Source organism: Carcharhinus amblyrhynchos, chromosome 11 (genome assembly GCF_965287045.1).
Source record: "Carcharhinus amblyrhynchos chromosome 11, sCarAmb.v2.hapA, whole genome shotgun sequence".
NCBI classification, from domain to species: domain Eukaryota; kingdom Metazoa; phylum Chordata; class Chondrichthyes; order Carcharhiniformes; family Carcharhinidae; genus Carcharhinus; species Carcharhinus amblyrhynchos.
This window is the reverse complement of record NC_137334.1, coordinates 57,131,999-57,275,584: the sequence shown is the minus strand read 5'-3', so window position 1 is coordinate 57,275,584 and position 143,586 is coordinate 57,131,999. Positions and strand designations below refer to the sequence as shown.

General features: G+C 41.9%; 1 protein-coding gene across 1 annotated transcript; it reads left to right on the top strand.

Annotated features, from left to right (window-relative positions):
- Positions 1 to 25,422: 25,422 nt before the first annotated feature.
- ifih1 (interferon induced with helicase C domain 1) lies at positions 25,423 to 140,914 on the top strand. The gene is made up of 15 exons (XM_080199166.1): positions 25,423 to 26,001; positions 44,363 to 44,540; positions 58,196 to 58,426; positions 105,655 to 105,884; positions 108,478 to 108,688; positions 115,705 to 115,910; positions 116,319 to 116,435; positions 116,959 to 117,082; positions 120,324 to 120,545; positions 122,580 to 122,836; positions 130,150 to 130,299; positions 131,949 to 132,110; positions 133,948 to 134,138; positions 139,111 to 139,204; positions 139,302 to 140,914. Exons 1-15 carry the CDS (start codon positions 25,543 to 25,545, stop codon positions 139,476 to 139,478), a joined length of 3,009 nt encoding a protein of 1,002 aa, XP_080055292.1. The 5' UTR covers positions 25,423 to 25,542; the 3' UTR covers positions 139,479 to 140,914.
- The last annotated feature ends 2,672 nt before the right edge of the window (positions 140,915 to 143,586 follow it).

The window sequence follows — 143,586 nt, the reverse complement described above, 5'->3', positions numbered from 1 at the left end:
GAAGGAAATCCACGCAGACACAGGGGGAGCATACAGACTTTGTAGTCAGTGACCCAAGCCAGAAATTGAATCCGCATCCCTGGTGCTGTGACGCAGCAGTGTTATCATGCCGTGCTACCATAGTACTACCACTTTGCTACATGCCGCCTTTAACTGCATAAGGCATTTTCAGACAAAAGAAAACTGAAGTAAGAGTATGAAGAAAGAGCAATCATATTCCTTAGCATCATCAATTATTTATTGATAATCAAAGAGGAGTTTCAGGGATGTTTGTAAAATCCATTTATTTCTTCATGTCACAGAAGAATTTTTAAGTTGGGGATAATTAACCTAAAGGTCTGTTCAGGGACATCTCAAAAACATGTCACACCATTATGCAGATAAGCTGTGGGAAGAGAGAGATTCTTTAGTTTATCTGGGTGTTTGCTCCAAAGGCTGTTTAGTTGCAGTTTGAACTCTGGAGGTCTGTAGCTCACTGAAAGAAGATAGCCAAAGCTGATGGGTATTAATCAGGTTGACAATTAAGCTGAGAAAATTCTAACTTCATCACTCTACATGGAATGTGAGTGAGAACTTTATCTCAATTTTGAGTTCATGAGGAAAAAGTAGCTAGAAGATTTATTTTCAACTGCAGTCAGTGGAAGAAATGTATCAAAGTCCTCACAGAGCCTTGTGGTAAAGAAAGCAATTAGCAGAATTAGCTGCAAAGCATTGAATAGGCAACATTCACAAGGAATTTAGGCATCCACAGCGAAAGCCTGAGGTTGCATACCAACCAACTCAAGAATAGCTTCTTTCCTGTTGCTATCAAACTTTTGAATGGACCTATCTCGCACTAAGTTGATCTTTTTCTACATCCTAGCTACAGTGTAACACTACATTCTGCACTTTCTTCTTTCCTTCTCTATGAACGGTACGCTTTGTCTGCATAGCGCACAAGAAACAATACTTTTCATTGTATACCAATACATGTGACAATAATAAATCAGATCAAGTCAAAGCAGTATTAAACAATAAATCTCACATTGGAGACTGAGGAAAATTTAAATAAATTCCAGAGGACTGTGACATACTTTTGGGTGGACTTGACAGAAGAAATAACTCCAAGATATCATAAATTATTAAGAGGCTTCTTGGGGGGAATAGGAAGTAAAACTGAGTGAATAATATACATAGTTATAAACCATATTGTTAAATTAATAGTTCCTGTTTTGCTTAAATTAACAATATATACAATAAAGTTTATTTTTATTTAAAAATGTGAAATCTTTCTGTTAGAACATAGAACATAGAACATTACAGCACAGAACAGGCCCTTCGGCCCACGATGTTGCACCGACCAGTTAAAAAACAATGACCCTCTAACCTAAACCAATCCCTTTCCATCCATAAACCTATCCACAGATCTCTTAAACGCCCCCAAACTAGGCGCATTTACAACTGCAGCAGGCAGGTTGTAGTTCTGTTGGTTAAAATTAGGTCCTTGGATATATCTTTGCATGTTATAACTCTCCATAACATGACAGTAACAACTACACTTCTTCAAAAAAAGTCACTGTTCCAATCATTAACATTTTTTCTAAACTAAAGATTAGCAATCAGCTTTTAGGAATAAACTGAGCACCTTGAGAGTCTGTTCTAGTTCATTACCTTTTTTCAAAATATTATTCACAGTATCATGTATGATTGGATATTGTGCCTCCATTTTGTAGATTTGACATTCATTGCTTTCAGTGATGAGTTGGCACCCTGCACATGTGATGTGTGTTGCTCCTAGTGTTGTAGCAGACATCGCTAATATAGCTAATGTAGTGTCACTTGCTGGTGATATTGTTGATGTTGCATGGTTTGTTTGATGTTGCTCAGCAATGATGAGCTAAATTGTGAGGATGGTGTCATTCTTTGGGGATCCAGGATGGCTATTCTCAGACCAGGAAGAGAATTGCGGAGTTATTGTGAAATATGTAACCAGTGCCCTTTATACCCATGGACATTGCCAGCTCAGCCATGGGTGAGACGTCACGTGAATTATGTGAGCCCATTTAGGTTCCTTTTATTAGTGGATGCCCAATCAAATGGTTTGAGGTGTTCTAAATAACAGCCACAATTTCAATCACCACAGTGGAGAAACTGTGCCAATGTTTCTCCACCCACAGCACCAGAAGTTCTTGTCTCAGACAACAGAACAGCATTCACAAATAGCATTTAATGGAATCAAGCATATTGAACTTTAATCAAACTGCACCATATTATCCTTCATCAGATGAGTTGGCTGAGTGTGCAGTTCAAGCCTTCAAGGCTGGAATGTACATTGCTAGACACTAAAATAGCACAGTTCCTGTTTGCCTATAGAAATACCCCGAATATGGGTGTAGCTCCTGCTCATGGGTCAACACTTGAGAACCAGATTAGCCCTGTTAGTTACAAATTTGGCAGGGATGGGGGAGATAGGGCAGAGTTGTCAGAGAAGAAACCATGAATCAGTGAAAGTTGAGAGAGTATTACAAATAGACTTTAATAGCAACAATATCCACTGGATCAGCATGGAGTACCACCCTCAGCTATCTGCTCTTTTGTTGATCAATTCGCTTCACAGATTTTGCCATCCAACATCCAACAATGTCTCTTTGGCTCTGTTCACTACCTCCATAAATGACTCCTGATTTGTCAATTTCAAAATCATCACATGTTCTCCATCTTACTTCTGTTGGACAGAGGATGTTCAGGCTATATTTTTCTATTTCTCTTGACATTTTTCAACTTCCCCTTCCCATCCTTGTCCTCATATACCTAGTTCCCATTCCAACCAATTTTCCTTAAGGACCTTAGTTTTTAATGACCTTTGCAGTCTTACTCCCTTTCTTTTGGCCATAGCCTTCTTAATCTGCCCACAACTTCCCTCAATCTAGGATGCACACCATCTGACATAACTGCATTGATAACTGCTGTCATCACCTCCTTTGCTGTGATATTGGCAAAATCCTCTCCTAATGAAGATAGAAACAAAGTACTCATTTAGTATGAGAGCCATGACCTCTGTTTCCTTAAGATAGCCTTCATGATCCCTAATCAGCCCCATTCACTCTTTGACAATTATTTGTACTAATTAAATGATACTTCTCCTTCTGCTTTTGCTGCATTTCCTGTTTACTAGGTGATGCCAATGGGTTTTCCCTTAGGGTGGCACAGTGACCCAGTGGTTAGCACTGCTGTTTTACAGCTGCAGGGACCTGGATTCAATTCCTGCTTGGGTAACTGTCTCTGCGGAGTTTGCATGTAATCCCTGTGTCTACATGGGTTTCCTCTGGGTGCTCTGGTTTTCTCCCACAGTCGGAAAGATATACTGGCTAGGTGGATTGGCCATGCTAAATTTTCCCTCAGTGTACCCAAACAGGCGTCGGAATGTGGCGACTAAGGTGATTTTCAGTTACTTGTGACACTAATAAATAAACTTAAAAAAAATGCAGCAGCTGACCACAAGTTTGAATACCCAACCAGGGTTTCCTCCTGAAAAATCCAGGCAGCGGAAGCACTTTTAACATGTTGACCGCTTAATAACGTTACTGGGTTTTTTTTTCCAAAGGAAGAAGAGTAAGGATGCACTCAAGATTGCCCTAAAGCACGGAAATATTAATACTACTGACTGAGAGGAGAAGGCTGTGGACTGCTCAGCGTTCTCCACCTGGTCTGTTAAGACGCAGGCCACCTCAAGGCTCAGCAACTTGACAGCGAGGCAGGACGGCGGCGGTAGAGGAAGGAGAGGGAAGCCAAGCTGGGGCTGTGAGTTCCATTCCCCTGCTCAACTGCATGCAATCCCACCCCTCTCGCCCAGCTCCCCACTGCAGAGTAATTTGTGACTCCAGAATTAGACTCCTCGGTTATCCGAAGATTCGCCAAGCCTGACAGACGAAACCCTTGATTATGAAGGGCTGCCGATGACAGTTGTTACTGGTGGAAGAATGGCTCTCGGAGTCAATTCTGTCAGAAATAGACCTTAGCATTCAGTCAACAGCCAGGAAAACGGACAGCCTGCTTGGAATCAACGCAGCAAAAGGGACAGACATTGGGCGTCTGCCAAGAAACTGATACAAGACGGTCTCCCTGTTGTTGATAAATAGCTGCGTTTTCTTGTGTTTTTCCTAGCTCTCTACAGAATTACGAACCAGACATTTTTCACCAGCTTCCTTTTCCTGTTTCTTTTAAATCTTTGTATCTTTTCACACCTCGTCATTCCACAGCTCTAGAACCAGATGCCCTTTTTTCTCTTCACCGAATCTGTCTTGTCTGTACCTAATCCATTTCTCCATTGTAGACTTCTTTACAGTTTTACCGAACATTCTTTGATTCCATTTTTTCTCCATGAATCAATATAATCGAATGCAGATTAATTTGCCTTTCGTTTCATTTATGGTTGTGGGATTCTGCCTTGTGTAAAATGCTTGTCCTGTTTCACTACAGGACAACAGGCAATACACTTCAAAATAGTTAATTGTGTGTGTGTACTTTAGGGAGCTTTAAGAGCTTTAATAAGGCACAATATGAATGAGTTTTTCTTTTGAATTCACTTGGAGATCTAATACACTGCAGTCACTGCCTGGAACAAAGGATAAACCACTTGGATATGATTGTGCCTAAGCATAGTGTTTTTATTAATGCACTTTTAAGGACTATTGGCTAGAAGATACAAGAGGATCTTTTCCAATAGGGATTTAATTTCAGCATCTGCAGATTCTGCTAATCCCAACTTTAGCTTAAATAGAATTTTGTATGGCAACATTTGAAGAGGGCTTTTCAAATCTCACTTCAATGACAACAAGGTCTTGATGCAAGTTTAGCTTGTAAGACGGAAACAAAATACTTAATTTATATAATGCCTTATAATAGCTGTTATATTTCAAAGTGCTTCAAACTTAATTGCTTTAAGATGGAGTAACTCATTTCACAGGCAAAGATGGCAACTATTAATATTGATAATATTAATAGGGATAGAGTACAATCCTCAATATCATTTTTCTAGGTGTTAAGCATGGGTCATTGTAGGCCGATAGTTGTCTTCATTTAATTCTACTTTAATATTGCCAGTATTCTGGCTAATATAGGCTTAACTTCCATAACATGGTGAAGAATGCTAAACTATGAAATAGAACTAAGGTAAAAGCGAAAAATTGTGGATGCTGGAATCTGAAATAAAAACAGAAAATGCTGGAAAATCTCAGCAGATTGGACAGCATTGATGGAGAGAGAATAGAGCTGATGTTTTGAGCCGGGATGATACTTTGTCTAAGTTCAAGGGTCATTCTGACTCAAAACATTAGCTATATTCTCTCTCTCCACAGATGCTGTCAGACCTGCTGAGATTTTCCAATATCATAAAGTAAACAGTTTGAATGGATATCTTCAAGTAAGACACAAAATTAAGGCCCTACCCTCCTCATCTCAATGTGTCAAGTAGATCTTGTGATATTATTACCCAATGAATATCCCCAGTGTCCTTCCTCAACCAACACCACCTGATTCTTCATCTTATTGCTATTACCCTATCTTGAGACTGAATAAGAAAAATAGTTTAATGTATCTTACACTAGATTGTTCATTTAACATGTGAATGGAATGCGGAAACAGCAGAAACACAAAACAGCAAAGTGGTCAAAAGCATAATGGGTGCTTTGTTCACAATCTCACTGAAGATGCTGCAAACAGAAGCTAAAGAACAATTACCAGGCCACGCAGACGAAAGAATAAATCACCAGGTTTAATATATGCTTGGCATACAGGCTATAATTAGAGAACGTAGAGTACGAGCACTTCTTGTTGCTGCTACAGTTCAAAAAAAAAATCACACCATGTTCAATTTTAATTTTTATGCTGATCTAGTGCAAACTCCTTGACATTGTGTGAGTCTGACAGGATTATTATGAAGCAAAAATAAAGAAACCAAATCAAAAAGAAGTTTCAGAAGTTATTGTAAATAAATACCAATATGTGAGTAGATTTTGTTTTATTAATTGATGGGGATTGTGGACATCATTGACAAGGTCAGCATTTACTGTCCATCTCTATTGCTCTTGAGAAATTATTGGTGTGCCACCTTCCTGAACCACTGCAGACCATGTGGCATAGGTGCATCCACGGTACTGCCAGGCACAAAGTTCCAGGATTATTTTCCTAGCGGCAATGCAAGTACAGTGATGTACTTCCAGGTCAAGATGGTACACGACTTGGAGGGGAACTTGAATTCAGTGATGTTCTTACCTGCTGCCCTTGTTCACCTTGGCTCAAAAGGACACATAATTGGAAGGTGCTGTCGAAGAGAGCAGTAAATTGAAATTTTCTCACTGTCACTCTTAGTTTGGGCTTGGTACACACTGCAGTCATTGTAGCCCACGATGAGAGAGAGAATGTTTAAGACGGTGAATGTGGTGCTAGTCAAGAGGGCTGCTTTGTCCTGAACGGTGTTGATGGTGAATTCTATTGGAACTGAACCCATCTAGGCAACCGCTAAGCGTTCCATCTACCTCTTGACTTGGTATGGTAACCTAAATGTGAAATGTAAAAGTAAGCTGGACAGAATTGTCAACACTGAAAGCAAAATCACTGGTGGACAGCAAACACAGCTCAATAACCTATTTAACAACACAGTTAAGAGGGGAACTCAGGCCTTATTGGTGAACCCTCTCATTCTTTATATCCTCAATTTGAAAAGTCCCCTTCAGGCCAGAACTTTAGAATGCCTATTCCCAGAAAACAATGGCGCCATGTCCTCCCTCTGCATCATGTACCAGCCACAGGTACAGGCTGGTGGATACATGCATATCAGAGAAGATGTTATTGCACTGTGGTGAAGGCATGTCACCCTCACCTGAGGAGCTGGTGCAGATAGAGAATCCCCAGGGTGCCAGTGATCAAAAGATTTTTGGAGACCAGGACAATGCTGAGCTGAGACAGATGATGAGCCTCTGGAGTCATCCAACAGGCAGCAGATGCTGGATATCCAGTGTGATGCATGTAAAGCTCTGGCAGAGAACTCTGAGGGTCTGCGTGCATGGTCTCCGTGTTAGAGGATGTCATGTAGAGCGTGAGAGCTCAAACATACAGCTTCCTCCACAGAGAGTGTGAGACTCTCATGGAGAGGCAGCTCCAGAAATTCAGTCAGGGCTTTCTGAGGTTCTATTTAGACCTGCAAGCCGCAAACTGGTCAATGCCAATGTGAAAGATGAATGAGTCATCCAATAGCTTTGCTAGCTGTCCATCCAACTATAGTAGGCAGGGAGATTCAAACCAATCTAATCTTGGTGGAAGATCTGCAGTTCACACATTTGGTCTCCTCTCAGGTTGCTCTTGATGATGGCAGTAGTTTTTCCACCCCTCTGCCAGTGACTGTGATCTGAGGAGACCATGACAGCTGAGCCATGGCACTGGATTCTCGTACACAGATGCTGGTGACCAGAGGATGGCTGCCAAGATCATCAAGGCTGATGGGGCATCAGGGCCATCAGCCTGTCTCCAATCCAGCTGCCAGCGAGAGGGAAGTAAGACATACGCAGAAGTTTAAGTCACAATGATCTCATAAGGAGTCTCAAGGATGATTAATTTCTCCTTGGCATATGTGTAACAGTGCATGTATATCTTTGCCTACAATATTAAAATATTAGATAATGTCCAAGCTCTCTGGTGTGCTCCATGCAATTGTTAGGGAAGAGGCCTGGAGTCATGCGCCACACATACAAAGATCTGCAAAGTTTGGGAATTGGGTGTAGGTTGACAGCACCAATCATTTTTGGTAGGATTCCCTTAGCCATTACCTTGACTCCTTGCTTTGGATTCCTAACTGAAAGTCACCTGAATTAAGGCCTTCCTGGTCTTCCTCTCTCCCAGAAGTGTCTCACATTGGGATCTTGTCCCTTACCCTGTGGCGCTTCTGGTTCCTCCTCAATCTCAGCACTCTGCAGTCTCTGCAACAGCATTGCTGCCTTCATAAGAACATAAGAAGTAGGAGCAGGAGTAGGCCATCTAGCCCTTCGAGCCTGCCCCGCCATTCAATAAGATCATGGCTGATCTGAAGTGGCTCACTTCCACTTTCCCGCTTTCTCCCCATAACCCTTAATTCCCTTGCCTACCAAAAACCTATCTACCCGTGACTTAAATATATTTAGCGAGGTAGCCTCCACCACTTCAACGGGCAGAGAATTCCAGAGATTCACCACCCTTTGAGTGAAGAAGTTCCTCCTCAACTCCGTTCTAAACTGCCCCCCCCCCTTATCTTGAGGCTGTGCCCTCTAGTCCTACTGTCCTTTCTGAGCGGGAAGAATCTCTCTACCTCTACCCTATCCATCCCCTTCATTATCTTATATGTCTCTATAAGATCCCCCCTCATCCTTCTAAACTCCAACGAGTACAGACCCAGTCTATTTAGTCTCTCTTCATAGTCCAATCCCCTCATCTCCGGTATCAGCATAGTGAACCTCCTCTGCAGTCCCTCCAAGGCCAAAATATCCTTGCGCAAATGCGGCGACCAAAACTGCACACAGTACTCCAGCTACTTTAGTACTTCATCCTCCATGAGGCCCCTGCTTGAGAGTGCCACATTGTGTAGTGTGCAGTAGACAACAATAAGGGAGATGTGTTCAGGAGCATATTGTATGTGATCCCCCTGAGAAGCCCAGACAGCAAAATCTCAACTTGATGATGCCAATGATCCTCTCAATCATTGCCCTTATGGTTACAGTCCTTGTGTGTCTCAGCAACATCATCAGCCACCATTTTCCATGGATAACCTAAACTGCAATATATAATACTTACTTCACATACAATCTAGTGAATGGAAGCCCTTTCTATTGCCAAAGACACCCATCCCATCTGATGCCACCTTTATAGGCACATGTGGCAGCATGGTTGCACAGTGGTTAGCACTGCTGCCTCATAGCTTCAGGAACCCGGGTTCAATTCCCAGCTTGGGTGAATGTATGGAGTCTGCACATTTTCCCCGTGTGGGTTTCCTCTGGGTGCTCCGGTTTCCTCCACATCCAAAGATGCGTGGATTAGGTGAATTGGCCACGCTCAATTGTCGCTTAATGTCAGGGGGATTAGCAGGGTAAATACGTGGAGTTACGGGAATAGGGCCTGGGTGGGATTGTTGTCAGTGCAGACTCAATGGGCCGAATTGCCTCCTTCTACACCATAGGAATTCATGATTCTATGTGTGCAGTCAATGGCTACCTGAATTCAGTGAAATCCTGCAATTGCAGCAATGCCTCTGGTTTGTTCTGCTTGGCTAACTTCATCAGTCCTGAAGTGAATGATGGTGGGCACCCTTGGAATAGTCCCTCTCTGACCAATTTGAGGCAGTGTGGGCAGTGAATTGCAAGGTACCACAGATATCTCCCACTGACCCCTGGAAAAACCAGAGGCATAAAAGTTTATGGCAACTGTCACCTTCAGAGTCACTGACATGGGCTGGCCACCTGCACAGCTGGAAGCAATTTCGGGACCAATCATCTCTTATATTGAGGAGCTGCAGAGACTTCTTTGGCACTGGACCTCTGATATGTTCAGGTAAAATGTACGGTCCACCTGCTAGGTAATGGTGCCTTCTGCTGAGCCTTATGCCTTATAATTTCTGCTGGTCCTCCACCCTTTCTGCCTGCGCCTCTCGGTCCATAGGACTGAGTCTTAAATGGTGCCTGTGGGCAACTGGTCTCCTTTTCCTCTGGCCTGTTGCTCTTCTTCTGAGGCAGTCCCTCCAGTAGAGTACAGAACCCCCATGTTTATTCAGTTGGTTGCACAGGTTTCTGCACTGAATTAGCCTTTCTGCAGAAAACCTTGCAAATGCTTAAAAACTCAGAGCTTTCTCGCAAACACCAAAAAAGTGACAGAACATCTCTAAACCAACTACAAACAACTCATAGCAAGACTCTAACTCCTCAACTTACCAACATCTTAAGGCTGTTTGTCCTGCTCTGGGTGTAGAATGAAAACTGCCTACCTGTTTGGCCAGTGCGCTGAGCGAAAAACACGCAGACCATTCAAAATCATAGTGCAGGGTGGCACACTGCTGCCTCACAGCACCAGGGACTTGGGTTTGATTCCTGGCTTGGGGCACTGTCTGTGCAGGGTTTGCACGTTCTTCCTACGTGTCCACATGGGTATACTCCAGGTGCTCTGGTTTCCTCCCGTAGTCCGTGCTGGTTAGACGCATTCACCACGCAAAATTCTCCCTCAGTGTACCCGAACAGGCGCCGGAGTGTGGCAACTACAGAATTTTCACAGTAACTTCATTGCAATGGTATTGTAAGCCTACTTGTGACCCTAATAAATAAGCTTAAACTTAAACTTACAACTTAAATCACTGTCAATTGGTTTTAAGTGGGATTAATTGAACTGTTAACAGTTGGCAGCACGATTCCAACTTCTATGCACACCCAATGATCAAAATATCACAATGTCAGGATTCCCACTCGGTATCATCGTGACTGTTCATGTCCAATGCATGCCTGCTTGGTCAGTACAAAATTCTGACTAATAAGTTGAGAAGGAGACTGGCAAAAAGAGAATATGCGAATAGAATAGCAGCTGATATAAAATAGCAATCCAAATATCTCCCACTGGCATGAAAATAGTAAACGGGGTGACAAGACGTCTGGTGAGTGCAGGTAAGGATAAAATGAGTGATGTATGCTTTGTGGCTCAGGGCAAGGCTAGCATACATAATGAGTACTTTGTATCAATGTTTACTAAAGAAGAGGATGCTGACATGATGTTGGGAGAAGTGGATATGGTAGAAGTAATGGGTGGGTGAAAGTTAACAGGTAGGATGTACAGGAAGGCTGACAATGCTTAGTGTGGATAAATCTGGTCCTGATAGCTTGCATCTCAGATTGCAAAAGGAAGTGCAAGAATTTTCCACAATCTGCTAATCTTCCTCGATACAACAGAGGTCCAAGAAGATTAGATAGTGGCAACCATGACACTATCCAAGGAAGTGTATAGGGAAATTCATATTAATTACAGGCCGCTTGGTTTAACATCAGCAATTGGTGAGGTTTTATAAGCAATACCCTCAAAAATCAATAGGTACTTGGAGGCTTGAGTTGCTTAAAAAGGACCAGGACAGATTTGCAAAATGCAGATTTTGCTTCACTAATCTAATTGATTTTTTTTTGAAGTAAGCGAGAAGGTTAATTAAGAGAATTTGGTTTTAAATCATTTTTGGGATTCTTGACCAGCATTTATTGATAACCACTTTTGAAAAGGTGATGGAGAGCTTCTTTCTTGAATCTCTAGTTTATGTACAAATGTTTTCTTTTTGTGGTGGATCAGAGGCCAGTTAAGAATCAGCCACATTGCTGTGAATCTGGAGTCACATGTATGCCAAACCAGATAAAGATGTAAGACCTTCATCCTTGAAGGGCAATAGCAAACTAGATGGCTGTTGTCCATAAGAGCTTTAAGAAAGAGTTTGACAAAGTACCATGCAAAAGCTGGTTAATAATATCGGAGCTCATGGAATAGAAGGCTTAGTGTTGGCTTAAGTAAAAAAAAAAATTGATTTGAGGACAAAAAGCACTGGGCAAAATCTTATCGAAAAATGGCAGTGTTGGTTCTGGTGAGAAAAACATGCTGTTTCTCTGGTTTTTCTCTCCAGATCATGTCATAGTCTTGTAAAAAAAACAGCTGGGTGGAAAATGGAAATGTCCATTGACCTTGAGGTGGTATTTTTCAGTCTCGTTTGAGCAAGACTGTAAAATCCCACCCTTTGAGAGAGTAATTAGCAAAGCAAGGGGCATGTTGGCTAACATAGATACAGGTATTAAATACAAAGACAGGAAAATTATGTTGAATCTTTATAGAGCTCTGGTCAGGCCACAACTAGAGTATTGCCTCCAGTTATGATGAATAGACTTTAGGATGAATGTGAGGGTTTTGAGTGAATACAGAGGAGATTTGCCAGAATGCTTCCAGGAATAAAGGATTTTAGTTATGCTAGGTTGGAAAAGCCTGGAGTATTATCCTTGGTAAAAAAAGGAGATTGAAGGGAGATTTGATAGATGTATACAGCACAATAGGTTTAGATAAGGGTAGGCAAAGAAAGTTTGTTCCAAAAAAGTTGATGGCTCAAGGACCACGGTCACAGATTCTAGGTTTGAGCAAGATGCGCTGGGGGATATGAAGAACTTCTTATGCAATAACATCCTGAAACTTTATGTCTACAAGGGTGGTGGAACCAAAGACAATCAATGATTTTGAAGGGAAATAGGAAGTGGGTTGACTGTAAGCTGGTTGAAAACTTCCAAACAAGAGTGTTAATGTGCTGAGATTATGGGAATTGCCTACTCCATTGACAGTTCTGACAGTGATGAGGAGAACCAGAGAAGGAGGGAGTGGTGGGCTAAAGGCCAAAGATAGCAGCTCATGCTGACCAGCCACAGGTATAGCCTCGTGATGGCAACAGGGCAGAAAGCCAAGAGTGCCCTACTTGCAAAGACATGTCAGGAAACAAGCTACCCTAGCAAGGTACGATCTACTTGCGGGTGCTTGAGAACCAATGTCTCAAAAGTTCTGTGGAGAGGCTTTGGCGAGGGGAGGCCCTGGCTTTGGAAGACTTTATAGACAACAAAGCTTCCTCAGATGAAGATAATGATGAGGATTTAAGATTTGGAAACCCAGGAGACCCAGGAGTTTGTCATTTTAAAGTGAATCGCATGAACTGCTTCATGTCAGACATCTGGTTTTCCAAAGATCCTCCTTTCTGGCTCACTACAACATCAACCATCTGCCGACAGCTCAGAACATCTTGACCATCAGTGCATAGTGCTTTGGCAATGATTCCTCCCATCAACATGCACAATATGGTCAACCACAAACAGCCCGTGACTTGCAAGCTCCCACACACACCTGGCCGTGTCCCTCCATTAATGCTTTGAGACATTCATAAGCAGGACATGACAATTAGAAAAAGTCCAATAAAATAGGTTTAACATTTGTGTTAATTTTACACCAGTGATTTCCAAATGCTGTTACAATGACTTTTCAATTGTTTTCTTTTGCTGCCAGCTGCCATGGAGACAGATTGCTGACCAAGCTGCCCTGTTGCTTAGGCTAACCTTGATAACCATCCTCTGGAAGCCTGAGGCTGTGAGAGCTCCGACATACTGAGGGGCTCCTGATCAATCGAAAGAGCCTCTCATTTCACAGCAATACTGAGGCCTTAATATCACTGGCAGAGAGAGCAGGTGCCATTGCCAGACATTTATTAACAGGGGTTTGAGTTTAAGAGCTGTGGGGTTATGCTGCAACTATACAGGACCTTGGTGAGACCACATTTGGAATATTGTGTGCAGTTCTGGTCACCTCACTATAAGAAGGATGTGGAAGCATTGGAGAGAGTGCAGAGGAGATTTACCAGAATGCTGTCTGGTTTGGAGGATAGGTCTTATGAAGAAAGGTTGAGGGAGCTGGGGCTTTTCTCTTTAGAGCAGAGGAGGATGAGAGGCGATTTAATAGAGGTTTATAAGATGATGAGGGGGATAGATAAAGTGGATGTGCAGAGACTATTTCCTCGGATGGATGTAGCTGTTACTAGGGGGCATAACTATCAGGTTCATGGTGGGAGATATAGGAGGGATGTCCGAGGTAGATTTTTTATCTAGAGAGTGGTTGGGGCGTGGAATGCATTGCCTGCTATGATGGTGGAGTTGGACACTTTAGGAACTTTCAAGCAGTTATTGGATAGGCACATGGAGCACACCAGAATGATAGGAAGCGGGATAGCTTGATCTTGTGTTTGGACATAGCTCGGTGCAACATCGAGGGCTGAAGGGCCTGTACTGTGCTGTACTGTTCTATGTTCTATGCTGAGTATTTCTAGCATTTTCCATTTTAAAGTCCTTTCTAATGTGTGATGCCAAAAACTGAACACAGTATGGGATGTATGGTCTGACCAGAGCTTTGTACAGATGAGGCATGACTTTTTTGTTTTCTAGTTTCATGGATATAGACAGAATTCTATTTTTGGTTATATTCTGTACTGATTCATGACATTTTAATGATCAATGTATATGGACTGTTAGATCTCTTTGCTCAGCCATTTTTCCTGCCTTTTCATCATTCAGAAATAATTTTGTTCTGTTGTATTTAGTTCCAACTGGATTTTATTCTATCTATACAGCTAACAATGTTGCCAGCCTTGTGTCATAGGCAAATTTGGATATGTAGCTCTCTGTACCAGCATCTAAATCATTTTAAAAATGGTAAATAGCTGAGTTTCCTGTGGGGCATCACTAGTCACATCCTACCAGTTAGAGTACTTGTCTATTAACATTGCTCCTAACACTCAGCTAATTCCCTAATCAGGTCAATAATTTGTCAGGAACAGTTTTTATATGAAGGACTTTATTGAATGCCTACTGGAAGTCCATATAAATAACATATATAGACATTTCCTTGTCCACTTCTTTATTCACCTCCTCAAATATTCAATCAGTTTTGCCAGGCATGACCTGCCCATTAGAAATCCAAGTCAACTTTCAGTTGGACATCTTCATTGACTGATCTACAATTCCAAGTCTTTCTTCTTGCACTTTTCTGAAATAGTAGATTGATATCAGGCAATTTGTGCACTTTGATTTGATTTGATTTATTATTGTCACATGTATTAATATACAGTGAAAAGTATTGTTTCTTGCACACTATACAGACAAAACACATCATTCACACAGAAGGAAATGAGAGAGTACAGAATAGGCCCAATTTTACCAAAAATTTGTGCCTGTTTTCGAGCACGAAATTGCGGTAAAGTCAGGTGTTGAGCCTTAAACGCATTCTGCACTCGAATCCACACAGATCACAGCTTTTAGCATGCATTTAAATCAATTTAATGAACCGCGCGCCCAGCTCTACCGCCAAATCCCACTTTACCATCTTCTGGTCCGTTCCGGATCTGCGCTGTAAGCGACCTGCAAAATAAAAATCCAAAGCCAATTTCTACTCTGCAGGGGAACCTCCGAAGCCCATCCTCCTCGACCATCCTTCACAGACTCCCCCCCGCTAACCACCCCTGATCAGACTCCCCTGGGAAGCAGGCCCCCCCCCCGCCCCCACCGGCCCCCGGGCAGGCTTCCCCCCTCCCCCCTCTGCGATTGGACCCCCCTGGGAGGCAGGCCCCTCTCGGCAGAGCACACCCCAACCTACCTCAATCACTGCTGTCCCTCCACCATCTTCCGACTTGCAATCCTTCAAGAGCCTGCAGCACCTTCCTGGCCTTCCACTGGCATCTGCCGGAGGAAGGGAGCAGGCTCAGATGGGTCTCTGGTTGGGGGGGAGGATGAGGGGGGAGGATGAACTTGGGAGGATCTTGTAAACTGAAAATAATGTAGCATCTTTGTGCTGCCTAATTATCTATGGGAAAGGTAATTAAACTACAGTGTCCTAGTGAGGAATTAGTGACCTGTATGTTCCTGTAGCCATGAGCCAGGTGCTCAAATGTTCAGAGTCATGTGGTGAACTTGGAAGAATTGTCCCCGTGGTGAAACTTCGTTGGAAATAAGGTTCAAGGAGATTACTGAATCTGGAAAATCAACCATAGTGAAAAGAAGTTTGTATTGGCAACTCTTCTCTCATATTCCATGGCAGATGTGCCCCTATTTATGAATGTGATTTGCATGGGCAACGTTGGGTGCAGCTAATCTGCCTCTGGAGCAGCCTTGGATCCTTTCTTTCATCTTGTTTTCATCTGAACATTGCGCAGAATTAGAGGAATTCCCTTTGGAAGATAACGTCAAAATTATAATCACAGGAACTAAAAACCTGACAGTCAAAAACTTGGGAAAATATTTCAAAATGTATACCCCCCCATCCATATTTTGAAATATTTTCCCAAATCTTTGACTGTCAGGTTTTTAGTTCCTGTGATTATAATTTTGACATTATCTTCCAAAGGGAATTCCTCTAATTCTGCTCAATGTTCAGATGAAAACAAGATGAAAGAAAGGATCGAAAGCTGCTCCAGAGGCAGATTAGCTGCACCCAACATTGCCCATGCAAATCACATTCATCCGTCGGGGCACATCTGCCATGGAATGTGAGAGAAGAGGTGCCAATACAAGCTTCTTTTCACTATGGTTGATTTCCCAGATTTAGTAATCTCCTTGAATCTTATTTCCAACCAAATTCCACCACAGGGACATTTCTTCCAAGTTCACCACACGACTCTGAGCGTTTGAGCACCTGGCTCATGGCTACAGGGACATCAATAATCCAGTTACAGATCACAAATGTATTATACAGTTCACTAATTGCTCACTAGGACACTGTAGCTTAATTACCTTTCCCATAGATAATTAGGCAGCCCAAGAAGATGCTATGTTATTTTCAGTTTGCAAGATTCTCCCAAGTCCATCATCCCCCAATCCCTCCCCACACTAAGCCCCGCCCACAGCATGAATTGGACCAGAGCTGGCAAGAAGTGTATGGGCATGCAGCAAAGAGGATTCCGGGCCTGGATCCATACTACGCCTGGATCCAGCCCTTAGGCTCCGACTGGTAAAATCGGGCCCAATGTATCTGCACCTTCACCCTTTACTTTTGTTAAACAAAACTATTTTCTCCACAGTCCTCAGCTCTGAAACTCTGCTTTCTTTGCTTTGTCCCAGCAGTCCCAATATATTCTCAAGGCACATTTCATCACTAACACATGTGCCATATCCCTTTGACCCCTTTTTGATCAAACACAGGCAATCCAACTTTTCTTCCTGTTCCCCCAAACTAGATGAAATTATAAATTGCTTTCCCAAAGCACTCTTAAATTTACTGTTATCACCTGATCTTTGAAAAACGACCCTTATCCCAATGTCTCTAGCTAACTTCTGCCTCAATGCAACTTTCCTTCTGCTCCCCAAGGTGATCAAATAGAACTATAGAATCACTACACTGCAGAAAGAGGCCATCTGGCCCATCGGGTCTGCACCAAGTCCCCAAAAGAACGTCTAACCCACAGGCCCTCCCCGCTAGCCAAGCCCCGCAGTCCCATGAATTTACCATGGCTAATCCATTTAACCCACACATTTTTTCTTGAAAACTACAATGTTTTGGCCTCAAACAAAAACAGAAAATGCTGGAAAATCTCAGCAGGTCTGACAGCATCTGTGGAGAGAGAATAAAGCCAATGTTTCAAGTCAAGATGACCCTTTGTCAGGGCTGTTTTGACCTCAACTGCTTTTAGTGGCAGTGAACTCCACAGGCTTGCCAATCTCTGTCCTAAAAGGTTTATCCCATATCTTTAGACTATGACCCCTGGTTCGGGACTCCCCTACCATCAGGAATATCCTTTGTCCTTCTTCCCTGTTTAGTCCTGTTAGAATTTTATAGTATTTTATGATAGCCCCCCTCATTCTTTTAAACTTCAGCAAATATAATCCTGACTGATTCAACCTTTTCTCATACATCAGTCTCACCATCCCAGGAATCAGTCTGGTAAACCTTCACTGCACTCTATCCATAGCAAAAACACTCTTCTTCAGTTAAGGAAACCAAAACTGCACGCAACATGCTAGGTGTCACATCACCAATGTCCCGTATAATTGCAGCAAGACATCCCTCCCCCTTTACTCAAATCCTCTTGCTATGGAGGCCAACATACCCTCTTTACTGCCTGCTGCATCCGCATGCTTACTTCATTGACTGGTGCATGAGGGCACCCAGGTCTCATTGCACATTCCCCTCTCTCAATTTGTAGCCATTCAGACAATAATCTACCTTTTTGTTTTTGCTACCAAAGTGGATAACATTTATTCAATCACACTGCATCTGCCATATATTTGCCCACACACAATTGTCCAAATCACACTGAAGCATCTCTGCATCCTCCTCACAGCTCACCCTCCCACCTGAATTATGTCATCTGCAAATTTGGAGATACTACATTTAGTTTCCTCATCTATATGCATATATCTTATGAATAGCTGAGGTCCTGGCACTGATCCCTATAGTATCCCACTAGTCATTGCCTGCCATTTGGAAAAAGAACCATTAATTCCTACTCTTTGTTTCCTGTCTGCCAATCAGTTTCTATCCATCTCAATGCATTACCCCCATTTCCACGTGCTTTCATTTTAAAACTAATCTCTTATGTTTATTACATATTCTCAAAGGCAATTTCCATTTTCTAATGAGAAAGGCATCTTGTAATAATATGCTAATTACCTAAATTAATTAATTTGATATTTATAATTCTTTTGTCAAAAGATGTTTGAAAGTCCCAATAAACCACAACCACTGGCTCCAACTCATCCACTCTACTAGTTGGATCCTTGAAGAATTCCAATAGATTTGTCAAGTCACGAGTAACATTTTTTACTGCTGCCACTGAACATGGATGAAGGTAATGTGTTTATTCCTGTTCGTTAATGTATTTGTCTGTAAATAGTATCACAAAAACTAATGGACAAATATTGATGAAACTTGATGCACTGAGTGGGCTTGGCCCAAGGAAGAGCGGATTAGCTTTTAGCAAAGGTGCAGATCCAGATCCTGGAACTGTTTTAAAGAATCTGTAACTTTGAAAGATTGGGCATATTGAATATTGTGGGTTGTTTTTATTTAAAATATAACTGATTGTTTTAAAAAGTGGCAGACTGTCTCAGCTGCTGTGATGCAAATTGTTTTTAGAGCTTGGTTTTCAGAGCAGGTTTCTATATATATGGATTGGCCTGAAACCGTCTCAATGAGATGAAAGCTCTTCATAAAAATATAATTTTTTTTCAGCCTTGTACTAACGGAGCATTAATCAAACCGATTAATTTGTGGGGACCATCTGTGATCCTTGCTGGTGAGGACATCTACCATTGCATCCCGGACTCACTAATGATATTAAATTAAGTTAATAAAAATTTAATCAGCCTTGCCTCTTCCTATGTGTCTTTTATTCACTTGGAAAAAGAGGCTGTTTGTATCTTTACTTCATTATAAAATGAAAGGTGCTTGGCTTTTGAAATGTAACCAGTCTGATTGACTGAGGCTGTCATGAGGCTGCCTCTGGAGGCAGATATCTTAAGATTAGTTCGATAAAAACCTGTCACTGAGTACACACTGAAGAAGACTGCTCACACATGAAACTATGCTTTCTTCCCTTCCTTCAGATACTATGCTCCTTACTAGACTTTACTATGCTTATTATACTCTTATCCTTACTATACTCCTTATAAACTTATGACTATGTGGCCAAATTCCAACCCCACTTTCAAGTTTGCTCATGACACCACCATAGTGGGTTGGATCTCAAACAATGATGAGACAGAGCACAAGAAAGAGATAGAGAATCAGGAGAAATCGTGCAATGACAATCCATTGACTCCATCTACACTTCGCACTGCCTCGGCAAAGCAGCCAGCATAATCAAGGACCCCATTCACTTGGACATACTCTCCTCCACCTCCTTCCATTGGGAAAAGGATACAAAAATCTGAGAACATATACCAACTGACTCAAGAACAGCTTTTTCCCTATTACTATCAGACTTTTGAATGGACTTGCCTTATGTTAAGTTGATCTTTCTCTACACCCTAGCTCTGACTGTAACATTAAATTTTGCATTCTTTCTTTCTCCCCTATGCACTCTATGAATGATATGTCTGTATAGTATGCAAGAAACAATACTTTTAACTGTATACTAATACATGTAACAATAACAAGTCAAATCAAGTCACTATTATCGACTACGCCTTTGAATGTCAGCAGCATCAGAAGTCAAGAGGAATGGCTGAAAATGGCTTTAAAATGTTTGATATTAAGTAATTTCATGAGTAAATTATTCAGTTTGACCAATTTCCCCCTTGCACAAATAATAAGACTATGTCTTCAGGCACCTAAGGTCAAGAATTCACTCTCTGAGATCCTCTTCCTTGTTACCTCTCTCTCTCCCTTTGAGACTCTCTTTAAAACTCACAGCATGGTCAGGCTTTTAATCACCCCTTTCAAGATCTATTGTTTTGGCTTGGTTATAACTATTACAAGTATAAACAGCTATTTGCAGGGTGCTTTAACTGGTCCTTCCACACTCAGCTCCAGGGTCAAACTGTTGGAACAAGTGCCCCTGACATGTCCCAATGAATTTCGAACCCCATCCCTCATTAAACTAGTGGATCACATGACTTCCCCTCAGAGAATGCCCCGTAAAATGCTGGGCTACTACAGGGACTTTGAAATGTTAAAGGCACTATGTAAATGCAAACCGGTGTTTGGTACATTACCTGCAAAATATCATTTGAAAAGCTTTGAAAACATATTACCGAACTATCCTGTCAAAGTGGCTATGCTGCATTGTGCAGGTGCCCAAAATAGTGTGCAACCAAAGGAAGCTTTCCTTCAGTGTGGTGAGATAGCCACTTAGACAAGATTACAAATTCAACTTGAACGAAGAAAGCTCTTGTTCACGTTACTCTTCTAGATACCAATTATTGGAGCATTTAGTGATTTTTGAAACAAGTGCAATGCTCAATTCTTCCCAGCAAACTGTGTCCCTGACAGTCTCAGTGTGAATAAATGTTTCATACCTTCTGATTTAAGTTTTGCCGACCCAAATCTGAATCTGTATCATCTTGTCCTCCCCCTGGCCTGCCATTTCTGAAGGTTTGGTTTTCTTTATCTATTAAATATGTTACTTACATCTGTAATGTCTTTTCAATAGCTAAACCCTGCATATTTTTCAAACTGATGCAAAAGATCAGCATAGTTGCTTTTACTGTTTAGTAGGATCACCTCTGGGGCCTGAACAACTCCCTAATGTGGCAACTGGAACTAAACTCAGTGTTGGAGATGTGTCCTGAAAAAACTTTATTAACATGATCTTTGAATATCTGAACTCAACTGATTTGGTGATGTCATGCAGCAACTTATTTTTGCTTTTTTTCTTGCCATTTCCCACTATTTAATAGATTGAGTTACAAATCAATTAAAATTCTTAAATCCCCTGCAACTCCCACTTGACAAGTTCTAGCCACACCCCTAGTGTCTTGCAGTGTACGTGGCATCATGAATTTGTCCATATTGTCCAGCAATTATTTTTGGTGAATCTTGAGAGACCTATGCCAATAATTGCTCGGAACTTGCTTGGAACTATAGCATTTAAGAAAAAAAAGTAGCAAATACAAACAGGACAAACAAAGAACAATACAGCACAGGAAACAGGCCCTTTGGCCCTCCAAGCCTGCACCGCTCATGCTTCCAACTAGACTATTCGTTTGTATCCCTCCATTCCCAGTCTGTTCATGTGGCTATCCAGGTAAGTCTTAAATGATCCCAGCGTGTCCGCCTCTACCACCTTGCTTGGCAGTACATTCCATGCCCCCACCACCCTCTGTGTAAAATACATCCCTCTGACATCTGTGTTAAACCTTACCCCCCTCACCTTGAACCTGTGACCCCTTGTGTTCGTCACCTCTGACCTGGGAAAAAGTTTCCCACTGTTCACCCTATCTATGCCCTTCGTAATTTTATACACCTCCATTAGGTCGCCCCTCATCCTCCGTCTTTCCAGGGAGAACAACCCAAGTCTACCCAACCTCTCCTCACAGCTAAGATCCTCCATACCAGGAAACATCCTGGTAAACCTTCTCTGATTTCTCTCCAAAGCCTCCACGTCCTTCTGATTGTGAAGCGACCAGAACTGGACGCAGTATTCCAAATGTGGCCTAACCAACGTTCTGTGTAGCTGCAACATCATACGCCAACTTTTATACTCTATGCCCCATCCTAAAAAGGCAAGCATGCCATTTGCCTTCTTCACCACCTTCTCCACCTGCATTGCCACCTTCAAGGATCTGTGGACTTGCACACCCAGATCCCTCTGTGCATCTATACTCCTGATGGTTCTGCCATTTATTGTATAGCTCCCTCCTACATTAGTTCTACCAAAATGCATCACTTCGCATTTATCTGGATTAAATTCCATATGCCATTTCTCCGCCCAATTTTCCAGCCTATCTATATCCTGCTGTATTCTCTGATAATGTTCCTCGCTATCTGCAAGTCCAGCCATCTTTGTGTCATCCACAAACTTACTGATCACACCAGTTACACCTTCTTCCAAATCATTTATATATATATATCACAAATTCCTGTACTTCATTGGACTACAACATAAAACTCAGCTGCTGCGTCTCTGATCTGCTGCCCTGGTGTTTATATCTTAATGTAAATTTGATCAGTGTACCCATCCCCCTCTGCTGCTGTTCTCTGTTGAACCTGTGACTGGTCTACTAGTTCTACTGGTTTTTCAGCTACAACTATAGACTGCTTCCTGTCCAGAGGAAGATCCATTTTTCAACTGTTTTTGGATCTTATGATAAGCTTCAAGTTCACTATCATCTTTCTGATATGAAATGAACAATTAACATAAATACTGTCAGTTTTCATAAATAACAGCATATGGAAATGCATAATACCAATGGCAGATAATAAAATGACCGAAACACATTAACATATGGGTATTTATTTTCACTGGTGGAATTGGATGACTCTGTAAATTCAAGATGTGGCAGTCAGCTCCTTAGGAGCTCCTCAACTGTGCACCCTAGCCTTGGTCATCTGCTGCCACCTTGATCCTTTCCCCATGTCCTCTCTTTCGCTGTTTAAATTCCTCTATCTCAAGCAGCAAATGCATTTTAGCCCTATTTATAAGTTAACTGCTTGCTTAAACCACCACTGTCCATCCCTTGGCCATACCTGTTCTCTTCCTTCCTCAGCAAACTCTCGATCTTTTCCCAAGTTTGGCTTCCAAATTCCTGTACTTCATTGGACTACAACATAAAACTCAGCTGCTGTGCCTCTGATCTGCTGCCCTGGTGTTTATATCTTAATGTAAATTTGATCAGTGTACCCATCCCCCTCTGCTGCTGTTCTCTGTTGAACCTGTGACTGGTCTACTAGTTCTACTGGTTTTTCAGCTACAACTATAGACTGCTTCCTGTCCAGAGGAAAGTCAATTTTTCTGCTGTTTTTGGATCTTTTGATAAGCTTCAACTTCACTATCATCTTTCTGATATGAAATGAATTCTGCACAACTCCCTTGTTGCCATGAAAATGCCTCCAGCTGCACTATGGTCTTCATGTGCCCACTGCACCTTATTTGAGAACATGTGCAATAGTTCATGGCAGCTCCACTGTCTACATTGTCTCACCAAGGGATCTTTGAGTTTAACTATGAACTCCCTCCAATTCTCTCCAATCTTCTCTTCATTTTTTTATTCTTTCATGGTTGTGGGCACTGCTGGTAATGTTGGCATGTGTTGCCCATTCCTGGTTACCCTTTGAGGGAGGTGAAGGGTCAGCCATATTGCTCTGAGCCTACAGACAAATATAGGCCAGACCAGGTAAGGATGATAGATTTTCTTCCCAAAAGTGGAACTTTTGTACAACAATCAGTGGCTCCATGGCCATAACTACTGAGACTAGCTTTCATCCTAGATTTAAATTAATTAATTGAATTAAAATTAAATTCCATCTGATACCACGGTAGAATTTATTACCAGGATGTATTCTAATAATTGGTCCATAACCAAGTCTATATAACCTCAGTTTTTTCTACATCCATTCAAATGGGCATTTTGGCTGCTACTCTGGACATGAACCCATCATTTCCATTTCCAATATTTTCTCATGCTTTTTAGTTCTTTTCTCCTTAACGTTCACTGAGCCTACTCTTCTTGTTTTGTGCCTCCCTCTGAGGTGCTCTGTCCTCCCAATTTCTTATACGAATCTTTCAGCCCTCCTTAACCTTCCTATTCTACCAGTCCAGACTTGACTCCTTATTAGTTAAGTTTGACAGATTCTCTCTGTGTTTCTCTGGACTTTCTCCAATGGACCAATGGCAAGTACTAAAGCACTTGCCATTGCCTCTTTGGAAGCAGCAACACAAACTGTTCCATTCTTTACAGTGCTAGGAGCTAATCTTGCCAATCTCCTCCCCATCCAATCCACCATCACTGCTCTGTTGTTTGTGAAATATTCTATAATGACACTTGGACCAGTTTATTACATTTATCTCAAATGCCTTTACTTTATGAGACAGACAAAGGACTGTGGTTCAAACTTAGCTTTATTAAAAACACTAATGAATTAAAGAAACAATTTTTACACAATAGATTAAGTTAACTTTAAAGAAATAATTCTTATGCAGTGGATTAAGTTAGTTTTCCCCAAACTAGGCTAATTGTCTGAGGAACGGATATTACCTTGTCTGGGGAAATCGATTGGGCTGTTGGATTTAATTTACTGAATTCATGGCAAGAGATGAGCTCAGGGCCCTCTTAGCATGAAGGTGGATTTCACATGCCTTCTTGCATCATCCCAAGTCACAGTAGATCTTGTGGAGTCATTGTTGGAGTTTGGCTTGAATATGGCTTTTTTTTTAGTTCCCCCACCCCTTACGTCTTTGAATATTCACTGGTTTTTGGCCAATGGGGTGAGAGTTTTGGGAGGGGAGGTCACAGCACTCATAAGGATAGGCCAGCCCATCCCAGTTGTACGTAAGTTGTCTATTGCAGGGAGACTGGCTGAACACACAATCATAATGTCTGAGTGCCTCCTGATGGGTTCCTGGCTCTGATGTAAAGTTTGAGCCTCTCCAAACAATATGTAAGAGGTCTGGTTTCTGGTTACGATGACTTCCCTACTGTTAAGGTGAAACAGCCCCATTTTGACATACAAGACACTTCTGGTATAGAGTTTCTCATAGCAGAAGGAGGCCATTCAGTGCATTGAGTCTACACTGACAACAATCCCACCAAGGCCCTAAGCCTATAACCCTACTTATTCACCCTACTAACCCCCAACACTAAAGGGCAATTTGGCATAGCCAATCCATCCTTGGACTGTGGGAGGAAACTGGAGCACCCAGAAGAAATCCATGCAGACATGGGGAGAATGTGCAAACTCCACACAGACAGTGACCCAAGCCGGGAATCAAACCCAGGTTCCTGGCACTGTGAGGCAGCAGTGTTAACCACTGTGCCATTAAATTACTAAGGCTCAGGAATATAAAAAAACAAATATATAAAAGTTTAATTCATTCTATATTATTCTTTATGTTACATTTTAAACTTGTACACTGGGGCGAGGAAATGGCAAAAGTGTCAGAAATGCATATGGATTTTGAAACCTAGGGAATGTAACGTTTTTATTTCAAGGTGAATTAGAAAATGAATGTGCCATTTGTAAGAGGGAATCTGATGGTGTATACATACCTCTGATCTGGTAAACAGAAACAGAAATCGGGACTTTACAGCTGCAGTGTTTATTAAGCTCTGTGCATTGCTGCTGGAAGTCCCCGGTGTCCACGTCACCCAGGTTTCACTGTCTTACCTCCTGGAATCGAAACTGAAACTGATCGTTTTAAAGCAGAGAGCAGAGAGGAAGCTGAGCTCACAACTGCGTCCGCCTGCGAGTGTCACTCAGCCAGCTGAACGAAGCAGAGGATTTAAATCACTGGCCCCCCCCACCCCTACCCTTCTTCTCCCCTCTCAGGCTGGCCAGCTCTGCCCACCCGCAGTCAACATGGGCAGTTGCAGCGATTACGAGCTGGATAAGCGGCGCCTGTCGCATATCGAAAATTTTCGGAACCGCCTGGTCGCGATCATCCAAGTGGAGCCTGTGTTGGACTTTATCAGGTTCATAGAAGAGGCCGATAGGGAGGAGATCCTGGCCAGGAAAGTGCAGAAGGGCAATCGGGCTGCCGCCAACCTCCTGCTCAACAAAATCATAAGCAAGCCCCGGGCAGTAGGCTGGTTTGGGGAGTTTCTTACTGCCCTGAGGGAAGGGGGCTGCCCTCACGCTGCTGCTTATGTCAATTTCGACAGTGATAACGGGATCCCCCCAGCACTGGAAGCTCAGAACGATGAAGAGATCGCACTCATTAATATCCTGTACCCCACTTTGATTGACAAGCTGAAACCAAATGAAGTTGCCCTGCGTTGTTATCCCGAGGGTCTTTTGACCATAGATGATGTGGAGAATGTGAGTAATTTTTTTTGTCGGTCTCAGGCCCCTTTCTTAACAAATTTATTTTATTTGTCGATTTTTTTTTATAAAGGTCGGATTCTGTCAGTGAGATGTCACTCAAATGTCAAATTCCATCAATGATTGTTGCTGAGCTGGAGCAGGGTTACACATGCTTTATTTATTTACTAGTGTCATAGGCAGGCTCACATTAACACTGCAATGAAATCACTGTGAAAATCCCTGAGTCACCACACCGACGTCTGTTCGGGTACACTGAGGGAGAACTTAGCATGGCCAATGCATCTAACCAGCACGCCTTTCCGACTGTGGGAGGAAAGCAGAGCCCCAGGAGGAAACCCACATGGACACAGGGAGAGCATGGCGGCACCGCGGCACAATGGTTAGCACTGCCGCCTCAGCGCTCCAGGGACCTGGGTTCAATTCCCGGCTTGGGTTACTGTACGTGTGGAGTTCGCACATTCTCCCCATGTTTGCATGGGTTTCCTCCGGGTGCTCCAGTTTCCTCCCACTGTCCAAAGATGTGTGGGTTAGGCTGATTGGCCATGCTAAATTGCCCTTTATTGTCCGTGATGTGTAGGTTAGAGGGGTTAGTGGGGTAAGTGTGAGGGGTTGTGGAGTTAGGGTTCAAGTGAGATTGTTGTCATGCAGACTCAATGGGCTGAATGGTCTCCTTCTGCACCGTAGGGTTTCTATGATTTCTACGTTTCTGTGAACATGCAGATTCTACACAGACAGTGACCCAAGGCGGGAATTGAACCGTGGTCCCGGGAGCTGTGAGACAACAGTGCTAACCGTTGTCCACAGTGCCGCCCACTGAGAGTTTCTTAGCTCGGAGTATGGTGCATGCACATGGCTAGCAAGGGCTGCATTTATGAGTTATTTGTTTACACTTCATTCCACAGTGCCATTGAAAATGTCCTCACCACTTTAGTCTATGTTGCACAGGTACTGCAAGGAGGTGGAGAGTTCCAGCATTGTGATCCTTTGATAACAAAGGAATGGGATAGGGTGTGACTTGGTGTAGAACATAGAGATTATGGTGTTTCCATGAATCAGCTGCCTAGATGTTCTACTTTCATGGGTTTGAGAGATTCTGGTGATGAAAGAAGTGGATATTTCAGGCGGAGGATGAGTTGTTGATTAAGTGGACTACGTTGTCTACAAAAAGCCAAGATGAGTGTTGTTGCAGCTGAACCCATCCAGACAAGTGCAAAGTATTCATTACACACACAATTTGTGATTTGTAGGTGGCAGAAAAGCATTGGGGAGTCAGGAAGTAGCTTGCTCACTGCAAATTACCAAGCCTTGAATGTGCTCTCATGACCATCACATTTATATGCCTGGCCCAGTTGAGTTTCTGGTCAGCGACAACTCCAGGAAGCTGAATGCGGTGTACTGAATGATAAGAAAGCTGGGTCCATTTGTTCTTGGGGAGCACATAGATGTGGGCCATAATGTTGAAATTTGCTGATGACATGTAAAGGGTAGAGGCAGATGTAGACAGATGAGCAAAATGAGCAAAAAGCTGATGATGCAATGTAATCTCAATAATGTATGGCAGTGCATTATCATGCAAAACAATAGCAATTTAATCTAATGAGAGGACTTGGAGGGTTGTAAATGAAGTGAGAGGTCTAAGCATTTATATGCATAATTTCCTTGAAGGGTGAGTGGTGATTGATAAAACCATTTAAAAACAGTCCAGCAACATTTTGAGTTCATAAATAGGATACAAAGTAAAGAAATATTCTAAACTATAAAAAAGTTAAAAGATTTAATAGAGATTTTGGGAGAAAAATTGGGAAAAAGAGTTTTCTGTGGTTGGAGAGTCAATGATGAGGGATCATCAAATGAATGAGAAGTGAGATTAGGAGAAATTCTTTATAACAGAAAGGATTGTTGGAGCATGAAATAGTTTGCTAAAAGGCAATGGTTGAAGCAATGGTCATCGCATCTTTAAGGAAAATATTGGATAAAAACTTGAAGCTTAAGGGGAAAAGTGAAATATTGGGTACAACTTATGATTATGCCACCCAAACAGGGGAGGCAGTGACATACTATATTGTCTCTGGACTAGTAATCCAAAGCCAGTGCATGTAAAAAGTAAGATTAGCAGGAATTAACAATCACGGAATTGTAACAACTCAGAATCTGCCTTTTCTTTTACACCCTTTCTTTAAACTCTGATTAGAACACCAACAATGACATGGGTTTTGCTTATAATCATTTCATGGTTAACCAAAGGTAGTGGAGATACATTAAAATTTCTCTTAGGAGCAGCTTGAACAACTTGCATTACTATTTTGTACCAGGGTTTTCTGGTGGACTGTAAACCAAAACTCTGGTGGCCTACCTCTTGTCACACATGGATATATATAATATATGTGCTCTGTGATCCAAATGACTTTTGCACAGGTTTCTCAATTTTAATGCAGAAGAACATGGAGGCTTTCTTAGGCTTCTATTAATGAGAACATTTCAGTTGGTCCTTTAAATTTTTGATGGAGATCATGTCTGCCTAATTTGCAAACAGCTTCAAAATGATCTTCCTCAATCACTTCCTCCATAACAGAATTTCACTTCCTGAATTTTGATCAACACCAGATGAATAAATGAATACATTTGCACCAAGGGAGTTTTCTCTTTGCACAAGTCATTCTCTGTTTTTTCTCATTCAGGGGATGTGGCATCACTGGCTAGCCCAGCATTTATTGCCCATCCATAATTGCCCTTGAGAAGGCGATTGTGAACTGCCTTCTGTGTGGTGTAGATACACCCACAGGGTTGTTAGGAAGGGATTTCCAGGATCGTGATCCAACGATAATGAAGGAACAGTGATATATTTCCAAGTCAAGATGATGGGTGGTTTGGAAGGGAACTTCCGTGTGGGAGTGTTCCCATGTATCTGCTGCCCTTGTCCTTCTGCACATGTTCATGTTCTTCTTATTGATGCTTGGAAAATTAAATCTTCATTTTCATAATTTTACCCAAATATTTGTGTATTCTCTTATTTTCCAATTCTTTTCCAAGTTAACTAATCTTTATGTTCATCTCAGCTGCATTAGTTGTCTTTGCTTCATAGAATCTTTACAGAGCAGAAGGAGGCACTTGGCCCATTGAATATGCACTGACAACAATCCCACCCAGGCCCAATCCCCATAACCCCACATAGTTACCCTGCTAGTCCCCCTGATACTAAAAGGCAATTTAGCATGCCCTATCAACTTAGCCCAGACATCTTTGGACTGTGGGAGGAAACCGAAGCACCCAGAGGAAACCCACGCAGACATGGAGAGAATGTGCAAATTCCACTCAGACAATGATCCAAGGCCAGAATTGAACCCGGGTTCCTAGCGCTGTGAGGCAGCAGTGCTAACAGCTATTCCACCATGCCACCACCATTTCAGAGTCATCTTCTGCACGCTTCTACAAGCTTAACAACTTCACATGCACATTCCTTGATTTCAGAATGTTTTTCTATGGTTACCGATTGCTTCTTAGATTTTTTCAATTCACTTGCCACATCCCTAATTTGTTAAAATGTTTCTTATCCACTTTTCAAGTTTGGACTTCCTTTCCATTTCACACATCTCTTTCTTGTTTGCCATATGGCATCAAAGTTTGAGAATTTTATTACTTTAGAGGTCTATAAAATAATGAGCAGTGTAGATCAGCTGGATAGCCAACATCTTTTTCTAAAGATGTGGGAATCTAAAACTAGAGGGCATAGGTTTAGAGTGGGAGGAGAGAGATACAAAAGGGTCCAAAGAGGCCATTTCTTCACACAGAGCATGGTGAGTGTCTGGAACAAGCTGCCAGAGGCAGTAGTAGAGGCGGGTACAGTTTTGTTTTTTATAAAGCGTTTAGACAGTTACATGGGTAAAATGGCATAAAGGGATATGGGCCAAACACGGGACTAGCTTGGTGAATAAAAAGAAGGGCACATGGACAAATTGGGCCGGGGGATCTGTTTCCATGCTATAAACCTCTATGCCTTTATGACTCTATGACTATAATGACTCTCCAACAGTTCATCAGATTCAGTTTTTAATTCTGCATTAAAGCACTGTTCTGATCCATCAGCAATCCCTGTGACTGTTCAAGGCACTTTTCATGATACTTAATAGAGATTTCTGATACTTAAGTTCATCAAGTTTAATTGAAGATCCATCTGTTGAATTTGCTCCTACAAACTTATCAATTAGGCATTGCAAGTTCTTATTGAAGTGTTCTACTTTCTTTGACTGACACTCAAGTATTCTCACCAGTTCTTTTTTTCACTAGCAAACACCTCTTTCATGTGTGAAAGCTTTACACGAATCAGCTTTTCTGTCATTTAATTGCTGGTGGCAGTAAGCTTCTCATGTTTGGCCACAGTAGTTTTTAGGAGTTTGGCAAGATCAGCATGATCAGGTGCTTGCTACAACAGTCATTGCTATTTTGCTGTCTACGCTGATCAAATCATTACCCAATATAAAATCAACCCCTTCAAGAGGTAATCTAGGAACAATTGCCTCAATAATAATTCTGCTTACTAAGTCACTTCGTATATTGACCTTACATGAGGAAACAGACTCACATGTGCCACGAATATCTCCTATTAATGCTTTGTCCTTCATCAAACCATCTGGAACACAAATTATATCAAGAGCTACCATCAATGGCTGATCTGTCCGACTGTCTCTCAGAATATTAATATGTTTCCTGTTTTGTGGGAGGGAGAAGAGAACACCTCTCTCTTCAAAACAAAACCTTTCAAACCTTCACTAAGGTTTGAAGGAACGATTCCTTTGACAGTCCTGAGCTATATCCCCCTTTCTTGTGGGTCATGAGGTTCTCTTTTATCATAGCTATGGTTCCAATGCCCATTCCCTTTTTTGGTACAGTCTTTTCTAAAGACTTCTTAAGCATTCCTATTACGGCCCTTACTTTACCATTCAGCTTCTAACAAAGAGATTTGAGATGCTTTGTCTATAAGACCATAAGACATAAGAAATAGAGCAGAATTAGGCCGCTTGGCCCATTGAATCTGCTCTGCCTTTCAATCATGGCTGATACTTTTCTCATCTCCATTCTCCTGTCTTTTCCTCATAACCCCTGACCCCCTTATTAATCAAGAACCTATTGCAGTCTTGTTGCAATAAAAGCAGACTAGTTTCTTTACATCATGTTTACTCTCTACAATACATTTTCATGATTTAAACAGCTACTGCCTGTTCCATAGGCTCTTTTCTATTCCTGCAGTTTCCCTGTCGGTTTACAAATAGAGATTTGCTTTGCCCTAGCATGTCAATGTGACATATCATCTGGCAGAAGCACTGCTCCCTGTATCTTCGAAACCTGATGGTCTTCCAGGTGTGAACTAATAGCTATTGGCACACTGTTTCAAAATTCTTCCAGTAGCATTAGCTTTGTCACATCCTCAAACTTTTGTTCTAACTTTAGCGATTGAAACTACCGATCCCATAATATTTCTCCCGAGTAAATTCTATAAACATTTAATTCGACTTTTACTTTGAAGTCTGAAATTTCAACTGATATGCTTCGAGGACAAGTTCATAAATATTAAGTACTGTAGGTTACTCATAATCCAAAACATTGTTCTTCCTGATGGCGAGAATACACAGCCATAGCTTTCTCCCACCAAACCCTAAAACACTTTACAAAATGACAATCCATGGCCGCTATTGGTTCGTAAGATCCTGCCCGAGGCCAATGGAGAATTCCGTCCTGCGAACCTTGCCTGTTCCAGAATTGGGGTGGGCGTGACGGTAAAATTCCAGCTCATGTGTCCTTTGGCCAATTCAGCTCTGTAGCCATCTTTTCAAGTGAGATATTGGGGGAATTCTCACCACGGGAATCATAGTGGGCTGTGGGGGGAGGGGCTGACCTTGCAAATGTCTGTTGACCTCGGGCCACATTTTCCAGTTTTGGGGTGAGTGCAGCTGGAAAGTCCTGCCCAACGTACCTCTCATCCCCATCTTTAGTGAATTTAGACATTAGGTGAAGACTCTTTGTTATATCAAAGCTCAGAATGGGATTCAGGTCCTTGGCTGAACCAATAGACACTCTTTCACTCCATAACCTAAGCTGTTCTGTAGCGAGCTCATGATGTCTAATTTCTTTGTCTCTTTGAAATTCAAACTCAAGCTTTCACATTTTCACCTCTTTTGCTTTTTTTCTTTTTCCTCTCTTGCTAACTTCTCTATCCAGAGTTGAAGTTCAAACATTTACATCATTCTTTTTCCTCTTTTTTCCAAGTTCTTTTTCTTTTCATTTCTCTCTGTTTCTGTCTCAAGTTGCTTCATCGGTAATTGAATTTGAGCTAACTCAATTGAATTACCATCTGGATTAACTTTTGCCTACTTCCAGTTTCAGATGCTGTTCTGTTACCTCAATTATTTTTACTTTGTTTGCCCCTGCTTTTAATTCTAACGCTCACTTTTCCACTAATGTGATTAACCTAGCTTTGGTTGACTATTGCAAATCACTTGGATAAATCTTCCTTCTTTAGAAAAATATATAACAATTGATAAAAGCCATCTGCCTTTCAATTAATATCATGAAATTCTCTGTGGAAATCTTATTAACCTCAACCTCAGCAAGTACCAGCAGTTGCATTTATCTGTGAATTCAAAATCTTGGACAAGACCCTAACCTATGTTATGATCTTAGATCAGACCCCTACATTTTTGGTAAGGTCTGGTTAGGGATAAGTAATATTTTCTTCAAAGTTGACACAGTTTGAGAATCAAGGCACTTGCTTAGTGAACAAAGCCACAAGATTTCACAAGTTTTGAACAAATGAAAATAAATTTTACAAAGTCAGAAAGATGAAACAATTTACAATATCTATCTCCATACCCTAACATTCAGGATTAATATGGGGTACATTTGAATTAACAAGTAAACTATAATCAAACACACCACACTGTACACTAATTTACAGCTGCAGCCAAGACAGAGTCCATGGATTTCTCAACAACTCACCCAGACGTACATAAGATTATGAGGCAACCAATCTCACTGAAACTCTGACCCTTTAACAAGGGAAATGTTTTCAGCTTTGAAGATCTAATGGGATTCTGTCCAAAAGTCACTCCAACATGGATGGCATGAACAATGGCCCATGTTACAGAGTTTCAGTCTCATCTCCTGAGATTCTGTTCCCCTAGATCCCTGAATCTGCACTCAGGCAGCAACTCACAAGCACAACTTCAACTCTCTGGCTGTGCCGAACAAAACAAAAGGGTGACTTTTCCTCAAAGGCCCGCAGCACGCTGCCACCAATCTTTGACTGCTTCCTTGGATCTTCAGAGCTTCCCCTGAGCCATCTCCAATTGTGGAGATCCCGGCGTTGGACTGGGGTAAACACAGTAAGAAGTCTCACAACACCAGGTTAAAGTCCAACAGGTTTATTTGATAGTAAACGCCACAAGCTTTCAGAATGCTGTTGAGGTGAGTGGAGAGTTCTGATCAGAAACAGGGCATATAAAGACACACACAGTTTACAGAATACTGATTAGAATGTGAGTCTTTACAGCTAATCCACTATTGAAGTCTTAAAGGTGCAGTCAATGTGAGTGGAGATAGCATTCGGTATGGGTTAAAGAGATGTGTATGGTCAGGACTGTAAGTGAGATGTTGCAAGTTTAGGCAAGTCATGGGGATTACGGATAGTGTGACATGAACCCAAGATCTCGGTTGAGGCCATCCTCATGTGTGTGGAATTTGGCTATCAGTCTCTGTTCAGTGACTCTGCGCTGTCGTATGTTGTGAAGGCCGCCTTGGAGAATGTTAACTCGAAGATCAAAGGCCGAATGCCTGTGACCGCTGAAGTGTTCGCCAACAGGAAGGGAACAGTCTTGCTTGGTGATTGTCAAGCGGTGTTCGTTCATCTGTTGTCGTAGTGTCTGCATGGTCTCCCCAACGTACCATGCTTCAGGACATCCTTTCCTGCAGCGTATTAGGTAGACAACGTTGGCCGAGTTGCAAGAGTATGTGCCGTGTATCTGGTGTGTCTTCACGACATATGGCAGTGCAGAGTCGCTGAGCAGAGACTGGTAGCCAAGTTCCACGCACATGAGGATGGCCTCAACCGGGATCTTGGGTCTATGTTGCACTATCAGTAACCCCATGACTTGCCTGAACTTGCAACATCTCACTTACTGTCCTGTCTGGAGACAATACACATCTCTTTAACCTATGCTTAATGCTATCTCCACTCACATTGCCCACACCTTTAAGACTTGAATAGTAGATTAGCTGTAAAGACTCGCATTCTAATCAGTATTCTGTAAACTGAGTGTGTCTTTATCTGCCCTGTTTCTGATCAGAACTCTCCACTCACCTGACAAAGGAACAGCGCTCCGAAAGCTTGTGGCGTTTACTACCAAATAAACCTATTGGACTTTAACCTGATGTTGTGAGACTTTTTACTGTGTTTACCCCAGTCCAATGCCAGCATCTCCACATGATGACTACCATCGACACCGCAAACTGTCGGCTCCAAGTGGAGAGGATCTCCAAGAAGATTGTGCATATCGACACAGACATCAAGTTTTTACGAAGATACAAGACAGCAGACAAGATACCAAAAGGACTACAAATCATGAACCTACTCAGGTCAACCTATAACACAGACTACACTGAGAGTCTTTGCCGTCGCACCTCCCTCAAACTCCTCAACCACCTCATATACCAGCTCTACAGCAAACGCCGCATCCTGGAAACCAAGATAGAATTCATATTTTCAACTTGCGCTCAGGTGCGAAACTCTGCTGAGCAGATGAGACAAAGAAACTACACCTTCTACATGCACACCAAGAACAGGAAACTTGAGAAACTCTGCATCACCACCAGCAACAACCAAGCCTCCCCCGGCACCACAGTAGAAAACAGTACCACTGCAGGGAAGTCTATTGTCAACTTGTCAGACTACACACTTCAACCAGATGAAGTCGAAGTTCTCAGCCAAGGGCTCAGTTTCTGCCCCACCACCAAAATGGACCCCATCAGTCTCGCAGCAGACACAAAGGAATTTATCAGGCGAATGAGGCTGCGGGAGTTTTTCCACAAACCCCAAGAGGCCAACAGCGAACACAATGAAACAGCCAATGAACCGGAACAGCCAACAGAGAGATCCGCAGTGCAGCAACCAAAGAGAAGAGAGTCCAATTGGACTCCTCTAGACGGTCACTGCCCTCGACTTGACATGTATGCCCAAGCCATCAGGTGGTGCGTCAACACCAGATTCATCAACTGCGCTCACAAGACAGCCCTGAACATCATCCAAGCACAACGCAATACCATCCACACTCTCAATACCAACAGCAACATTGTCATCAAACCAGCAAAGGAGGGGCCATCATCATACTGAACAGAACAGATTACTGTAAAGAGGTGTACCAACAACTGAACAATGTGGAACACTACAGACAGTTACCCGCAGATCTGACCAAAGAACACATCCGACAACACAACACTCTGATCAAGACCTTTGATCCGGACCTTCAGAGCACCCTCCATGCTCTCATCCCATGTACTCCCCGCATTGGAGATCTCTACTGCCTCCCAAAGATACACAAGGCAAACATACCCGGCCGTCCCATCGTATCGGGCAATGGGATCCTGTGCGAGAACCTCTCTGGCTACATTGAGGGAAACCCATTGTACAAAGAACCCCCAGCTTTTGTCGCGACATTACGGACTTCCTACAGAAACTCAGTACACATGGAGCAGTTGAACCAGGGACATTCCTCGTCACAATGGATGCCTCAGTGCTCTACACCAGCATCCCCCATGATGATGGCATTGCTGCAACTGCCTCAGTACTCAATGCCGACAGCTGCCAGTTTCCAGATGCAATTTTACAACTCATCCGCTTCATCCTGGACCACAATGGCATCACCTTCAACAACCAGTTTTTCATCCAGACACATGGAACAGCCATGGGGACCAAATTCGCACCTCAATATGCCAACATCTTCACGCACAGTCTCGAACAAGACTTCTTCACCGCACAGGACCTTCAACTGATGCTATACATTAGATACATTGATGACATTTTCTTCCTTTGGACTCATGGCAAACAATCACTGAAACAACTATATGTTGACATCAACAAGTTCCATCCCACCATCAGACTCACCATGGACTATTCCCCAGAATCAGTTGCATTCTTGGACACACGCATCCCCATCAAGGACGGTCACCTCAGCACTTCATTGTACCGCAAACCCACAGATAACCTCACGATGCTCCACTTCTCCAGCTTCCACCCTAAATATGTTAAAGAAGCCATTCCTACAGACAAGCCCTCTGTATATACAGGATCTGCTCAGGTGAGGAGGATCGCAACAGACACCTCTAGACGCTGAAAGATGCCTTCGTAAGAACAGGATATGGTGCTTGACTCATCAACCAACAGTTCCGACGTGCCACAGTGAAAAACCGCACCAATCTTCTCAGAAGACAAACACGGGACACGGTGGACAGAGTACCCATCGTTATCCAGTACTTCCCCGGAGCGGAGAAGCTATCACATCTTCTCCGGAGCCTTCAACGTGTCATCGATGAAGATGAACATCTCACCAGGGCCATCCCCACACCCCCACTTCTTGCCTTCAAACAACTGCACAACCTCAAACAGATCATTGTCCGCAGCAAACTACCGAGTCTTCAGGAAAACAGTGACCACAATACCACACAACCCTGCCGCAGCAACCTTTGCAAGACATGCTGGATCATCGTCATGGATGCCATCATCTCACAATGAGAACACCATCCACCAGATGCATGGCACGTACTCTTGCAACTCGGCCAACATTGTCTACCTAATACGCTGCAGGAAAGGATGTCCCGAAGCATGGTACATTGGGGAGACCATGCAGACACTACAACAACGGATGAATGAACATCGCTCGACAATCACCCAGCAAGATTGTTCCCTTCCTGTTGGCGAACACTTCAGCGGTCACGGGCATTCGGCCTCTGATCTTCGGGTAAATGTTCTCCAAGGCAGCCTTCATGACATACAACAGTGCAGAGTCGCTGAGCAGAGACTGATAGCCAAGTTCCACACACATGAGGACGGCCTTAACCAGGATCTTGGGCTCATGTCACACTATCTGTAACCCCATGACTTGCCTGAACTTGCAAAATCTCACTTACTGTCCTGTCTGGAGACAATGCAGATCTCTTTAACCTCTGCTTAATGCTATCTCCACTCACATTGTCTGCACCTTTAAGATTTGAATAGTGGATTAGCTGTAAAGACTCGCATTCTAATCAGTATCCTGTAAACTGTGTGTGCCTTTATATGCCCAGTTTCTGATCAGAACTCTCCATTCACCTCGACAGCGTTCCGAAAGCTTGTGGCGTTTACAATCAAATAAACCTGTTGGACTTTAACCTGGTGTTGTGAGATTTCATACCATCTCCAATTACCAGGGCTTCATCTGAGCTCTATCCAATTACCTTTTCTTATCTTTAATTAAACTGGGACCTGTCTCTGCACCCCTCCCCAACTGATACTTCTTTTGTGACTTCTCTCTGTCCCTTCTACCTGAACCCTTTACCTGACTGTCTCCCTGTACTCTATGTGTGTCCATCTCCCTGTCCCTTCTCACTCTTCCCTTTACCTGATCCTCTCCCTATACTCTGCCTGCAACATTTGATTTCAATGGTGCTCAGCTTCCGAACTGTGTTTTTGTGCCTTTTTTTTCCCTACACAGTCTGAAGGAACTCAAAAATGCCAAATGGCGCATGGGCATTCCATCCAAGTCTGCATGTGTGAAAGGGTTTGAAGTTTCCAAACTGCGCTCTTAAAGTCAGAGTATGTTGACTTTATCAACACTCCCAAAACAAAACCACTCCCTGGCCTGTATTTCTCCTCAAGCATTGTAGCCATCTTGCCCTCGATTCTCCAGCTAATCATCCTTAACTTTCTAGCTTTTAACCCCTTAAGTCAACATGACCTCAAACTTTTAAGTGTAATAGTCTTCAAGCTGTTTGAGTAGCATTTCTCCCATTTTCTACAGTTAAACTTTATTCTTGCAAGAACTAAAAATTACCTCCAAAATATTCCTGTGAACCATGAACTAGATACTTATCAAATGGGCTTTCCTGGAGGGCTGGAATTAACATCCCTGCTTTTCATAAAATATACAAATAATGTAGATGTGGCACAATTTCAAAATCAGGGAATGATGCAAAACATGGAAGAGTTGTGAGCTGTGGGTAGGATAGTGATAGTGATCAAGAGGACATGGTGACATTAGTGTACCGAGTGTAAAGGTTTTGTTTTAAATCATATTCTTTGTAGCTCTCCGCTCTCATAGTGGCACCAGGTTGTCTAGGAAGAGCCCTTTTATATTGCTCCTTAAGTGGTTTAAGTGGGGGTTGTATATTTTTATTTTGGTTATTAATTTCATGATCCTGCGTTGTCAGGAGGAAAAGTGGTTGGCAGGTCAGATGACAGGAGCTCTTTCGTTTTCAGTTCTCTGATGCAGGCTTTAGTTTTAGAAGGGACATCAAGCTGGAAAGAAGTGTCTCTCTCTCTTTCTTAATGGTTTTGGGAGGTTCTGCTGGTTTAACTGAAAGCCTTCCAGGACTAGAAAATCTTCTGTTGGTGGCCACTCCCTAGCTCCAGCCCCATGGGGCTCCCTTCCACACTCTCAGTCTTCCCCCCTGCAGGGACAGGGGAATCCCTGCTTCTTGGTTACTGTGCCCTACCACACAGATTCCCCCCCACCTGCTGACTACCCTTTTATGGTATTCTTCACCCCCTGACTCCCCGTAGGATTCGCCCTGACCTGACACCCAACCCCACCCCCCCTCCACAATAGACCCATCTGATGTCCGACATCTCCCACCACATGTCTTGCCCCCAGCATCCAAGCACCACCCCTGCCGACACTCCCAACATCCAACCAGGCCTTCACACTGCTGATCCACCTCCAAGTCCAACATTCCCCTGCCCACCTCACCCTGACCTTAGATTCTCCCATCCTGTAAATCATAACCACTTACTTTAGATACATACCTTCTCCCTGGCCTATCAATTTCAATGGACATTTGTTGGGTAATAGAGGTAGTTTTAAGTCATTTATATTTGTTTTTGTGGGTATTAGAAATAAGGTAAATCTCTAAGTAAGCTTAATTTTGAGTTTCTGTATTTGTGTGTTAAGAATGGGTTAAGTTTATTCACTTTAAAAGATGCCTGCATTGTAATGAGGGTTTTATCAAGTAAAAGCAAACAAGATTTAAAAAAAAACTTGGATGTTGCTTAGCAACCAGAGGCCACTCTGAATTAGAAAGACCATTTGAGTCAGTTGTAATCTATTGCCAGGAATAGGTGGACACAGAACAGGGAGCTGCAGAGAACAGATTCTCCAAACGAACAAAAGAAAATTTCACAAACTGGGGAATGGGACAGAAAAGAGTGCCGGGAAGACTGTGAAGTCAGAGAAACAAAGAACAGGAATCTGGAATAAAAGGTTCTGTTCAGTGACGTCAAGAGCAAAGAGAAATGCTCTAATGTAGAAATAAGGCTGCAAGATGCTGTCATTGTGAGAAACCAGCCCTCTGAGGTGATCAAAAGGCTGGTTACATCTTAATGCAGCCTAAGAAGCAGAGGTGTTTTGTTGGCTTGGCTGGGTACCTGAGAGATTGCATGGAAGATTGAATGCAATTGGTGATCCAGGGCAGAGGAATATCAAAAGGAGGTTGAAATCCTGGAGGTGCATCCTTAGGAAAGGGGAAACCTTTGTGTGGGAGAAGATTCCAAGACATATTCTTCGAGAGCAGAGATTGGAAACCCTCCTGTGAAAGTAAAAGTTCCAGTGACCTCAACGTGTGACAAGTGCCTGTGGAGCTGATGAGATATCCACAGAAGTTGTATTGGGTGACATCTATCAGTTTCAGAATGTGGGGTGTCTGACCACATTTTGCTTATTGGTTTACCTGGATTATGTACTCACTAAGAACATTCGAGTATAAAATAGGTTCTGTAATTTGTGTTATGCTTACAATTCTGTATATATCTGTAAAGGCACTGCTAGGGAGAAGGTGTGATGTATTATAGTTAGTCTTTTCTAATATTATGGTTAATCATTTCTTGTTTAATAAATGTTTTATTCTTTTGTTAAATATTCCTTGGCACTTCTATGATTCTGGTTCATTCAAGTATCTAACCAAAAAAATGGTTAGGATCTATCAGGCCAGATTCCACCCTGGAATCTGACATGTCGGGTAGTAACACCAGTTGGGATTGTGACACATTTAAACTTAGCTCATTAATGGCAGCTAGTCATCAAATGGGGGGCATGTCCTCCTTCAATCAGATTCTGCCAGACTGCAACATGGGCTTCTGAGATAACTGTGCTGCTTAGATCTCGCCCAGCCTGTGGCAGAAGGTTGGGCGGGGAAAGGCAAGGAAGAAATTTCACATAAGTAATTGGGCAAGGAGTGATAGTCCAACACTCCAAGGAAGTTATAGTCCTATAAGTCTCCTACTGATGTCTGTTGTCTGAAAGTAGCTGTTTTTCTCTGCTTCTTTTCTCCCGCTTCTGTCTTTCTTGCCTTTGCCTTCTGCTGCTCTTTCTCTACTTTTGCTTCTTTCGCTGCCTTTTTTCCTCTTTTTGGAGGGAGTTGTACAATAGGGAAGGAAGCCACCGTTTTACTTCTTGGGTGGGATTTAGGGGGAAGTGTGGCTCTCAGCAGCTCAAGCTCCACCCAAACATGCACTTCCCCTCACATCCTTACTTCCATTGTGTCCTCTACCATTTTGTACTAGTTGATGAGGGCAATGCTTAAGGCAGCGCTGTAGAATGGATAAATAAGCATTGATGGGCCTCTTTTTCCACATGTATCAGAATTCGGTGGGAGCCCCAGAGCATGAATAACACATATATAGCCACTGTCAGTGCTTACCATGAATAAAACATGTGGCCACTCTACACATATCATGAATAACTCATACATTCCCACAGTGCAACCTTTAAAATGAAGTACATATGTGACCACAGCGCACCCCTTATCATGAATAAATCATTAACTACAATGCAGCTCTTTACCATGAATAACATACACTGGACTACAAAATCCATTCACCACTTGACCTTTATGTTACACTTGAGATTGACAGCCAGTTTATATATTCCATTTTAGCAATCTTTACCCACAGGCTGTGTGGGTGGGGCCTGAATAATTTATCTTGGTCACCAAGGAAATGATCACTTTGACTTCACCTTGCCCATTCCAGAGCTGGATGAAACATACAATTGGAATTCAGGAGGAACTTCTGTGTCCAGAGGGTGATGAAAATGTGCAATTCACACTGCATTGGATTAGTAGAGTTGAATTTAAGGGGAAGCTGGAGATAAAGGATATGCTGATAGGGTGAGATGAATTTAAGTGAGGGGAGGTTTGTGTAGACGTAAACATTGGCATAGACTTGAGCATCTTAATGTAAATTTGGCGCTCTAACTTCCCTGTAAAATGTTTACCCAGGGCGTTGACTTACGTCAGCTTCTTCTGTGATGAACAGCCAGAGTCAATGTAAGTCTAATTCACATCTCTGGCTGGTTTCCCACAAGTACAGGGTGACCTGGTACTTCTTTTTGTGACTTCTCCCTGTTCGTGCGCACACACAAAGCAATCCAATACCACCAAATTAACCAGGTGTTTAGGCCACCAACACCCTGTTCTCTCCATGCTGACTCTATAGTTGAGAAATCCCACCAACACCTCTACTTCCCCAGGAGGTTAAGAAAATTTGGCCTGTCCATTGCGGCTCTCACCAATGTTTACAGATGCATCATAGAAAGCATGATGGTGTATCATAGCTTGGTACAGCTCCTGTTCTGACCAGGACCACAAGAAATTACAAAGTGTTGTGAATGTGGCATAGTCCATCATGCAAACACTTCATCCATCCATTGATTCTGTCTACACTTCCCGCTGCCTCATAAAAACAGCCAGCATAATCAAGGATGCCACACACCTCAGACATGCTCCTTTACACCTTTTTCCATTGGGAAAAAGATACAAAAGTCTGAGAACATGTCCCAACTGACTCAAGAACAGCCTCTTCCTTGCTGCTATCAGACTTTTGAATGGACCTACCCTACATTAAGCTGATCATTCTCTTCACCCTATTTGTTATTGCAACATTATATTCTGCATCCTCTTCTTTCCCTATCACCTATGTACTCTATGAATGATATGCTTTGTGTAGCATGCAAGAAGCAATACTTTTCACTGTATTCCAATACATGTGACAATAATAAATCAAATCAAGGGGCTTTTGTCAACAGCAAAAGATTTTGTTCTGTAAATGTAGAGTTGGTACACAACCACAAGAAAGTGTCCATACAAGTATGCACCAGATTCCCTCAGAGCCATTATGGTGCTTTCATATTGCAGTGGGAAGAAAGACCTTTCTCTGGTGTCGTTCATGGCCTATCTCAAAGTGCTTTGTAGCCGATGAGTTGTGTTTGAAGTTCAGCTGCTGTTGTAATGAAGGGAATATGGCAGCCGGTTTGCATGCTGCCAGCCCTTCCAAACATTAATGATCTACGTTTAGTCATGTTAATTAAGAAATAAATATAAGTCAGGACACCAGCAGTGAGAACTCCCCTGCTCCGCTTTGCAATAATGCCATGGGATCGGTTACATCCACCTAAGCAAGCAGATGAAGCCTCAAATTAACATCTCATCTGAAAGATATCTTCTATGTTTCTAAACTTGGGGTCAAAGGTTATGGGGAAGAAGCAGGATTAGGCTATTGAGTTGGATGATCAGCCATGATCTTAGTGAATGGCGGAGCAGGCTCGAAGGGCCAAATAGCCTCCTCCTGCTGCTTCTATGTTTCTGTGTTTTTAAGGTGCATAGATCACACAACAGAGTTAACATAAGTACGTGATCAGTGCATGGCCACCTTTTGTATTTTGCCACTTGCTGCTGTATTTTTTTAAAAAATTTTTTTTAAAAATGTACTCATGAACGTAAATCTGATGATGATGCTTTTGAAATGTGTTCTCTGGATTTTCTTCAAATGGTTTTGAAAAATAGCTGACCAGAATCTGCTGGAGACAAAAGAAATTTTCATATCAACAGAATGGAAAGGTCCATCTCTGAAACTAAGTATTGCACACATACCCAGAACGCTCTGTTCAAAGTCAGTTTGTCACAAGTCATGGTACGGTTATCACCAAGGAAGACTGAGGCTTTCCGATTAAAACATTATACAGGCATTAAAAGGACTCAGAAGACAGTTAAACAGTTTGCTAAATTTTGATAATTTGATTGTGAAACATATAGTTTTAGCACATAAGTTTCTGTTATGGAGTAAAAATTGTCGATTAAAATGGTCAGTATTTTAGTAATTTATGGGGAAATGATAACACATTGCCACCAAGTGGTCATATTCTGCAATTACAAGGATGACTCATTTATTTAAGCAGTTTTCATTAAGAATGAGATCATAGAAATAAATTTGTAAAGGAAAAGCTTGAAAATAAAGTGACAACAGGAACTAGGATAAACATGAAGCATACACACACAAAGAGCCCAGAATTTCCTACTCCTGAGCAATAATTACATCTGAGTCTGTGTTATAAACTTCTGTAGTTCCATGGTAACATAATGAGATGTCACAATTTTCCTTTTTGAATATTGCTGAAAAGAGAAATGCATGTTAGGGTCATGTCCAGGTTCCTGGCGCTGTGAGTGTCACCGTGCCATCCATGAAGTATAGGGACTATTATTATGTAGTCAGCTTGACTCAATTTAAAGTTGTCACAAGTAGGCCTACATTAACACTGAAATGAAGTTACTGTGAAAATCCCCTTGTTGCCACACTCCGGTGCCTGTTTGGTACACTGAGGAAGAATTTAGAATAGTCAGTGCTCCTAACTGGCATGTCTTTTGGATTGTCGGAGGAAACCCACGTAGACGTATGGAGAAGGTGCAGACTCTGCACAAATAGTGACCCAGGCCAGGAATCGAACCAGGATCCCTGGCACTGTAAGGCAGTAGTGCCAACCACTGTGCCACTGTATCACCCAATTTGTAGCTCATTCATTCCTCTGAGTCAGAAACAGGAATTTGATCATCAGATATAGATTGGTTCCTCAGTGCAGTGCTGAGGGAATGGTACATTCCAAAGGCATCATCCTTTGGGCAGAATTTTTTTTGCCTCTCCTGCTTTAAGTTAATGCTGAAGATCCAACAGTCCTATTCATTCTCTCAGTGACATTCTCAATTTCAAATTTTATGACTAGAAGAATGTATAAACCAATGCGTAATTGTGACAATGTTTTTTAAAGCTAATCTATACCTGTCCTTTCAGATCTTAAGTGAAACCAGACAAAATGGAAATAAAGCAGGAGCCCGGCAATTATTGAGCCGAGTAATGATGAAACCTCCTGGCTGGTTCTCCAAGTTTTTAAATACACTAAAACAGGCTGGACATGAAGATCTTGCAAACATATTAACTGGCATTGATGATGACCTATGTAAAACAGGAGGTAAGTTTTGAACTGCTTGTGTTCATACAAATATTACTGTGTTTAATGATGCACCCATATTCAGCAGTCTTAAGGGCAATACAAATAATAGCTAACTACTTCCTCACAATGTTAAGTCAGTACTGTTAGTTGTTTTGCAAGGTCATAGATTTGCATATACACTTCAAGTACAGCTTTGTGAACCTCAACTTTGTAATAAACTGATTAATTTATCCATTTAATTGGAAAAGTAGTAAGTTAAATGCATTTCAATTTAACCAAAGATCTGATGGATTAAAGCAAAAAATAGATCTACAGACTTGCAGTAAATGTCTGCTAGTCATTAAATAAAACTCCTTGAGCAGATTCATAATAGCTACATTGACAAACAAGATAATCAGCCCAACATGGCTCATTTATACTTGTGAGCAGTGGCAAATGCTCATCCACAGGGATTTGTCCTCTGCAAACAAAAGGAATATGTTCAAGCCTTGCATCTTGTTTGAATTACCCATTAGCTTGGGTAGCCTACAGGTCCCTGTTGCTTTCTCCATGGCAACACCTTGACCAATCAGAGTTGACTTGCTGACCAGTTTTGTCCCGTAGTACAAATTGTTGCGATCATTTGAAATTTAGTATTCTTGTGTTTATCCTGATGAGTGCAAGGTTTAGGTTCGATGAATTGACCATGATAACTTGCCCCTTGATGTCCTAGATGTGCAGATTAGGTGGATTAGCCGTGATTAATGTGTGGGTGATGGGGTTAGAGCAGGGAATTGGGCCGGGGTAGTGTGCTCTTTCAGTGGCTTGGTGCGGTCCAGATGAGCCAAATGGTCTCTTCTGCAGTGTAGGGATTCTATGATTCTAACATGCATTTCTCTTTTCAGCAACATTCAAAAGGCAAAATTCTGACATCTTGTTATATTACCATGGAACTTTAAAAGTTTATAACTCAGAAGGAAGCTATTAGACTCATTGCATCTATTTTGCTGAAGCACCCTGACGTATCTCCGTTGTCCTGCTCTCCCTCAGTTTAGTGTGGCTGAAGGTGCGGGGAGAGATACAGGTAGGGAACTTAGGTAGGTTTCCAATGTTGGGAAAAACTCGCCAAATTAAGTTGGTATCGGCTTGGAGGGAATCGAGTTTTCCGATGGCAGACAGTTGGATCCTATTTGTAATGAAATAGCATGTCATGCATGCTATTAAAGGACAGATGAAATGTTACCTATGTGGTTAAGTTGGAGGTGAAGGGGAAATGTGTTCCTTCACTTTCACATCTGGTTAAAGCCGGCACAGTGTTGGCGAGGTAGTCATCAAAGTGGATTTGGAGTGTGTTGAAGCTGCTTTTCTTATTGGGAAAGCTCATTGGGATGGGGAGTGGAGGTTCAGATGCTTTTTGTAGTGCGGTTCGTGGCTGCTCAAGAGAGGGTGTTGGCTGAACTAAGGCGGGGTGTGGGTGCAAGCAGGGAGACAGCTGGATGCCAGAGGGGAAGTCAGGGTTAATCAAGGGCAAGGTCAAGGATAACAGAGGGCAGAACAAGGCTGACCAAGGGAGAGTCGAAGGTCACTGAGGGCGGGTCAATGGTGATGTCAGGGTGCATCCATGGAGCACCCTGACATGATTTGCCCAGGGTGGATTGCTGGCATGCCTTCTCACTCTCAATAATCAATAGCACCTCCCTGACTCCCAAAAGAGAAGAGGCACCTGGACTATGCCTTGTTCCCTCTTGCCTAGTCATGACTGTATGGGCACATTGTCAGACAGATTGCAGGTTCAAGCATACATTCAGTAGCCACTGAGTATTTTGCTGGCCCTGGTTCTTTAGGACAGTCACCTTCTTTTCCATGGAGGAAGTGATGTGCTCACATGCTGGAGCTATGATAGCACTCATGGCTTGGATGGGCTCCTCCACTGTCCGCTGTCTGTAAACTCTGGTATCTCCGCCATGTGTTCTTCTGCCTGTCACTGCAACCCCGGCATACTTCATGTAGCCGTACCAGAGGCCTGTCATCAACCTGGAGCTCAGCAGTGGACCTGGACTCTAACTGTCAGCCCCCTTGACTGTCACATTCTGGGACGCGCCTGTGATGTGTCTCACCGGAGTGTGACCCTGAGCCTAATTGTGGGAATGTTCCCACCAAAGTGACTGTGTCGGCAATGGCTAAGCGTGTCGGGGAAGGATATGATGGTGCGTCCTCTGAGTCATCTGTGTTCCTTGCCCTCAGAGGTAGACTCAAGGGGGAGGCAGTAGAGTAGTGGTATTGTCCTGGACTAATAAGCCAGAGACCAAGGGTAAATGTTCTGGGGACTGGGGTTCAAATCCCACCATGGCAGATGGTGAAATTTGAACTCAATAGAAATCTGGAATGAAAAGTCTAACGATAACTACGAGGCTATTGTCGATGGTTGTGAAAACCCATCTGGTTCAATAATGCCCTTTAGGGAAGTAAATCTGTTGTTCTGACCTACATGTGACTCCAGATCTACAGCAATGTGGGTGACTTGAAAATGTCCTGAGGGATGGACAATAAATATTCGCCCACATCCCATGACCAATTTTTTTTTAAAAAGCAGAAGCTCCGCATACTTCTGGGTCCACCATTGGATGCATGCTGTCAATTAAATTCCACCTATAGTTCTGTATCTTCCTCTGTCACAACATCTTAGCCAATTTACCTTGAAAATATACAATTGTGTCAGCCTCAACTGTTCCACCTGCTGCAACATGCTTCTCAAAATAAAAGAAAATTCTTCTAACCATTCCACTTGCTTCGTGACAATAATTATAAATTACCTCTTTTAATGACTTCTGAACAGGAAAATTGTTTTCTTATTTGTTAGCTGTGTCCATGGCGATTCTGTCTTAATGCAACATTCTCATACTCGCATGCTGTGATACTGCCACACGAATGGTATTTCCAGGCATATTAAGTCCTTAAGACCTGCCCAATCTTAAGCCATGCTTTTGTTATAGCAACTCTGTCGTATCCTTCCCTGGTTATTAATGTATTTAATTACTTCTGTGTGATTTTGAATACTTTGTGCATTCCTGAATTTTCTCATTCATCATTTTAACTCCTTACCCTTTTCCTTAAATCTTTCATGACCTAATACAGTCTGTTTCTTTTCTTCTGTTAGTTTTGTGTAACCATTTATTTGTGTTGCTTTTTGCATTTATTGGTGCCTAGTTGTCTAGGTCCTTGGCGCTGGAATTCCCTCCCTAGTCTCTCTGCTCCTCTCCGTCACTTTCCTCCTTTAAGACACTCCTTAAGACCTATGTTTTTGACCAAACTTTTGACCTGGTGGGCAGGATCTTCCCAGTCATGAGGAAGTCCCGACACCAAGATCAAATTTGAGCTGTGCGGTGACAAGGGCAGATGGTAAAATATTGCCCTGTCTGCAGCCAGTTAACATTCAGTAGTCAGAGGGAGCTGGCTAATAATAAATGGCCAGTAATGGGAATTCTGGTGTAAAATTTTGCTCCATCCTTAAAGTTATAAAGCCAGTGCTTAGAATGGACTGGGAAAACCCAATTCCATTTCATGCTTGCTCCAAAAAATAAATTCAAAATCCATTTGAATCCAATTTATGGTCTCCATAAAAGGGACAAACAAGATCACAGCTGACAAGATGAGGCATTGCACCCTGTCCTGAGCCTGATCTTAACCAAAAGGTCTTATTGCCAGCTGGTCAGTCAGAGGTGTTTGTTGCATTAACAAGACTGCTTGCATTCTCCTGGTGGCATAGTACTGGAGTATTATAACCAGGTGAGGAGGGGTGTAATGAGTCCTCTTGTCTTTTATCATTCCTTGCTTGGTTGCAGCAGAGATTATGGCCAGAATTTCATTACTGTTCACGCCAGTGGGATTTTCTCATCCTGCTACAGTAGATGGAGATTTGGCTGGCTGCCAAACTCTCCGACCTCACTGCAGCGAGAATGCAGTGTGAACAGCTGGTAAGATCGCACCCTATGAATTTTAAAAAGAGGCATTGCCAGTTTGATATATGCTTGGCTGTATGCAGTTTGTAAAAATTAAGACAGACAGGTATTCTTGGATTAAATATGTAAGGGATTAACTTTTTTATGCTAAAGCCCATTCAGGTAAAATTATTAATATGTTAAATATGTACAAATATGTCCTACTTTTCACTAACATGTGCAAGTGCACACTCAAGCTCCAAGCATATGGCAAATATACAAATTTACAAAGTATCAGATGTTAAACTCAGTTAAATTGAAATACAGATTCAAAAAAGAGTTACTCAAAATTCACTGATTGTATCCAGAGAGTGGTTCTTCAGCTGAGACAGTGACTTTTCAGTGTCATGGCTGGCACCTGTCCCTTTTTTCACTCCTGGAAACACTGGAATCCAAAAACGTTTAGTAGAGAGCTTCTAGCTGTTGTATAAATGTAGACACACATTTAACTCAACAAAGCAGGGTCCAAAGCTTAGATGGAATCTTGTAGGGAGAGAAAGAAGACGGCTGCTCCCTCCTGCAACTAGAATATCTCTGCCAAATCCCAAATTCACGCATCCAGGCCGAAGGTTGTATCACGTGACCTCTCTTTGTGCTGGGTGCATATTGTAAAAGGGGGTTGATGATCTCATGCCTGACACATGGCTGCTCTTAACCATTGCGTTAGTTGAGATGATCACGTTTTCATGTTCCAGTAATTCATTCCTGAATGCTAATTTTTTCCATTTGGATGAGGTAGGAAGAAAGCTTTTCACACCTCCATGGAGGTTATTATCTGTTGGGGCTCCACAGACTTTAACATCTCCATGGACCAGACTGTGGCCACAGAGATGCAAATTGGCAGCCATTTTAAGTCAGCATCTAATGTTCAGTGAAATGTCCCTCTTTAAAAAAGGATGTGAAACCAGCTGATGAGATATCAAATTAAGTCCATTTAGCACATCTTTATGACAAAAGGGATGCAGATTGAGTGGCACAGCTAGACAGTGAGTTAAGGGTGACAGTGTACTGTATTTGCAGGAAAGCATGCTTACAATGCCAGGGAGTGGAGAAGAACTGAGACTGGGGCGCTATTCAGAGATCTAGTGACTCTAGTGAAGTAGGTTGGGTTGCAGCAGGGCAGCCTGTCACTGAGAGTGAGATGGCTATGGAGCTCATACAGAGTGAGCAATGCCATGGAGATGGTCATGAAAGCATCTACAAATGCTGACTGTGGTGCCTCTGTGGGTGTTGAGAAGCAAAGGAACATCCGGACTAAGGACAGGCAGCAGGAATTGATAGCAATGCCTGCAAGTCCCAGAACACATGAGGGAACAGTGATGGTTCCAGGACCACATGAGCCCTCAGAGGTGGATCTGCCATGCGAGGAGACGTTGTCACACCAACCCAGTGCACCCTCCATCATTGCAGATAATCCCACATCAGTGAGCATTGTTGTGCAGTTAGAATTGGTAGTATCAGCTGGTGAGCGATGTTCACACACACAGGTAATGAATGGAGGCAATGCCAACTGCAGATACTTGCCCTCAAAGGAGAGAGGAAAGTTTGCTTCGGATAGCCAACTTCAGGAGTCATCAGTAAATGGCAGATGCTGGACCAGCAGCACAAGAATGTGTGGACACCTGACGAAGTACCTAAAGGCTGTTGACACCCGTGTAAATATGATGGAGGAGTCCATACATCCATTGAATGGTGACATTTCTCTGGCCTATGAGCAAATGGCCTCCTCCATTGTGAAAGTAGCAACTCCAATGGGGAGCCAGCGGCAGCATACCACCACGTGGGTGCAGGAGGTGTGTACTGACTCCCACAATATGGTCTCATCCATGAGCTGTATTGAACAGTGTTTGGGTAATCTTGTCCTGAGATGTCTGGACTCATTACTGGGTGTTCCACCACTCCAGGGAAGCAGGAGAGGACAGATGGCCATAAAAGGGTGGAGGAATGACTGCCTGAGACTTTTGGGTGCTCACCTCAAGGCATTCCTGGTGTTGATGGTGAATCTTTGTCCCCTTTGACAGTGATATGAACAGAGCTTGAAGCCCTAATGACAGAGGTGATTCCCGTACAGATGCAGGGATCCCAAATTTGCTGGCTCCCTCTAGGATTTGGTCACCCAAGGCCCAGCCATCCATCTCATGTACCTGAGCAGTAACAGCAGCTGCCTGCTTCCGCAACAATCACAGGCACTGGGAGAGCACAATGTAGGAGCTTGTGGAAGCATTCACCTAAATCCACCAAGCTGCACCTGGGGTTTCATTTGGTGCTAGTATCTTGTGGAATGCCAAAGCTTTAAATGTATATGCAAATCTAAAGTCCTTGTCATGCAATTTATAGGAGTTCATCTGCTCACTTCAGCACCCAAGGAACAAAGAACAAAGAACAATACAGCACAGGAAACAGGCCCTTCGGCCCTCCAAGCCTGCGCCGCTCATTGGTCCAACTAGACCATTCGTTTGTATCCCTCCATTCCCATGTGGCTATCCAGATAAGTCTTAAATGATCCCAGCATGTCTGCCTTCACCACCCTGCTTGGCAGTGCATTCCAGGCCCCCACCACCCTCTGTTTTGAAATACGACCCTCTGATATCTGAGTTAAACCTCGCCCGCCCCCCCCCCCCCCCCCCCCCGCCCCCACCTTGAACCTGTGGCCCCTCGTGATCGTCACCTCCGACCTGGGAGAAAGCTTCCCACTGTTCACCCTGTGAGGCATTGCCAGATAGTGAGCCCTGGAGTTGAAGAGGGTGAAAAGATGTGAACGAGAGGCAATGTTGAATATACCTTTTAGAATGATATAATGACAGGGCCAGGGAAGAGATAGAGGTGCTTAAGGAAAGGCCATCAATGTTACCTGAAGGAAAAGATTAAATTGTTTTCAGGGCCATTTTACAGCGTATCAGGGGAAACATTTGCTTTTAAGTGTGTTTCCCTCGGACATATCTCAATATCCATTGACTTTGGACCCAAGGATTCATTTCCTTTCGCCACCTGGTCCAGAATCTCACCAACCCTCCCTTGGAGAGGAGGAGGTTTCTTCAAGACTATTCGGTCTGGAGTGGCAGATTGTGTAGAGTGCAGCATAATCCCACAATACACTAGACCCTGATGGGGTATACCGCAGGGCTCTACCATACCTATCTGGGCTTCTGAACCCCATTTTCAGAAGGCCAATGATCTGTGTGATTGTCACCCTTGTAGTCCCATGGCAGTGGTTGCTGGTGCCCTCAACACTGTCATGGGGTTCTGCACAATGTAAGAACCATTTCTTTAGCCCTTCTTTAGTACATGTCCTTTGTCATCCAGGATCCAACCAAAAAAACATTCAGCTGTTAATGCCACCTGAATTTTTTTTGGTTGGATCCTGGATGTCCAGGTGTCTCAGCTGTTAATGCCACCTACCTGGCACTGTCTCAGGATGTATGAATGGTCCCAGGAACTATGCACACTGTTGCAGCATCCTCTTGTGATGGTCATGGGCTAATTGAACATACTGTGAGTGGAATCCTTTCTTATTTACTAAGGCACCTGGCTGCTTTGTGGGAGCCTTGACAGCCTCTTGTGTGCAGTCAATTCCCTTGCACCTGAGAGAATCCAGCGATGGTGTGAATCCTTTCACCCTCTTGCCTTGACTGACCTGATTGGTACAATAACTAATGTATTCCCCTGAACACTGGTAATTAGCACACCATCTCCTTGATGCACAGAGGGACCACTGACTGGGAAATCCCAGCGACGTTTGCAAACCATCCCTGGAGCAAGTCTGCGTATATAAATTGAGTGCCGTGGTCATCTTCACAGGCAATGGATGCCACCAAATTAGATTGGCCTTAACTCCTTTTCCAGCATGCAGCCAACTTTTCTCCCACCAGCATGGACAGACATGGCCTTCAAAAACATTGGTGTTCCAACATTTCCACTGAACTGAGCCATTATCTGTAAATCCTTTCAACTGGATAGTATCTTATGTGAGCATAAACCTGCATTCATGGCCCTATGTGCTCCCCTTGTCAGCATCACATTGCACCCTCATGAGGTTGGTTCTCTCCTGGCTCTTGCAGCTGAGTTCCATGTGACTGAACTGGTCTCTCTCTCTCTCTCATTCCTGTTCATAGGAGGAGTTAAATTCAGAATACAGTGTACACACTCAGAATTAGAGCCTTTGTAGCATAACGTCTCTCAACCCCTCCCTGGTGCTGCCTGCCCTTGCTACGCTGGAGATGGGAGACACTGTTCCTGTATGAGTGTGCACTATGCAAAAGACATGCAGATTAGGTATATTGACCTGAACAGGTGCCGAAGCATGCTGACTAGGGGAATTTTACAGTGACTTCATTGTATTAATGTAAGCCTTACTTGTGACTAGTAAATAAACTTTAACTTTAACTTTTATCGCTGACTTTTCCATCCTGTGTTTAACTAGAGCTTAACCTTGGTGGTTGACAATGCAGCTGTACTCAATACCATCATTTCTAATCACCCGACAACATGCTCTCATTTCCATTTAGCAACTGAGTCCTGACACTCCTTGGAACTCATGGAAAATTTAAAAGCTGTTTCATAATCACTGATCAGTCCCATTCCCTAGCCTCCCTTGGGAAATTTGACTGGTGACAGGAAGATGGCAGGGCTCCACTTTGACACATTCCCCTGATATTTTACCAGCTCCCCCTCCAAAGCCATCAGCGCAGACCAGTAAAATTCTGTCCAGGATCTCCTTACGTGACTCAGTATTTATTTTCTAATGGTCCCGTTATTATTATTTATTCCAATAGTTTTATCAATCGTTTGCTCCTCTCATTTGAAGAATGATGTTAATCCCACCCAACCATAGAAACCAATTGGTGGTACAGTTAACGTTGCTCAAGCTCTTTGTTGAGTGCTGATTCATTCCAATTCCCCTGAGCTGGGAGTGACACACCCATCAGATCAGCAAAGCTCATTATAACAAATGCACATTGAGTCCTCATGATGTTCGTCAGGCCTGACTGTAATTTTTACAAGGTGGCTCCAGTAGGAAGCACAAGTGATTTTCAGGCTATCCCAAACCTATAACGTTGCACATTAGTGCCAGAAGAGGCCCAAAGAAGATATGTTTTTCATTATTTTTACTTCTGCTTGTCGGGCCCAAAGGAATTGACCTGCTCCTCTAAACCTCACAAGGAAAACTTAAGCCTGTCTCATTGTAATCCCCTCCTCCACCTGTCCTTTACATATCCCCCCCCGCTCTCCTAAAACAAACCATCCTGGGACACACCAGAACAGGCTAGCAACCTCTCGTTGGAGGATAGCTTCTAAGCCATGTGATTTTTCAGTTCCTCCCTCCAAGAAGAGGTGGGAAGCCAGTTGGTCAGGTTCAAATGGAGTAACTGAAAGAATGGGAGAGTTTTTAGTTCACAGCATTGTGTACCTGCCTGAACTGGTCCAGAGTTAAAATCAGAGCATAAAGGTTTCTCAATCCTGCTGTAATATTTTAACTGCTCCCCACTGTGCCCCGTTTACACTCTCCCTCAGCAATAACACTGGGGCCATTTCAGGCTAAAGTGAAGTCTGCTCTTTTGGGATTGTCTTCCCTTGCTCTAGAATTTACCCCCGTTACCCTTAAGAATATAAGCCTTGCCATCCTGAATCAACCGACTGAATCTTCCCCTTATTACACTGTCCAGTGTATTTCACTTCATAGCTCAGGGCTATAGAGCTGCAAATGAAGAAGCCACTAACAGGGAGCACATCGTTCACTGCCATATTTAGTACAATACCCATTGTGAAGCAGGCCACTGGAAGTGATTGCTGAATAAAGACATGCTTAGTTATGATTAACTGCTGGTTATGTTAGTTTAGCTTGGACCATTTGATGGCAAATGGTCTGTTTTTCCCATGATTGGTGCTAATGAATTCCAGTGGATTGATAAATGTCACTAACTTTTGGCCTTGGAGGGAGTGCAGAGGAGGTTTACTAGGCTGATACCGGAGTTGAGGGGGTTGAGCTATGAGGAGAGGCTGAATAAACTAGGCTTGTACTCATTAGAGTTTAGAAGAATAAGGGGAGATCTCATTGAGACGTATAAGATGATGAATGGGATGGATAGGATAGAGGTGGAGAGACTCTTCCCGCTCAAAAAAGACAGTAGGACTAGGGGGCACAGCCTCAAGATAAAGGGGGGGTGGTTTAGAACGGAGTTGAGGAGGAACTTCTTCACTCAAAGGGTGGTGAATCTCTGGAATTCTCTGCCCGTTGAAGTGGTGGAGGCTGCCTTGCTAAATATTTTTAAGATGCGGGTTGATGGGTTTTTGATAAGAGAGGGGATTAAGGGTTATGGGGAGAGGGCGGGAAAGTGGAACCGAGCCACGACAGATCAGCCATGATCTTATTGAAGGCGGGGCAGGCTCGAAGGGCTAGATGGCCTACTCCTGCTCCTATTTCTTATGTTCTTATGTTCTAACTTCAAAGAGGCTCCACTCCAGGCTACTGCTGGTCCCACATAGAAGGAGAACCAGCTCAAAATGTATTAAATGCGGTTGTAGTATTAAGTAACCCTTCATTTCATTGTGGTTTTTGAAAAAAACAAATAAAATGTTTCTGATCTGATGTGCTCGATTACCTTTTAAAAATATGAATTTAATTATTATCCAGAATTAATGAATGACCTCCATTCATTTACTTTGAGTTATTTTGCAAATGAGAATTTTGGAACTGTGTACACACCTACTTGGTGCATAACAGTAAAAAGAATAAATGATTTAATGTTTTGAAGAGTAGTGAGTGAGGATTATAATTAAACAGCCATTGTAAGATACAATGCTTATGCAGCGCACTGTAAATGCAATTTTTTGTATTTATGGCCTACTGATTTTATTATGAAATTAAAATACTTTGGATATTTCCATTAGTGAACCTGGTTGTTTCTGCACAATGTGTGTATTTCCAAACTGAGGTTATGAGGTACAATGCTGAAGTTAATGGGTGCTGTTATTTTACTCAGTATCTTTGACCATTCTCAATGGGAATAGAGCACTGTAAAATAAGAAAATAACGGAACAACATCCCCTTTATTCAAAGCTAAAAAACTTTCGCTTTCCAAATGCCAGAGGTCCATCCTATTTAAAAAAAAGATAGATTTTTTAACCTGCAGTACACTGACATAATCATAGTGCATGTTTTGTCTGCCAGAAAATCATGTTTCAGAGGTGAAAGTAAGATGTCGACAAGTTCTACTGAATGTTGGTGTATTTCAACTGTAAAAGCATAAAGCTACAGTAAATTACGGGGCACTTTCTTCCCTTCATATATGAGTTTATCTTTTTATCTTAGAAGTTGTAAGGTCATGCGATTTAAGACACTGGACACAATAATATTTAGCTATGATCTTTTCTAAAATGTGGGTGGTAAACATTTCGATTCTGCAACTACAGCTACCTTTGAGTTAACCTTTTTTATACATGTTATTGTGCATGTATTCCACTACATTGAAAATCAATTGAAATGCCTACTTTCTGATTCTTATCAGTCTTCAATTCTCGAGAACAATGAAGTGTGGTGTTACACTTATATATTGCTTCAGTGAGTGCCACAGGCCTTTTTGCCCTCCTGACTAAAACTATTTCTAGTCTTGGCTAGGTGATAAGTTTGTTCATTGAGAAGAGGAAAATTGTGATGTGTTAGCTTGTTACCTTGTTTTTGGATATTTGGTACAAAGAACAAAGAACAAAAAAAATTTGCAGCACAGAAACAGGCCCTTCGGCCCTCCAAGCCTGCAATGACCATGCTGCCCGACTTAACCAAAACCTACCTTACCCTTCCAGGGACCATATCCCTCTATTCCCATCTTATTCGTGTATTGTCAAGACGCCTCTTAAAAGTCATTACTGTATCCACTTCCACTACCTCCCCCGGCAACGAGTTCCAGGAACCCACCAACCTCTGTGTAAAAAACCTGCCTCGTACATCTCCATTAAACCTTGCCCCTTGTACTTTAAAACTGTGCCCCCAGGTAATTCACTCTTCCACCCTGGAAAAAAGCTTCTGACTATCCATCCTGTCCATTCCTCTCATAATCTTGTAGACTTCTATCAGGTTGCCCCTCAACCTCCATTGTTCCAGTGAAAACAAATCAAATTTCTCCAACCTCTCCTCATAGCTAATGCCCTCCATGCCAGGCAGCATCCTGGTAAATCTTTTCTGTACCGTCTCCAAAGCCTCCACATCCTTCTGGTAGTATGGTGACCAGAATTGAACACTATATTCCAAGTGCAGCCTAACTAAGGTTTTATACAGCTGCAACATTACTTGCCAATTTTTAAACTCAGTGCCCCGGCTGATGAAGGCAAGCATGCTGTATGACTTCTTGACTACCTTCTCCACCTGCATTGCCACTTTCCAGATCCCTTTGCCTATCAATACTCTTAAGGGTTCTGCCAATTACTGTATATTTCCTATGTTTATTAGACCTTCCAAAATGCATTACCTCACATTTATCTGGATTAAATTCCATCTGCCATTTCTCTGCTCAAGTCTCCAACTGATCTATATCCTGCTGTATCCTCTGATGGTCCTCATCGCTATCCGCAAATCCACCAACCTTTGTGTCATCCGCAAACTTACTAATCAAACCAGTTACATTTTTCTCCAAATCATTTATATACATTACAAACAGCAAAGGTCCCAGCACTGATCCCTGAGGAACGCTACTAGTCACAGCTCTCCATTCAGAAATGCACCCTTCCACTGCTACCCTCTGTCTTCTATGACCGAGCTAGTTTTGTATCCACCTTGCCAGCTCACCTCTGATTCTACGCGCCTTCACCTTCTGCACCAATCAACCATGAGGGACCATGAGAACAAATCAACTAACAGTTCAGGAGATATTTATTGACTGATAAATAATGAACAGCAGTGTCTTTTTTTAGAAGCTAATATTGGAGAACTTCAGGAAGAGCTCTGGCCACTTTCCCACTCCCAATCAACATCCGTAGTAAATAAATCAGTAAATCAAGTCCAGCTTATAGTTACCACACAAAGAGGGCAATCAATTCTGGGAAATGTTTTCTCCAAGTCCAGCAAAGATAATTAAATTGTGAAGGTTTTTTATGAAGATTCTTGCATTTTTTTGTTAGATGTTAAAATAGCCTCTCAGACTCTGAGCTGTAGACCTGGCCTCTCCAGCTCTTCGATGTTACAATGTTTTCTTGGCTGTGAGATGTTAAACTAACCGCCTGCTTCTGCAGATGCTGACTATTATACCCTTGTTTCTCTATTGTTTTCTCCTTTGTGTATCTGGGCTGTCTGCAACTCTCACATTTTGTGACTCTCGAAATTAATATCTTTATACTCCCCCTGATTTCCTAGTTGTCTGTGTAAGCTGTTTTCTGATGGTAGCTATTTATATCTGATTCTGTCCACTAATCTCATTGTTGGGTTAGGTCGCATCTCACAATCCCCCTTGAGTGCTGGCTACTGCTGTCTGTTGTCTGACTACTGTTTTTACCTGTTGATGGGCAGATCCATGACACTTTGAATTTGAACCCACAATCGTCTGACCACAGTGTTCAGATCTAAGCCAAATAAGCATCTGGATGATGTAGTGCATATTGCAGAATTAGTTAAAAAAAGAAAATAAAACTGGAGGTTTGAACAACTGAGAACATCATGTCACTTATGCATACATTGTTGACTTAGTACATTTATTCTCTTTTATGTAGATGCAGCAGAAGAAAGTCAAGATGTAGCAGGTGAACAATTGGTGACTGAGGAGCAGAACAACGTGGATGACACTAAACTGGACAAGTCAGCTGTGGAAAACAATGAGCAGGCATCCCAGGATCTGTATGGCAGCCCTGTTACTGAAGAGGAAAATGATCAAAACAGCAGGCAGATTGATGATAGCAGCATCCAGTTGGACACATCATCATTGGACCTGTCTGTGAATTCAGGTAAAAGATTGTATCAGCAAACATTTGTAATATGTGGCTTCATTATAGCAAGAATGTAAGTGAAGGAAGAAATATGGAAGATGTTTTTCTCAATATGGAAATCTATTTATTTGCTCTTCCATTGAAATCATCACCTTAGATCTTCTTGGGTAACTAATTGATTAAGACTAAGAGATGAGGGAAGCTACTTGGCCCTAATAAATGTTACTACAAGTCAACTACTAGTGGAGAGACTCAATGGTTCATTCTTTGGTCTTTATGTAGCTTCTTTTTGGTGTCTGACTTCAGCAAGACTAAAGTGAGTATATTTGAGAGTAGAAGTCCCACTATTCTCGCTATGCCACTTTAGAAAAATATATTTTCATTATCAAATTGTCCAGACTTGGTCATGACCACACTTGTCAAGTCCAATTGAGAAATTTTCATCAATGAAAATGCTGGAAACACTAATTAAGTCAGAGAACCAGAGCAGTACTTTTAACCACCTACCACCTGCGCACCCCCCCCCCCCCCCCCCAACCCCAGCAACCCACCTCAAGAATTGGGGATTGGAGTTGGGTGAGATGTTACATTTCAAACCTGACTATAACCCACCTCCAACCTGTCTGCTTCATTTTTAAATATTTTAATGAGACTGCAATCTATAATTTAACCTGCTTTGCAAGCTTAATCATGGCCAGTAGAGAATCCTGAAGGCTGAAGGAAGGTTAGGACTGACTTGGGGAGAAGGTCAAGTGTCACTGTGGGACTGGAGGAGCAGAAATGTTTCCTCCCCACCCCGCAATCTCCCTCCTCCATCAAAAACCTTCTTCCATGCAAGGACCCCTGGGATCAGAAATCAGATCAAACCCTTTGCTCCCAAATCACAGCTACAGGCTACTTATTTGCTCCAAGTACTACTTCCCACTGGAAGCCATGTTGTCAACAGTGTGGAACCCACCGAGGTGAAAACTCCACAGTATGTGGGAAAGTTTGGATTAAACCAGACTTTTGGGTTAAGAAGAGTTTCAAAGTATCACCATCACATACCATCAGAACTCAGCAACTGTTCCTCAACCTGGCAATGCTCAAATCATTATGATATCCCTGGCACAGTGTAAAATTAATACCTAAGTCAAAGAAAATTATCTAAAAAAAGTCAATTGTTGACAAAAATTATTTTATAGGCTTATAAATAATATGATGACAATCTTTCTGTTAAAAGTTCAACAACCTGAAACGCCATCTCAGGCCCCAACATTACTAAGATTGACATGCATAGATTGGGTCAAGGGGAGGGATGGTACCTTTCCTCTCTTTAGCATTCATTTTATGTTTCATTACCTTAGAGGTCATTTTGCCTGTTAAACAGTTTATTTTCATTCCAGTTCTTATGTGGAACATTTGCTAAAAGCTGTGACGAGGTACTAAGATTTAATATGATATTGGCAGGGAGTACAACTCCACATCTGTAGAAACACCAATGTAATTATGCCTGGTACACTACCTTATATATGCTGTTATTAGGGTAATAAGTAGCCTTCACTATCATCACTCTACCTCATTTCAGTTGGAGGACAACTCAGCAAGGACTCACCTGATGGCATAGTCAGTTTATTCGGTCACTAGATTGTTGAGTCAGTTGCAGGCACCCTGCAGAATAGGAAGATTTCAGCTTTTAAACCAAGCATTAAGAATCTTCAGTCAGGGAGGAGAAAACCAGGCAGAGTTCTTGCTTTTGAGAGCTGTCCTGCAGTTCTTGCTGAAAAGCACAGATGTGTGGATATCAGAGAGGCTACATTCAGGATGGGCTCTGATACCATTACCATTGAGATCACACGGGAACAACACTGTATTGAATGAGGAGCCATAATGCATGTGATGTCCTTGGAACCACACCACACCCAAGGGAGAAACAAAACAAGAAGGGAGTAGCTTATTAATTATTGTGCATGTTTCCCAACCACTCCCAACTTTATATTTATCTGTAGGGCCAATATTATAACAGCTTGAAATTAAAAACATTCATCACATAAAAGAGTTATTGTTCCTACCATTTCTGCATTAACAAGAGTGTTGACTGCCAACACAGAATTTCCCATTACACCATCCAGGCTTTTATAAAATTCTCATATTTGTAAATCCCATTGCAAATAACATTATTTGGAATTTTAATCAGTGCATTATCACTACATAAATCAGCAGTCTGGAATTATTTATGACATGCTACTTGCAGAAGCAAATAATCATAAAGTAGCTATACTCTATAACCACTGATTTCATTTTCAATTTGAAATTAATGGCTCTAATCATTTCTGCAGATAATATTTGAAAAGGCATTGTTCCCTCACAGGTCATTTCATACTTCAGTGCATGCCTGCTGCATTTGGATGATCCTCATGCATAGGCAGTAATGTACTCTTAATTGATGATTGCAAATATCCTTGCAAAATGTTAGATTATTGAAAATTACAACTGCTTTATCAAGTAGCCCTTAAATTTAGTTAGAGAATAAGTCTGAAATATTTCCTCAAGTAAATTGCTTTTGACTGTGAATGCTAGCTGTAAAATAGGAAGTATTAGCACTCAGTTGCAATTTTTTTTATATGAATGTAGATGAAAGCATTATTAGATGTGAGAAGTTGCTGGAGCATAATTAAAAAGCTGCTTCACAATAGAACCACCCCCCCCCCCACCCCCCCAGCTGCTGACACCCACGCGACTTCTGCTGTTTCTGTCATCTTGCCCTTTAATTGGCTGAACCTTTTTAAATGTTGCAACACGAATGTACTTGCCTCCCTCCCAGTGACAGTCGAGCAAGGGAGGGCAGATGCCTGGCTCCCAACCCAGCTTCATGCCTCCTTAGGTTTTTGAGAGAAAAGTGCAGTGGCTTAGCGGTAGTTTCACATTGGCAGGTATTAGGACCACTTCCAAAAGGACTGAAATGCAGGCCTTCGTCTCAGTGCCAGGAAGGAAGAAGTGAGCTCAGGGTAGTTGGTACTTGTAGTTCTTGAGAGAAAGGACATATACTCATGCTTACGCAAACACACGCTGATCACTTCTGATCTTCCGCTAAAGGAAAAGGTGGTATGGCACTGCTTCCTCTGCCTATTAGTTAATGAGTAATTTACTCTTCTTTGGATACATTTACTATCATTTGTGCCAGCCAATTAGTAAATTGTACATTAAGTAAACAACTGATAAATATAAAGTTTATTCCAAAACAGCTCCATTGGCAGAAGGAATTCTCAGTTCAGTTCCCTATTCCAGATTGAAAATGTCAAAGATCACAGTGTCACAGCTGATCCATGCAGCATTTGATGCCGTGAAAATGTGTTATACACTACTGCACAAAACATGCACTGTGGAAGATAGCCAAGAGGTTAGCAGCTTTTACTAATGATGTTAGGGCCTCACTAGTAAAATATTAATCTTAATTAAAAGTCAGGGTTGTATTAAGTGCTGTACAATATTTTTTTATTTTCATTGCAATGCCAATGTTGGTGAAATGCAATATCCATATTTCAAGTGGTATAATTAATTGGAGTGAAAATTGATACAATTGGGACACAATATTGCTCAGTTGTTGGTTCCAAAATCCATGTCACCCAATAACTTGGAGCTATTTAGATCCTTTTAAAGTATACATACATTAATTAGTAAAACGGTCTGGATGATTCAGAGCTTTATTTGATTGTTACACCTCAAATTATTCCAACTGTGGTATCCTGTTGTCAGATGTATTCACTCACAATGGAGATGGCTGAGGGAGATTTGTATCATTAAGCATTGATAGCAAAGTTCAACAAAAGGAAAATTGGAAAAGGGTGGCTGTTTCACCTCCCCTGATTTTGTGTCCTGCCAAATTTGAATTACACCCCACAAAGTGGACTCTTCATGACCAGAAGCAGAAGTTGGCATATCTGGTAGATCTTTTCTCCTTCTGTCTGAAGCTAGGTAAGAACTGATAATGGTGGATGCCCCATTTTGAATTGAAATGCTGCTGTTAAAAATCCCTGCAATCCTGATGTCCCCATCTGTAACCTGCAGCAGAAGACAAATGATTAATTAAAATGCGTAGAGCAAAACTAAACTAAACTAATATGATGATGGAGTTTATTTTGGCTGCGTGGAAGGATCAGGCAGCAATTATAGGGCGGAATTCAGTTCCAGTGATTGGGTTGGAGAAACTAGGGAGTTGTGTGTTGCTTCTATCCAGGAGACCAGATGGCTTTTAGCATCCGGATGCCAATGCCCTTGATTGGGCACAGAGTTTGTGTGAACGAGGGGTCCCACAGCTACAAGGCTACAGGGTTTGGTGGGCATCCTTTAGGAGCATTGGGAGAGACCTGAACCATCCGTAAGTTCCAGCGGGTCTTCCTGTCACCCCCACTAAATTGAAGGAAGTTTTCCCATTCCTGGAAAATGGAAGATATTCCCACCCAATTTTCTTAGTAGGTCCGCTATCATGCCAATTGCCGTGGGCTGCACTGAAATTCTGGCCGTGATCTTCCAGTAGTGACACATATCAATCAGAGCTTTACTGGCAAGAGTGAAATCCTGCTGCCAGGACTGAAAGTGAGGCCTGAAGCTGGATGAGTGGTCATTGAGACTCTGGGTGCAAATTTTACTGCCGGCAACCAATTAAGAGCGTGCTGCCATGACCTCTATCCGTTTAAGGATGATCAGAGACCTGGCAGCCTCGGCAGCTGATAGTTATGCCCACTACTGAGGCTGCAGGGAGAAGCAAGAATCTTTATGTTGAGATGCCCTCAAAGGGCATATAAGATTTTTTTATTGCACTAATGCCAGGCATGTAGGTCCCAGTGATGGAGGGGTGGTGGGGTGAACTCCCTAGCACTGGCATCAGAGCTGGAGGTCCATCTGTAGGCCACAGAGTGCCCAAAAGGATAGGCCATTCCCTTCATCCCTACCTGTCCCTGGTCAGTGGGCATTTGCACCATTCTGGGAATATCCCATGGTGGCAAGAAGACAAAAGTGTCCTCCCACTTCCCAGTCCCCCTCCAGAGGGCTGGTACAATCCATCCAATTGGTGTGTTTGTAGCCAAACTCTGATGTCAGCAAGATAGCAAACAGAAAACTGAAACTTTCTTCCAAAGACAACACTATTTTCATTCCTATTTTCATTTGGTACATTCCAAACAGTTAGATGCAAGAAGAAACAAAAAGACCTCCATTAGGATTGTAGTTGCCATCCATGTGGTATAGGTTCACTCGCCATTCTGATAGTAAGGGAGGTCCAGGTTTTTCACCCAGCAATAGTGAAGGATTGGAAATATAATTCCAGATAACAAATATACTGCCTGTTTCATTATATTAAATTAACTCCCTTCTATGGATATAGTTAGAATACAGTTGCTGATTATCCAAGAATTTGGGGTTTTATCTACCTAGATAAAAGGCTCACCAGGAATTTTCTACATAATAGATGTACGTTTTCATTTCATTTAAGAATTCTATAAGATTCTAAACTTTTTGCCATGACTCTATAATATTATCCCTCTGAACAGGTTGGTGATGAAGTTCATATTGAGAACTCTTAATTCAGCCAATGGTGTTTGTATTGAGAATGGGAAACATTCTCAAAACTGCAGTTATGTTAATTATAATTCTACTGAGCTAAATATATCTTGCGGGAAATCGGAACCACGCAATGTTAGAGGCAACATTTTGGGTGGGGTTTGTGCACAGTACGTGGTAGCAATGCCTCCTTTTCTATTCTTTCCCCCATTATTTATACTTCACCCAGTCTCACTCCCAAACATTATAAATTGCCCAAATTCTTCAGCCACTTCCTCTCAAAGCTACCAAATTTATCTTCTCCAAACTACTATTTCCCTATGTTTTTGACGTATTACACCACCACCTTAAGGAGAAAAAACAACTGCCATTTATGTCTCTCCTGGCCCTAGCTCATCTTTCCACTAAGTTACCCTGGTGGGGAATCTTAAACATTGCCTACAGCATCACCTTTTTACTCCCCATTTACAATGACCGCTATGAGGCCCTTTGGAGTAGACATTCCCCAATTAAGGCAATGATTGCCTGCCCCAATCTCACCTGTACATTTATATTGAGAAGTGTCAGTTTTACTGACACTCCAGATTCTGACTTTGTACCTGAACCACTCTTAGGAGTGGCGATGTTTGTAAGTAAAGGGAAGTTGGTGAAGGGACACTGGTCTCTGAGAGTTATTTCACCATTTTTCTTGCTGTAACTCACTCACTCCCATCATTGTTCTCACCTCTTTTCCTTTGAACTGTCCCATTTATCAACCTTCTTTATTGCACCTCAATAATTCAGCTTATCCTTAACCAGTAGCCTTAAACTCAAATTCTTATTTGATTCTCCAAAGAGTTTGTGCTCCCTTATTTTCAACCGGTTTTCCTTCTATACCCTCTCCACCTTCTGTTTGATATCTTACCCCTCAGCCATTTACTTCCACAAGTATTTTTTCCTAAATCTAATTAGAAGATGGAATGACACATTTTCCCTCTCTTTCTGTTTGTTCTTTTCCCTTTCTATCTCATTGTTGTTAGAAAATAGAATTTCTGTCCTACATGCATACACAATTAAAATGTTATGTCAATAAAACGGAGGTTTAGATGATAAATTGCCTTCAAATTTCAACTAATGCCTTTTCTAAAATTTGAAACAGTAATCAATGAAGAAAAACTGTACCTCTCTTTCAACTCCCTCTCAGCCTCTCTTCCCCGCTCACATATTTAAAACAAAACATTACTCAGCGAGAATTTTATTTCAAAGCTTTGAGAGTTATCCTCTTAATTTTTAAGGGTGTTTGACAAGCTGCTGAGTAGCCTGAAGCTGAAGAAATAAATGCCAGCAATATCATGATGGAATAATGCTGATGCATTATGAGCAAAGGTCCAAGGTCAGGCTTTTGGCAGAGGCTGATGCCAACAAGTAAATCTTTAAAGAAGTTATGAAAGGACAAATGCACAATCATTATATAATTATAATATATACACTATTGTTATATTGTGAAATCACTAATTTTTGTTTCAACACTTATTTTGGACAGTGTAAGTTTCAGTTACTGAGGTAGACAATCTTAAATGAGAAGATATTTCAGAAAATATTTTGAGTGATGTGTGAGAAGTTAGTGTGTAGTGAATAGATGGATGTCTCACTGTAAATTAGAATAGCAGCTAGTACGTATTATGGCGTGAAGCTATCTGATTTGTTGACTATCTCCTTTCAGCCATATTATTCAGGCTGCATCTTCCTGTTTAAATTTCTCCACACCTGAAATGGCACAGAAAATGACCCGAACCCCATTTCCAAATGATATTCTCTGTGACTGTGAGTTTACACATTTTTCTTGCTTAACTTCTCTACAGTCTTGGACACAGTTGAGCACAATATCCAACTTCAATGCGTCACACTAGTTTGTCTGGCTTGGAGGGATGCCACTCGAATGGGTTCAACTCTTGCCTATCTGACTGTAGCCAGAGGATCTGCAGCAGTGGCTTCTCGTTCAGCCTCACATGGTTACCTCTGGCATCTAAAGACCTATTTTTGGCCCCTCCAATTCCTTATCTATATGCTGATCTTTGGCAGTATTATATATACAGCAATGAAGTTAGCTTTCGCATATACATTGATAGCACTCTGCAACTCGACATTTGATAACACTATGGGGGAAATTTTCCCATTCCGCCTACCACGGGAATCATAGCAGCCAGGGGCAGACCACGCAAAGATCCATTGACCTCGGGTGGGATTTTCCTGCTTTGGGGCAAGACGGCAGGAAAACCCCACCCAACCTTACTACTATCTCTCTTGAATCCTCCACTGTGTATGTCCTGTCAGACTGCCTGAGGCCAACGGACCTTCCCATTGTCCGCCCTTGCCCGCTCTGATTCCCTTGGCAGCCATGGCGGTAAAATTCCAACCATAGTGTTAGAGTTCCTGACTTAACATTCTTGTGTATAAATCCTTTCATGAACTTGCCCCTTCCTATCTGTAACTTCGGACAGATCTACAAACTCCCTTAAACTTTCCTTTTCTCTATCTGACCTCTGTGCATCCTTCCTCCCCTCACTCCATTATTAGTGACTATACCTTCAACTGTCTGGATTCCTCGCTCTGGAATTCCCTCCCTAAACCCCTCTATCCCTCCCAATCTTTGTCTCCTTTAAGCCCTCTTTAAAACTGATCTCTGTGGGAGAGGTCATAACATCTTTTTTGGAACAACATGTGTTTTTCATTGCACTTCTATGCAGTGAGTTAGAAAATTGTTCTATAGAATCATAGAATCCCTACAGTACAGAAGGAGGCCATTTGTCCCATTGGGTCTGCACCAACTGCAATCTACCCAGGCCCTATTCCCATAACTCCACATATTTACCCTGCTAATCCTCTCGACACTAAGGTGGCAATCCATCGTGGCCAATCAACCTAACCTGCACATCTTTGGAGTGTGGGAGGAAACTGGATCACCCGGAGGAAACCCACGCAGATACAAGGAGAATATGCAATCTCTGGAAAGACATTGGCCCGAGGCCGGAATGGAACGCAGGTCCCCGGCGCTGTGAGGCAGCACCGTTAACTACTGCGCCACTGTGCCGCCCCTTCTATGTTAAAAGTCCTAAAAATTAGTAATTGTAGTAATTGTGAGAATGATGGTTCAAATCCTTTTCCCCAGATAAGCTCAGGAATTAGCTTTTGAATGGAGGTGAGACATTTCCTGCACTTTAGGGAAGGTCCTATTACTTAAACGAGAAATACTTTAAATTGCAGTGCTTTTCCAAAGTCTGTCGTTTGGAACAGAATGTAATGAAATTGCTCTCTTATCCCAACTGGGCCCAAATTTTCATTTTAATGTCAGGTGCACAGAGTCGGGAGAATTCCTAGCCCTGCAAACCTGACTCCTGAAAAAGTGTCCCAAAGGTTTGGATCGTTGTGGCTGGGTGCAGGGTGGAAGTGGGATTTTAAGTAAGAAATACTTGCCACCCGAAAGAGCTTCAAGCCAGCCACAGGGGCTGCTGACTGGTGGAACCAAACCGAGTGACTGGCCCATCTCTGTGCTCTGGCACTTTGTCCTAGCTATGAATAAAAAAAACTAAAGTAACAGCCCACTAGCACTCACCTCTCATCGTGCCACACACTCCCCATGCCCCATTAATGTCAGTCCATGCCACCGCATGCTTCCCATTCACCCTGCATGGCCTCTCCAGGTCAAGCAATGCCACTGTACACACACCTCTGTGGCCTTTCATTCCCTCCATGCCAACCAGTGGTTCACCAATTACCTTTTATACCTTAAGCCAACCTATGCTCTCCACAGTCCCTCCATGGCCCTTTATAACCCTGATGCTAACCAAGGCTAATGATGCCCCCACCCACCACCCTTTACCCCTACATGTTAACTTACCCAGTATCCACCATGGACAGACTTCAGAATTTATGCTGAGATGAAATAAATTTCTTCAGCTTATTGATGGATTTGCTATTAAAAATGCTCTAATTGATAAAGAAACCTTTCACTGCATTTAACTTCCTTTAATCCCTTATAATATTTATAGTTTCACTTCAAAGTCTTTATAAGCTCTTGGATCTGTCAATCAAACTGTGAAATGACTAGCATCCTATTGCTATAATGATAGGTTGTGAAACTTGGCAGGCAATCCTGTGATGGTGGCCCTGAGACTTATGTCAATCGATAGAATGAAATAGCAAGCACCGATATTTTTCAACACTGCAGAAGGTTTTTTTAAAATCAAATATTTAATGGGCAGGAGATTTAAACAGTTTGACAGCTTATTGTCTTTGACAGCTGCCTTTGATAGCTGCCTTGATGACAGTTCCACTGAGTTTAGCAGTAACAATGACCATATGCACTTTTTATGCATATTCATGGCTACTTTTAAAAATCCCAAAGTGCACTTGACCTCTCCCAAAGGGCACCCTACCTCTCCCAGAGATGTCCTAGGACTTAAAAGAGTTCCTACCTCTCCAAAGTTTAGACCTTTTCCTACCAGGTCTAATATGCACAACTTGCATTTCCCACTCCCTCCTTCCAAACATCATTTCAGACTGAAAGCAACAATACTTTAACATGAGCAGCTGCCTCCATTAACTACAGATGTTCTTAGTTTTACCTGTCACCGTTTCCTCACTCCCCTTCCCTCACGTGAAAATGGTGAGGTCCGGGTATGGGACAGGACTTTCAGATTCAGGCTTCTGGGGACATTTTCGCAAAGACGGGGAGACTTTCCATCCAAGCAGAAATTTGGGTTTTGACCACACACATTTCCCCAACCCAGAAATCAATCTTTTCCTACTCATGTATACCACTCCCTTCCTGAGTACTAGTTCCATTTGGCTCCCCCATCTTTATGTTCTCTGTCCCAGTGCAGTTTGCCTCTGGTCATATTCTCCTTTGTTCACACAAGTCTGGAAAATATGACCCTTGGGCAATATCTCTAAACTCACTCTCCAACTAAGATCTGCATTCTGAAATGCAGCTATGATCTACTTGAATGAAGTATTGCCCTCTTTCTCTGGCCATGCTGAATCATAAATAATCCATTAATTCCTTTCCCTAAACTTTCCATCTCCCTTCTACCATCTCCCATCCCAATTACTCTTCTCTTCTATCACTACCTATCCCAATTACTCTTCCTTTCCCATTTCTCTCTCTTCATTTCCTTTCTGTCTCTCCTGCCTTCCACATTATCTGCTGCACCCAGTGTCCTGTAGCCATCACTTCAAGCACCACCCCAGTATAATATACACTGAACCCCCACTATCTTCTATCGGAAAGACATACGTGACAAAGAAGGAGACACAATAACATGAAGGGCACTATGAAAGGCATTAATGATGAAGAACTATTCATAAATTTTCTCTTACACATCTCCATTTTTATCTCATTTTGCTCTTTTGTCTTTACCTTTCTTTTTCTTGTCCTATTTGCTGTTCAACAGTCCTCCCCACAATGCTGCATTTCTGCTACTTTTCACTTCTTTGAATGAGAAATGGGTTTGAAATGGATATACCATTTGCTTGAGGTCCCACAACCATAGCACAAAACTGATAGGTGCAAGAAAAATGTAGCCTGCATTCCTCAACAACCCTCTCCTTGATTCCCTCTCCCGTAACCTTGCAATTCCATACTCCATTATATATTCAATTCCATACTCATTGAACAAGGCACTCAATGAGGCTAATTTAGATTTTGGGGGTATAGTGTAAAATGGGCACTATGATTCAGCTGTCTATTATATATTCCTACAGAATTTCATTTGGAAATGAAAGTAGGAAAATATAAATCATGGGTGATTGAATCAATATCCTCCATTTTACACTTTTAGCCAAGTCAAAATTGCCCACAACTCCTATAATCCTCCATTTTATGTCAGGCTCTTTTGCTCTCTTCTCCCCTTTTTCTCTGTTCCCTTCAAACACTAACCTCAGTTCAGGTTTGTAATCTGAATCCCCATCTTCTATTGCCCTCATCACTGCATGACTCATTAACCCTTGTTATCTTTTCTTCCATTTCACCCCCATTGTGGTCATTATTATCTCAGCCCCCAATTCTCCCTATCCCACCATGATCTTTGCTTTCTGCTTATCCATCAGTGTAAGAAGTCTCATAACATCAGGACTTAACCAACAGGGTCATCAGGTGAGTGGGAGTCGTGTTCACAAACAGAGCATATAAAGACACATACTCAATTTATGGTAATGGTTGTAATGCGAGTCTTTACAGGTATTCAAGTCTTAAAGATGCAGACAATGTGAGTGGAGTGAGGGTTAAGCACAGGTTAAAGAGATGTGTATTGTCTCTAGCAAGGACCCACGACTTGCCTGGACTTGCAAAATCTCACTAACTGTCCTGGCCACTAATTGTCCAATCTATCCATTGGGGAAAGGCCACTCTTTTAACGTAGGCAGACCGAGAGCCCAGGAACTGCAGAATACCCTCGACCTGCGTAACTGTGTGCCAATCTGAGCAATAACAGCACACAGTAATTTATTGAGGCATGTATATAGCTTTAGTATGGAAATGTAACAACTGTAATTCGTATAAAAGTGTAAAAATGTTTTGATTCTGCATTGTTTGCAATTCAAAGCCATGTAGATTTGCAATAGTTTATTTGAGATTTTTATGAGTAAAGTATATTTTTGGAAAAAAAAATCTATCCATTCTCCACCACAATCACTGCACAAAGCTGATCGGCGCAAGTATTGGACTGGGTGCACTGCTGCTGATAGGCCTGAGTGGAACAAGGCAAATGAATGATCAGAGGAGCATTTGTACAAAGGGTGGGTCAGCATAGGGGAAACAGAAAGTGTAGCTGAATGTTTTAGCTGGGGAGACATTAAAGGTCTAGCAATCCAGGGGAAAAGGCAACAAGTGGGAGAGAGAAAAACTGCAGCATAACAATTACTTAAGATAGTTAAAATACATTTTTAAAAAGATTATGTATCAGTGGCTTGAAATAACAACTACATTAAATAAAATGAACATTAAAAATGAGAGAACGGAGACTCGCTGAAGTAAAAACACGTTAAAAAGATGACCTGCAGTGTCACTTAAAGGAACAGAGCCAGGTCACTAGTAACATTGGGGTGACTGAAAATACCTAAAGCTAATATCCATGCTGCACAATAAAAATACGCTTGACTAAATTTTGACACAGGAAGTAAGTGTGCCAAATGGGATGTGGGCAGTGCCTGAAGATCTTCAATGTTATATCAGTTCCCTTGTCTGTGGAGAATGGCTACTTAGAACTGTATCCTAAACATTAACATGAGTAGCACCTTCGCAACAAGCGGGTGAGGGAAGAAAATCTGAGGGAAAATTGGAGGAAGGGAAGAATAGAGAATTGTATAATACATATAGAATGCACATTACATACACAATACACATACATATAAAATACCACAGCACTGAAGGAAGCTGTTGGCTTCAATGTAATTTTCTCTCTGTCAAATATTTGTCCAATTCATATACAGTGGATCCATACATAAAATTCCTAGGAGGGTAAAGAACAAAAGCAAGAACTTTAGAACAAATAACAATGATCAAACTGTAGTTAATATGCATCTTTTTATAAGTAGTACTAAACACAATGAACTTACTTCAGTTTCCCACAAAGTATATGTTGAGTACTAAAAATATGATAGATGCGCTGTCCCCTCTTAAAAATATCTCTTGGCATTTAACATAAACTTATAATTATTTAAAGAACATGGACATTTCCTCACCTGGAGAAGTATGAAAGAAATATTGAATTGATGCTTGCTGTTGCTGCATTCCACCAAGAGGTGGCATTTTTATTACATGTTTTGGATGTCATTACATTTATAAATCAGCAGAGGGCAGTTACTGACTGCAAACATTTGCAGTTTGGACTGGCTTTGTGAAATGGGTGAAAAAAAGTTGAACGGGGGAAGCAAAAACAGGGCACTATACAAACTGTTGCTCAGGTGCAGTGACATGGATATCTTTATAGAATCATAGAATGATGCAACACAGGAGGCAATGCAGCCTATAATGGCAATGCTTGCTCTTTGAAGGAGCTATACAATTAACACTGCTTCCCTGATTTTGCCCTAGCCCTAAAAATTTCTCCTTTCCAAATCTATATTATCTCTGAAAGTTACAATTGAATCTCCTTTCATCACTGTTTCAGGCAGTGCAGCTTGCTGAGTGAATGTTTCCTCATCTTGCCTCTGGTTCTTTTGCCAATGACCTTAACTCTCTTGTCCTCTGGTTACTAACCCTTCTGCCATTTGAGACAGTGGCCAGAACTTTACACTCCCCCGTTGGCGGGGTTTTAGGCGGAAGGGATTGAAGGGAATGGGATTCCATCTGGATCACTGCCCATCCCGGCCACCTGCTGGTTTTACGCTGTGACAGACAAGACCTTGGACAGGAAGCCCATCCTTGCCGCAAATGAGACCCTTAACTGGCCATTTTTTGGCCAAGTAAGAGCCGTTTCCTGCTCAGCCTAAATGTTTAGTCTGACAGGAGGATTGAATTCAAATGGGGAAAGGCTGAAACTAAACAGAGTTAGATCTGGAGCAGGAAGAGTGGAAGAAAGGGGGATTGGAGGAGAGTATCTCCAGCTGAAGCTGCTTTATGAAGTCAAGCGCCACTGGACCTCCCTCCCCCGAGATCCTTTGCATCCTATCTCAAGGTCTTCCTTACTCTCCTCCGTCGGGGACCCTTTGAACTTACCTGAGCCTCTGGCATGTCCAGACTTAGTCCTTGGTATCCCCCTGCATTTCATCTTCTGTCCACTGCAGCACTGTCACTTCAGGGACTGGCGAGCTGCCAGACAATCAGATTGGCTGGCAATTCGCTAAGGCAGAATTTCCTCCCAAGTGAGAGGTGGGAGTACCACCCACAGCCACTTAACATTCGTTCAAATGTGAAGTAGTGCAGGGACACTCAAATTTCACAGACTCTTCAGAGTCCAGAAAATTCAGGCCAGTATCACTTCATTTACTCTACTGAAACACTTCATGACTTTGGACACCTCTCTTAAATCACCCCTTCGCCTCCTCTACTCCAGGGAGAACAATCCTAGTTTCTTTCATTTTTGCAAGTAACTGAAGTCCTACATCTTGACCAATCTTCTCCGTTCCCTCTCCAAAGCCTTGACATCCTTCCCGAAATATGGTGCCCAGAATTGAACACATTGGCTTGAATTCTCACTGCTAAGGTAGGTAGTTCAAGTTGGGAGGCTTCACCCGCCGAGGTAGAAAGCCATGCAAATTTTCCAATCTTTGTTCCAGGAGTAGAGTGCAGAGAGATGTGGATGTGGGATAGAAATAGGCTCACCAATCCTGCAAGCAGACTGGATGTGGAGTTGAGCTGTACATGCAGAATGGGTCTCAGGTGCTGTATAAAAAGCCTCCCCTGGAAGCAGTTCCAGCTGTGAGGCAGGAAGCTAATAATGTGTTGTTGGATTATGGGAGGAAATATATCTCGCAAGGCAGGTGAGGGCTAACTTTTGTTGTCCAGCTGCATGTGAATGGACATAGGTTATGTGTGACAAAGAACAAAACTAGAAGCCTTACTTATCCACATGCTTTTATCATGCCAGAATGTCACAGAGGGGGTGCTGGAGGGACCAGGAATATCTCATTCTTCTGCAAGAGGTGCAGTGAAAGAGGGCCATACAGATTTGCCCTCTTTCACTGCCTCAAATCGCTGGAGTTAGTCCAAACATTCTCTGGTCAAAGTTTAAATTCTCAGCACAAGGAAAAGACCCTTTTATGAAGGCCCCCAGAAACTTGTGTGACTTGAGAGTAAAGTTGTGAGTCAGGAAATATGGTTTGAGTCACATGTAGCGATGAAAAGCACATCTGTTTGAACTCAGTGGTACTTGTAAATATTGCAGCATATTTGGAAATCATGTGTAAGCAAAGCAATTCCCCTACCGGTGACAATGGTTTCTTCTATGCTATGATTCAGATCAGAGACTTCAAAGTGTTCTATGGAGCCTGCCTGGACCATAGGTTTTGCATCTTGAATTTGGCTAAGAAAAGCATGGTAGGTTTCACTTCAGATATGATTCAAATGACCCACTAGGGAGCTTTTATCATACAAAGTTTAATTAAGAACATAGTTAACATGTATATTAAGAAAATTAACAAGAACGTTTATCAATTACAAGCAAGAAATGAAAAAAACCACTACAATGCAAACCCTTAAAAGATATACCTAATGTGTCCCAATCAAACTAATCCTGTAGACAAAAGACCCTTTTCACAGGTTTAACACAGCAAAGACAATGCTTACAGTTTAAAGTCAGATGAGCTTCCCAAAACACTAAGGACTCCAGGCAAGCACCCAACAACTGATTCCTCTTTTCAGAAAGTCAAGACCTTTCTTTCATCTAATCAGCAGAATTTCCAAAACCAGGGAGACAGAGACTTCTTTTCAGCTTGCTATTGCTTCTAAATCTCAACTTTAACCAGCAGCTCCAAACTGAAAATGAAAAAAACTCTTATCACCTTTCTTGCCAACCAGTTTTCTCCTAACAATGCAGTCATAAACATCCCAGTAAAAATAAACAAACCCCTGTTTAAGCAGCAATAAATGGACATTTCCAGTCAAGCCGGTGCCATAATGACATCAGCTAAGGCTGTGAGCTGAGAAAACGCTGAGAACTGTAGAGATCATGATTTTAAAAAAATCTTTCTTAAAGATACATTAACGTCACACTTGGAAATGATGAGCAGAGGTGGTTTCTGAACATGACTGTATGAAAAGCTGGTCCATGACTCCCATTGAGCTCTAATCCACAGTGCTTGTTTCCTTTACAAAGTTTCTTTGTGAACTTCCTTTGTATCTTTAGCAGAAAAAGCTAATCTCAGTCACCACTCACTATATGTTAAGAACTCTCTATAACTCTGGTCCCAAGAGCTCAGGAGATCAACAGGACAGAGGCAGTAAGAGGTCAGGAGCGGGGCAGACAATGAGACAAAGAAAAGGGTAGTGAGCAAATCATGATTCCAGGATTCTTAATGGGTGATTTTGAGTTCAATATTCTGTGAACAATGAAATCCTTAACCTTGCTGAAAGTACACACATTTTATAGTTATTGCACTTGTTGAAGTATCTTTATATGCAGATGGTCCTGTTCCAGCTACTTATAGCATCTCTGGCAGTGATGTTACAGGCAGTATGACTGCATGTCAGATGAATATTTCCTGCAGTTGCGATGGCAGCAAACACAGCCTCTAAAATAAGATCTTGCATTTATACAGCGTATTTCATGATTTCAGGGTGTTTCGACGTGTTTCACAAACAATGTTGTATTTCAGAAAGTTAGTTAATGTTGAATGTAGAGAAGCACAGCAACTACATTTCTCACTGCAAGGTCCCACAAGCAGCAATGAGGTGAACAATCTAGCGATGTGTTTTAGTGAAGTTGTCTGAGGGATAAATATTAACCAGGTAACCAGGAGAATTTCCCTACCCTTCATCTCATGGTGTCATCGGATCTTTTACATCCACTTGAGAGGGCAGTCAGCAACTCACTTTAACATTTAATCTCAACTCAGCTTTGCACATCTGATCGTGCAACACTCCCACAAGACTGAACACTTAGTGTAGTGCCTTTGGAGTAACAATGATTTTCAGCTTACATGCATTTTCAAGTTCTGACCACTCTGTGGCACTGCTGAATGAATTTTGATTGTGGAGAGTTTCTCTTTTATACTTTTCTAATAGCTATGCCTTTATTGTATTCCCCATCCGGCATTGTTCCCTGTTCTTGGAACATTTTGCTCCTGATGGTCAGCATGCTGTACAGTTTTAAGATTAATGTTTCAATCCTTTTGGTAGCCTAAGCCATTTGGTGCTCTCCATCGATTCTCTGTCTGTCTTGGCCTCAACAATTATATAGCTACCCCAAGCTTCCTGCTTCTGGCCCAAGCACAGCTGTTCAGACCACATAGGTAACATTGTAACTGATAGTGGACAGCACAGTGGGCCATTCTTACTGGGAGACATGTACCCACTACCGCACAACCCTCTCTCCCCTCGAACAACCTGCCCAGAATACATTCCGTGTCCTTGCCTCCCTCAGAGACTTCTTCAGTTTATGTTCAATATGGAGGAGTGATAGAACGTAGAACAGTGTAGCGGAGCAACAGGCCGTTCGGCCCAATATGTTGCGCTGAATATGTCGTGCCAAATTAACCTAATCCCTTCTGCTTGTCCTTGGTCTGTATCCTTCTACTCCTTGCATATTCATGTGCTCATCTAAAAGCCCCTTAAATGTCCCTCTCATCTCTGCGCCTACCACTAGCCCTGGCAGCGCATTCCAGACACCTACCGCTCTCTGTGTAAAAACTTGCCCTTCATGTCTCCTTTGAACTTTCCCCCTCTCACTTCAAGTCCATGCCCTCAGTAATAGACATTTCAATTCTGAGAAGAAGATTCTGACTGTCTATGCCTCTCATAATTTTATCAGTTAAGCGGATTTATCAGATTTATCAGTTAAGTGGAGTGCAGTTGACAGTAATCTGCAGTTTGATTTTGTTTGATTTGAAGCCTTGTGGCTCCATGGGATTCAGAGTCAGAGTCCAGGATTCCCAGGGCTGCTCCTTTCTGACTTTGTCCCACTATGCTCCATTTTTGGTAATTGTGTCTTGCTGATTGGGACAGAACATATCCAGGGATTATAATGGCACAGGCGAGGATGTTGACTAATTGTGAGCGTAACACTGTTAAGCTGTTACTTGATTGGTTCTGGGACAGTTCTCCCAACTTGGCCGCCTGTGCTTTGCAGGGTCAATTGGAACCAAACTGATTAGAACATATTTTGTTTGAAGCTTTGCCAGTTGATCTTCCCGATCTATAAAACATTTCTTCAACATGCTTCTAAGCACTTTCTAGACAATAAATTACTTTCAAAGTGCAATAACTGCTGTTATATAGATAAACACAACATTGTGCAACCCTGCACTGCATGCCATGCATACTGATAATTGCTGAAGGAAAAAAATTCAGCTGTACAGAGCATAAATCACTCAAGATCAATGAGACTATTGTAAGTGGTAAGATGATGAAGACAATAAGATGTTGGGACATATTACCAAGACAATTAAATACAGAGCAGGAAATACTAGATTTTTTTTATATATGTATATATTCCTGCAAAGTATCAGAGAAAGAATCCTAAACCAACCCCTGGGGGATTCCACTTCCTCCAGTCTGAAAAACATTCATTAACCACTACTCTCTGTTTCTTCTCTCTAAGCTAATTTGACATTGCAGTTGCTATTGTCCCTTTTATTCCCTGAATTATAACTTTGCTCAAAAATCAGTAGTGTGGCACTTGATCAAATGTAAAGTAAGAGTAAAGTTTATTTATTAGTCACAAGTGAGGCTTACATTAACACTGCAATGAAGTTACTGTGAAATTCCTCTAGTTGTCACACTCCAGCACCTGCTTGGGTCAATGTACCTAATCAGCATGTCTTTCAGACTGTGGGAGGAAACCAGAGCAACCGGAAGAAACCCACATAGACGCAGAGAGAAAGTGCAAACTCCACATAGACAGTGACCGAAGCCAGGAATTAAGCCTGGGTCCCTGGCAGCAGTGCTAATCACTGTGCCACCTTGCTTCCCACCTTTTGGAAGTCCATGTACACCACATCAACAGCATTCCTCTCATCAAACACACTGTTACCTCATCAAAAAACTCAAGCAAATTCATTAAAGACAATTTTGCCTTAACTAATCCACGCTGGCTTTCCTTAATTAACTCACATTTATCCATGTGATGGTTAATTTTACCCCAAATTGTTGTATCCAGAAGTTTCCTAACCACCAGAGTTAAACTGACTGGCCCATCGTTGCTGGGCTTATCTTTACAACTTTTTTTAGTTGATCAAGAGTGTAACATTTGCAATTCTCCAGTTCTCTGGCACCACCCCTCAATCTAAGGAAAACTAGAAAATCATGACCAGTGCCTCTGCAATCTCCACTCTCACTTTCCTCACTATACTTGGATGCTCCTCATCCGATCCTGGTCCTTTATCAATTGTAAGTATAGATAGACTATCCAATACCTCCTTCTTATCAATTTGAAAACCCTTCCAGTGTATTAACTACCTCCTCTTTCAGCATGACTGGATAGCATCTTCATCCTTAGTAAAGACACCTGCAAAGTATTCATATAATACATTAGTTACTCCCTCTGCCTTCAAGTGTAAATCTTTTTTTGTCCCAAACAGACTCTACTTTTCCTTTTATTACCTTTTTACTGTTTATAGGCATATAGAAGACTTTGGGATTCCCTTTTATGTTAACTACTAGTGTCTCTTTGTACTCATTCTTTGCATCTCTTATCTGCTTTTCATTTTCCCTGTCAATCTTATATATTCAGCCTGATTGTTTGCATTGTATTATTCACCTGATATCTGTTAAAGAAACACTTTATCTTCTTCATCTCAATCTCTATATCTTTTGCCATCCAGAGAACCCTGGATTTGTTTGCCCTGTGTGGGAATATACATACCTTGACTGTGCCCGAACTATCTCTCCCTTTTTGTTAACCCATTGTCCTATTGCCATTTTTTCCTCCCACCCTTTGTTTTCAATTTATTTGACCCAGATCCAGCCATGCCCCACTGCAATTGGCTTTCTCCCAGTCAATTATTCTTACTCTGGATTGTTCTTAGTCTATTTCCATAGCCACCCTAAACCTTCTGATACAATGTTCACTGTCTCCTAAATATTCTCCCACTTGCAGTTGAACCACTTGCCTTATTCCCATGCAATTAGTTAATAGATCATAACCAAATTAGCTATTGACCAAATTAATATCAACAGCAGTTTTACCCTATTTAGATATTTAATAGGCTTAAAGCAAGATACTATTTTCATTTTTAAAAATCCCATCAATATACAAGCTTCCTTCTGTCCAGTTTCCCTTCCCTCAAGTTCACCCAAACTTGTCTTTTTTGCGAATATTTGACAGACTTGTGCAAATCCAGCCTGGTTTCTCAGTGGTAATTAATTATGCAAATAACTTATGTTACTACAAGACATTGGAAGATTTAATTATGTCCAATGGACAGCATTTCCACAATTACAAGAATCAAACCAACAAAGAAATTAATACCAACAGATCACCAAAAGTAAATGCACAACTCAAAATAATGGGAGCAGATTTAGGACTGAGTTGAGGAGGAACTTCTTCATCCAAAGGTTTCTGAATCTGTGGAATTCCCAGCCCAGTGAAGCAGTTGAAGCTACTTCATTGAAAGTTTCTAAGATAAAGATGGATAGATTTTTGAACAGTAAAGGAATTAATGGTTATGGTGAGTGGGCGGGTAAGTGCAGCTGAGTCCATGAAAAGATCAGCCATGATCTTACTGAATTGAGGGGCCAGATGGCCTACTCCTGCTCCTAGTTCTTATGTTCTTAACTCACTGTTGGAAATCATTGCAACCAGGGTGTAATCACCACAAAGAAGGCTGAGTATTCAGGAGCTTTGAGAATGCACACCTTATGTGGAACTGCACTAATTACTGTTAATTTATACAGTGGGCACCCTATCTTTTTTCCTTCTTTCTTTCCCTGCCCATGCCCCTTCTCCCCTGCAGCATACTTGTCTCTCTTTTACCACAAGAGAGATTGTCTCAATGGATCCCCTTAGAGGCCATGGATACCAGTCTATGAACCACTTGCAGTAGATTACCGTCTCTTTCAAGAGATTTCAGCTACCAGGTCAGATTACAAGCCATTTTAGTTGGAAGAATGTATACTTTGAGAAGATAATGACTGAAGTCTTTAAAATATAATGCTAGTTGAGATGGATGGTTTTGGAGTGACCAAGGGACGTAAGTATGTTATGAAAATATAGAACTATGTTTGCTGTTTGAAAGCACTTAATAGCTTAGAGTCACTGAGCTCTGGAATAAACTGTTAGTTCATGCGCTGTGTGGATTTGCTGCAAGCATTTAGAAGGGACTTGAATATATTTGACAATGTCAAACATGTCTATATATAGAATGTCAGTAGGTCTTTGGGAAAATGTCATCCAGTCTTCAAGGCCTCAAGGAGCTTCCTTGGTCACCTCAAAGGGTCAGGGAGGAATTTCTGATTTAGTTCCCTTAAATTAGTTAAAGCCCTTCAGTCTCTCAGGAGGTAGCATTAGGGTCAGGGTGAGTGGGTGCAAATAAAATGCGCAAAAAGCACAACATACCTTACTGGGACATGCTCAAAGGCCACATTGTCATTTCCTGTACTTTTCTTTTACTACTTGTATATAATAATACAATTGCTTTTGAGTCTGAATTGTCGATAAGTGCTTCAGGAGAGCAGTATAACTTTTACGTATATAATATATATGTATCAATATTTTACACTGGAATGTTATGAAACTTCTGTATAATGTAAGAAATATTTATCATTATTTAATAGGATTGGAAAATTATTACTAGCAGTTGTTTGTCTGGTCAGAATTTTATGTCCCCCTGCCCAGCAGTTTTTCAGTCAGGAGGCAAGCGTGAAATTGCAGGGACGGGACTCCATCTGAAAACCACTCGTCCAACCGCACAGCGATTTCATGCTGGAGTGAGAAAGGCCTTGGATGGGAAGCCCACCCTTAACTGGCCAATTTATGGACATTTATGGGCTGTTTGCCGACCAGCCTTAATTTTTAGATTGGCAGGCAGATTGAAACACGGAAATAATAGAGTTAGATCTTGTTAGGTCTTGTTAGATCTTGGCAGGAAGTCTTCTTCCTCCTAAGGCCCGGTGACCTCTGGATCTCCCTCTCCCCTTCCGTGCTTAACCCCTGAGACTCCGATCACCCCCCCTCACAATACTCCAGGTCTTTCCTAGCCTCCCTTCCCTGAGTCCCCTTACACTGGGTCTCCAGTTTTGGACAATTAGTCTTAGGCAGCTCCATGCAGTTCTTCTTCTGGCCACAGCAGTGCTGTTGCTGCAGGTACTGGTGAGCTGTGAGCCAACCTGATTGGCCAGTCTAGGCTTTGATTTCAGTATGGTCCAGATATTGGTACAATGTTTGCTTTTAAGAAAGACGGGTCATAGGTTTCTTGTGTGTAACATGGAACAAATAAACTCATAATGTCAGCTCAACCCTGGTCAATTGCTTTCTACAGTTGACATTTACTTGATGTCAACAGCACAAGAATCATTGGAGCTGATTTATCTACCACACCCTGTGGCAACTTTCTCATGTTCACAGAATAGCCGTACTTTAAAAATGAAGAGCATAATTTAATTTGTCTGGGTTTATGTAAAGGTAATCTCTGGTGCTTTGCCCCATGAAGACTTCTTCTGAGGGATTGTTTCATAGACTGTGAAAAAAATCTCCCTAGTGACATCAAACACACTCTAGAATGGTCCATGACCTGCATTGTATTGTTTACATTTTAAATCACTTTAAATAGGCATGTGTAGCAGCTAAGTCTTATGACTAACCTTTGATAAACAGCAATTGACTCCAGGAATCAAAAAACTCCTGACCCTTCATTTGCCATTAAAGGGTAAATTTTATTATCTGACTGAACTTGGTCTTGAGTCTGCAATTGAACATTAATTAGAGAAGAATGAGCATATGATTTTTGAGTACTTTTAGTGACATGTCATAAAACTATGCATTTCTATGAGCATGACATATAAAGGCAAAATACTGTGGATACTGGAATCTGAAACAAGAACAGAAAATGCAGGAAAATCTCAGCTGCTCTGACAGTATCTGTGGGGAGAGAATAGAGCCAATGTTTTGAGTCTAAATGATCCTTCATCAGCTGATGGGCAAGTTGGGCCGAAGGGCCTGTTTTTGTGTTGTAAACCTCTATGACCTAATGGCTCTATGGCCCCTGTACCTTACTGTTTGATATTCACCAAGACTTAGACTGGAATTTTCTGGCTGTTCTCGCTGGCGGGATCATTCAGTCCCACCGATGGCGAACCCCAAGCTGGCAGCGGGCGGTGCATAGAATGCGAAACCCTGTTGACAGCCAATGGTGGGCTACCTCCTCATCATGAAACACACTGCAAGGGGCATGGAAAAATCCTGCTATCAGTGATTTATATGTGAACAATGCGCCTTTCCAGTGTGATTCACAGAGAACAATCTCCTGTGGCTGAATGCATAACTCCGAGGCACACATAATGGGCAGGATTTTACGGCCTCACTCGTCCTGAAACCATAAAATCCCACCCAAGGTCAACAGACCTTTTCGTGATCCGCCGCCACTCACCCGCTCCAATTTCTGTGGCAAATGGGACAGTAAAATTCCAGCCAATGGACACGATTCTCCTGAATTGATGCCAGCGGAAAGTCGGAGAGACTCCCGCTGGCCCTGACAGTGCTAACCTCATCCTATTGAACTCATTTAAATGAGTATCTTCCTCTCCCATCAGAATAAAGCGCTGAGTGATCCAGGCATGTCCCCCATTGGAATCAGCAAGAAGCTGTTCTTCTGACAGTGAAAAGCACTTTCTGCTTTGGTGTTGTCTTGTTGACTTGTGCCATCTTAAATCCCAGATCCCTTGACAGAACAACAAATACCACACCCCCACCCCCCCCCCCCCCCCGCCCGCCCCCTCCCCACGTCACCACCATGAACCCCAGCCTGGCAGTGGGACCTTGGAGTCCACAGTACCAGGTCCATGTGTCTGTGATGTAATTGTCACCCGAGGATTTCCAGCTTGGAGCTGGGGGAGAAATGTGGGAGTTCATTGAATAGGGCTAATCACATTAAAATGTATTTAAATTCATTCTAATCAGGCTTTTGCCCAATCTGGACAATCTGATTTCCATGGCAACAGCACTCGGGGGAGACTCGGGCTGGGCTGGACACCTAGCAGGAATCCTGATTCGATCCTCTCGCCTGATTTAGCAGCCCACTGGGATTCATGGCTGGGGTGAATGATCCCAGAGAATTCCTTCCCTCCCTCCAATATTGGGCTTTGGGTCTCATTATGATCTAATCAGTGAACTGTAGATACCTGACGTTATACAAAACTTGTATGAATCACTGCTTAGACCACAGCTTTTTTTTGTTCATTCAACGGATGTAGGCATTGCTGGCTAAGCCAACATTCATTGCCCTTGAGAATATGGCGGTAAGTTGCTTTTTTGAATTGCTGCCGTCCATTTGGTGTAGGTACACCCACAATGCTATTAGCAAGGGAACTCCTGGATTTTGTCCCAGCAACAGTAAAGGAATGGCAATATGGTGTCCATGTCTGGGCAATACCTTTTCAGTTGGATGTACATACCTTAGAGACAGTATGTAGGAAAATTATTGAAATGATATCAGGAATGAGGGATTTCAGTTAAATGAAGAAACTAGGCAAACTGGGATTGGGCAGGTTAAGGGGAGATTTAATGGAGATATTCAAATTCAGGAATGGTTTTGATAGAGTAAATAAGGAGGTGCTATTTTCAGTGGCAGATGGATCAGTAACCAGGGACACCAATTTAATGAATTGACAAAAGAACCAGAGGTTAAATGAAGGCGGCACGGTGGCACAGTGGTTAGCACTACTGCCTCACAGCACCAAGGACCCGGGTTCAATTCCGGCTGTGGGTGACTGCGTATAGTTTGCACATTCTCCTCATGTTTGTGTGGGTTTCCCCAGGTCCCCTGGTTTCCTCCCACACTCCAAAGATATGCAGATTAGGTGGATTGGTCATGCTAAATTGCCCCTTAGTGTCAAGGGATTAGCAAGATAAATGCATGGGGTTACGGGGATAGGGCATCAGTGGGATTGTGGGCAGTACAGGCTCGATGGGCCAACTGGCCTCCTCTGCACAGTAGGGACTCTAAAAATATACGCAGCATATTGTTATGATTTGGAATGTGCTGTCTGATAAGGTTGAGGAAGCAAATTAAATAAGATCTTTCAAAAGAAACTTAGATGAATACTTGAAGGTGAAATGAGGAGGGTTCTGAGGAAAGGGCAGAGGAACAGTTAGATAGCTCTTTCAAAGAACTGGCAAAGGAACAGTGGGTTGAATGGTCCTCTGCTATATAATTCGATGATTCTATGATACATGTCTGTGACATAGAGAGAGAGAGAGAGACTAAAGTGATCGGGGTTAACTGAACTTTAATAATTCCAGGTTTCTACTAACTAATGAGAATAGCACCAACTTATATTTATATAGTGTCTTTATGAATAAAATGACCCAAGGCATTTCAGAGGGGAATTATCAAACAAAGTTTGACTCCAAGTCACATGAGGAGATATGAGGGCAAATGGCCAGAAGCTTGTTCAGAAAAGTAGGTTTTAAGGAGCATCTTAAATGGGGAAAGAGGCATGGAGAGTCAGAGAGAAGTAGTGATGATATGCCATAGCTTGGGGATGAGGCAACCAAAGGTTCAGCCAGCAGTGGAAATGCTCAAGAGGCCAGAATTAGGGGAGTGCAGATATCTTAGAGGACTGTGGGCCTTTTGGGGAGATTACAGAAATTGGGAATGGTGTGAAAGGAAGGGATTTGAAAACAAGAATTTTAAAATTGAAGCGTTGCCTAACCAGAGAGCAAATGTAAGTTATGGAGCATAGCATTTTAGTTGCACAGGATTTGGTGCAATTTAGCACATGATGAGCAGAATTTTGATGGTCTTATGTTTAGAACATGAGCCACTACGCAGAAGTACATTGGAATCATCAAGTCTAGAGGTAACAAACACATATAAGAGAGTCTGATCATCAGATGAGCTGAGGCCGGGCAGAGATAGGGATTTGCATGGAGGTAGAAATACGTGTGGATATGAGGTCAGGAGTTCATCTCAGGGGCAAATATGACCCTCAGGTCTGTGAACAGTCTGGTTCAGCCTCAGACAGTTAACAGTTCCCAGAATGTAGGCATCACTGGCCAGGGCAGCAATTATAGCCAATCCCTTCTTCAGAGAGATTAGAGATATGTAATAAATGCTGGCCTAATACCCACATCCTATGAATGAATATGCTCAGGGCTTTGCAGGAGAACATAAAGTTGAAGCTGAGGTAGTAGTTTGCAAAGGATAGAGGGTCAAGGGTTTTTTTTGGAGAAGACGGGTGATAACAGCAGATCTGAGGGAGGGGGGATAGAATCAATAGAGAGAGAGAGCTGTTAACAATATTGGTAAAATGGGGTGATCAACAGTTTAATAGGAGTAGTATTGAAGGAGCAGGCAGTGTGTCTCATTGGTAAGATGAACAAAGAGAGGGCACGAAGGGAGACAAGCAGGAGAAAAGTGCTTGTCACTGGCAAGATGGGGCAAACATAGAGAACATTTGACTAGCTGGTCTAGGGGGGTTGAGGGAAGTGACACGCAACTGATTAGATGGTCCAGATCTTGTTGACCATGAGTTCGCCATTTGTTATTGCTGGTGAAAGTAGAGTAAGACAACAGTTTGTAATGGAGAAAAAAAGCCAAATGTTATCTGTGCAGCCCCAGATAATCCTGGAACAGTGAACAGCTTTGGCAGATGGGAACAGGACTTGTTTAGGTATTTCACACAGATCTGGAGATAAATGAGTAAATCTGTTGTCCACTAAGTTTGTTCAAGTTTGTTTCAACAATATTAGAAATTACTTTGAAAGTTTCAAGAAGTTGGCTAAAAAATGTGTTTAAAACAAAGCCACTCTTGGATATTGGTTATTTAAGAACTTTGGGTCTGGGTCAGTCTGATATCTTTAGACTGCGGAATTTAAGAAAGCACGAGTGTTGAAGAGTGTCGCTGGGGAATGACCAGGATGAGAGACAGAGTCATGGGGCTTTATTTTACCATTGCAAATGGGTGTGAAAATGTGACAAGTCGGGTGTGAGGCCGTTAACACGATCTGCACCCACGTCTGTGCAGATGGCCACTTTACCGAGACCCAGGAATAGCTGTGATCTGATTTGTGCCCGCAATGGGCACGACGGTGATTTAAATGCATTTGTTGGCCGATCCGGAATTGCGCCGAAGTGAACCTGCTGAATAAAAGTCTGAATCGGGCGCTTCAGCTGCTGAAGAGGTGAGTCCAGAGCTTCCAACGGCTCTCTGACTCAGATCGATGGTGGTGGGGAGGTGGAGGAGGGAGGTGGGTCAGATCATTCTCTGGTTGATGGGGGGGAGGTGTTGGTAGTTAGGCCAGATCGTTGTCTGGTTGGGGGGGGGGGGGGGGGGTAGGAGGAGACAGGTCAAGTGTATCTCTGGCAGGGAGGGGGCGGGGAGGGAGGCCCGATCGTTGTCTGGCTGGAGGGAGGGAGGGCTGATCGCTGTCTGGTGATGTGGGAGTGTGGGGAGGCCCAATCGTTGTCTCATGGAGGGGGAGGGCCGATTGTTGTCTGGTGGTGGGGGGTGGGGAAGGTTGATCGTTGTCTAGTGGTGGGGGAGGGGGGCCGACCACTGTCTGGCGGTGGTGGGGGGGGGTGCTAATCTTGTCTGGTGGGGAGGGAGGAGGAGGCGGATCAGATGTTCCTCTGGGGTGGGGGAGTGAGGCCAGATCGTTCTCTTGGGGGGGGGGTATGGGGAGTGTGGCCAGACCAATCTTTGCAGGGAGGAGGAAGGAGGGAGGCAGGTAAGATGTATCTATAGTTGGGGGCGTGGAGGGACGCCCAATCGCTCACTGGTGGGGTTGGGGGGGGGCAGATGGATCTCTGGTGAGGGGTGGGGTGGCGGGGGGGGGTCTGCTGCGGGTGATCGGTTGTGGGGGGGAAGGGGGCAGTGAGTCGCAATCGGTCTGGGTAGTGGAGGGGGGAGGGGGGAGTTGGATGGATAAGGGGGACAGTGATGACTGTGGGGACCATCGCTCCTGCTTTTCGCCTCCAGGCCACTTTCACCGCTTTCTGCGGCCCCGGAGTGATCTGACACGGGCGCGTTTTTTCAAATTGTTTTCTAACTGCGCATGCGCAGATCAGAGCACTGATCATTTCGGGCACGCTAAGCCCCGCCCACAGCACGAACGGGACCCGCGATTTTTTTTTCAGGCTAAGTGCGTATGGGGGTGCCTGAAAGCAGATTCCCAAGTCGGATCTGAATTATGCCCAGATTCAGCACTTTGAATGAAAATGGTAAAATCAGGCCCATGGTTTTAATGGGGACTAGAGTATCAAAGATGGATGTGAGGTTACAGTTAAGCATATGTAAGTCTTTATGAATATAATGTAATTGATGATGTTCATTAACCCATGTAAGTTACTCAATCTTGTGAAAATCAAAGACAAACCTGCGAGAGCCAACATCCAGCAGCATTCTTAGCATCAGCGTGGATATATTTATTCCATTCTTTTTTCTAATGCTGAATATGAAGCCAAAAGTCACAGACCAAGTGTAGGACAGCCTATTTTCGTTATCTCATAGCCTGTTGTTTACAAACAAGTTATTAAAATAGAAATCCCAGCATTTACATTTATAATCCACCAAGGACGAAGTTTGAATATTTCTAATGCTTGTGCTGAATTGACGCAGACATGTGCTTGTTTTACTTTGAGGCATTGTCATTTAAATAATAACATTTGACATGTGAAGTCATAGAGCTAACAGAAGGCTTAGCTTTACTGCTTAATATGATGGGTGCCACTTCCATAACTATCATTCTGATGACGGGTTTTGAACAGAGGACCAGTTAGAAGTGATTGACAGAAGGACTCAATTGTGCTCGACAGGTCTGATTTAGATGTTATAGACTGACAAAGACCGAATTTGATTTGTTTCTCCTGTATCAGACCTTTTCCTTCATAATCTGTGGAGATAGTTTGGCATCTTATACAGAATTGTAGCTGCAGCAGTCATTTTGTTTGACTTCCAAGAATTTTACATCAACCTCTTCACAGGAGAATAGAACGACAAGAAAGCCTGTCAGCCATCCAGCTTAGCAATCATTCAAGTTCTGTTTCAATGTTCATAGCATCATAGAATCCATATAGTGCGAAAGAGACCATTTGGCCTCCGATTCTCTGACAGAGTGTCTTACCCAGGTCCTCTCCCCTGCCTTATCCTCATAACCCCACACATTTCTCACGGCTAATCCATCTAACCTACATATCTCGGGCACTAAGAGGCAATTTAGCACGGACAATCCTCCTAACCTTCAGATCTTTGGGCTGTAGGAGGAAGCCGGTGCACTTAGAGGAAACCCACACAGTCACGGGGAGAATGTGCAAACACCATACAGACAGTGACCCGCAGTTGGAATCAAACCTGGGTCCCTGACACTATGAGGCAACAGTACTAATCACTGTGCCACCACGCTGCCATCATTCATCAATTCCCTACTCAAAACCCATGTCCTTTTATTTTAGTTAGGAATCAGTCCAATTGTCATTTAGCTATTGCAACATAATTATTATGTAACCGGATGTTCCCCGCTCCCCATACCTCTCTACACGAACATTTATGATTCCCTTTAGCATTTTAAATCTGTTTCACCGTAACATTGCAAAAGCTGCAATAAATTGATTATGTTTGGCTTGCTTTTCACAAATCTATTTGCACTTGTTTATCCAGCTTGAATTATTCAATTTATGATTAATTATATCCCCGCTATTTATCTCACACTATCAGGAATATTATTCTCCAGATCATAAAACCATAGAATTCCTATAGTGCAGAAGGATGCCATTTGGCCCATCGAGTCTGCACCAACAACATTCCCACCCATCCCTGTAGCCTCACATGATGTATTTTCATTTTTTTTAAGGAAGTGATGTCATTTTACCAGACTTTTTAGAGTGAGATGCATTGTTTGAAGAGGCTCCATAAATAACGACAAGAAGGCTGAGGTGGCCTGCCCTTCACCTTCTCACCACCATGCCATCCTACCAGTGGTGGGAACCAGTGATGGACAGCCCTCCTTCCCAGAGCTCCAATTGAGTCACTTAAATTGTCTCTGCTGCCATTTAACCAGCAGCAGGGGGATCCTGGGTTGGGAGGAGGGGCTCCTACTTCGGTGTTATTTGGCCAACTGAGGAGCCCCCACCCACTGTCAATGGCCTCTCTTGCAGTAATAATGTCTTCATCAAACCTCCCTGCTCGATTGGCCCTGGCATTCCCAAACCCTTGGTTGTGAGAGCATATGAGTTATTGATGCATCGTCCTCCTCTAAGTGTGCCCAAACTGTGGTTGCAGCGACCAATGGTATGGCTGAGATTCAAGCCCTTTGAATGTATAGCAGTTCTCAAGGGTGGATGGCCATCTTTAATAGATATGACATCTTTTTGCTGCTGTTGAAGAGAGGCAATCCTGAGTGCTAAAGTCAGGCCATTGATGGCAAACGCAGGCTGAAAATCATCCCTAATACCTTTTCACTCAACTAATTAAAGTTTGCTGTCCACCAGTTAACTTTTTATCTATCTTGCTGCTGTTTCTTCAATGGCATGTCTGAATTTCTAGGACAAACAATGATTGGAAGTCTAGAGAAAATTCATATTAGCTACATCCGCGATATTTCCTCTCCCCAATTAGCCACTTGTTCAAAACAACCTAGGGATTTTGTCAAATAGGAATTCAAGATATTTTTTCTTCACAACTAATGTTCACACCCTTGTTACCAGGTTTATTCTTTGACTCTTGTTATTAACCTTTCTAATCTCACTTCCTAATGTATGTTTGCTATTTCTCCTGCTTTTCTTTGGTGCTGGTAACTCAGTTTGATCACTTGCCAATTTTTTGAATTTCAGTTTTGTTTTAATCACTCCACACTGTACATGATTTTCCTTTGTTATTCTCTCTTTTTAATTCATAGAAACATATAGAAATATATTTATCTTTTATTTATCTCCGATTGAAAATTCCCCATTTCTTACCTGTCTTCCCGTTTGCTAATATTTATGCACACTGTTATACGGGTCACAATTATCACTAGGTTGTGATAAACAATCTTGAGATCTTGAAGCTGTTAGACTTGTTTATTTTCTGTAATTCATGAGCCATCTATTTAAAACAAAACACAACAAAAAAACATGCAGCTTGGAGCCAAATGAGTTAATTTAGTCTCAAAAATCTGTCAAAATAAAAATAAAATTCATAATCTCCAATGTATATAAATTCTTAATTACTAAATTAGGAATGGAAGATGGTAAAATCTCTGCCACTGTCTGGGGAGTGGGGCTTTGTCTTGCAGGGTCAATGGAAAAAGAGAAAGTGCCTCACTCAGGATTTCATTTCCACAGTGCTTTTTCTGCTTCTGACCCATGGCCTGAAGAAAAGCAGTTTGCTAAATACAAAAGAGGGTTAGCTGACTCATCACGTTTATCTTCTCTCACCATGTGACCAATTACCCAAACATGGTCATAGCAAGTTGATTCCAGGACTATGGTTTACATAATTAAATTATGGTTGGATAAGTTCCCTTCTCAACCAGAGTTCACTGTTCAATGTATCTGCTGCTTGGTTCCCGCCAAGTTGAATACACAAGCAATTGTCTGGATGCTTTGAGAATAGGTCAGGAAATAGTTCATCACACTCCTTCAAGGTCATTGCCTCCGATGAGTTTTTCTAGATAGGCTGACTTCATTTTAATGATGTTGGAGTTTGTGAGCTGCCATCATGCATTTTTTTTTACCATCTTAGAAGTGATTGTTTTATGTTAAAGGAATGTTATTGCAGTCAAAACTCAATCTGTGGTTTTCAGCCAAATAAATGCATGTCATTTTTGGTATAAAACATGGCTTTGCAACAGCTCCAACAGTACCTATCAGTTTCTATAACTGCAGCCTCATGTATTTGCATAAAATATTCCTATGGTGCTCTTTATAAAAGTTTCAGGGTTGAAGGAGTTAAAATCCCACCTAGTTTTCATCACTGCTTTATATCCTTTTAAAACCTAAACAAGTTTTTTCTTTATTTATTATCCTCTCCTACAATAAATACATTTCATCTATGCATTCAGTTGCATTTTCAGAATGTCTGGGATACCGTTGTTAAAACATTCCTTATGTGTGATGCATTCTTTCAACATCTACAATTCGACATTTCTTAAAGTCATGCAAAGAAATTAGGTGCTCCGAGTACTTTTGTTGCTAATTCAAAGCGTTGGGTACAAAGCCAAGAATTCCAATAACTTACAATATGCACAACATCCAAAATCTCAACAAGTCATTCCAGATGTTTAAAAAGCTTCTTAGCAGATGTGTCTGGATGTTGTGCATGCTGCTAAGGTTGCTAATACAAAATATTCTGACCAAAACACTCAGAACAGGAAGCAGGACACTGGGAGTGTCTTTCTAAAGCTGCAACAATTTTATTTGTATTCCTTATGTGGATATAATTTTTTGCAGCTTAACTGCTGATTACTTTTACTCTAAACTCGTAAAATAATATTAAACAACTTGAGACATTTTGTTGATTTTAATTAACTAATAGAACTATGTAACCAAAAGTATTAAGTTAAATGCTCGAACCTTTTAGGTTGATGACTTTCCAGCTATCCATCTAATGCACATTGATTTCCAGCTTAGAAATGCCTTTGTAAGAAAGGCCTCCAGTCCTATGTGAGAAGAGCTGGATACTGCCAAATCTTGTAAGGTCATAAGATATTTCATCATACCATATGTTATGGCATGAAAATTAGCTTGAAAACATTTGGTTTCCTGCATTTCCACAGGATAATTTGAACCTTATGAATCATGCATTGAGAATGTAGGGCTAGAGTTTAAGATTAGAATGATTTTAATTAAACTATGCCTTTTGTCCCTCCCATCTGCAGTTGAAGCACTCGAAAGTTTTGTTACCTCCAGAAACAATTATTCCAATGTTCTGGGCTATGTCTGTCAGCTGGGCAGCTGCAGTGCTAAAGTTTGGGACAAACTTGCAGGAGAACCTACTTATCCTTAAAAATCTCCTGATTGTTTTGTTATGGGAATGGGAAACTGTACTACTGCTTGTATCTTTGCAATTCCGGGCAGTACTTGTCCTTTACCCACTATGTGTCCTAGGTAGGACACCTGAGCATTTGTTCTTTGTGAGACTGATCACTAGGTCAGCTGACAGTCACCTCTGGAAGAGGGCTTCCAATTGTTCAAGGTAAATTTCTCAGGTGTCACTGTATACTAGGAGGTTGTCTAAGTACACCACACAATTGGATAAGCCCACCAATTTGAAAGTTGAATGTGGCATTTCTAAGTCCAAATGGCATGACTCAACAACGGTACAATCCATCCAGAGTTATGAAGGCAGAGATGTCTTTCATGAACGCAGCCAAGGAAACTTGCTAGTTTCTGTGAATAAATCTCTCTATTTAATGTAGGCTGCTTTACTGGTCCTGTCTCTGCAGTCTTCCAGGCAAGGAATTGGGGAGAAGTCGGCTCTGGTCACTACATTAAGTTTACAGTAGTCAGTGCAAAGTCTTGTGGAACTATCCAGCTTGAGCTCAAGCACAACTGGGGAGTTCCATCTACTGCAGCCAGGCTCGATTAGTTGGTGCTCCAGCATATAGTTAATCTCCTCCCGAACCTGGGTCAACTCTTCTGTGCCCAGACTGTGAGGATATTACCTAATGGGAGGGGCCTCTCCCAAATCCACGTGATGTAGAGCTAAAGTGGTGCTGATACTTTTAAATGCAGTGAGCAGCTTTGTCAGGTCTCCTCACTGTTCTGCATTCAGGTAGGCAAATATGATGTCCAAATTCACTAGAATTTCTGTGTTTGATAGTCAGAGAGTAAGGGTTCAATTTAGGCCTCACTCATAAATCCCCCACTTCGCCTTCATCGTTTTTCTCACCCTCCAGGTCTGTTGTTACTGGACAGACCATTACCTCCCTGTCTCCTTCTTGGCTGTGATATCGTTTTACCAAGTTTCAAGTCAAAACAGCCTTTGCTTTATCCTGCGGCCTGGGATGTCAGTTAGATAGTTCGCTTCCCCAAACTTGTTTGCTACTCCATATGGGCCACTGAACTGAGCTTTTAGGGCTTCACCCAGTGTTGGAAGGAGCACTAGCGCGTTGTCTCTTGGCTGCAAAAGTTTGCCCTTGCATTTTTGTCTGCTCCTTCCTTTATAGCGGTTTGGGAGAATAAGTATTTTCGCGCTATGTCAAAGGCTCTCGTGACTTGCTGACAGAACATGGTCACCAAGGCTGACATAGTGTCTGTAAACTAATTCAAACAGAGTAAAAACCAGTGGACTAATTTGGGTGAGTCTCTGGTAGTGAACGGAAAGGAACGTAATCCTTTATCCCAGTCATGGGGGACTTGTGAGATCAGATCATTGTAGAAAGCTAAAAGCCAGATTTTCAATAAAAGGAAGCATAGCCTCATGACTACAGGCACACTGCACATAGGCTCCCTTAAGATGAGGTGAAGGCAGCTTTTACTTAAACAGTCTGCTGTTTGGTTACTGTGAAAAATGGAGCTGAAAATACTCTCGCTGGCACAGCAGCGAAAAAGATGAAAATCTAAGGAAGAAACCAGTAACTATAGGCATTGCATTCAAAAAGATCTAGAAACTCCACATGGAAGAAATTCAAATTAGTCAACAGATTTTTCCTTCAAGGTAGGCTAAGAAAATGTATTATTTTTAAACTTAAGTGGAACTTCTGAAGAATCTAATCAGCTACATTTCAGTGTTAATCTTCTGCTGCACAAATTATTTCAGGATTGCTGTGATTGCCATGAGATGAACTTTATTATTCAAGGCTTCAAAGTGATTACCAAATAGATTCTACCAAAGTGATGACCACTCCATATTAGCTCACAAGAGGAACACTTCAAACAAAAAATCTAAAGTGTCTCTTTGTGATTGTTACTGGTTAGTTCCTGTCCAAATTGGTTTCTTTTTTGTAATGTGTTGTTGTAGCTCATTTAATCAATTTCAGCAAATCTGTTTATCCAGATCAGAGTTCTGTTGCCTATGACAGACTCTGTGATACACTGATCCCAGCCAATGGAGTACAGCAGGTGAGATTCAGAAACATTACAGCCATAGTCAAGCGAAGGAAGAGTGGCAACACTTGGGAATTTTCTAATGAGCCAGGTATGCTTTGAAGGCCAGACGGCAGGAAGCTTTTAAAGAGGAAACATATTTAGCTGATGTCACTTGTGGTATTTAAGTGATACTGGATAAAATAAGAAATTAACTTATAATTAAATATATCTGAGCAAACAAGTCTGCTCCTGCTCCTTTATAGGAGAATTGAAATATGGAATGTAATAAGTCTAAAGTCAAAATGTGGTACAGTCAGACAGTTTCATTCAAATAAGTGCAAGGTGAGAATATTCTCACTCTTCATCAACACGCACCATTAAGCAGCTCTGTGACCAGGCACTGATACAGCTTTGCAGGTTTGAATAGAATCATAGAATCCCTACAGTGCAGAAAGAGGCCATTGCCCATCAAGTCTGTGCTGACAACAATCCCATACAGGCCCTATCTCCATAACCAAGTGTATTTACCCCACTAATCCCCGACACTAAGAGGCAATTAGCATGGCCAATCTACCTGAGAGATTTTTGCTGTATATTAAATTCATTCTAGTTGAATATTGTACCACAGTTAGTTTCAGCATTTTCCCATTCCAGCTTCGTGACAATTCTGGATAATACACAATTTGTGGATAGCTTCCACCTGAGTTCTGGCTGTCATGATTCAATAATCTGAAATACCCTCTAACATTCGAAGTCATAGAACAGAATCCTAGAGAATTCCTACAATACAGAAGGAGGCCATTCAGCCCATCAAATCTGCACCAACCACATTCCTATCCATGTTTTATTCCCGTAATCCCACATATTTCATACTTTGTAAGTCCAGGCATGACAAAAAATGGTCACTCAAAGAAATATAGAAGGGCTACCTTTATGCAGGGAAATGAACTGGCATGAGGCCCTGAAATTAACTGGCAGGCCACTGTCAAGGGTGCATCAGCACTATGCAGATGACCTGAATCAGTCTGGACTGTGTACTTTGGATCTGTAGTGCTTCACTGGAGCTTAAAACCAGGACCACAAGAAAGTTAACCACAATGTTTTCAGGAAATGAGAAACTTGAGGCAGGAATGGTAAAATTTGTAAATAGAATTTCATCAAATTGTGTGGATACCTTCTAGTTAAATACCCACTGTATACCCCCACTATCAACATCCTGGGGTTACCATTGACCAAAAGCTGAACAAAGCCCATAATAAACACTTAAAGTTTAACATTTATTTATTAGTGTCACAAGTAGGCTTACATTAACACTGCAGTGAAGTTACTGTGAAAATCCTCTAATCACCATACTCCAGCACCTGTTCAGGTACACTGAGAGAGAATTTAGTTTGAACAAGAGCAGATCAGAGGCTGGGGACTCCCCAAAGCCTGTCCACCATCTACAAGGCACAAGTCAGGAATGTAATGGAATATTCTCCATTGCTTTGATAAGAACGGCTCCAACAATGCTCAAGAAGCTTGACACCATCCAGGACAAAGCAGCCCACTTATCTGACATTCCATAAACCACCTACGCACAGAGGCAGCAGTGTGCAGGATGCACTGCAGTAATACACTATCAACAGCACCTTCCAAATTTGCAATCTGTATCACCTAGAAGGACAAGGATAGCAGATGCATAGGAACACCACCACCTGCAAGTTCGCTTCAAAGTCATGCTCGATTGAAATGTTCCTTCTCTGTCACTTGGTCAAAATCCTGGAACTCCCTTATAAACATCACTGTGGATGTACTTACACCACATGGATTGCAACGGTTCAAGAAGGCAGATGCAGTACGTAACATTCCCCATTCCCACCGCTGCCATCACCATAAGATTTAAATTGGAAGAATTCCACCTATTGGGCTGGTCGATTGGTGCAGCAAGCCAGGAAGGTAACACGTGGTCCTCCCTCAGAAGCCAAATTCCTAGTGTTGTTTTGCAGGCACAACTGGGGACAAAGCAGATTTAAATGTCACTAACATGCTCAGCATAGCCATTTTTGGACTCTTAGATGCTTCCTCCCTTGTTGATGAGCGGTGCCCACCTGCTGCTGCCTCCTGGGCATCTTGGCACTACCCACCAGGTACCCTGACAGTGCTCTGTGGGCGCCATAACTATGCCAGGTGCAGTGAAAAGAGGATGGGGCCTGAGTGATGGTGGGGCAATGACGGGGGAAAGGCAAGGGGAGAGCTCTGCTTGGGGGGGAGGGGAGCAGGAAGTTTTGCAAGGCTGGAGACAAGGGGGAGAGCGCTGTAGATGTTTGCAAAGTTCAGCCCCACTGCCAAACATGGGGGTTGATCAGTGAATGGGTTGGGGTGGGGGAAGGACAGGCACAGGGAGCGATTGCCTGTACAATGGCACCCCAAGCGATCTGCAGCCGACTCCAGTAATGATCTTAGGCTTCTCCCCCTCCTACTGCCGAGAATCACATCCGGGTTCTTCTTATACACTGAGTGCCATAAGTTTGCAACTCGCGGCTCACCGAGAAAACCAGTGCAATTCTCTCCTGTTTTGTCAGTCATTCGGCACTTGGAATTTTTTTTGTAAGATTACGCCCATTATGTTTGCAAATGATGAGACATCATTGAACACTCTGATCTGATTCACTAGATACACCATGTTGTGTGCAAGGAACATGGGAAGATAAAAGCATGGGATTGTGAGTTAAATAATAAGATTGATATCCCACAAATGGAAAGAACCAATGGGGTAAATTTTCCTCATCTCTTCGGATGAAATTTGGTGGAAAGGACCACATATCCCTCACACAACCCTCTGTATTTCTATCATTGATTAGTAGGCTGCTAATCAATAAATAAAACTTGATCCAAACCAAGGAAGAAATGAGCAAACTGTGGGACTTCTAACTATTTATATCCAGTCCTATGCTAACATTTTAGATCTTTCTGTCATTCTCTATTTACATGGCTAGAGATATGTCTTAATCCTGCTGTGCTGAGTCCAGTGAGATAAATGATTTCTGATTTAAATTCAGGGTATAACTGCATAGCACACCCAAATAGAACAAAAAATCATATGAACACCCTCCAAGCTCAGCACCTAAGCGGTTCAATATGTTTCTGTCCCACATGTTTCATCGAGTGTCTCATTGTATCAACACAGACTTCATTCTTTTGTTCGTTGTGTGACTGGAAATTCTCTGGATAACCACAAAGACTTTGATGTAACAGAAAACAATTTTATATTTATAGCATTGTCAGGCATAAAGAAAAAGAAGTGGAAAATATGGCGTTGTATTGAATCAGTGCAAAGGAGTCTAATAGACAACCATCTGTGTTGTTACCGATGCTAGGAACAAAATTTGATAAGACCTGAAAATGGGCAAGGCATAGCAGTGTGCGATTAACTTGCACTCACAGCGTTAATCTTAGTGCTACCTGCTAATTACAATGAGCAAGCACATTCATGCAAAGCGCACATTTCTTAATGCTAGCCTGCTCAGCTAGCTCTTAAAGAGGAGGTGCATTCTGGCTGGAGCAATTGGTGGAGGTAGCTGGGGAAGGCAGTTAGCTACAAGAACAGTGAATTAAGGTATGATAGCTTAGACAGTGCTCCAGGATCCTTTGGCACAGCAGTTCTGTTTCCAGTGGCGGGTCAAGAGATCCTTAAGACAAATGCTGAAAAGGGCATAAAAGTCAATGCCATAGTGGTCAATGCAAATAGTATAACTCAAGGACATGGATGCAATGCAGCAGGTCGTTTATGTTTTTACACCAAATCCTCAAGATCAGTGAATTAACCTTCAAACGCCATATCATTTAAACTAATCACTGGCTCCAGGTAATGTTCAGTACACTACACCTGCCCATCCTCTCACTCATCTACCAACAATCTCGATCAGTCACAATTCATACCTTACACCCATTGCTTCACCTCATCTTCACACAATATAGTTGCCAGCCTCACACTATACATATACTGCTCACTATTTATGTGGTGAGACCAACAGTCATAAATGCTTTGCAAGCTGGGTTGGGGAAAGGGTCAGGCCGATGCCAGCTCACTTAAGGGCAAGGTCACACAGCTTCTGCTGTAGAGGACTCAGATTGGGGACTGTGATTGAGAAGTGTACAGGAAAATGCTGATGGTTATGCACAATTAAGCATGGTGCATTGGCAGGCTGACCAGAAAATCTGCAGTCACTGCCAAGGGGCTTGGAGCAGTCTGGCACAAATCTTCTGAAGGGCTTCGTGCACAGCTTGGAGTCCATACTTTACTGGATGTAATGGATGGCTAACTCCATGAGAACACATATAAATTCAACCATCATTCAGCGTCAGATGGCTGATGTCTCAGCTTCAAGTGCAACACATACAGAAGCAATGCAACATCTGAGTGCTGGAATCTCAGACTGAAGTCACACAAGCTCAGCTTGTTGCCACACATGCTCAGGTTGCTGCCTTCATGACTGCAGATGCCAGTGCTCAAAGAGGCTTGCAGGGTCTCACAGTAGTCCGATAATCTATCCTGCTGCAGCTTACTTGGATTGCTGTGACACTCCCCTGGGTTGGGGGAAGTAGCTCCATGGGTCACAACTGTACTGTCCTCTCTCAGGATGAAGGCATTTGCTGTGGCACTCTGCCAATGCCCTGGCTATTGCCTGTTAGCCAGCCAGTCCAGACTCCTGTTGCCTATGCAGTGGTGATAGAGTCCAAAGCCAGGCTTTCCAGAGTTGTGTAAGGTTGCCCTGTGAGTCTTCCCCCAGTGAAAGCCAAAAGCCTTCCACCGACAATGCTGTAGCCACTGGGGTACCGCCATGCAAGTCTTGTCCATAATCTCTGCTTGTATAAATATTTCACTGATTAAATCTGGACACTTCAGACCTACACAGTAATGTGTCTAGGTTTTATTTGTCTGTATTATTTGTGTAAAGCTGCAATTTACTCATGGTGAAAAATGTTTGTTTCAACTTTAAATTTCCTCTGTGCATGATTCAAAAATCTTTCAGCAGAATGTTAGGATTTTGTATTTGCATTAGAAATTTTACAATTTCAATTGCCGTTGATTGTAGACTTGAAACCTACAATTGAAAGCCTTGATACATACATATTTTTAAACATGCATAATACATTTTTAAAAAAATCTATTCTTTCATGGGACATGGGTGTCACTGGAAAAGCCATTATTTGTTGCCCACCCCTCCTTTCCCTTTCGGGGGTCGGGAGGGGGGCGCATTCCAGAGTGTGGAGTCACATCTTGGCCAGACCAGGTAAGGAGGACAGATTTCATTCCCTAAAGGACACTAATGAACCAGATGGGTTTTTACAATAATTGGCAATAGTTTCACAGTCACCATGACTGAAATTAGCTTCCAATTTCAGACTTTATTAATTAAAATTAAATCCCACCTGCTGCCAAGGTGGGATTTGAACCCTTGTCCCTGATGGATTGACCTGGGCTTCTGAATTGCCAATCCAGTGACATTCCAGAACATCATCACTTACTGATTAGGATCCACTAGAGGGCTGGTATATGCCTGTCACTATGGATTGGCTTCTTCAATTCACAAAATATGAAGACTGCTTCCCAGTTTCCATGATGGGATAGCACGGAACAAAAGAAAGCTGCAAAAGGCGCTATGAGGATACAGCTAATGTGCTTGTCAATCACTCACAATGTACAGGTTTTGTCTGTAAAGTGATTGTAGCAGAGCAGGAACAGAAATCTGATGTTTGGATGGCTATAATAAAAACAGATAGTGCTAGAAAAACACAGCATGTCTGGCAGCACCTGTGAAGAGAGAAATAGAATCACCATTTCGAGTCCATGCGACTCTTCTTCACATGGCAAGTCATGCCATTAATGGTCTGTATAAGTTTGAGAAAATGTAGCACGGGGTGACATAGAATCCATACAGTACAGAAGGAGGTCATTCAACCTATCAAGCCTGCGCTGACAACAATCCCACCCAGGTGCTACCCGTGTAACCCTGTGTATTTACCGTGCTAATCTCCTTGAAATTAAGGGGCAATTTGGCATGGCCAATTCACCTAACCCACTGATCTTTGGACTGCAGGACAAAGCTAGACCGTCCTGGAGAAACCCATGTAGATATGGGGAGAATGGTGCAAACTCCATACAGGCTCCCAATGCTGGAATTGAACCCAGGACCCTGGTGCTAAGAGGCAGCAGTGCTAACCACTGTGCCACCATGCTGCATTGTCCTGCTGCTGTTGTTATTCAGTGAGAAAGGAAGTGAAATGCGGAACTATGCAACACTGTGTGAGCATAAAGGCCGAAACCGCAACTGATTCTTTTGCTAGCTTGAGGAAGGAAGTGGGGATATGAAAGTTGAGGGAGGAGGTGAAATTGCCACTAAACATATTGTTGCTATGGTGTATGCTGGCTGCAGCTATCTGTGCAACATATGGCACTGGTGACCTGGAGCTCTCAGTCACTTCCCCACAGTCATTGCTGGATAGTAATGCCAGGACTTACAGATACAGTTGGTGACATAATGATAGGTGCAGGCTGCCTGGCTCTAATAACTCACTTTTCCCTGGCAATTTTTTTAATATCTGCTCTGCGAATGCTTCAATTACTGTGAGTTCTCTCATGAATTTGCATCAAATAATCAACTGCCTAATTCCTAATAGATATTACATAATGTTATGAAAGGAGACCCCCAAAATTTATGAGAAATAGTATTTTTTTCACAAAGCATCAGAAAACCTCAAAAACCTGTATTTGAAAGAATAAAAACCACTGGAAATAAAAATAGCATCAAGTCTCTGCTCCTTGAGAGAATTGCTATACGTAATATTTCCTTAGGCCTACACTAATCAACAAAAAGAGAGCACCCAATAATGAAGAAGTAAAATTGTGGTACGCTTAATTTACACATATTTACCGATTAAGTTAAATAACACTGATAATAACTGTGAGGAGGGAGAAGATTTGCAGCCTGGAAGTACAGGTCTTTCCAATGTAATGGCAGGACCTATTTTATTTTTTTCCTGGCTGTCGCCAATCAGGTTGATATATCGGAGAGTCAGCCAATGAAGGGGTACATGATTTTGAGATAAAGTTGGTGGACTGGAGGGGTGGGGGAGCACACCTTTCCTTCTGATCCCACAACCAGTGCTGTTGAACCACTTCTCTGATGGATCTTGCCTTTTCCGTTCCCCTTCAGGTTTCCCAGCTTGGGTCCCTGATTTGATTTGATTTGATTTATTATTGCCACATGTATTTCACATAGTGAAAAGTTTTGTTTCTTGCATGCTGTAGAGACAAAGCATACCATTCATAGAGAAATGAGAGAGTGCAAAATATAGTGTTACAGTCAAAGCTAGGGTGTAGAGAAAGATTAACTTAATGCAAGGTAGATCAAGTTTGATGGTAACAGGGAAAAAGCTGTCATGAGTCAGTTGGTTCATGACCTCAGAGTTTTGTATTTTTTTCCTGATGGAAGAAGGTGGAGGAGAGAACGTCCAGGATGTGTGAGGTCCTTAATTATCCCAACTGTTTTCTGAGGCAGCAGGAAGTGTAGACAGAGTCAATGGATGAGAGGCTGGTTTGCATGATGGATTACTCTATATTCATAACCTTTTGTCGTTTCTTGCAGTCTTGGGCAGAACAGGAGCTATACCAAGCTGTGATACAACCAGAAAGAATGCTTTCTAAGGTACATCTGTAAAAGTTGGTGAGAGTCGTAGCTGACATGCCAAATTTCCTTAGTCTTCTGAGAAAGTAGAGGCATTGGTGGGCTTTCTTAACTATAGTGTTGGTGGTGGGGGGAGGGGACCAGGACATGGTTGTTGGTGATCTGGACACCTAAAAACTCGAAGCTCTCGACCCTTTCTACTTTGTCGCCTGTCTGTGTGGAGTCTGCATGTTTTCCCTGTGTCTGTGTGGGTTTCTTCCCACAGTCCAAAAGCTGTGATTGTTAGGTGCATGATTCTCCCTCAGTGAAACTGAGCAGGTGTCAGAGTGTGGCGACTAAGGGATTTTCACAGTAACTTCGTAGCAGTGTTAATGTAAGCTTACTTGTGACATGAATAAATAACCTTAAACTTAAACCCATTTGCCACACTCTCAGCATCCCTCTAAATGCCCACCAACACTACCTCCTTGATCTTCCTCGTCTGAAGTTATTTTTTCCTGAAACATTCATTGAATGAACTTGCCACTACAATGAAATAAAGTTCACAGTATGAATAGTGATATAGCTGAGTGTTTTTGCATTTTATTTGGTTGCAGCTGTAATGAGAGATTATTTTTGGGTTTGCACAAGAACATATAAAGAATATCATTTAGTTTTACTGCATCCCAAATGTAGGCTATGGTATTGAAGGTAAACAATGCCAATGTGATCAAAGGTTGGTGGTAAAGTCAATTATAGAGGACTATCTAGCAAGAATGCAGCAATTTACAGCTGCTCAGTAAAATAATGAAGATAACACAAGCACCAGTGTATACTGAAACCATTATAATCAGCATATGTATGAGGCTTATTACATAGAATTATTGTGTTCTATCTACTGGTCAGATCTTCCTTTGTTATTGGCTGAGATGATATTAAGCCTGGTCTCATGACTTTTACTTCATCGAAAATCTTAAATCCAGTGGGACTCAATGAAAGTAAGATTATTTGTAGAATCAGACATTTTAAAAATCCAAACATTATTCCATCAGTTAGTTACTCTGTTATAGTCTGGTACAAGCCAAAATAAATATACAGTGTAAAGCTGTGCGATCCTGTTGTGAGGTCCTCAATGGTTGTCCCTATTTTCGCACGTACAATTGACCCAACAACCTAGAAGTGATAGAAGAGTGCATATCAGAATTATTCCAGCTGCAAAAGTAAACACTGCTTTGAAGTATTTAAACAGATTGCCTCATATTATTTGATCTATTTATGTTCTCCACTGACACCAAACCAGAATTAGTGGAAGGAAAGTTTCAGGGATCAAGGACTATATTCTGCTCAAAAACATAAAGCAGACATTATATCTCCATAAAATTATAAAACTGATGTCTCTGCTTGCCAGAAATGTACAAACACTGTCATCCACTCTGTCCCAGAAGATCATAGAATCCCTACAGTGCAGAAAAAGGCCATTTGGCCCATCGAGTCTGCACCGACCACAATCCCACCCAGGCTCTACCTGCATATCCCGACATATTCACCCGCTAATCCCTCTAACCTTCACATCTCAGGTCACTAAGGGGCAATTTTAGCATGGCTAATCCACCTAACCCACACATCTTTGGACTGTGGGAGGAAACTGGAGCACCCGAAGGAAATCCACGCAGACATGAGGAGAATGTGCAAACTCCACACAGGCAGTGACCCAAGCTGGGAATCAAACCCAGGTCCTTGGAGCTGTGAAACAGCAATGCTAACCACTGTGCTGCCGTGCCACCGGTGTTAGAAGTGGATTTGTAAATGGTGACTTTTAGTAATATAAAGACATAACATGTTTGAAATAATTTGCAGTTCTGATAACAGCCATGGAGCGAGATAAAGTTTCAGGCCAATGACCTTTCAGCAGAAGTTCTGGTGAGCGATCATGGACCTGCAATGCGAGATTGAATTTTACTGTAGGTTTCAGAACCCTGATGCCAGGCCAAAGAGCATGTCCTGTGCACCACTTACCTGCAATGGGACTGGCTTGGCAATTTTACCACCTAATGGTCACCTGCAGACTTGCCACGCAATTAAGCATAATTGCGGGGGCGGGGGAGGGGTAAGTTTTTCAGATAGACATCTGCCTCTATGGGCCTGGTTCTGATGCTCTTTTAGAGAGTCGGTGCAGACTCAATCGGCTGAATGGCCACCTTCAGCACTGTAGGGCTTCTATATAGCCCCAGATTTTCCATCTCTCCTATGGCAACGGGTTTTTTGGTAGCAGAGGCAGTGGTATTTTCTGTGGCTCATTGGCCACTGGGAAACTCAGTGGCAGGCAGTGCACGCCATCAGAAAACCTGCTGTGGCATGGATGGAAAATCACAACCGTGGTTTTATACATTTCCATCAGTTCTGACATCATGGAATAATTAAACAAGCTTTTTGTAAGTGAATGAGGAAGAGAGTTAAACCCTTTCTGACATGCTACTTGTGGTGATATAGTAAAGGTAATTGATTCCTGATCTAAGGTCTTAATGTGCAATGACAACTGAAGGCATTAGATTGCACACAGGTCCATTTTTACTGCTGTCTCTTGTTGATTGTGGGGATTATTGTGCCTACAATTTCCCAAACATCCAGTTATCTGTCTCAGTTCTGTTTATCATTGGAGATCAGGTGGCTTAACAGAAGATTTGACAGACGTGGGGTGATGGGTGGGGGAGAAGAGCTGTAAATGAGAATCAGCCTATTCTTTGCCACATCTTTATGAGTGAAGTTATCATCTGTAGAATTCCAACAGCAGAGCTCTCTTCTGCTTATACCCTGGCAAGACATGAGCAATAGAAAAGGAAGCAAGTTATTTCACTGAGAAAACAACCTTCTCTCTATTTCTATCTAAGGTCAGAAAAGATTGAAGAAGCGTGAAACAGTGTAACTCAGATATTTAAACAAAGTTGCTTTAGCTTACTTTAAATTTTGTTTAGAACTTTGCAAGTTATTTAGTATTCTGTTCAGGCCAAAGAAGTCCAAAACTTCCTTGACTAACACTGATGTTAGATGGTATCCCTTTTGGGTACATGTAATCAAAAACATATTTCCTGGTTGTTTTCGTTTGTTGAATTATCAGATAACAAGTGGAAGAAGCTAAAAGAAAGTGGGCCGCTTTATATAATTTTCAGATTTTTGTGCATGAAGATGCTCTCTTTCTTAGATGTTTTCTTTCCATTATCCTTTCTTTTAATTGTTCTGTGTCTGCGTCATTCACACTTAATAAGGTAAGCATTTATGCTGCTTTTAAGCCTCTCTGAAGCCAGAAACTGAGAAATATATAAGGGGCCAAATGTACTTTTCTCTGTTGTTTCATGTTCTTTTCGGTTATGCCTTTGATTACCATATCCTTAAATGACAGTGCTTAGGGATATAACTTAGGACTCTCCTGTGCCACAATATATTACAGCACCTTAAGTGCTACAGCAGCACTCTGCCACATCACAATCGATCTTCAAAAGCTATTTACACAAAGTGCTTTTTAGAATTTTTTCCCAAACCTCTAAAGTAATAATCATAAAACACAATCTTCAGACTTCTTGCAGTCTTTGTAGTTTCCCACCACTTAATTTGCACATTGGATACATAGGCCTGATAATGAGAACAAAAACCTATATCATTTTAAGAATAAATGTTCCTAAGCGACTTGAAGGAGAAGGAAGCTCAGGGTGAGCACATCTTGTTTAGACTGCTTTCTTGAAAATGAGCCTGTCTCTTTTTTTTAAATTGTCAAATCTTTCTTCAGATGGAGATATGCCAGGGTCAGGGGGTACTCTTGCCCTGAGGCTGCTCTTTGATGGCAGTGAGTGGGTGGCGTCTTGAGAGATTTAATGTTTGAACTGGCAGCTGTACAGTTTTCGGTTAAGAGCAGATTTAGAATTATCTAATTCTGGGAAAGTGTACAACAAGCTGAATATGCAGAACACCTAGACAAACAAGCATTCTTTTTGACCGTTAGGAGATTCTGGATAAGTTACCACGCAATCCAAAGTCGCGTCTACTATTACGTTTCTGACCCTCTGTACTGACCTACTGAAATACTATAATGATTTCAGTCCAGTCGCCAACTTATGGCAATATTGCTTGATTTTAAACAGCCTTTTACTGAACATGTAACCATTGTCAGCCTTCAGCTGTTGCAAGTACAGAACAGATCAAGCATTTTTATATATTATGTGTCAGCCTTACTCCCCATTCTATCATCTTGAATTTGCTATGTTCCAGATTCTGATGAAGAGGACAAGCAGAAAGGCAGACGATCGCCTGTTCCTGAGATCACTCTCCGAGACTATCAGCAGGAAGTTGCAGCTCCAGCTTTGGAGGGTAAAAACCTCATTATCTGCCTACCCACCGGAAGTGGAAAGACCAGGGTGGCTGTCTACATTACGAGATATCACCTGGACAAATTGAAGCTGCAAGGCAAAATGGGGAAGGTTATAGTGCTTGTTAACAAGGTAATTCATTGTTACCTCTCGTCCTGGGTGACAATTTCAGTTATATTGCTGCTAGTGTTATTTTTTTAAAATTTTGTTGTTAGTGTCACAAGCCGGCTTACGCTGCAATGAAGTTACTGTGAAAATCCCCGCATCGCCACACTCCGGCACCAGTTCGGGTACACTGAGGGAGAATTTAGCGTGGCCAATCTACCTAACCAGCATTTCGGACTGTGGGAGGAAACCAGAGCACCCAAAGGAAACACACACAGACACGGGGAGAATGTGCAGACTCCACACAGACAGTGATCCAAGCTGGGAATCAAACATGGGTCCCTGGCGCTGTGTGGCAGCAGTGCTAACCACTCTGCCACCATGCCCGTGTACATTCTACACCACCATTTTGGAGACAGTGGCGGGTTATATTGCACCAGATGAGGAAAGCAAATCTCTGGACTTGCCTGATCGAACTACTGCTGTAATTCTTTTAAGTCAGGGAAGGATAGACGATTCCGTAAACTCATGTTATCATTGGGAATTATTTGCAACAGTACAAAGCTGAAATGGTGTGAAATCATCTCCTCTTTATGTCTATACTGCACAGAATATGAAGCACAGACAGCAAGATCAGAGCAGCAACTTGTAACCTGTTTGATAGGGAGAACCATGTATGTACGCCCTCACAAGGCATCCGAACTTTGAGTGCACACTGTCTAATTGTCAAAGTACCTAATGAATTAGAGATTTGATGGTATGATTGTATAAATAAACAAAATATGTATGCACGGATTCTTCATATGCATGAAAATAAGCCTGTCTCTGATAAACAAAGTACTGATGTATTAACCTCTTTCAATAGCTCCAGTGCCTGATAGTTGACAGGAGAGAGAGAAACAGATACTGTTATCGGTTGTGGGGGGGGGGGGGGGGGGGGGCGGGGTCGTGTACAAAGATCCTGTTAGAGGAAGTGAGTACAGAGATTAAAGGGAGAAAAATGTTATTGAAGGGGGAATGGTGAGAAAGACTGCCCAGGGAAACAGATTTAGGTAGGTAGAATGATGAAGATCAGTGGGAGCAGTGATTAGAATAAGAGGATCCTGTTAGACAGTGGGCTGCATTTTACATGTCCCTGGGGAGCGATAGAAAATAGGGTAGGTGCCCATGCCACCACCTTCCTGCTCATCTCTGAACATTCTCTCAATACAGCAGGTGGACACAGCCAGCCCACCAAATTTAAATAAGGAATTAAACATCAACTAGGCTTGTGATCAAGCCAGTTGACCCTGATAATACACTGCTGGCACCATTAAACGTTTGACTTTGGCAGCAAGGCAGGAAGCCAGATTTTTAAACTTCAGTGCTTAATGTGTGAGTAGGAAAGTGAGGTGGTGGGGGTGGGGGGGTCGTTCTTTCGGGGCTACCATTTGCTAATCGCGGGGCGGCTCCTCTTAGGTTGAACAACCATCCCCTTCTTTCTGACCCATTCTCTCCCTTAACCTCCCCCCACCCCACCCACCAACTGCCCCTCTTCCTAACTTACTCAAACCTCCCATCCCAACACCTAGACTTACCTGCTCTTGGATGCAAGACCTTGGGATCTTTTCTTCACCAGCAGTGTTGGTAGTGGCCACTGGCGCCTTCCTGGTGCTGCCAGGACTGATGGAGATGCTGGCCAATTGGGTTGGCAAGCAGCTGCTGAAGTCAGGACCTGTGCCCCAGTGAAGGACAGAAGTCCCACTTGGCCCTCGTTAATCAGCCCCTCAGTATTTTATGGCAGTGGATCGGGATGGAATGTGCCTGCTTTGTTCCAGTATGTCTTTTGAGGTGGGGAGTGGTAGCGTGCATGCTGTCTGTACACCCTCCATCTCCACACCACCGCGGCCCCCTCCCCGCATCAGCCCCCCCCAGTTGTTATTCAGCCCAATAAGAGAAAGAGAGACTCTGTTGAGAGAGAAAGAAGAAAGGAAAGCAATCCAAGACCAGGGCACCAAGGGTTCAGCTTCTGACTCTGTTCAACTCTGATCAGAAAGAATAAGGCTTAGTAAATGAATGCTTCTCATTGCTCATCATGGCCAATGGCATTCACAATCTTCTAGTTTATAGATATTGTGAATAAACGTTACTCTAGAATAAGATGGCAAATGTATAGAAATCACAATGTTGCAGTTCTCTTACACCAGTAAATGACAATAACATTGTTAAAGCTGTCATGAAGTGTCATGAAAACCTGTTGAAATAAGATGAAGTAAAAATTGATTTAAAAGAGAAAAGGAAATAAAAGCTTGCATTTACATAGATCCTTTCACAACCTCAGGATGCCCCTGAGCACTTTACAGGCAATTCAATAGTTTGGAAGTGTAGCCAGCATTGCATTGTGGGATAAGTTTCAAACAACATCAGGACTGTAAATTCTCCAGCAGTTGATGCCTGTGGGATTCTCTGGTCCCGCTGTAATGAATGGAGAGTTGGCTGAGTGCCTAATTCTCCATCCTCACTTACAGTGGCGGCGGGGCATGAAGGGCCAGAAAATTCCGGCCCAGATTCCTATTCTGATTCAATCACGTTAGCAAAATTATTTTTAAAAATGATTGTCTTTCATCCATCTCTACGCCAGGTGCCTTTGGTTGACCAGCATTTCCGTAAGGAGTTCAATCCATTCCTTAAAGATAAGTATAGTGTCAGCAAAATAAGCGGTGATACACAGCTGAAGATCTCTTTCCCTCAAGTGGTGCGGGAGAACGACATTATTATCTGTACAGCTCAGATCCTGGAGAATCAGCTGGCTGAACTAAACGATGGTGATGTTGATAATCTCAAAATATCAGGTAATCTTTTCAGCTTTCATACACTTTGTAAATGCTGATTATTTGACTACTTCAATCACTCATACTTGCTATAGATCTGTATACAATTTGATAATAATCTCCACAATTAATACATTGAACAGATCATAAATAAATGAACATCTTTATATTTCATTGAAGAATAATTCATCTGTGCAAATGGTGACTAGAAGAGAGATTTTTGCATGTCACATACATTCCTTTTTTATATTAATTCCAAGGAAAATGAAACAAATTTGGAATGAAACACATTTTGAATAACTGAATTCTAAAATATCCTTTCAATTGTAAGGAGTAAAAGAATTGACTGTAAAATGTCCACTTCCCTAGTTTCTTCCTACGAAAGAGGTTGATTCTAGGACTATTTTGAGGAACAATGGTAAATCTTATAGAGAAATATTTATTCACATTTAAGTATGTTTTCCCTCCTTCAGGATATGGTTTCACTTCTTCTGTTGCATATAAAAGAATTCTGACTAGTTTCTTCTTTCATTTGTTTTCAGTTACTGTGTAGCTTTGCAAGTTCATTATTTGCTGTCCAGATGCTGCACTGATTCAACTGCTTGATCTCAAAAATCTCTTCCACCAGCCCAAAGAAGTCAAAAGTTAAAAAAAGGGATGAACAATTCATTTTATTGGCAGGGGTGGGAGACAACAAGTCTACCTCATGAGAAGGAACATCATTTACATGATGCACCCTTTGTGCAACATGCGTTACCTCATTTTTTTTTGTTACTGTCAACTGGGGGAGGTAGATCAATCCAAGCATTAGTGATATTAGCGAGATTCTCTGGCCTTCCAACCACTTGTTTCTCAGCAATGGGAGGCAGTGGGATCTTCTGGTCCTGCCGCTTTCAATGGGATTTTACCCCATGCCAACCATGATGGAGGTGTGCTGCCATTGGGACAAGGACTGGCAAGAATGGCCAAAAAATTCCAGCCATTGTGAACTTCTGAACAAAAAGTGGGGCCCAAAATTTCTGAGGACACATTCTGCTGCAGTAAATATTATTGTGTATACCTCTACTTAACCCCAACTGGTCCCCTCCTACAACTTGGGGACAGATTAATTTCTATACATTAATATGTATAGAAGATACATATTATCTTCTATAATATGTAGAGGAGATTTACCAGGATGTCGCCTGGTATGGTGGGAAGGTCTTATGAGGAAAGACTGAGGGATTTGAGGCTGTTTTCATTAGAGAGAAAAAAGTTAAGAGGTGACTGAATAGAGGCATATAAGATGATCAGAAGATTAGATAGGGTGGACAGTTTTCCTCTGATGGAGATGGCTAGAATGAGGGGGCATAACTTTAAATTGAGCGTGATAGATATAGGACAGATGTCAGAGGTAGGTTCTTTACTCAGAGAATAGTAAGAGCGTGGAATGCCCTGCCTGCAACAGTAATGGATTCACCAACATTAAGGGCATTTAAATGGTCATCGGATAAACATACGGATGATATTGGAATAGTGTAAGTTAGATGGGCTTTAGATTGGTTTCACAGTTGGTGCATCATCGAGGGCCAAAGGGCCTGTACTGTGCTGTAATGTTCTGTGTTCTATGAGTAGGCCCCTAGCACCTGCAAGGGCATATTAGTGGTGCCAGCTTGGCATGGCCAATCCACTTGTGTAATGCAAGGTTCTGCCTTACTGCTCTGAGTGAAATTTCCCTGATGACCAGTGGGGTTGAAGATTTTTTTCTCCAAGTTTTCACCTTCTATAGGACCCAGTCTGCCACCAAAGAAGGTAAATTATTCCCCTACTGGAATTAATTAGATTATCTCTCAAGGTTCAGGCCTTCAGCAGACCTCAAGGGTTGAAGCTTACAACTAGCGTGTGCCTGGCTGAGGTCTTTCAGTAGTGAATAGGAAGGAATTCCCTGATGAAGTTGACAAGCGCATCCTGCCTTGCCCACCACAGCCTTCCCAACATCTCACCCACCACCAACATGTTTAGGAACATGATGAAAGCTCTGTCCATCTTCCTTCACCCACAAACCATTGCTCTCCCCCATCCCATCAAATAGAATATGAAGGTCCTGAGGCAGAACTCCAGCTAAACTGGGTTACACTCCATATCCCACTCTCCCAGTCAGAATTGCATACATTCTCAATCTCGTATTCAGGTATTTTAGGGCAAATATTTTAATTATTTTATGTTTGTCTACAGTCGCTTTTCTGTTTTTAGCTTTTAGCCCAGCATTGCTTGCTAGTGCAATGGCAAATGTCTTTCAGGAGATTACAACATTTTGATAAAATGACTCCTGTGTTCCTTCACAACTTATTGCGTTCTAGGATGTTTGCCAGAATTCTATCACTTTGCCCACCATGGAATCAGAGCGGGCGAGGGGTGGACAATGGAAATGTCCATTGACCTCAGTTGACAATTTCCGGTCTCATAAGACCATAAGATATAGAAGCAGAATTAAGCCACTTGGCCCATCTGGTCTGCTCCTCCATTCAATCATGACTGATACTTTTCTCATCCCCATTCTCCTGCCTTTTCCCCATAATCCCTGATCCCCTTATTAATCAAGAACCTATCTGTCTGTGTCTTAACGACATTTAATGACCTGGCACTCATTTGACCAAGGCCGTAAAATCTGGCCTATTATCTCTCACTGAACACAAATGGATCACTGCATCAACTGTTACAACTAAGGCCAGATGTAGTCTTTTCTCATAAATGCCTGCGCTTATAGAATGAATCATTTTAATCATTTTTTTTTACAGTTAACTATTTGCTTGTCCTTATTAGACTAATGGGCATGCATACTATTTGAACTCTTTCTGGATGAAATAATTTGTATTTTTCTTTATGCTTTAATGCACAAAGAAATTAGCTAGTGTTGATAATTGTTACAGTCTCCAAAAAAGACCAGTACCTTTTAAAAATAAATTGAAATTTCCAGATAGTAACTAAAAGGATGACCTCAGAAGATTTTATGTTTTCAGACTTTTACAAATACACGTTGACTAAAAGCACCAATGACTAAATCCTATTTTTGTAGGTTACACATATATCAAACTACAGGACAGGACTTTTCTTTTTTATTGATATATTTTATAGTGTTCTCTAAGTAGTCACTTGATTTTCCTGGACCCAATCCAAAGTGATTCTTAGCTCCTGAGAGTTTACTTCAATTCTTTCCAACCTCAGAACTGACTATTGTGGTGAGGACTTTTCCAGGGGTTCTCTCTATGGTGCAAACTGGGAGAATTTTCCAGCCTTGTTTCAAATCCTCACCACTATGCACTTTTCAATCCAAATAAGAGCTCCCACCTGCATTCTTGTAACTTCTCAGCCTCTAGCTCTCTTTCCCATTTGGCCCTTGGCAGACTGACTGTGTCTGAATTTTCAGGGATATCTTTAAAATCTTCTTTGTCTCAGTGGCATCATGAATCACATGATCCTCTGTGTTTGGACCAAGCTCTGGAGCTCCTCACTAATGGCCCTCTGTGTCTGGACCATGCTCCCCTGTGACTGAGCCACGCTCTGGAGGCTATTAGTCATGGTCCTCAGACACTGCTCCATGCCTTGAATTCTATCACTCATGGCTTGGACATTGTACCCTCGCTTTCCACTGTGGTCACCATCCATGTAGTCTTAGCATGGGTGTCATGCAACACCAGCAACATTTCCTGTGACTGTTGATTCTGGGACTCCTCCAATCAGCCTCGCAGGAATGTCACTGACAACCCCTCCTGGATTTCCCAGCTCTACCTTTGCATCTCCAGCAGCTCAGGGAGAACCTTTCCCAGCTGCACACATCTAGTTGGTGGGCCAGTGTGTCCTGGGATCCAGCACACCTCCTGATTCCTGGGAAGTTCCTGTCTGCAACTGCTATACATCAACAGTAGTGTGGTGCTCAACAAAAGCAGACCCAGAAGCCTGTTTGCAATATCTCCCAGCAAGGTATATGTCTCTGTGCTGGTGAATGGTGCATGTGAGAGATGTGACGCCTTTTCAGTGTCTTCCTTGGAGATCCCCTCCGAGTTGCTGTGGAGGGTTGCAGGGGGCACGATTCCTCTTGGTGGACCAGCTTCATCCTATAAAATAAAGGTCATGGATTCGGTGAATGGGAAGGACAAATGTCTGGGCAATAAACAACTCACTTGAAATGGGTTCTCTGGATGAAGGTGAAGTGGATTCTGACTTCTCTGACTGTAAGTGGCAGCTCAGTCCTGGTCCTCCACTGCGATCTCCATAACCCTTCCTTCATAGTGGGTGAGGAGTCTTAACTTGGGCACCGCCCTGCCCATTTTCTCCCTCTCTCTTTTATTATAGGCTGTCTTCCCTGCGAGGGCACAGAGAGGACATTGTGAGCCAGACACCTGGTAGTCAAAGGTCTACAGCAAGTGGCATATATGCCCACCGTGCCTAGGCGGAAAGGAGTTGTGATGAGGCATGCCGGGTGGCGTTAGAACAAATCAGGTTTGATCTTGGAGCTGGTATTGGCAAAGAGGGATCTCAGCTTAGCCTCAAACTTTCAATTGAGAATCTGTTAGTAAAAATCAATTAAAAAGCATATTTTGAATAAAATATTTTTTATCTAGCAACTGAGTTATAGGAACTCCCTGCATGTCACCCTTTTCAACTTGTTGAGTGACTTTATAAAGATTTGCCATGTGGATGTCTATATATCCCAGTTCAGTGCTCAGGAAGTAGTGAAAGCAATTGGTACTTTTTCATTCTCATTATCAAATCCAGATCTTGTGATTAAAATGGCATGTTTTGAACTGCTGAGTAAGTTTCAGAAATAACGGCTGGAATTTTACTGTCCTGCCCACCATGGAAATCGGAGCAGGCAAGGGGAGGACCATGGAAAGGTCTGTTGCCCTTGCGTGGGATTTTACAGTTTCAGGATGAGCGAGGCCATAAAATCCCACCCAACTGCTTAGTCATGATGGGGTAGAAATGATTTTCAACCAGAATACCTGATAAATCAGGAGAGAAAAAATTGCTTAAAATCTATAATTGATGTTTCAATTTGCATGGTTAAAGGTAGAGGTTCAGATTGGTCTGGGATCAACACCGTGATGCACCAGTGACCTTCGTGTAGGCTAAGTGCGCATATGCGACTCTTCCTGGCACCTGATTGATCAATGTCAGGAGATACAGTATAGTTGAAAAGAAAATGTTATGCCCCAAAGGTGAACAATGCAATACTGGCTGTGAATTTGGATTGTTGGTCTATTTTGTAGCTTTGGACATGTAATTTGTCAAAGACCCTGCTTTCAAATAACAAGATGAGTAGGAAAGTGATTCAGGCAACAGTAAATTAACAGATACATCAGGAAGTAGATAAAATGCTTGGATTTTAAACTAGTGTTTGCAACACTTAGGAATCCTTAAACACTGCCAAAGTACAACTGGCCAAATTCTACAGGATTTAATGGTTCTCACCTGCCAGGTCCAGATGCTTCATATGACCCTTATTTCGTATTGGTTTGAAAATTGTTACACTGATTTGTTGTAGTGTCTGTAAATTCAGCTGTTACAATGCAAAAAAAATCCCCACTAACTATGTAAAATGCTTTTCTAGCATCCATTTTATTTTAACATTGATTAAAATCCATTCTGCTGTCTCAATTGCCCAATCATTATACTTCTTAACTGCAAAAGAATTAGATAGGCAGTATTCAATCTGATTGCAAGTTATGAGAGCATATTGTAATCAAAGGATGCAGATGATATGAAAAAGCACAGAAAGTTTATGGATACAGCCTAAATATTATCTAAATTGCAGTTTCATTAATCATTTACATGTTGTGTCAGCCTTGTCTCAGTGATAGCAATGTTGTAGCTGAGTCAGAAGGGCAAAGTTTCAAGCTCAACTGTCAAAACCTGAAAACGTAATCTAGGCTGCCACTTCAGTACAGTAGTGAGGAAGTGCTTCTTGTCAGAGGTGCTGTCTACTCTCTTGGATATAAATAGTCATGGTACTACTTGAAGAAGAACAGGCAATTTCTCCTAATGTCCTAGCCAACATTTAGCTCCCAACCCCAACTATCAAAAACAGATTATCTGGTTGCTTGTCTAATCGCTGTTGGTAGGACCTTGCTGTGCCGAAATTGACTGTAAAGATTTGTTATTAGAATAAACCATACAATAAATGGTATACCCTGATGCTATTAATGAGAAGTCTATTTATTACTCATTCCCAGCCATCCAGATTATGTTGACAATGTGAGCTCCGTATTCAATTATCAGGATTGAGGTTGTAAATTTGTGTGCTTTTGCACCCTGAATTCCGGGCAAGGATATCAACAAACCCAATGGGATTTTTTATCAATTCAATCTAATGAACAAATGCACAGTTGTCTCGAAAGTCAAATTCCTAATATGTGCTTTATGTGTGCAAAGCTCCTGAACAAGATTAATAAATTTTAATATCCAACATTATATTCCCAATGCAAACCACTCCAAAAAACCAAAAGAACACAGGACATGAATTTTGATGAGGCTTCACTTACTCTAGAAGTGACTTGGAGATATTTAAGCTTTTTTTAAACTATTAATTTACACATTGTTCTCTGGACACAGACTGTTCTGTGTCTTGCTCCATTGGAGCCTCCTGGTCATTGGACCCTAATGTCATTGCCTATATGATCAGTAACATCATTGTCTAATTAACATCACCATTAGTCCTTTATTCTACATGTGCCACTTTTATCAATCTGTTATTCTGACAGTGCTATCCCAAGCATAACAAGCACCATTGAGCTAAGTTTACACTTTCACCATCTGAACAGTAATTTGGAGATGTGGGCTGTAGACTGAAAATTGGCCAGGTTTTACGGTGGACTGACAATCTGTTCCTCTGCATTACACACAGGGCAATAAAGGAAAACATCCACCCATTGCATTTACAAAAAATATTGCATGTTGCAAACAATAAATGGGTTTGAAGTATTGTTAGTATTGTGGTCTTACAGATACTAAAGTAGTGACTTTTTATAATATCAATATCAATACTTGGTTTTTACTAGATTTCTCGCTGATAATTATTGATGAATGTCACCACACCCAGAAAGAAGGAGTGTACAAGAGCATAATGACCAGGTACATTGAGCAAAAGCTGAACAACAAAAAAGGGAATGCAGTAGTGCCACTTCCACAGATCCTGGGATTGACAGCATCACCTGGCGTGGGTGGCGCAAAGAATAGAAAGAATGCAGAATCGCATATTTTACAAGTAAGATTTGGAATTTGTTCTGCTGACTTAACTCCTATATGAATAACAATTAGCTCCAGTCTATGCTTTGTCCATCAGCAATGAGGAGTAATTCTTGATGGTGGAGAGGTTTCAGTTTTCACTGCTGTTCTGAACGATTACGACAATGCCCCTTTTCTCACTATAGCTCTGATTACCAGCTTAGGTTATGTGCCTTTTGTGCACCCCGAATGTGCAATCTTTTGTTTCCTATTGTGAATGCTACACTGAGCCAAGTATTGATTTAAATAACATCAGAGGAACACAGATTAGTTACAGGTAGGTTAATTGGTGGCTCATACTTCAGGGAAGCTAGGTATATCACTCAATGTTACCAATTAACTTTTCTGTATGAATCTAACAAATGTTTGTTCATTTTTGATTTTGTAGATTTGTGCAAATCTTGATGCTTACAAAATAATGACTGTGAAGGAGCATCACGTACAACTGAAAGACCAAGTGAAAGATCCTGTCAAAAGGATGGAGATTGCAGAAGAAAGAATGGAGGTACAAATATCTACTTCTGGGAGTCCATTTAAAGAATTTCCATTTCAAAGACAAAAAAAGGGTTCACTTTAACATTGGTCCAGACAATTTGAAGTGGGTGGGGTGGTAGTGTGTGGTGAAGAATCTGGGAAATTCCTCTCCGACACTATGAGGCTATCAACAGCTGGAGTTTAGCTTGTTTTTTTTGATGTAACACCTGGTGCAACAACTCTGAAATGGCTTATGGATCTGAAATGTGAACCTAACTTTTCCATTTCTCCATGGACACTGTCTGACCTGTTGAGCAATACCAGCATTTTTGTGCTAAAATTTCAACATCTGTAGAATAATAGCATGCAAACCATTCTAATCCACAGGAAATAAGTCAGCTGTCTTATGTAGGTAACATTTTTCCAATCTATAAAGCCAGAAAATGTTATTGTTAGGTACAGGCACACTGCCGATAGATGTCTCAGAGGTGATGTGTTCAATTATCCCAAATTATGTGTTTTGAACTCTTTTTCACTCTCTGTTTGATTTTAAGGATCCTTTTGGAGGGCAAATCAAAGACATGATGACGAAAATTCACACATACCTTGGGCGAAGCCCTGCATCAGATTTTGGCACGCAGTCTTATGAGCAGTGGATTGTACAAAAAGAGAAAGCAGGTTAGATGGCACATGGTTTGTTTGGAGGGACTTTGATGATCCATTCAATCTATTTTGTAGTCCTTGTGCCCTTTTAATCCCAGTCTTTTACTCATTTTCCATTCCCCTTTAATATCCTTGCATCACAACTAAGTATCAAATTCTCCTTTTAAGCATTTTAGTTGATATTTTTCTATATATCCTTACCCTTCTTGGCAGCATGACTCACATTCCCACAAGCTTTTGCTAGATCTGGTTTTGTGTGGATTAGTTATGAATGGTTTAAGGTTTTTTTCATTATGGTGCGATTTTCCAGCCACGCCTGCCACTGTGATCGTCCAGTTCTGTCAAAATTCGATGGACTTTTGCCTGGGACACCAAACCTCCCATGTCAGATCCTGCCATGACGGGGGCCAGAAAATCCCAGCTTATGTTTACAATTGCAATAAAACATAGAAACATAGAACATAGAAAAACTACAGCACAATACAGACCCTTCGGCCCACAAAGTTGTGCCGAACATGCCCCTACCTTTGAGGTTACTAGGCTTACCTATAATCCTCTATCTTACTAAGTTCCATGTACTTATCTAAATGTCTCTTAAAAGACCCTGTCGAGTCCGCCTCCACCACCGTTGCCGGCAGACCATTCCACGCACCCACCACTCTCTGAGTGAAAAACTTTTCCCTGACATCTCCTCTGTACCTACTCCCCAGCACCTTAAACCTGTGTCCTCTTGTGGCAACCATTTCAGCCCTGAGAAAAAGCCTCTGACTATCCACTCGATCAATACCTCTCAACATCTTATGCACTTCTATCAGGCCACCTCTCATCCTTCGTCTCTCTGAGGAGAAAAGGCCGAGCTTCCTCAACCTATCCTCATAAGACATGCTCCCCAATCCAGGCAACATCCTCGTAAATCTCCTCTGCACTCTTTCTATGGCTCCCACATCCTTCCTGTAATAAGGCAACCAGAACTGAGCACAGTACTCCAAGTGGGGTCTGACCAGGGTCCTATATAGCTGCAACGTTATCTCTCAACTCGTAAACTCAGTTCCTCGATTAATGAATGCCAGTACACCGTACACCTTCTTAACCACAGCTTCAACCTGCGCAGCTGCTTCGAGCGTCCTATGAACTAGGATCCCAAGATCCTTCTGATCTTCCACACTGCCAAGAGTCCTACCATTAATATAATATTCTGCCATCCTATTTGACCTGCCAAAATGAACCACTTCACACTTATCTGGGTTGAACCCCATCTGCCACTTCTCCACCCAGTCTTGCATCCTATCAATGTCTTGCTGCAACTTCTGACATCCCTCCACACTACCTCCAACCTTTGTGTCATCAGCAAACTTACCACCCCATCCCTCCATTTCCTCATCCAGGTCATTTATAAAAATCACAAAGAGTAAGGGTCTCAGAACAGATCCCTGGGGCACTCCACTGGTGACCGACCTCCATACAGAATATGACCCATCTATAACCACCCTTCGCCTTTTGTGGGCAAGCCAGTTCTGGATCCACAAAGCAATATCCCCTTAGATCCCATGCCCCCTCACTTTCTTTATAAGCCTTGCATGGGACTTGCTGAAATCCATAAAGAGTTATCCAAACTTAGAATACACAAAGGAAAATGTAAACGATACACCCTGCTGGATCTCTTGGGTTAGAAATATACCAGGTCATATTCAGGCACATATTCTATACCAGAAGTGTACTGACTGCTCCAATGATGAAGGCTGAAATGTTAGGAAATACAAGCACCCAGGATCCATGCTTGTAATTGGCATTGGCCTTGAAGCATCTGAAATGCATAAGCGGCTGAATGCCTACTCTTTAACTTCTTCTTGTAATTGGGAAGACTTAAATGCAGCTGCACAGGGCCAGCTCCTGTGGCTTCTTTGGTTGAAATTGACAATTTTCCAATGGAAGCACAAATGAATGAGTTATCCAGGATAACTAGCTGACAGTTGCAAAACTATGCACTTTCCCACTTCTCTGGTGTGCCACATTAGAGGCAGGCTTTAATTTTTAAAGACAAGATTTGCTGAAAAAAAGAGACTTTCAATAGCAAAGCTCTGTTTATGTGCTCGTTCGACATTGCTAACTAATTCACAATGTTTCATTTAAGGAAGGTACCATTTTAAGGAAGCTATAGATATTTGCATTACTGTACTCTATCATGGCAATCTATTGTGAATCGGTTTTCATCACCTTGGCAACTCCCACAGTTGTGTTCAGCTTTAATGATCCCTTTTATGCCCAAATAGATGGTATTGCCATGGCATTCCCTCCGGGCCCAGCTCTCACAAACATCTTTGTTGGGTTCCATGAGAAACATGTCTTCAATATAAGAATGCCTAACCTTGTACATGTATGAAATGTAGACATTACGACTCTTATATTTAAATATGTAGCTGTATTTAATAATTTCCTTCCATGTTTTAATCGACCCCATCCTGCATTCAATTTCATCTTTGAAATGAAGCAGCCAAATGAACTCCCTTTCCTTAACATACGAGTTGAGAAATCTGCTGGGGATTCTCTACCTCAAGCCTACCTGGTCGATATACATGTTGGAGTTCTTACAGTTCCAGGCACTGTAAGATTAACATTATCAGCAATCCTGTAAATGGGGCCTGTGCCATTTGCTCACCATGCATGCTTGACGCTGAATTAGGGCTCATCAAAGGTAGGATAATGGCTGGTCTGTTCAAATCATTTCACACTGTATATCATGCACACTCACAAATGGTCCTCAGTCCATCACATTCAGTCCTGAAAATGTCAGCCTACCTCAAAAATTAATCAGCACGTCCCATGACCCCAATTTCAATATGTGGCCTCACCCCAAAACAGTGGATGCTGCAGCTCACCATCTTAGAACCATACCCATGTTCACAGCAGCTCAAACTATCTTAAGTAGTTCAATATGGAACCCATTTCCATTTTAGGTCGCTGTCACCCAGTTTATTCCAGTCTGGGACCCTTAAAATTGGCCCTTGTGTATAATAGATGTATGAAAGTTACAAAAAAAAAGGCATTTTCTGCTTTATTCTGAAAAATTAGGGGCAGTTTCCATGATATGTTGTCTAATCAAATATCAGATTGTGGACCTTTTTCAGCTAATGCTTTGTACAGTATAGAATGGGGAAATTCATTGGATGGCGATTGTTTCAGAATTAGATGAGTTGCTAAACTGCACTACAACCCACACCTACTACACAGGTAAATGATCTGACTTTCTCCTCCACAGGAGCAAAAGAAGAGAATCGTAAACTGCGTGTCTGCGCAGAGCATTTAAGAAAATACAATGATGCCCTGGTGATTAATGATACCATACGGATGATTGATGCATACAATTATCTAACAGACTTCTATAAAGATGAGGAAAGGAAGAAATTCACAGATGATGAGGAAGAAATACCAAAGTCAAAACTGGATGATACTGATAGATTTCTTATTACCTTATTTAATGGTAATATATTTCTACATTGCAGCAAAGCTTCATGTACGAATAAGTAACTATAACCGTGGGTCATGTTCAGTTTTTCAAAATGAATACTTTTAAACAGCTTTGCTTTATTTATAACCGCTGTCTTTTTATCTCTTAACCAATTTTATATATTGGTGTCATTGTCTCTTTAATCCCTTAGGATTTAATTGGTTCTTAAATAATGTTTTCATTGAGAATTTTCTACTTTATATTCAGTATGATACGCAACAAATTTCCAGAATTTAGCACAGTACAGAACGATAATCATTTCACAAATATATATATGGAGAAGACCAGCAAAGATCAATATAAATAATTCAAAGAATCAAACCTCATAATCCCTGCTGCTGCGGTCAGTGCCTTCTCCTGTACTGATTTCGAAAGGACAACAGAAAAAGAGAGTGGGGAATCAGGACAACAAGATAAGGCCACCAAAACATGGCATTATGGTGCACACAGAAAGTCTCTCAGGACACGGCACACTGGAAGGCACCATTGAGACAGGGGATACCCCTAAATGTAGCTTCCCCGCTACGCCCTCAGTCCAAAGATGTGCAGGTTAGATTGACTGGCCATGCTAAATTGCTTCATAGCAGCCCAGTATATACATGTTAAGGGGATTAACAGGGTAAAAATATTAGGTTACGGGGTTAGGCCAAGAGAATTAGATAATTACCTAAAGAGAAAAAAAGTGGTGATTTGGGTAAACAGTTTAGAAGTAAAACAGGAGATAGGAGATCCATTCACATCTCTTCTGATTATGGTTTCCATTGAGGTCAATAATCAAATTGAACGATAGAACCAACTTGTGGGGATGAATGGCCTATAAGTCTCCTATGTTTCCTATTCAGGTCCAGGCAAACCTTCTGGGCACCTGCAAATACAATAGGCAATTGACCCACTCCTGCTTTGTCCTTTTTTATCAAGCTAAAGTGTCCCCAAGATCTACAAAATAGATTTATTGAATGATGTGACATTATTTGCACTTAATGATTTAAAACTGTAAAATATCCAGCTACTTGTTAGTTTCACGCAAGGTTCACAGAAAGGTGACCTAATTGAACCATACACGATTCTGAAGGGGCTTGACGGGAAATATTAAGAGGTTGTTTGCTCTTGCTAGGGAATCTACTACAGCGGGGCATAGCATCAGGATAAGGGGTCAACCATTTATGACAGAGATGAGGAGAAATTTCTTCACTTAGAGGATTGTGAATCTTTGGAATTCTCTACCCCAGAGGATTCTTTACCCCAGAGGCTCCATCACTAAGTATATTCAAGGTTGGAATAGATACTTGTAAGGGAATCAAATATGGGAGAGGGTGAAAAAGTAGATTTTGGGAAGAAGATCAGCCATGATTTTATTGAATGGCCAAGCTGTCTCGCAGGGCTGTATGGTCTAGTCCTGGTCTTGGTTCTTATGTTCAAGCCACTAGTCTGGTTGATATGAAAACAGAATTGACATCACAGAATCCCAACAGTACAGAAGGAGGCCATTCAGCTCATCGAGCCTGTATCAACCACAATCCCACCCAAGACCTATTCCTGTAAGCCTCATTTAACCTGCTAATCCCCCTGACACTAGGGTCAATTTAGTATGGCCAATCAACCTAACCCGCATATCTTTGGACTGTGGGAGAAAACCGGAGCACCAGGAGGAAACCCACACAGACTCGGAGAGAAAGTGCAAACTCCACACAGACAGTGACCCAAAGCTGGAATTGAACCTGGGTCCTTGGTACTGTGAGGCAGCTATACTAACCACTGTGCCACTGTGCTAGTATGTTAGTACAGCAGATAATCTGAGGGCATGATTAAAGTAAATGGCCAGATTAGAATGAAAATGTGCCAAGCCATTGCGTATCCTACTTAATAATATTCAATGTCAACACATGAAAGGGAATTTTTTTTTAGGAAATTGTGTGATTGACGGTTAATCATTTATCAGAAATTCAGAAGAATGGTCACAAGTTTGGACAGAATTTAATTTTCTTTCTAAATTATTCACCATTTCAGAACAAAAAGAAAAGCTTCGACAGCTCGCTGGAAACCCTCAGTATGAAAACGGGAAACTGACAAAATTACGAACAACTATACTTCAAGAATTTACCAAAAAACGTCACTCAAGAGGCATCATCTTTACAAAGACACGGCAAAATGCACATGCTCTGCGTGAGTGGATAGAGGAGAATGAGAAATTTAAGGATGTTGGAATTAAGGCCCATTACTTAACTGGAGCTGGTAGCAACAGTCAGTTCAAGCACATGACCCAGGTGAAATAATTTGTTTCAAGTACAAAGTACACTTTCTTCAGACTCTTAAAACTTACATGTGGGTTTCATTCTTCATTACAGCAATTTGCATTTATGTAGATGGCAGGATTCTCCAGCTGCATGCACCCCAAGAACAGAAATTCCTGCCCAAGCTCAATGGACTTTTGAATGTTCTGTCAAATTTTCTGCCTCACCTGCTACGATTCCCACAGCGGGTGAGACGGGAGAATTTTGGCCAATATCTTTAACTTCATAAAACATCCCAGGACACATCACAGGATATTAATCAGCCAAAATTTGACACAGAGCCAATGAAGGAAACGTTAGGACAGTTAACCATTTATAATATCACTAAAAAGCATGATATGAAATCAGGTGATGCGAATGAAAAATATCAGGGATAGGAAGCTTTGAGGAAGTGACAGGTAAGGTGGCTGGGATAATCCTCAGTATGAAAACGGGAAACTGACAAAATTATGGACTTTCAGAAAGCCTTTGACAAGGTATCTCGCAGGAGGTTATTGGAGAAGATTGAGGGGTATGATATTAGAGGAAGTGAAGGAATTGGTTTTCTGAATGAGTAACAAGGCAGAAAACAGCAATAGTTCAGAACAGTTTCTCGATGGAAGTGCATAGCAGTGTTGTACAGTATCCTGCAGTGTTCTGTTTTGGGATTCCTTCTGTTTCATACGTGTCTTACTGATTTAGAAATTGAACTTCAATGGGAGTGGTGTCGAAATCTGAAGACAATACTGGAACAGGAGGTACAATAAATAATTTTGTGGATCAAAGGAACACACAAAGGGATATTGATAATACAATGGAATATAGAAAAAAAAGCAGTTGATGGAATTAAATGTCAGTAAATGCGAGGTATAATTTGACAGCAATTAATTATTTGAACAGGTGACATGTAGAAAAAGAGGTATTGGGGCTTTAGTTCACAAGAACAATGTCCTAATGAACAACAACAACCTGTACATATATAATGTAATAAAACATCCCTAGACACATTTGTTGGAATTTTATCACCTCACCCATCCCTGAATCATGGCAGGCAAGGGTCGTAAAGTAGTGCCCATTATATTAAACAACAAATGATGCTGAACCACAAAAAGTCATATTAGGTCAGGTTTTAAGGAGGGTCTTAAAGACGGAAAGAATGACAGCGAGGCAGAGGTGTTTCAGGAGGAGGTTCCAGGGCTTAGGACCCAGGCAACTGAATGTACAAAAGTGGAGCGATTGAAAAAGTAAATTAAGAAAATGGAACACTGGGTTTCATGACAAGAACTACAGAACATAGAAGTTGAAATCTAATAGTCAATCCGTATAAAACCGTAGATTTATGATCATGTGCGGCATTGAACTTGAGAAACTAGAGGAGTTACAACCAAGGTGTGCTAATCACTAGAACCTGCCTAATATAGAGAAATACAAATTCAAAGAAAAACTTGAGATATTAGACTTGATTATGTTAGAGCTATGGAGATTAGTGGATGTTCTGATATTTTAAATTATGATATTGGCACAGCTTGACGGGGTGTGGGAAGGAAAATTAAACCCCAAAAAAGGATGCATTGCTTCAGGTGGGATATTAAAATGTTAAACAAAATACTGACTTCCAACCCAAACCCACCTCTTCTAGTTTTAGCAGAGGTGAGGCATAGGGAAGGGAACCAACTCACTCACAGGTTGGCACTTATAATACCATTGTAAGGCTGCAAGCCACCTGTCATAAACCAGGCTAATGTGAGGGTGTCCCAACTTGAAACACCAGCTCATGGTGGTGTATAGCTTTGCTTCTAGAATGGTGTGAGGAGTCATGTGAAACTCCAGTGAGGATAACCAATCCAATCATTATTATACATCATTACATACACAACTATTATACACTATTTATTAAAGACAAATGCACACAAACAGGACTACAGTACTTTCAGACAGTTGGGTACATGAATCAGTAAACACACAGAATTTATGTAGAAATTACCCCTTGTTGCAATATATATCCATGATTCCTGAATTCCTTAAAACTTCCCCCTTCTCAAGCAACATCAAATTATATAAATCTATAAGTCAAATTCAGCTTATAGTTACCACACAATACAAGGCTGAGGATCAAGTCTGGGAAATGTATTTTCCTGATCCAGTGAAGATATTTAAACTGGCTTCACAAAGTTGTCTATCTTGATCCTAAGATTTAGATGTAGGCTGAGCCTCCTGGCTGTGAGTAGTGCACTGGCTATTAGATATAAACTCGCCTCTCGGCTGCTAGATGGGAACCGGGTTGTCTGCTTCTGAGGGTGCTGGCAATTATACCAATTTTCCCCTTTAATTCTTCAGTCTGTGTATCTCAGTGTCTGCATCTCTCAAATATCCTGGAGATTAGAAATTAGCATGTGTATACCATCACTAATCCCTCAGTCATCCAGGTAAACTGTTTCATACTAATAGGGTTTTTTACACCTGGTTCTGTCTAGATGCAGGCTAATCCCATTATTGGGGAAATCACACCTTTTGAATGCCTTTTGAATGCTGGCTACTGTTGTCACTTGGCAGATTTCTCCCTGTTGTTGGGCAGCACAGCCTATCATGCTTCATTAAATTCTCTTTACTAAGGTTACTAGACAGATCAATGATGCCACCATTTTAAATTCAATCCTGGCCATCCAAGTTTTTCAAGCCTCTGGAAACCTGCTGGATAAAGGGAGATGAGGATTGCTAGGTTCAGGATATGAGAACTTTTCTACTTACCTGCTGGATCCAGTATACCAGTTTCATTGCAACTCCCCATGATTGGACAACATTTCCGATCTCTTTTGAAGGAGCTCTGATAGCCTGCACTTCTATTGACCAATCCTCCGCTGACCCTTTTGATCTCTCGAGTTAAACCTCCGTTGTCTAACCCTGGTATCCCTGCTGTTGCCCAGCTCCTTGTACCAATCACTCCCTCATCAAACTTCTCAGGTTTTCTCTGGTTCTAAAATTTTCCTTCCTCTCCTCCAGCCTCTTTGACCTCACCAGCTCCTCTCCACTCCCTATCTACAGCTTGAAACAGAACGCCTCCTTGTCCGATAATCTTGCCACTTCTCAAAATGGCTGGTTCTGGCAGTAAATGGAGACTAAAACAATGGGATTTTGCAGTCAGAGTTTCAGAGGTTCAGGAGAATATGAAAGAGCAAGGCCTTTGCAATATTTCAGTTCCACCTGCCATTGAGTACAGAAAAAATACAATCAAACAAGTTAACACAAAGCTGTGTAAATGGTATAGGAGCGACGTCTTGAGATTCCTGGGGAATTAGGACAAGTTCTAGACTAGGAGGAATCTATTCAAGATGGATGAGTTGCACCTTCTCAGAGTTAGGATCAATATTCTCATAAAAGGTCAATTGGATGCTGTGGGGAAGGGTTTAAATGACCGCTGAGTGCAAGGGATAAACCTGGTGACATGGACTGTGTTGAAAAGATGCGTGAGTGTTCAAGACATGGCCAGTCTTTGCATTGGAAACTGCTGACATTCCACAATGATGACTGCCCCACTGCTTGGTGTAGAAATTCACCCCATTTTTTGAAGGGTTTTCTGGGACTCTGTGCACTGCAGAGTTCACAATCAAGGATCTCATTAAAAACCCGGTGGAGGGGGGCGTGGGGGGTGGGGCGGTGGGGGAAGCTATTCGCATTGGAGCCTGACAGTTCCAGAACGCTGTGCATGTGCAGTGATCCTGATCTGGCAGTATCTCTGTTTGCTGGCCAGCTCGATCACTGGCCAGCTCTGGACCCCCGCAGTGCAGCCCCTCCAGCCTCCCGCACCTCCCTACCCCCCGCTCGCCATGGCCCAATCGCAGCCTCCACAACAATTCCTGGGCCAGCCCTGACCACCCCTCACCACTCACGAGTGCCTCAATAGAACTGGCTTGTCCTTCTACCTGGAAACTTATGCCAAGAAGGAAAATATGCCATAAACCACTTTCAGCTAGTTCAAATTTCGGATCCACAAAACATACTAACTGGTAGATTTGTTCACTGTATAGTGAATGGGTGGCTGTATAAATATTGCTTGAATTGAAATCTATTGATACTTGTAAATAAAAAATTTCTAAGTTTGTAATATTCTTACCTCATACATTTAATTAATCACAATTGGGTTGAGAAAATAAGTTCAGATATTGAACAACCACAGTCTGTAAGTCATTGAAATGTGGGAAGTGATGAGCCACATTCCATGCTCAGTGTGCTGAGAAAGCAAAACAAAATTAATTCCTGAATCTGTTGTGTTTAGGCTAAGGTTACATATTTAGAATTTGCCCCAAGATTAGAAATGCTATATGATGTTAATCAGTTAGGAAAATTACGACTGGAAAATATTCATGCTTGTTTAAGCAATGCAACAATCAATAATTCAAAGAATCCCTACATTGCAGAAGGAGGCCATTCAGCCCATCGAGTTTGCACTGACCACAATCCCACCCAGGCCCTACCTCCATAGGCCTACGTATTTACCCACTAATCCTTCTAACCTATGCATCCCATGATACTAAGGGGCAATTTTTTTTTAGCATGGCCAATCAACCTAACCTGCACATCTCTGGACTGTGGGAGGAAACCAGAGCACCTGGAGAAAACCCACGCAGACATGAGGAGAATGTGCAAACTCCACACAGACAGTGACCCAAGCTGGGAATCGAACAGCAATGCTAACCACTGTGCGACCGTGCTGCCTTAAATGAGATCAAAACTCTGCAGCCCTGCCACAACCAAAAGTGAATGGTGGTGGACAATGAAACAACTAAGAAGAGGAGGAGGCTCCATAAATATCCCTATCCTCAATGATGGTGGAGCACAGCATCTCAGTGTGAAAGTCAAGGCCAAAGCATTTGTATCTATCTTCAGCCAGAAGTACTGAGTGGATGGTCCATCTCAGCCTCCTCCGGAAGTCCCCATCATCATGTGATTCACTCCACATGATATCATGAAATGGCTGAAGGCACTGGATGCTGCAAAGGCTATACAGGCACTGAAAACATCTTAGCAATAGTACTGAAGATTTGTGCTCCAGAACAGGCCATGCCTCTAGCTGGATTTTTCTGTACCAACCACAACACCAGCACCTACCCAACTGACATTTGCCCAGGTATGTCCTGTCCACAGAAAGCAGGACAAATCCAATCTAGTTGATTGCTACCCATCTCTCAATCATCAGCAAAGTGATGTCGACAGTGCCACCAAGCAGCACTTATGCAGCAGTAACACATCACTGATGCTCAGTTTGGAGTCTACCAGCGCTTGACCTCTTTACAGCCTTGGTCCAAAAATGGATGATAAAACTGAACTCAAGAAGTGAGATGAGAGTGACTGCCCTTGATATCAAGGCAGCATTTGGCAAGTAAAGGCATCAAGGGGCCCTGGCAAAACTGAAGTCAATGGGCATCAGGGAAAGTTTCTCCACTAGCTGGCGTCATAACCTAGCACAAAGCAAGGTGGTTGCAGTTGTTGGAGGTCAGTCATCACAGTTCCTGTACATGTAGGAGTTCCTGTAGGAGTTCTTCAGGGTAATGTCCTATGCCCAATCATCCTCAGCTTTTTCATCAATGGCCTCCCTGCCATCATAAAGTTAGATGCATGTGGGGGTGCTTGTTGATGATTGTGCAATGTTCACCACCATTCTCAACCCCTCAGAATCTGAGGCAGTCCATGCTCATGCGCCTTAAGACCTGGACAATATTCAGGGTTGGGTAATAAGTAATAAGTGACACTTGTGCCATGCACATGTTAGGTGATGACCCTTTCCAACATGAAAGAATCTGACCATTTACCCTTGATATTCAATGGCATTCCCCACTATCATGCTTGGGGTTACCGTTGACTGGAAATTGAACTGGACCAGCTGTATATTGTAGCTACAAAAGCAGGTCAGTGGCTGGGAATTCTGAGGCAAGTAACTTGCGTTATGACTCCACAAAGTCCTCCATCTACAAGGCTTAAGTTTGGAGTGTGAAGGAATGCTCCCCACTTATCTGGCTGAGTACAGCTCCAACAACACTCAAAAAGCTTGACATCATTCAGGACAAAGCAGCCCATTTGATTAGCACTCCATCCACAAACTAAAACATTTATTACCTTCACCACCACCAATGGCAGGAGTGCATGCTATGTATAAGATGCATTGCAGAAATCACCAAAACTGCTTAGGTAGTACCTTCCAAACCTATAACCTCTTCCACCTAGAAGGACCAAGGTAGCAAATGCGTATAAGGACATCACAACCTGCAAATTTCCCTCCAAGCCAAGCACTTGTCTTGAAATTACATCACCATTCCTTCACTCGCCAGTTGCTGCAGTGCATCTTATGTAGATGATATATACTGCTGCCACAGTGCACCTGATCCCCCCCTGCCCTAAAAGCTGGTTCCAGCATCCATTGAAGTTTTGCACAGGCTTGCCTGTTATCCAACAGTACCCACAATTAATCAGATGGGCCAGCAGCTCTTGACAGCTGACGTCTCATCACTTTAGGTGCTTTGGCTACCAGCCAATCCTTGCAAATCCCATGAAATCTAGCCTAAGGTTTCTAAAACGGAATTTCACATTGTTTATGGAACATTGGCATCACTGGCTGGGCCAGCATTTATTCCCCATCCCTTTTTGCCTTTGGAGGGGCACTTAAGAGTGAACCATATTGCTGTGGATCTGGAGTCACATGTAGGTCAGACATGGTGAGGACAGCAGATTTCCTTTCCCTAAAGTACATTAGTGACTGGGATTTTACAACAATGAGCAATGTTTTCATGGTCATTAATTAGACTTTTACTCCCAAATTTTATTTAATTCAAATTTCACCATCTGCAATGGTGGGATTTGAACCTGGATCCTACCATTATGCCACTGTTTTCCCAAGCTGTTTGTTTCTTTTGTATACTTTAAAATGTTAAATATTCATGTATTTTAACAAACTAGAATCCCACATAATTAATTGGAGGAAATTAAGACATTTAGAAGTTACATAATAAAATTGGATTGTGCATTGGATTGGACAGAAATGAGTTAGGGCATATTCTGATTGTATCATCATGTATCAACCATGGTTTAATGAATTAAACAAAAAGCAATACTGGAATTTTTTAATCTGCCATTCAGCTCCAGATGAAAAACAAGACTAGAAGATCATGAATTTGTTGAGTTTCAGGAGTAGCAATTTCCTAATGATAATTATGATGATTGAATTTCTAGATGGACAATAATTTTAAATGTTCGTTATGTATTAATGAATGCGTGGATTATTTCTGAATTTTAATTAATTTTTATTCTTTGAATAGAATGAACAAAAGGAGGTGCTCGGTAAATTTCGCGATGGAGAAATAAACCTCCTGATTGCAACGACTGTAGCAGAAGAAGGTCTGGATATAAAAGAATGTAATTTTGTAATCCGTTACGGTCTAGTCACTAATGAGATTGCCATGGTCCAAGTAAGTTTTCTATAGTGTTACCTTAACCATTCTTGGTTCATACATAGAACTTCTTAAAAGTGTCAATAGATGTAATCTTTTCAGGGTTCCGAGGGGACATGTGCTTCATCTATCTTTAATTGAAAATAAGTCACAATTGTTTAGAAACGGGTAGGGGGGTAGGGTTTACGCAGCTTAACCACTGCATTTGCTACAATCCTTTCTTCTTCAATTCCTTGAACATAGAACCATAGAATTCCTACTGTATAGAAAGAAGCCAAGTGGCCCATCAAGTCTGCACTGACTCTCTGAAAGAGTATCCCACTCAGACCCACCACTCTGCCCTTTCCCCGTAACCTCCCGCATTTATCATGACCAACCCACCTAACCTGCACATCTTTGCTCTCAATCCCAATCCTGATATCACTTTGACCTTCAGTTGATTACAAATCACAAGACTGATTACTTCTATCACCGCAACCTTGTTCACTTTAAACCCTTCTGTATGGGAAATCTCAACCATGCCTTCTCTCTTGTCAGATCCAACAAACATTCTCCTTATTTCCCTTATCCTTCATAAAGATTAAGCCCCAACTCCTGATCCACATTTAATCCTACTTTCACCCTCCTGATCAGCTCATTTTGGCTCCATGAACTACAAATAATTAGATCCTTGTCACGATCTGTCACATCTTCAAATTATTCTTTATAAGTCACAAGAGTAACTGTTTGGTTTCAGAAAGATATTTAAGAGAGGAACGAACCAGACTGGATTTGATTTTGACTGTCCTTGCCTGATGTTAATGGGATTAACAATCACTCAAAAAGGGATCAGGTTTGCCCCACCAACACTCGCAATCCTGTCAGTTCCATTTTAAAAGATGTATCCAAAGCAGCTGCCTGCTTCTGACTTCAGCCTAACTCCGCAATCTCACCCAACCATATCTCATTATTCCATCCACAAAATAAACAATTTGAAAACATTGGGAAATTACTTCCAAAACACCCAAAGTCCAATTTTAGGTCTATCTCAGGTCACCCATTCTGGCTGCATTGTCTGCAGCTATCTTTTCTGGCGTTAATGAAACTCTACTCATTATTGCTTGTAAGACCAAAAGTACTTGTGATTTACAGAAATGAAATCCTTCTAGTTTCCATTAAACATTGTTTTAAAAGTTACTTATTAAGTTGACTGTTTTCTACTATTCCATGAAAATGGTTTTAATAAATAGAAACAGTGAGGTAGATTTTGCTTTCGAGCAGCTTCAATGAGCTGCGTGCTGTCCTTTCCAATGGCCAATTGGGTAGCCAAACTGCAGGCGACCAAACAGGCACCTGTCACAGCTTGTGAATGTGAAGACTGCAAACCAGGGCTGGAGCTGCCGTCAGTAAGGTAGATTTTGGGAGAGGAAAGGCAGTGGAATCATAATGGGCCAAGCTCCAATTAATCTGTACCTAAAATGACAATCAAGATCTTATTAGCTATGAACTTGATCTTGCTATTTATAAAGAATCTTTGAAAGATGGAAGTACCATAGGTTTATGCCGGAATAACTCTCATTACAACTTTTCTGTTCATCAAAATTCAAAGTTTTAAATGTGTTTCACTGAGAGTATTCAAAAGTATATGTTTATTCTGCCCTAATCAAATTACCCGTATTCAATTACAGGCTCGTGGCAGGGCTCGATGGGAGGATAGCACTTATGCCTTAGTGGCAAACGAGGGGTCAGGAGTTATTGAACGTGAGAATGTGAATGTTTTCCGTGAGTCAATGATGTATGCAGCAATTCAAAAAGTGCAGGAAATGCCAGAAAAGGAATACAAACAGCAGGTATATAGAAGAAATATTTTAGAGTCAAATTCATCTGACTTTTTCAAATATAAATGATTGTGATTGAGATTTGAATTTGAACTCCCTCCCCAAATTTAACTGTGAGATCTGTGAGAAAGTGTATTTTTAAAAAGACATACATAGGTAGTAATCAGATGATACTGATTCAAATTTGTTTCCTTTGCCTGAAAAAGAATTCAATTATCAAATATTAGCCACGTTTAATCAAATGCAATAAAACAAATCACTACAGGAAGAACGTAAAATGCATAAGGTCGTCCATAGAAAGCCAAGCAGTTGAAATTCAGTCATTTCAGTGGTGGTGGTTTGTAGTTTGTCTCGTCTTAGTCACTTCTTCAAGCAGTCAAACAGAATTGGATACTGTGGCCATTGTAAGACCTGCTTCATCCATCAAGATGTGCTTCCTAACTCCACTTGCACAGGCTTTTTGTGCACATTTACTCTGACTCACAGTGGCATCCTCAACTACCACTGACAGCCAGCAATCAACATCTCAAATAGAGTCAAATTTCAGTGGTAACACCATTACCTCTGAGTCAGAAGGTTATAGCTCAAGTCTCAATGCAAAGATTTGAGCACATTGTTTCACCTGACATTTGTATCCATCTGCAGTGCTGAGGGAGAGCTGCACTGTCAAAGGTGCTACCTCTCTGATGAAAAATTGAATTTTCAAATGGAAATAACATCTCATGTCACTATTCAAAGAAGAACAAAAATGTTTTGGCCAATATTTTCCATCAACCAGTTTCACTAAACAGATTTTCTGGTAATTTATTTCATTGCTATTTGCAGGACTTTAGTGCCTGCAAATCAGTTGTCATGTTTCTCTACATTACTTCACATATATATCAAAAGTCATAAGTCTGTACTTTAGACCAGACTAAAGTGACAAAAAGTGCTATATAAATGAAAGTTATTTCTTTTAGTCCATGTCTCTGCATGCACTGAATGTATGCACTGAATGACATTAATTGCTCCATATTTGACCATGCATGTCTGTGTAGAATCCAGTTGTTTCATCCAATGGGAATGGAATGGGCTTTTAATTTAGCCACTTCAATGAGCTGCACAGCTTCCAACTTTCAAGATGCTATGTGCCATGCATTAGTCAAAATAACAGCCATTGCTCAAAAATAATAATAATCATTGCCATGGTTTGGACTATCTGTGACTTACAGGCAGAGTAGCAAAACAACAAAAACATCAGGGTCTTTCCAATCTCTAACCGTTTTCTTTTTCCCCAGTCTGCCAGCACAAGCCATAATAATATTTTGCTACTTAGCCTTTTTTCCACCTGGACACTTTTCGATAGCTGGCATTCTGCATGAAAGTGTTTTTTTAAGGCTCATTTCATCTACACTAAAGGTGTGATTGGGCTCATTTTTAATGAGATAGCATTTTCAGAATTTTGGCAGATACTGAACTGTTGATGCTTTTTAGTGGGAACATAGTATTCCTGTCCAAGTGTGGATCTGAAGTTGATTGCATGATGGTCCTGACTTGGCTGATCCACAGTGTAAAAACAGGGTCAACTCCAAACTATACACCGTATTTCTTGGCCTTTTCCATCAAGACAAGCCACACTAACCAGGAAGAACAAGTGCTCGAGTGTGCTTGAATTCTTTGGAATTCAAATTAATTAGGAGATTTAGGTGTTCAAGATCGATTTGAGGTTGGAATTAAAATTTGAATGAATTGGCAGTTGGAATTAAGTTACTGCTTAAGTAAACTGTAAACTACATTTGTACTTGAAACAGTATGAGACAGTGCATTGTTTGTTATTTGTATGACTCATATTTACTTTTCCAATGGTCAGATAGAAGAACGGCAGTTGCAGAACATAATGGAACACAAAATGAAGAAGAGGAAAAATTTGGCCAAAAGAATAAAAAGTGATCCTTCTAAAGTGACTTTTCTCTGCAATACCTGTAGCAGGCTTGTCTGTTCAGGAAAAGATATTCAAGTAATTGAAAGCATGCATCATGTCAATGTCACAGATGAGTTCAAGTAAGTTTTCATAAAACTCCTCTCAAATTTATCATTAAGTACATACAACCTTGAATTTAAATTATTGTCATTATATTCACAAAATCTGAAATAAAATCAAAATCCTGGAAATACAAAGGCCAGTCAGCCTTTGCGAAAGAGAAAAATAGAGATTATAATGTTTTGTTATTGTATTCTTCATTAGGAGTTATTTCTGATTTTTAGGGAGGCATGGCAGCACAGTGGTTAGCACTGTTGCCTCACAGTGCTAACCTGGTTTCAATTCCAGCCTCAGGATTTGTGTGGAGTTTGCACATTCTCCCTGTGCATCCAGAGGGTTTTCTCTGGATTCTCCGGTTTCCTCCTACGGTCCAAAGATATGTGGGTTAGGTGGATTCATAGAGTCATAGAGGTTTACAGCATGGAACCAGGCCTTTTGGCCCAACTTGTCCATGCTACTCCTTTTCTTAACCCCAAGCTAGTCACAATTGTCTGCGTTTGGCCCATATCCCTCTATACCCATCTTACCCATGTAACTGTCTAAATGCTTTTTAAAAGACAAAATTGTACCCGCCTGTACTATTACCTCTGGTAGCTTGTTCCAGATATTCACCACACTCTGTGGACATGCTAAATTGCCCTTGGTGTCCCAGTTGATATGTAGGTTTGGGGGACTGGGGGGGTAAATACATGGGGTTACGGGGATTGGGCCTGGATGGGATGCTGCTTTACAGAGTTGGTGCAGGCTCAATGGGCCAAATAGCCTGCTTCTGCACTGTAGAGATTCTATGATTCTATTGACTCATTTAGCTTCCCTGATAAGGAAAAGGCTAGATGCAAGGCATTCATACTTGCAGACAAGAGTGAAGACAACTGTGATGCCTGTGGACAGACGATGACACTCCAAGCCCCAGGGGAACGTTAAAAATGTCATTTTGTAAAAGGGCATATTTGATTCCAAGGTAGAATAGGGTTGTTGTCTAAAGAGTAACTAATCAGCATTTTTTATCTAGATACAAGACTGATGTGCTTTAGGTTGTTATGGAGAAAGTCGCAGAGGAAGCTGTTGTAAAGATTGGGTTACAGGTTTTCCTAAGGTATCACTGAGTATCAAAGACAGGTGAGTTAGTCTGCCAGGTCTGGCAGAGAGAATGGTTGGATGTTAAAAGTCTCTATGGTTCCAAGCCAGAATGTAGGTGGAAGCTTGTATTCAGATTGAAAAGAGCACTTCCATGAGAAGTTAAGACAAAGCTGGAAAATTTGTCTGGCTTGCACTGGAATGAGGATCTCCATGAATCCTCTCGCTGTGAAAAACATTTCTGAGGTTTGGCATTACCAAACTGAAAAAGGAAAAGAACAGGAGTAAACCATTTGGATCTAACAAACATTTTGGACTATGTTGGGAGAATTGAATGTCTAGAATCATAGAAACCCTACAATGCAGAAAGAGGCCATCTAGCCTATCGCGTTTGCACTGACCACATCCCACCCAGGCCCTACCCCCATATCCCTACACATTTGCCCACTAATCCCTCTAACCTACATATCTCAGGACACTAAGGGGCAATTTTAGCATAGCCAATGAACCTAACCCGCACATGTTTGGACTGTGGGAGGAAACCGGAGCACCCAGAGAAAACCCACGTAGACACAAAGAGAATGTGCAAACTCCACACGGACAGTGACCAAAGCCGGGAATTGAACACAGGTCCCTGGAGCTGTGAAGCAGCAGTGCTCACTACTGTGCTACTGTCCCGCCCAGTTCTAGTTAAAGGATAATAGAACCTCTAGGCTCAGTTCATCTGTTTGCACTATTAAGTGCTCCCACCAGCGGAAAAACCAAAATGTGTCCAGTTGACATTAGCAGTGCCTGTAATGTGGGGTTCACCCATCTTACCATTTCAATTTTTGCATGCTGCAAACACACTGGTCAGCCCAACTTAGCAGAACTTGGGGCACCATGTTTAAAAGGTTCTCAGTGCTGAGTGACAACACCCCTCCCCCAGCCCCAACAATGGATACAGTGATAGTGACCCCTGCTGACAAAGGGAGCATCCCCAACTGCTCAGCACAGAGGGTATCCTCCTCCCCCCCAACACTGAAGAGTGCCCGGTACCGTGCAAACATGATCCTGCCCTGCCTCCCCCCAGCCAGGTGCCTCACCCTTTTCCCGTCCCCCCACAAAGGAGACATTCCAAGATGGAATCCCCTCAGGATCCCCTTCAGGTCCAGTCTCTCAAGTATCAGCCTTTGTTCCGAACTGCAATTCTTATAAACATTCTGCCTTTGATTGATAAGTTGGATCAATTACCCACTAGCCACGAGGTTTCAGTTCATCTTTTCCAACCACAATGTTTACAAAGCTCTTGAGATGCTTTTTACCGTGAAGGGAAAGAAAAACAAACAAAGCTCCCGGCTGGTGGGTAATTGATCCAACTTGTCAATCAAAGCATTTCATAGGGGCCAGCCAACAGATGCTACGCTTGACAAGTGGAACTCAATCCCATTGTTTCAATGAAAACACTTCAGAGGGGCCAGGCAGCAGCTGCTGCTCTTTCAGTGTTAAAAGGGGACCTTCCCAGTGAATTTGACAGCCTGATGTTAATCAAAGCATTTCAAAGAAGCTTCAGAGCAGCTGGGCATTACAATAAATGCAAGAGAATCTCCCTGATAAAACTTGACAGGTCCTTTCTATCAGCGCACTTTAATGTGGTAATTTAACACCTGGAGCTTATGACATGAAGCAGGGTCAATCCTTACTGTGGAATGGAGTGCTGTGTTGGTTTTGAAGGCTTCCAGGTGTCCAGAGGGCATGGTTTTGAATGTGGCCAGGCCAATTCAAAGGTTTTAAAGGACAGTGGCAATAGTGAATACCTTCATTAGAATAGTGTCTGAAATCACCATACTGCGAGTGAACAACACTTTTTCTGATGCAACAAAGACAAGTGCAGCTACTAGACCACCATCCCAGGGGAGACCCCCGAGATCAAGCACTCCCCCCGCAGCCCAAACTCCCCTTCCCCACCCCCAAATCCCTTGTCCCCTAGAAGGCCACTCACCCCTTTTCCATTCCCCTCCACCCTTGCCCTCATTGCCTGCAGACTGACAGCGACAGAGGGACCGAGGTGCAGTTAGAAGGTGCAATTCCCCTCCTTGCCCTTGGGGAGCCTATGGTGCCAGGTCCACGATTCTGTGGACCAGGTGTAATTGGTGCCTGCAGAATTTGGGGCTGGAGGGGTGGAGAAATGTGAGAGCCCATTGAACCAGGCTTCAAACTTATTAATGACATTGAAATTAATTTAAGTGATCTGTGATCAGATTCTCACCCATAGCAGTGTGAATGGTGGGGAGAATCTGGGTGGGCTGGACACCCAACATGAATCCCGAATTGACCCTTTCACACAATTCATCGGAATTCCCAGCTGGGGCAAATTAACCCAGAGAATCCCAGCCTCCAGCTGTGAAGAGTGTTTTTCTTAATTTGTGCTGAAATTAAGGGGGCAAAACTACTTTCTGGTTAAACATATTAGTTACCTACAAAAACAATGTTTAGTCTATGGTGTTTTTAATATTTTGTTACAATATACATCTTAAAATGAATCTACTTGTGTCATCATTTCAAACTATTGACTGAAAGTTTGAATTTATTTTTAAAACTTACCAGTTTCCACTCAGCCTTTTGGCTAAGATCAAGTGTAGTATTGACATGCTGCACTTGGTTGAAGCCATTAGGTTACATTTCAACTTCTTTTGAAGCAATTTTTTAAAGCGGCATCTGGGCCTTTTGGCTAAGATGCAAATGAGATCAAGCCTTGGAGGAGGAGCTACACCTACTCCAATCAGCTTGGATCATGTAGATCAAGCCCAAGACAGAAGGTGAGAGCCCTGTCTTGTCAGTTTGGATCAGGAATGTCCCAACTTGTTGGGACTCTGAATTGGCTTTAATTTGACTTGATTGGATTGGAATAAAGTAAATTAAAAAAAATTACCCAGTAATTGCCAATCTTTTCATTTTACATATGTAGAATCATAGAATCCATATAGTGCAGAAGCATCTGCACCAACTCTTCAAAAGAGCATCTTACCCAGGCCAGACTTCATCCCTGTAATCCCGTGCATTTACTATGTCTAATTCACGTAACCTACACACTTTTGGACACTAAGGGGCAACTTAGCATGGCCAATCCACCTAACCTACACTCTTCGGAATGGAAACCAAAGCATGTGGAGAAAACTCACTTAAACACAGCGAAATATGCCCCGCAATTGAACCCGCGTCCCTGCATTGTGAGGCAACAGTGCTAAACACTGTGCCAACATGCCACCTTATGTAGATTGACCTGCTTCGTATTTTTAGGACTTTCTGTCCTTATTTCTGCTTTCCATAGGTGTTTATGAGTTGTGATTTTATAAAAACTTCATACATCTTTTGAAATTTAGTTCAATTTCTTTAGTGCCTACAAGTTCTTTGGGAATCAATCACCTTTCGACCTTGTAGCAATAATAAACAATGCAATCCTTTGAATGTTAACCTCTTGGCTTAACAAGGGGAATTGTTTTTTGTAAAAATGAATATAAGCAGATTTTAGTGCACTATTTTCAAAAGATAAAGATAAAAGTTGACACGAAAAATAAAAGTGTAATATTTCTAGTGCAAATTATTTAAAATATTTAGTAAAAGCTAACATTTTTCTTCATAAATTCATAAGATATAGGAGCAGAGTTAGGTCATTCAACCCATCAAGTCTGCTCCGCCATTTGATCATGGCTGATATGCTCCTCATCCCCATTTCCCTGCCTTCTCCCCATAACCCTCAACCCATTACCAATTGTAAGTTCATAAGTTCTTATTACTAAGTAATTCTTTGCAGGCACTATAATAATTGTGCTTTGGCACTGTTAATGTGCTTTCATTAAACTGAACATTTGCAGGATGTATTTCTAGTTGAATTGCCCTTATAAGTGAAATTTAATGAGCCACATTTCATTGCAGAGAGTTATATGGTGAACGAGAAAATAAAGCCTTGCAAGAGAAATGCCTTGATTACCAAACAAATCAAGAGATCTACTGCAAGAAATGTGGCCAAGTAAGATGAGACTTTATTTAATTTGTAACTAGATTAATTCTTACATAATTGGCTGTCGAGCCAAGGCTAACTGCCTTCTTCTATTCTTGTTTTAAAGCCATGGGGTACAATGATGGTCCATCGTGGGGTGGATTTACCATGCTTGTCAATCAGAAACTTTGTTGTGATCATCGATGAGAAGAACACTGAGAGAGGCACTTATAAAAAATGGAGTGAGGTTCCCTTCAAACTGCCTAAATTCAACTACATCGAATACGTTGACAGCCACAGATAGTGGGTGGGATTTTCTGGCCACGCACACCCCAAGACCGGAAATTTCCATTCAAGGTCAACAGACCTTTACATGGTCCACCAAATTTTCAGTCCCGCTCACTATGATTCCCATGGTGGGCAGGACAGGAAAATTTCACCTAATGTTTGTGGTGGCAGTCTCCACGTTAATCCAACAGTGACACATTTACCTTACACTTCTATTATGCTGAATATTGATTAACAATTGTGTAAATTATAATCAGACAAGAATATGTATTATTACAGCTCTTCCAGTTGTGATTTCATTTTATTAATGTTTTAGATAACACTGTTTCTGTTCTAATTGCATGTTGTGTGATAAGATGATCAACAACATACCCTATAATTTTTATTTGTAGAGTGTGGGCTTTTTGCTTATGTGCACAAATGCTTTAAAAATAACTTTGTGTGATCATGCATATGTGGTATCTTAAACATGGTGTCGTGTGTAGTCTGCATAAGACACATGGATATGATTACAGAGCAGAATGTGGATATTTGTGAACAACAGTTTGTTTTTTTGATTTATTTCAGCATTCAGTAGTTCAGTACTGAAAATGTGAGCTTGAGATACATTAAGATTAAAAAAAGGATTATGATCCTTTTTTGTGCTAGAGAAGCTAACCATGTCCTGACATATGGTCCATTTTTGGGCACTCAAAGTGCATGTTGATACCTGAGGAATCAGCAAACTCAGGGGTTAGGGACAAGGCTTAGTTGATCATGAGGGTATGGTAGGTTGCGAAACAGAAGGGAGAAGATCAAGGATCACAACATCAGGACGAAACAGGGCAGAAGCAGTTTCTTAATGTGGGCCCTGGAGGAGCACTCCTACTGGCTCTACATTCAGGTAAGTTATTTACCACCTTTGTTGCAAGGAATGCTTTGCAACAAAGTGATGGCACTTGATTCTTTAGGGCAAACTAAGGGCAAACTAATATCTGTGTGAAGGAAACTCACACAGATATTATCCCTCCTTTGCATATACAGAGAGCCAAAAACCTGCTTCAGCTATTGGATAAAGGAAACCCCTTGTTCTTTATACATTATAGTGCAGTAACACTTCCAGGTGGAAATGTGCAGGTGCTTTTTGCCAAGTATATTGGATGCCCTAGGACTCTGAGTCGTGCTTAAGAAACAAACATTGCACCAGTTTGAGGTCTTGGTATCTGCAGCAGATCTGCACTGAATTTTCTGTCTCATTCCACTGAAATATAACTATATTTTCCTCTGGAATAAAAAGTGTTCATCTCACTGATCTGAATTTGTGACTTCTAAAGGTTAGTGCAGTTTCAAATGAAATAAATGGTTAAGATAGATTTGTCAGCAGTGTTTTCAACTGATTTCTTTAGAGGTATTAAGAGTTTTTTATTGAAATGAAATTGCAATACTTTGTGCTCAATAAAAATATCTTCTGAACACGTTTGTTTTTCTGCCTTTGTTTTAACAAGTCATGAAAGCTTACATTAGTGATCTCAATCTTACATTATGTCATATCAAATGCTCATCGTCTCTCATGCCCCACTTTGTAAATGTAATATTGGTCATTTAAAATAATATTGAAGAAAAAGGCTACAACTCTGGATTTGAATTTATATGGTGTAATTATTGATGCGCGAGCACAAAACAATTTCCCCTGAAGCCGTAAATGAATTGTGATGATACCCCTGTAATAAGATGTGGTGCCCTCACCAGCATAGATTGCACTGCTTTCCTGTGGAAGTGGGTTCCAGTTAACATATCTCCACAATTGCTTCCAGAGGTGGGATGGGAAATGCTGCCTTCTGAGGCACTGACATGGAGCAAAGTCCTCCCTAGTAAGCACATCTGTGAGTTGATAAATGCTTTCTGTGATGCTTCCCTCTATCTGTCTCCATTATATTCTCCTATATTCTAATCCTCCTTCTCTTCATGATGTGGTGATGCCAGTTTTGGACTGGTGTGAGCACAGTAAGAAGTCTCACAACACCAGGTTAAAGTTCAACAGGTTTATTTGAAATCATAAGCTTTCGGATCACTGCTCCTTCATCAGGTGAGTGAAGAGGCAGGTTTCATAAACATGGCATAAGTAGAGACACAATTGCAAGATAATTGTTGGAATGCGAGTCTTTACAGGTAATTAAGTCTTTACAGGGACAGACAGCTTGAATGAAGAGAGCAGTGCTGTGAGACTTCTTACTGTCCTCCTCAGGAATGAAGGATCCTTTCTATCAAACTTTTTTTGGTCCATTCTCAAGATGTGGGCACTGCTGCTATTGCCCACCTTTAAATCCATATTTTCAGTCTAAAATGTTATTTTCTGCAGGGCTGACCAAAAGTGCAGTACTTTAAAGACTAAAATTAAATTGCAGCCAAGTAACAGTACTCCCCAACACCCAAGCTACCCTGGTCAAATAACAATACCTCGAAATCCGAGAGAGTAACCAAACATCAGGACTTCCATTCTGCCTGCAGCAGTGTCTGAGAATTTACTCAGAACAGATGTAGGTCTCAGCCCCCAAATATCAGCCACTGCATATCCACAAAAAAATCTTTGCACATTCTCAAAAGCGAAGGCTGCTGGTGAATTGGCAGCAGTAATCAGCTAATGATACAAATCTAGATGGAAGCAGCCATAACAAGAAGCAGCACTACGTGCTATCCCGTGAGATAAGATCAACATTTCTTCCTGCTTAGTTTCTGTTTTCACGACATAGTGAGCCTAGCTAGCCCATCATATCCCATCAAATTTCCTCACTTAAATTACAATGGATGCTTTCTAGTAGCTCAAGGTTGAAATTGTAACAAATAATTGAATAGGGAATTCTGCAATACTATCAGTACCAACCTATTATACGTCTTCTAGCTTCTCGTTGGCTGCTCCTGGCTCAAACGTACAGTTCTTGGCTTCCACACTTAGACAACCATTTCTAAGTCATTTGCTTTGGGAACTGGAGTAATATCACCAAAGACACTCTCACCAAAAGAGTTTGGGGAGCCCTCAGATAAATTCCACTCAGCACAAGGCAGGGCTAGCCTGAGCTTGCACAACCAATTCACCAAGCTAATGGTGCTGAGAGGCGAGGCAGACTGCAGATGTAGGACTGTTGACACTTCTTCCAAATGCAGCGTGCATTCCAACAGAGCAGAGAAATATTCCCTTATCAACATGTTCTGCCCCAGCAGTCACAGATCGGAATCAAAAGGAGATTTTTTTAAATCCCCCCAAAAACATCAATGAAACAGCAAATATTTTAATGGTATAAAAGATAGCCAGGGGCAGAATCAAGATTGATTTTGAATGTGGAGATTATTAAACATTCTGACGTGGAGAATGGAGGAAGAGTAGTTTTTCTGTTTGAAGAGTCACTGATAGAAGGTATCAATTTAACATTGTCACTGAACAGCGAAAGTGAAGTTAGGAATTGATGAAGCTGGGAATACTTTTCTATAGAGAGTGCAAGACCACTGATCTTTTAAGGAAGACATTGATAGAATTTGAACAGAAGGAAATACATGAGAAAGCACCGTTAGAGAGTTTGGAGTATTACGGTACTTGGAAGCTGTTGCAGGTTGTTAAGCAACTTTACAGAACTTCAAAATCATCCTCGTTAAAGCTTCTAACTGATAGATGCCAGAGAAACTAGGATTAATTTTAGATTACAGTAACCAAAAGCCAGCATGGACATGATTCACCAAATGGCCATCTTGAGTGCGGTGGCCAATGATTGAAGGATACAGAACCATCAGGGAATTTATGTTTCTAAAAACCATTTCCCTGACTTGCATTGGGCTCAGCATTTTGTGCTCTAATGCTGGACATTATCCTATCCTCGCCATTTGCCCAGTTCTGTGATTAGCAAGGACATTTTTACTTATTCTTTCACAGGACATAGGCATTGCTGGCTCGGCCAACATTTTTATTGCCCATCCCTAATTACCAATGAGAACATGGCAGTGAGCCACCTCTTGACCTGAAAAATCGATGTCATATAGGTACACCCACTATGTTGTTTGGGAGAGAGTTCCAGGATTTTGACTCAGCAACTGTGAAAGAATGGTGATATAATTCCAGTTAGGATAGTTTGTGATTGGAGGGGAAGATGCAAGTG

Coding starts and splice junctions, on each gene's coding strand:
- ifih1 (XM_080199166.1), top strand. CDS start 25,543: ATGGGCAGTTGCAGCGATTACGAGCTGGATAAGCGGCGCCTGTCGCAT. Junction 116,436..116,958: donor TTGCAGAAGAAAGAATGGAG/GTACAAATATCT, acceptor TTTGATTTTAAG/GATCCTTTTGGAGGGCAAAT. Junction 120,546..122,579: donor TCTTATTACCTTATTTAATG/GTAATATATTTC, acceptor TCACCATTTCAG/AACAAAAAGAAAAGCTTCGA.